This window comes from Mastigoproctus giganteus, chromosome 1, assembly GCF_048544385.1.
Source record: "Mastigoproctus giganteus isolate SK-2022 chromosome 1, ASM4854438v1, whole genome shotgun sequence".
Lineage (NCBI taxonomy): Eukaryota > Metazoa > Arthropoda > Arachnida > Uropygi > Thelyphonidae > Mastigoproctus > Mastigoproctus giganteus.
Window position 1 is genome coordinate 181,934,674 of NC_143575.1, and position 144,179 is coordinate 182,078,852.

At 38.7% G+C, this 144,179-nt stretch overlaps 1 protein-coding gene across 1 annotated transcript; it reads right to left on the reverse strand.

Moving 5' to 3' along the window:
- Positions 1-15,943: 15,943 nt before the first annotated feature.
- Positions 15,944-77,727, reverse strand: LOC150091348 (monocarboxylate transporter 12-like). Its single transcript, XM_090375234.1, has 5 exons — positions 77,396-77,727; positions 21,445-21,778; positions 20,418-20,694; positions 18,019-18,400; positions 15,944-17,845 (listed from the first exon to the last, which is right to left on the reverse strand). The coding sequence occupies exons 1-5, from the start codon at positions 77,652-77,654 to the stop codon at positions 17,235-17,237; spliced, it is 1,863 nt and encodes a 620-aa protein (XP_090231360.1). The 5' UTR covers positions 77,655-77,727; the 3' UTR covers positions 15,944-17,234.
- Between the last annotated feature and the right edge of the window lie 66,452 nt (positions 77,728-144,179).

Consider the following 144,179-nt stretch of genomic DNA (forward strand, 5'->3'; position numbering starts at 1 on the left):
TCGTTATACCCTCAAGCATTTACTAAATTTTTGTCAACAACGATCACTATGGCGTTATGTTGGCCCACAAACCCATGCAAAATTTCAAGTCAGTAGGTTGAGTGGTTCCAGAGATACAATGCTGTGACAGACAGACAACCGATCGAGTGACATTAAGTGTCCTTAATGTCACTCGATCCTTAGGCTACGCACCCTAAAAAATTATCATTTTTTTATAATAGAATCGATTCGATGAAATGAAACAGAGTAATGTAAAATTGGTTGATTTATTTTGCTTTTATGGTCAGAATGCTACCTGATATTTGGTTGCTGGTCCTAATTATCTCTGTCGTATGTTATGTTTACACACAGGGCCTTAGGGAAGGGGTACAATGCACTGGGTCCCCGACTGAAAGTGCTCCAAAACCTAAAAAAGGGTCCTCCCCCACCTCAATCCAGGCAGTAACTTCTCCTTGCAGTCCTTTCCTTCAACAGTAATTCTTGTACGTGGATTCTCTGAATTCAAGGACTGGTTCTGTTTGTACAACTATGTTCATGGGATGAAAATTCTGAACAACTTGGTAGGAAAAAAGCTTTACTTCCTCTGCTTCAGATCGGCTAACTGAAACCTCCACTAAAGAAGATTTTAAGAATTTCTCTAATCGGACCGGAATTTCAAATCACAGATAAGTAGATTCAGACCGGAACTGCAAATCACAGATAAGTGGCGAACCTACATTACGATGGACTGAATACGAAGCGAATGTCAATATAACAGATTAGCTCATATTTTGCTGCATGTGAGAAAGGAGTTCCATTTTTTTCAGACAAGGAAGTCATCCATTTGTCGGTTTGTCCAGTTTTTGTACAGTTATTACGTCATGGAAAGTGTCCCTCGTGATAGAATCTGTAAGGTGCAATTGCCTACGGGAACTCTTGCAAGCATTGGGAATAGCTCGAACTCTTGGGGGAAGGGTGTAAATACGTGTAATAACAATATTTTATTTATTTTTTTGCCAAAGGTGGTGTGTGAAAAATGAGAAGGTTGTCGAGGCAATGCATTTTGAAGTTAGGATCAAAATCAATAATACGAAAAGGTCAACGTGAGTTTATAGACGTCAAATGTTCAGTTCGTTTGCATTAAGATATTCTTTCTATAGCTTCTGTCAGCACGTATTTGTTCTCATTATTGGGTGGCACTCCTACCATGTCCAGGGTCGCCGCAAGTGGGTAGGTGAGCTTGCAGTTCAGGAGGGCGCCAAATTTTTTTTGACATATACAGTTGGACCTTGTTTAACGAACTTCTTTAAAAGGAAATTTTGTATTTAGCGATATTTTTTGAATTCCCCTTGGTAATTACATTTTAAAGTTTCTGTAGAAAAGAAAATTTCCATATAACGAACGGATTACGAGAGGCTTAACTGGGAATGCATTAACAGTTCGCACATCTAGCCTTCAGGCAATTGAGACAATTAGGTACTTACTGCTACTAAGCACGAATTAAGAGTTAAAGGGATTACCATTCTGTAACTCAGTGGTACTCGTAAAACCTATCCAACCGCCTGTTCCACATACCCAGCAGTCGAGCTGGTCATCTGATTGGTTAACGTTTACCATTACTCAATAAGGCAGGCAAATAATTCATTTGAAATAAATTCAGTACATGAAATTGGAGACACGTTAATTTCCTTATTATCTGGATCTCTGTTCAGTGCCGGATTAAGGTACGGACCTAGTAGGGCACTTGCCCGGGGCGCCAGAAACATAAGAACAATCACTCCGTTCTTCGGCCACGCTCACAATGGAGATACCCATGTTCTGGAGTTCAGCCAGAATATTATATATAACATTTCTGAATTTAAAAATGGTCAGATGACGATTTATTAAATCATTGCAAAGATTTATATATTAAGAGACACTGATCGTACTGAGTCCTGAAATAATATTCCAGAATGTGATTATCTGAAGAACTTAAGAGTACTTCAAATTTATATTAAAGACAATATTGCTCCATCTGAAGTTTACAATATATTTTTAAAAACGATTTTGCAGATACTTTTCCAAATGTAGTAGATGCATTAAGAATTTTTCTAAATCTACCAGTTTCAGTTGTCTCGGGTGAACGGATTTTTCAGAAATCATTTACAACCGAAAATGTCTCAACAGCCACTCTCTAATTTGACAGTAATTTCAATAGAAAATGATCCTTTGGAACAAATAATCATAAATGAAATAATTAATAAATTCGCATCTCTTAAAGCAAGGAAACAAATTTGTATAGTTTTCCTTTTATTTTATTATTGTACGATTACTGTGATTTAGAATTTAAAGTTTATTTCAGAATGATTTTTTAATTTTATTTTTGTTCTTTTATCATATTATATATTGTAATTCTTTTCTTTTTAAATTAATAATAATTATTTCCGCCTTATTTTATTTTTTAATCGAAATATTTTGGGGCGGCAAATTTGATTTCGCTTACTGGCGGCATAGGGTCGCAGTGTCAATCGTGTTTAGCAGAAACATCCTACAGTGGCCGACAAAAAAGTTCTAAATGTATATGTTAGATGGGATATATATCTCTGTGAATGAAATCCAATAAAAAGATTCCACCTGATATACCTAATTGCCACAAATATCTTCTCAAAGGTAAAATGCGGCAATCATGAACCAAACATATATTTTATTGAATTTACGTGTACAAACTGAAATGACAAGTTAACATAATAGTATTATGTACTGTAAATCAGCAAAATAAGTCCTCAATATTTTATTGTTCCTCCTCGAGCTGCAATTACAGCCTTGCAACGATCTGGAATACAGTTAATCAACTTCTGGATATACGGTTGCCCAATTTCGTGGTACCACACCCTTACAGTGCTCTCCTGCAGCTAAATCTTACTTGTTGGCTTCTTCTGAGCAATTTTAGACGACATTCAGTGAAGGCCGCCGTAGCCTAGTGGTCAGGCGCGCGGGTGCCTAAGTACACGTGCCTTGAGTGACCGGGGGTTCAAGCCCGTGACTGCTGAATACGGTGCTGTTTCTTGTATTCTGTCTATCTTGTTAACTCCTCTGACTGTTTGGTCGTCCCGGAGTATAAACAGAAAATTTATTTAATTTATTTATTTTTATTTATTACGTACCAACAATTTTCAATAGGGTTCAAATCTGCACTTTTTCCGGGCCAGTCCAACACTGTCATTTCTGAGGTATGACAGCACCTTAAGGGTAAGTATGTTTTAAGCCTTGTGAGACAAGAAGACAAACTCATCATTAAATCTAAATAGCATAAAACGTCCAAAATGCAGTGTGGTGATTCCTAATAACGGGTTTCAGGCACTACTCCAAGATAGCAGTGTAGGTTTCTGTATATTCACCGTTCCGTTAATAAACTCAATTCGCCTCACCCATTTGCTTGTTATGCATCCCCCAGACCATCTGATCAGCGGAGAACTTTACAGTCAGTGTTATGCAGTCAGGATGGTATGCCTCCGATTTTCGTCTTCTGATATATCGCTTCTCATCCGAGCCATGCAAGTTGAATTTCGATTCGTCAGAAAATATGACGTTGTCCCATTGCTCTTTTGTCCATGAAACATGCGTTTTAGCACAAGAAAGTCGCTTCTTCTTCATTTGCTGGGCCGATAGCCCGACTTTGGATAGTTCGTGCAATTGTTTCAACACCAGAGGCCATCTCAAAGTCTAGTTTTAGATGAGGAGCAGTAGCATGGTGATAAGGCATAGCCGTTTCAGATATCGATTTTGGGAAGGCGTAGTCACTCTCTTACGGTCTGATCCAGGTCTTCTCTTCACATTACCGGTTTAATTTTAGTACCAGGGATTCTGTTGACAGCTTATTTTATCAGCGACAGCACGCGTAGAAAGCCCTTCCTGGGACAGAGCAACAGCTACACTTTTTTTCCTTGATGCCTACTGAACATATGGAGCAATGCTTACACCTTCGCAAAACAGGATACTACGAGCGTCTATACTCTTCCAATGCAGTATTTGTAGAAACGGCTGATGCAATACCTTGCAATTACTGTCTGATGCAATAGAGCGTTATCTGACGCAATACATGCTTTGCGACAAATAAAAATGACTGCAATCAAACAATATCTTATACGTTTCACTACAAATGTTACTTTTTTTAAGGTGATGCAGTTTTTTGTCCGCCGCTGTATGTTTGTAGGCAAACTTGTCTTGCTTAAAACACTGTTGATCTTTCGTTTCTCGAGTTTGGGTATTAACAGTTTTACCAGCGTGATTATATTAGTTCCATCCAAGCCCATCCTCCTCTGTACTTTAAAGGAAACTTCATTTAATTGCTTGAGACAGGGTTCTGTACAATTATCATATCCAGTATTAAATACTGATTTAGATAACTTTTTACATGCATATTCGGGGCAGATGACTAGAGGGGCGATGCATCTCAATATATTTTTTCATCTGTTTTTTGGTCAATGATTCTAACGGGTTCTTGTTCCTTAGTAGATTAAAAGACGTAGCCTAGTGGTCAGGAGCGAAAGTGCAGTAGCACGCGCTTTTTGAGTGGACCGGGATTCAAGCCCCTGACTGCTAAATACGGTCGATCTGCCAACCCGCACTGAACCAGCGTGGCAGATTATGGTCCATTTCCCTCAACATGAATAGTTGAGGAGGCTTCCATCCTACGGTGGATTGATAATTGCTGCAGTTTACCTTTTTTTTTTTACCTACTGACCTGGTGGTCGTGTGGGAGTATAAACAAGAACAATTGAATATAAAAAGCAGCTTCCTGGGTCGCTGAGTGGAATACTGCTATCTGGTTTGGACATATTCAACACTTTGAAAGGAGACGAACATTTTTATGTCATTCCCATAGGATAAGAATTCACTATGCGACGCAAATGAGGATCAAAGGCTGCAGAAAGAGGGCGACTGAGAGAACTTCGCCTTGTGCCATTCTCCTCTTTAGGATTCAGTCAACGCTGAAGCTGTTATACGCAACTTTTATTTGTGTTTCAGTGAGGAAGCCACGAAGATGAGAAATAATATCCCAGAATGTGTAGGACAGGTGGAATAAATGATAGATGTGGTTTGGTCAGTACATTGACTATAAATTGTGTATTTTGTGGTCGGTTCGTGTGTTTGGACGAAAAATAAAAATTTACAGCATACAAAAAACATGCAGTTCTGTAAGATCGACCAACTCTTCTTCTGTAAACACAACATGGAAGCTAGACCATTTCCGTACGATGTGGATGACCAGTGGTCGTAAACCGCTATGCTAGATGCGACAATTTTTAGAAGAAAAGGAGGTATTAAAATTCGCTGTACTGAGGGGATGATGTGATTAAATATTCACTGGAGTGGCTTCTTAGAGATGTAGACATTGCTAAAAGAAATTTTGGAGAAGCTGAGCCCAGCTTCTCATCTTGTTTACATAATGCAGGCCTCAATGGGTGGATCAGTGACGCATATTGGACATCCGCATTTTACCCAAGTCATTTATCATAGCGTTTAAAAATGTTCAGATCATGCTTTGACTCAACAACTGTAAACGAGTGAACTCCTCCTGTATTGTCGCGTACTTTCGTTCTCGTCGAAGCTACCGTCGTAAGTCACGCCGCCTACCGGCACGTGACCATCTACGAATTCCTTCTTTCTCCATTTTAATCGCCATTCCTTTGGCCCTTTTTATTGTGTTATCTTTCAACGCCAGCTTGATTTATTTTGCCTCATCCGGACCAAACTATCCCGTAAGCCGAGATTTTCTATTTCCTCGAGGTTGCGTGCACATAAGGTCTCCCTCCAGTAATTATCCCGGCACGTAGTAGCAATTAATTGTGTCTTGACAGCTTGTACTGCAGGAACATAATTCAGGCAGGCAAAAAGGCAGAGTGTAAGCAAGGGTTTTATCGCCACTTTAACTGTCCAAACTAGACATTCCGGAGTTTTTCACTGGCTGGTGGAGGTGGGGGGAACATTTGCGACCACTTCTGGAGATAGTTAGATCTTATCGATTACCCGACTGCATTTTACATGGAACATCTTGTACTTCGTCTCCCTTCCATGCATATATTCGCTGGAGACGTTCGGAGCCACAATTTATGAGATTTTTATTATGCATAAATGAAAGACTTAACCGAATAAAATGTTTGTTTGATACCGCTTATAACCCTCTGTCTCCTTCCTTTCGCTCAGTTTCTCCTCTAGTTCTCTCTTTCCCTCATCCTCAACAGTATACTCATTCAAATATAAGCTCGTATTTGAATGTATTCAAATTCAGTTTAAATAACTGAACTGCAGTGAGATTCAAAATACTGGAGATTAATTAGGCCTAAGATACTAGTAAACAAATCATGTTATGTTGAATACCGTTTCTCTTCTCATACAGGACATCTTAAGCTATTAGATGGGGCCTGGAGTTAAATTAGTTTACTCTCCGTTCAGCCCTTCTGATATAGTTTGAGATTCATTTGATTTAATATCGCAAGCCGAAGGTGGCCTTTAAATACTTGCAGTAAATTAGGACACGGTTACAGGCTTTTCCAATTAATCCTTATTCAAAGAGATTGTATAACAGAATCAGGAATTCAAACTTCATGATGTGCTGTTGTTTGAACGGATACTATCTTTTAAAGGTCAATGATGTCTGAGTTCTCTCGTGCTCGGTAGCTTACTTTGTCTGTTCATAAGCCTAGATTTAATCTCAGTGAACTACCATTCCCGGGACACTCCACTCAATCCCTCATGTGGTCTTTCTTTGAAAGGATGTCAGAAGAATTTTGAACAGTCTTGATGCCAAGAAAGCTCCAGGTCCTCATGTTATTTCTCCTCTTCTCAAAACCTGCGCTTCTCACCTTACTCCTGTTCTTTTTCGTTTTTTTATACGTTCTTCTTCCACTGTTATTTTTTCTTCTACTTTGAAATTAGCTTATCTAAAACAAGTCCTAAAAAGGTTGACAAATCTCTCCCATTCAATTATCGTTCCATTGCACTTACTTCTACTCTTTCTGTAGTAATGGAGAAATTCATTAACCGCCAACTCCTAAACTATCTAGAAACTTTCCGTCTGATCAATGGTCACCAGTATGGATTCCATCAGTGGTGATATACTGACTTATGTTACTCAGCTATGGACAAATTTAATGGAAAAGTTTGGTGAAATTCAGGAAGTTGCTCTTGATATTTTAAAAGCTTTTTCTTATCGCGTCTGGCATAAAGGTTTTTTAAATAAGCTTCCATCTTATGGATTGCCAAACTGTTTATTTTTAATCAGATAAGTTTTCTCTCTGACCGTTCACTTTGTGCGAGTAGATGGTTGTCTTCTAACTTCTCCATCAATGCTGGTGTTCCCCAAAGTTCAGTTCTTTCTCTCACTCTTTTCCTCTTGTATATTAATGGTCTTCTTCCATTAAGTAGAAATCCTATCCATAGTTTAACTGATAATAGCACATTTTATCCCACCTTCCAGTTTGAGTAATTGTCTAGTGGGGCAAGGATAATAGTTAATTTCATTCCTTCTAAAACTCAGCCCTTTTTATACCTCGCAAAAAGGATTTTTCTGCTTTTATGCTTATCTTCTACGACACCCACATTTGTGGAGACAAGATCACGTATCTCTATTAGGGATTACTGTGACTTCTAATCCCTATTTGCATAAGCATATGACAAATATTGCTTTCTCTGCATCTAAAAAAACTCGATTTTCTCTTCTCATGGGTTACTTTTGTTCCAAACAGCTACTCGCTCTGTACAAATCTCAAATCCGCTGTACCATGGAATATTGTTCCCACATTTATGGCGGTGTCCCCATAATCTCTCTCGGGCTTCTAGACTCCATTCAGAAGACGGAAGTTAGGTTAATCAGTGACCCATCTCTTATAAAGTCTCTACCACTCTGTTAGGTTATAATACCTTTCGTGTTTGTGGGTTTCATAAAAAAATAACGAAAGAGACTAAGCATCCACAAGGGAAGTAAGTCTAGAAGGCTATCCACTGGACCAGTCCTGTCCTGTTGGAATAAAATTTGAAGTAGCGTGCCATCCAAATAGTCTCTAAAACGTTCAATAAGATTATCAAGTAGTTGTGTGTGCACATTTGCTGTATCTTCAAAGAAAGTAGAAAGGTTCTTTCATCATAGATTTTATGTAACATATTGTATGCAGTAAGGTTGGATTCTTAATCTCATCTAGACGGATAAAACTTTTGTTCTTTGTTGTTATTGTGACTGATTTAGTCGGCCCAGGAGAAGGAAACACGGGTTTTTCATCCAGAAAACAAACAGACTGACCATAGAACAGAAACAGTCAAAGACACAATACACCGACGCCTCATAGCTTTTCCTCCGTTAGCGAATAATCAAAAACAACACCAAAGGTTTATTCGGATGGTGTTTATGAAATCCTTCGCCGACTTCTACCAGCTTAGGAACCCTTGTGGGTAACACAGTTGATAGCATCGCCATCCTCCCCACACCAAGTGGAAAAGATCTGAGTTCGAGTCCCGTCGATGACGTGTAGAATTTTTATGGGCCTTTTTTCTCATCTCACAACGTGGCTGAGTTAGTCGGTCTCACGCAACGGTAGCATGGTTTTTTTCTCTTGGAAACTCGGGCTTTCCGTCCAGCAAACAGAAAATCGACCATAGAACACAGAAGCGCAAATTACAGGCAGTTTATGTGGAGCAATATGGCCTTAGTCGCTGATGCTCCTAAAACCCTATTACAACAATGAACAGGGATGCAAGAACTCAGAGGAAAGATGTACTATTACTGCAAGTGTCCGCGCAGGTAGCACAATGGTTAATATCACCGTCCTCCCCATACCGTGTGGAAAGAAAGTCCAGGTTCGAATCCCATCAATGATGCGAGGAAATTTTATGGGATTTTTTCACTCCATGGCTTAGTTAGTCGATCTCAGATGCTATAGCAAGTCAAGCGCCCGAAAACAAGTAAATCAACAAGAGAACACGCGCAATTTATGGACATAATACACATATGCAGATGAGTTAGTTCTTGGATAGCACTACTATGACACTGTACTGCTGGTTGTGGTGGAAAAAAAGTGTCTCAAAGGGACATTTCAATTACTTTTCTAACTCATTCTCCGGGAAAAAGATAAATTAGAGGGAAAGAAATGAATTATCGGATAATTCCATGTGTGGTGTCCACAGTTAGTTACTCGCTTTTGCCCCCAGAGAATATCCCACAATTCCTTGCTAATTAAAAATCTCACGAGTGACAGCTTCTGAACACGGCACTCAACGTTCCTTCATCGTTTTGTGGAACTAATTTATTTCCGCCCCTCCAGAAACCCTTAAAAGAAATGACGTAGGTTTTGTGTGGCTCTCAGACTTTCCTGTCAGCTGTTGGTGGCAATTAAATCCACGCGTGTATTCACTTATGAGTATTAAAAAAAAACAAACTTCCCTTATTCCATTTTGTCGAAAGTATTATTTTTTCTTTCTCTCTCCAATTCGGCAGCTAATCGGCTCATTTACATCGCTATTGGCTAACAATGAAGCGCGCGCATCGTTAGAGGCGTCTAGACGCTTCTTTGAACCGATAATAAAAGTCATTCCTTTCGCTAACCTCCGTAGCAACTTCTCAACGCCCTCAATAGACGAGACAGGTAATTACCCCTGGTTGGCCGGGTTATGTCAATTCAAGAAACTGAAGTTTAAGTGTACAACTTTTTAAACAACATCCACGTAATTCTTGTAATATAAATTCATATTATTATATGCTCCCAACATTCCTGCAAAAAACAAAACAACAACAAATAAGACCAATCCTCACTTGATATTGCGTGACTTATCTATATTCTTTATCACCACTAAAACGCCCTGGCCGAAGAGCCCCTCGGCTAGCACAGTGGCTACGATTGCTGTTCTCTGAAAAGGTTTGGATTCCTTTGAGATGTTGGATGACATCTTCAATGTTTTCTTTTCCGGGAATTTTTTGGTTTCTTATCTCTCAAACCGACCACACTATACAGGAAATTTTTAGACACGATATACCAGGGAAAATGTCGTGCATTGTCATGGAATATGCATGTTCCATTTTCAATCTTTGAGCTGGTATATCGCCTGCAATGAAACAGTTACAGTGAACTCTTGGATTCCTCGTTTCCTTACCGTTCAGAGTATAAACGGAAATTTATTTAATTATTTAAACTTGTTGCATCTCAAGAGAAGAATTAAGATTGTTTCCGAAAAATTAGAAAAATGTCTTAAGTCGAGAGCACAAAGGAGAGAAGACAAGTCCCTGAAGATTGGACTCAAATCGTTGAATAGTCGTAAAAGAAATGTTTTGTAATCATCCCTGCATGTGATGCACAGTCAACTTCTCTAAACCATACAAAAACAATAAATATAGTTCATGGCCTAATGTACAGGACTGACCAGGAAACCTTTCCAGGCTATAACCCCCCCCTTAGTTTGAATCTATGCCCCCTGGTCCTGGCTTCAATAAAATATAGTGAAAAATTTCCCTTAATTTTACTGCTCTCTCAGATCTTTAGAGACGCCAGTCAGATCCCATCTTAATTATCAAAGTCTGTAACCCACATATCTGAGGTCTCTCTTTATGGGTGTCTTTTTGTCCATCTCGCCGGACGTTTTATCTGCCTTTGGAGATTGTCTCAGAAGTAATTCATCTAGATAGTCGAGGAAGGTTCATTATAAAATGTATTTAAGTTTTCAAGAGGTTAATTTATTATTTAAGAAAATTAGTAGGTTTATATCCACCAGAGTGGACGGATACTCCTTCACATTGATGCCAAAATTAATAACAGATATCAGACCAATATCAACTTTGTGATGTCCTGCCAAATATCTTGGGAAAAAAAGCCTTATGGTTATTCCTTTAGACATTGTCCAAAAGAATAATCATAAGACATTGTCATTAACAAAGTACAGCTGGATGTGTGTCCAGCATATGACAAATTTTAAACTACATTCAGTCATACCTCAGGGAGGAGTCCTTTTGGTTTCCTATTTGCTGTTGCATTGAGTGATTGCGATAGCATTATCGCATTTGCAGGTGATCTCAAAGTCTTTATATATTCCGATAAATGTACAGACCAGAAGGCCCTTCAGGAGGAGACTGATTAATCCTTCAAAAACATGAAAAACTAACAGGAAGGCCTTAGAATACATAGAAAACGACTAAGAACATTTACAGAAATTAAGAAGCCAGCTATTGTTCAAGTAACGTCAATGGAGAACTTATTAATAGGCCATGATCCTTATGGTACCGAACCATAAGGCCTAGATCCTTATGGTACTAAACCATAAGGATCTAGGTCTTTATTTGAGATCCCAAACTTTCTTTCAACAAACATAAAGAGGAATTAAAATGAAACTTATACAAATCCAAGAAGAAGTGAGAGGTCTGACAAAAATTCAGTTAATAATTCCGTCCATCTCTATATGGTTGCAGTTTATGGAAGAGTTATAGGATCATCGGCCCCACTTAAACAGATTCAGAAGGCTGAACAAAGTGGTGCACAACCGAATACCAGGTAGAGAATCATATTGCATATAAACCTCAACCTTAAGTCTTGGGGTGGTAATCTAAAAGGATTATAGTTAAAGAAATGAATACCTGTACCCTAGAAAGATTGTTCCCTGTAAATATAGTTGACTTTAGTCAACACGTTTAAGATAAACTTAAGAAAGTTTCATGAGAACAAAAGATATAGAAGGAATATACTTAAAGAAAAATAAGGTGTAATGAGATATGAAGGACTCAAGACAGAGATTGAAGATCAGGAAGAACAGCCTCAGGAAAGCGGATTATGAAGATACAACAGTGAGCACAGGTGGACGCGCAGTTCTCCACGACCGATCCCTGTGGTCCGAAGAAGGAAAGAAAAATTGGGGGACATTAAATGTGAAGTTCTTGTGAAGCTAAGATTTAGCTTAGCTAAGGAAACAGCCTTGATAAGTAAACAATAATATACAAAGACAGAAAGATAAGTAATTTATTGTTTTAATGTTTTTGCTTTCATGTTTTCAAGTTTTAATACCGAGAAAGTGGAAGTTAATGGATTTAAAAGTAAAAGAAATACTGGAAACTTAAAACTGCAGAAGTAAAGGAGCACTATGTAAGTAAAGCAAAAGCAATTTTAATGTAAAAGAAACAGCATGGTCTCTGTGTTCTTCTTGTAACTAAAGTAACTCCCACTAGCACATTTTAATGTCTGGGGGATGAGGCTCCATGTCTCAAACTGAATAAAATGAAGCATCTATCACATTCCTCATTCATTCCTTCAACTACCGAATGGAAAGAAAAATTAAGAGCCAGACGAAAAAAATTTATGAAAATTCGTCCAATATAAGTAATTATTACATGCGGTCGAACGGACGGATATGGTGAAGACAATAGGTGTATTATGCACATACAGTATATGTTAACATGTCGAAAATATTGAAAGTGAGAAAAGAAGGCCGATATTATAAACGTATAAATTTATTTGAAAACATTTTAAAGTAAAAATAATTGGATAAACAGAAACTTGTAATCATGTGTAATGCATTTCTCGAGTGTTTAAGGCTGTGTCGGTGTGATTTGTAATAAATAAATAAAATAGCTGCAAAATAATTTATGAACGAAACGAAAAAACGAATAAAAGAAATTATACCATTGAGAGAATAAACGCGATGATTATATTTCAAATTAAATGCATTAATTATTAAAATAATATTATAGAATGGCGCACGTTTGAATGTGTGAAAACTAAGCATCCAGAATCGTCGTAATGGCCGGGAGTTACTATAGCTTACCATCCATATTGCACAGTTTCGAAGCTATTTGGTCTCTCATCGGTGGGCGGGTAGATATCCAGAGGTACAACAGCTGATGACCCAGTTGTGACTTATTTAACCAATATGAAAGGTGCCAAAAGGAGTACTTTATAAATGGCAGGCCAAATTTGCCCACCCCTGTTATAATATTTAAATTAAAAATATTTTATTAAACTAAATACCCTAAAGTGGCACAATGATTATATTAGGAGTGTGGGATATATAAACTGTTGCTAATTACTTACCTGCTTATAAGTTCAGATTTGGCAGATTTTACAGCAGCACGGCCTGTTGTGGCTTCCATCCGTTTTGGAGATTGTGGTGTTGAATCCTTCAAATTCTTTTTCCCTCATAAACAGAATGGATAGTCATAGAACACGCAGTTTACAGATACGAAACCGATTCTGAGTTTCCTTGGCGCTAGTCCAGTCAGCCCAAGGCATTCAACATTGGTCCTTATTCTTTCATTCAAATTAAGATGGGCTGAACATCCAAAGAGGTGAACTGGAGGGAGCTTGCGCATAATAGAGAATTCTGGAATATAGTTCTCGTGGCAGTCAAGGAGCTCCGTAGCCCAAGAACCATGGAGTAAAGTATTCTTTAAAATTAAATTGTATGCTGGTTTGCTACCTTTAGACAGAAATTTGAACACACATCATTCTCAGTGAATTTATGCTGTAAACAATCACGTGAGTGCGAAAGTGAGTACCTAGTGCAAAATAGGTGTGATAAAAGTTGGCTGTGTATGTGTGATTAATTATATAAATGATACACACAAAGACCACTGAACCACAAGTTTAATAATTAACAATAAACAGTTAAAAAAAATTGTCAAGCTTACCGTTTCCATTGCAACCCATAGGAGTCCAGAAGTCAATTACATTTCGAGAGAAGATTAAAAAAAAAATTTTTTTTAGATCGTCTTGAGATAAATTCGTTGATAACCAGAAAATATTAAATGAGAGATGTGACTAGACATAACTAGAAAATTTCCTGGACCGTGGTATCAAAATATCTACTTGGAGAAGATTCCTCAATGTTTATTTTACCATGGATCGTATATTTGGATACGAAGCTTTATGTATAGATTGGGATAGCACGAAGCAATGCAGTTCTTTATTCTCGTTACTGATGATAAATAACTTCTTATATAACTGATCACTATTTTCTAACTCAGTAGAACAATTTGGTGTAGTAACTGGTTTCTTAAACTGCTATGAACAGCCGATGACGTAATGCCTTTCTTCAAAGACTCGCTGGTTGTAGGCATTTATGAGTAGACTTAAGGGGTGATTCTAATTTCTCCTGCCAAATTTTAGGAGCTTATTGCGGGAATTGGTAATACAGAAGGAAAAAAAGTTATGAACATGGGTCCGGGATACCTTCCTGTTGAGTTTCGTGAAATTTCGCTGGTCAAATCGAAGAACTCACTAGCGAATTTTATTTATTCAATCCATTTTTTAAAATTTGTTTATTTTTAGACCAAAAGTTTGAAATATGAGCTCGAAATCTACACATTCAACCTGGATTCATGGTCCTCATCGATGGAAAAGTGATTCCAAAGATGGTAGAATCGATGATTTGTGGTGTCCCCACTGATTAGGCTTCAGGGTTGTAGGAATATCTAAATTGTGTTCCCAAGGTCAGTAGCTGACTTCAGTCCTACCACAATTGCCTCGCCGTTATTCAAATGCCTTGTAAAAGGAATCTTCCAGGATCTCTAGCATCAAATCTTCGTGAAGAGATCAGGGCATACATATTAGCAATAGAAAAGAGGTTTAGAACCAAAGGCGATTACTTTCATCACTGTTCCTCTGAGTAATGCATCCTTGGATATTAAAATGGATCTGAAACACTAAAATACGATTATGATGTATTGCTATATCGTCCTGTTGCTGTTCCAGCATTTGCTGCAATATGTGGAGAGTGGCAGCAGTCTTAAAATAATACGGGAGCTGGAATTTTGAGTGCTCAAGTGGGCAAACCGTTGGTGGTATTGCGACTCACCACCCCCAAAACTTTATTTTGCAGAAAACTCCGCGTACAAATTCACAAGGCCGAACTCAGCTGGACTGCACCATCTCAACATATGGGACGTGGGCGGTCAATAAATATGAATGAGTGATCTAATCATGCGTGCTGATAAAGTAGCAAAATCAAGAAGGCGATTCCACGCAGTGTTCATAACACCTTTTAATTCCATGATTGATTCTTTGACCTCCCAAAACGATCCTGAAGTTTGGTAGGAGAGTTCTGAATCATTGTGTTATCGTTTTAGGTAGTGGTTACCAATAAAAGAAAAAAAAAAAGGACTAGAATAACGCGAAGGTTACAAAGTTTATTTGTAAGAAAAACAAAAACAAAATAAGACACTTTTCCACGTGAAGTATTTTAATTAGTTTATTGGTATGCAAAAGACAATTATTGTAATTAGACTCCAAACGATCCCAAAAACTGAATAAAATTGGCTACGTTTCGGATTTCAATATCGAAATCCTTCTTCAGGGGGCTTAAGTTTTTGAAACATCGGATTTTTCTCTAATATTTACCTTTTATCTGAATGCAGATATGGATTAGTACGAGATCTCCAGTCTGTTATTTGTAAATATTGATTATTAATTTTTAATTATCAAAATAATAAACTGAATTTGAGTGACTCCACTGCAATATCACGTTTAACTTCTAATACCCAGTTAAAGAATGAATTTACTACTCCTTTCGAGAAGCTGCAGTGAGGAGTAATGGAATAGAAGGGGGAAACGTCCCCATCCGCCCTTGCGAAAAGTGCGTGGAATTAATTATAATTCTTCGGCCATTTTTGAATGATGCCATTTTAATTTTCGAAGTGGAGGCAGTTGGAATTTTGCTTTGTATTGCAACAGTTATTGCTGTTGACAGACATTAAGCTGCCTTTGCGTACTTTGGAGACAATCGATATTCCTCCTGATGGATTATGGCCATCTCCTTGAAATATATTCGGAATAAACATTATTCCATCCATTTGAGCGTATTAAAAAGATTCCTTGTTGCAACATTTGCAAGTGCGCGTTCAATTTAAAGATATTTCATAAATGTGAATCATGAAGATAATTACTCGAAAGAAAATTAAACAAAAAATCTAATTATGTATTGAGATATAAAAAAAAGAAAATGGCGCAGAAGCGTTTCAACATTGTTTTCTTATTCATCAGCAAGTAAATTATTTTCGCAGTGAGCGAAGAAAACATTCTTAGATCGTGAAACTAAGATAGTTACGATCTATAAATGTTTTATTGCAGTTAATAACTGCAGACTGTGTCATTAATGAGATTATTTTGGAGATTCCAATATACTCTGCCCTACCAAAATATTAGAGCATCAGAGATCCCGATATGCGAGTGTTCTCTCTGAATCTAATATGGAATAGCTAGTTTTTAGTATGGAGAAGAGCTTGCTTATAAGAAGATACCACTGTGGTGTCTTCACCAATAATTTACCATGGGAAATTACGCTGCTTCAGTACTTCGGAGGAAGCATATGATCCAGCATGGATCCCTACATATGTGTAGTGGACTCCATAAGATGTAGTCCGATGAATACCTAAGGATTTTTGCGGACCTCGTGCTTATTGATGTCTCAGACGATGGTACTGTAGAAAGGCTTCGGATGACGAATACGCGAAACTTCGACTAACATCGTCAAAGCCAAGTGAGGTTGCTCATCTCAACACCCCTGAAAGGAGAACTAACCCGCTATTAAGTGTTTTCTCTAATATTTTGTAAGGCCAGTATACATAAGAGAGAGAGAGACATTCCTAAGAGACTTAAAGGCTAATACAGAATCGAAGACGTGCCGGATGGATTGCACTCACATTAAACACATTGGGTGGATTCTGAGAGGGCCAGTTTGGTTCAGTTGCATGGAAAAACGGGCTAAAACTACAGAAAGTGTTCAGTTTATAGTCCACCAGCTCAGTTTGTGTACACTTTTAAAGAGGTCCTCTGCATGGTAAGAAGAACATGACTCGCTGATTTTGATTTGCCGGTGTAAGTGTTGAGTTTTCCATTCTGCTGGAAGCGAAGATCGTCAGGATTGCACTGAAAGATGTCCTGGATCGGTTTCAATGTCATCACACACGTGAATGGTCTGATGCATCTTGGAGTAAACGGCTATTTTGGTACGAAAAGTGAACAAGCGGTGGATAAACACGTGGAGAGGCACGACTTTGTGTTATTCTGTTGCCAGCAGCAACCCCAAAGAGATCACTTCTGCTTGGCAATACGCAGACTTCTGGACTCCAAAGACTTCGTTCATTGTTAATAGGGGTGAGGATGGTAGCGGATTGCATGGAAACTGGTAATCGGGCGAGTTCGGTGGGTACGCGCGATGCGGTAAATGAGGGACGGGGTGGGTGAATAGCCGCTTCCATCACGTGCTCACAAATGTGCGTGTTGGTACCAAAAAAAAAAAAAAAAATTACGTCACACCGTACTGGTAACTTCTTCGATAACAGTCATGGTCTTCCGTAGGGGCTGCGTGTAGATAGCGGGATGTTCATATGGCACGTTACTAGCACTGTCCGCTCGGCGGGACTTGCGAAACGGCAGGCGGAATCTCCGATTGAGTTGCGGCCCCTTGTCGTCCGAGTCTGGCACCCCAATGTATTCCAAGTCTCTGTTGTGGCACGGGGTTAGGCACTCGTCGGGGTACCAGTCTTCGGGGATCTGATCCCCGCCATCCATCAGCGCTTCCTCGGAGATGCACGTGAGATGGTCGGCCCTCCTCTCTTCCTCTTCTCTCGGATCTGTGGGCTGAGCGAAGGTCAGAGTCCTCTGGTATTTGTTAGCCACCGGCGTGCTCTCTCCCGAGGTTATTAAGTTGTTGCCGCACATGCACACGTCGGCCAGTAATTCCGGGTTCGATACCTCCTGTTGGCCGTCGTCGGCCATTAGATACGGACTGTCCAGACACATGTGTCTAGCGGTGACACGGGTCCTGATGTTCAATAAGAACATGACGGCTGCTCCCAAGAAGGCACATCCTGCTGAGAAGAAAAACCCTGTCTTGGGTCCTTTACTTTCGTTAATGTAACCTGGAAGGAGAGCATTAAAATAATTTTTTTTTTTCTACTGAGTAACAAAAATAGGTCTCAAAAGATGGTAGCACCACCAGTAATGCTATACATCAAGTTACATGCAGAAGAGAAGAGACCAAACTAAGTGTGGTCTGTCTTCGCTAGTTATCTTTTGCTATTAAGACACTTACCTGTGATCGGAACGCCGACTAAAACGGGTACAAACTGCGACCATTGCACAAATCCCCAAGCGCGTCCAAAGTTCCTGGGACGGACCCTTTCGAACACAAACATCTTCAAACTGTATTGAAGTCCACCGCAGAAGATGCCGTAGAACCACACAAAGAGTACGTAGCCATGGTAACCGTCCACCGCCCGGAAAGAAAGGATGGCGACTCCGATCCCGCACATGGCTGCTTGACACAAGTACTGGCGGGCTATCATACATTTGGCACTGCTGCGGACCACGAGGAGACCGAAAGCGCAACATCCTAAGGCGATAGCGAAACCAAGAAATGTCTGCAGGAGGATTATTGAGTTGTGTTGTAGTCCTTCGTCCTCCCCGATGTAGACCTGCAAAGAAAGTACACTGAAAACGATCTGGGTAGGTGGAAAAATGATTAAAGAATGATTAATGCACGCTTTTTAATCCAATCAGAAAACAATCGCAAAAAAATCCGGTTCCAGACGTAAAATTAATGTATTGTTCGTTCTTTTAACATTATGAAATAGATCATTTCGTGTAATTGTTTACTTTTTCAACAATTCTACTCATTACCATTGTTGGGCAAAAAAAAAAAGTTTCGCAGACGTAAAATTAATGTATTGTAGATTTTTTTTTTTTTAACATTATCGTGATCCAATGTGTATATTTCGCGTATATTGTTGACGCTTTCAACAATACCGCTCATTATCATTGTTGGCAGTCGCAAACGATTTTCCTGATGCTCCAGTGATACAAAAATCTTTCCAATTGTTGAGCGCAAGTTACTCGCAGTCGTAAAGTTTTATTTTTCCACTCTTTTTTTTTTTTTTTTTTTCTTTCTTTCTATTTGTGTACGTCTGCTCGAGTCAACAGAGGCTTATTGCATTGTAATCTGTGTTTTCCTTGTGCAGAAGCCTTGACATTTGTCAACACTCATTACGTTCTTTTGGCTCCGTGCTGTTCTCAAACCTTTTTTTTTTTTTTTTTTTTTTTCTTCCGATGCCTTAAACAGCGGTGTTTTCGCGGAGAGAGCGAAGCGTACCCACTTCATACGATCGGTTCGCACCACGCCAGGCATCGTCGGTAAGAAAGCTGTTGTCACGAAAAGTGAAGACCACTAACGCATCTAGCGGCAGCGAAATGGGGGTGGGGGAAGAGACAGCGGTGGTGATGGAGTGGCTCTGTTTTCACTCTAATGCTCTCGTAGGAGAGGGGAAGCACTGATAGTTTAGAAATAGTGGTTGCACGTGCGTTTGGAGTGGAGTTGAGGGATGGGGAAAAAGGGGGGTGTAGAAAGAAATGGAAGAACCTCTTGATAAATAATACCCTCTTCTCTTCTCGGATTTCACAGACTCGAAGAATTGAGATGCCGAAAGAATCAAAAAAAAAAAAAAAGAGAGACAAAAAAATATTCAATTGTTGATGACTTTTATGGAGAGTCTTTGGAGCGTTAGCATGCATTGCCATCAATGACCTGATTTTGGTCTACATTTTGTTTTGGAAAGATTTAGTTTCTTCACCTTCGTAAACCAATGATTCCATCCCTCGTGATCTAATCAGGAGCGTTCAACTATCCGCGAAGTTGGTATTTCTTGTGGAACCAATTTTAACGGAAGATTTGGTAATGCGATGCGACCAGTTTCAACCAGGTTTGGTGTCGGCCATCGTCAGCGATGATCGCAGAGGGCGGTGAGTTCTCGCATCTTAAGATCTTCGTAAACGTGCCGCTGCAGGCCCACACCAGCAATGATGGAAGGGCGTTTTCTTCCATCATTGCTGGTGACGAATCGTGGATGTGTGGCTAAGACCCAGCAACAAAGGCCCACTGTCAATTGAAAACCTTCCTCTCCAAAGTCCAAAACAGCAACACGATCTCGAGCAAATGCGAAGATCATGCTGGTATTTTTGGACTCATGAGGCATTGTTCATTACGAATTTGTTCCACATGGTCAAACGGTGAACCAAAAATACTACAGAACATCTGTTTGGCGAATGCGCAGTGCTGTTCAAGAAAACCGCCAAAAACGTTGGCTCTTGCACCATGACAATGTCCCAGCACACTCGGCACTTTTTTATTCAACTGCTTCTTGTGAAGCACTCCGCACTGTTGGGGGTAACAGTGTATAGTGGGGCGCTGTAATTGGCGTATACAGAATTCAGTCCCCAAACTTTTTGATCACACCTCGTATATGGAGTTAAAGCCTTTGCCTTTTACTGTGATCAGCACAAATTCTCTGAGTGTCACAGAAATGCTGTTATAAACATTCACAGTAACTTACAAACACATAACCAACTATTTTTTTTTTTTTTTCTGAAAGACTGTCTTTCCTGGAAAGAATTTTTCAGTCTATAATGGAACGCTCCCGTAGAGCAGAAGATACTTACCAAATAGAAGAGGGGCGTGTAGACACCGAAGGAACAAAGGAATGTCGCTAACATCACCGTTCTAATGGCACCCACACGTAGAGAGGAGAAATCGAAAAAGGGTGGTTTGTCCTGGTCGGCGTTCTTGTCTTTAGTTTTCTTCCTCTGGTTCTTCAGATGAAGAATTGCTCGCCTTTGTGGATGGTATAAGGAAGCTGACCGATAGCAGATGCCTAAGAAGAAAGTTAGGAACACCACCCCAGCTACCGTCTGCAGCCCGAGCCTCCAGCCTAACACCCTACAATAAAAAAGGGGGTCGGGATCACAGCGAACCCTTGAAGTTAGTAATAAAAGTTAACAAGTATTTTAAAAACAAAATTATTTTTTAATCAACAAGTTACTTATTTAAAAAAAAAAAAAACTACAAAAACCAAAAAATCACAGGCCAAAACCGCATGTCACGTGATAAAAACCATTGTTGAAATGCAGACGATCACATGTTAAAACAGACACATTGTTTATTAATTCAGTACTGAAATCAACTTCAAGTTATCATTGTCGATTTTACAGGCCGCGCGCGCAATAATGTAGTCTGCTTCATTATCGTTCATTTCAAACGTTTTATTATTAATAAGGACATGCGCAGTAACAACATTTTTCAATTAGCTTTTTTTTTATACTTCTAAACGTTGAAGCCATAATAGACTCAGTAAAATATGGAGCTAAAGCAAATCAATGTTTATTTTGCTTAAAAAAAAATAGACTTTTATTAATCTTTTAAGAGGTTTAAAAATGAAATATCTCATTAGTCTTGAGAAGTGTTTTTTTTCCCTTTTTTTTCCCCTCACACAATTAAATATAAATTTCTAAAAAGAGTGGGATTAAGGGATCGTGATAAAAGTATACACTACTAATTAGATTTTAGTTTTCTTAAGGTTTCTTCGAGTGATAAACAGGATGGAGGATAAACAGATCTCTTAATATCTCTAAAAGTAAAATAAAAATAAAAATAAAAATGAATCTTTAAACAATGTCAAAGGTGACTCACCGCATAATTTCTCTGAGAAAGACGGAGAATATGGTGATTCCGATCCCAGTACCAGACTGCACGATCACCTCAACGCACTCGCGTTTCCTCTTAAAGTACTGGCCCATCATGAGACTGGACGTTTCTCTGGCCATCCCGAGACCGAACCCCATGACCACGCCGTAACTTAAGAACACCTGATGCAACTGCGAAGCAAACGAGGTAAACAAACATCCAAGCGCTGACACCAGTCCTCCGAAGACGGCAGTTAGTCTCGTACTTTTTCGGCGGCAGAAGGCGACGATTATTGGTGCCAAGAACAGTCCCGACGATGTGGATAAGGCACCGATCCACACTGGATAAAAATAAAAGAAAAATGATTTTAAGCAATCTAGCAGCAGACAGATAACCGACAACTTTCCATTGTTATAAAGAAAAATCGAAAGTCGTCTGCCAAGTGATTAAATTCATTGTTGAACGTTTAGCCGCTTTTTATGGTATTTACGTATATATACGTTCCCTGGAGTCTGTGTTAATAAAAGGAACAGTCGATTAAGTAAAGGGGGAGGACGGCTTTCTTCATTAACTGTAGGTCCGATAACCTTAATAAAGACATTTTCCTATCCTGCTTTAAATTCTATAAATTAATAATTATGATGATTAAAAATCAACGGGAATTTACGTAGTAGCAAAGCTTAATGGTGAGTGGGCGGTTGTAATGTTTCATTTAGTGGTAGTTGTGTACAAGATGGTGATAGCGTCAAAGAGTTCCTTCTGCAGATTGATGGACTTAAGACTCGCATGTAATGAATGGCCAGAACTGCTTAAAACGTGGGAAATGGTAAAAGTTGAAGGCGTGTAATGATCCATAGAGAAAAAAGAAAAAAGTAGGGTGGGGCGAAGGCACGTTAATGGCAGGGTGGAGCGAGGCGCAAAGTTCTTTCTTAATGGTGTCTGCTAATATCCACGCGCAGAAATAATGGTCTGCGATTGTAGAAGCGTAGCAGTGGGTTTCTACTGTTAAGGTGAAAGCTAAATCATTTATTAGGGTTAACTTAGTAGCTTGCTCAACGCTTGGTAAATAATTTACGTACTGGTTGAGCGTCGTAGCCGGAGAGGGGGGAAGGAAGAGGAGGAGGAGAATAGACAAAAGAAATGTTGGAGGATGAAAAGCAGCAGTAAAAGAATGATTCGCTGAGACCAAAAGATCACGAGAAGAGAAGCTGTCTGGTATACGCAGACGACAAAAAAGTGTCGAGAATCTTAATCAGTACGGCCTTCCCGTCTTAAGAAAGTGTGCGTCTTACTTCGTCTAAGAACTCCAGCGCTCGAACCCACTCTGTTAATAGGCCGTAGGCCTGGTGGCGAACAGATGCACTCGACGGCTACATCTGAAGGCGCCAGCGTTGGCCAATCCATCACCGAAACTCCGTCTTGTCATTACGAAGTGTGGATCTGGCGGTGTTGTGGGCAACGCTTGTCGTCTCACGTGCTTGCAGCGGCGAAAAATGAGACGGTTGCGTGGAAGTGGAGACGGAAGACACAGTCGAGAATACCGTTAGTCTGTCAGAAACGTAACAAATGCGGTCGTAACGCGCGTGCTGCCCCTGCGAGTGAGGAAATTGGGACGGCGAATGCAGAGATGGAGTTATGAAATGAGGGGGGGGAGTTTGGGGGGGGGGGGGAAGGAAAGGATCGATCTGACTTTCATTTGCCAGAGATTGATCACCAGCGGGTTGAAGTCATTGGGAAGAAATTGATGTTAGTCATTAGGAGTAAGGAGACACAGATTACAGTAAGGAACTGTTTGAGTGGGAGGGTGGGTAGGGGAGGTTATGTCATGTGATCGCTCCTCTAGAACATGTTTTACTTCTAAATGACCCAGTTCATGACCTAACTTTCATAAGAGTTCTGTACTCAGTCGCAGTAATGAAAACTGCACCGTCTTGTAGAACACGTAGGTGTTCTACAAGATGGTGCAGTTTATGCACTTTATGCACCCGGGGGGAGGGATATTCCATCTTTAAAATGATCAAAATTATACAAAATTTCAAAAAAATCGAATTGATATGTGGATGGTGCACTCTTAAACACAATACTTCTATCTCAGGCCAATTGACACAGCCCGAATGAGGGCTGTGAAACTGGAATCAAACCACACACCTTTTTTCGAAGCATCTCGAACCCCTTTTATGATGGTGCTCGTATAATGATGTGCAAACATCTCAGATTTAACCTTTAACAGTTGGATGGTAGTCACGGTATAGCGTGCCAGAATCCTTCGGCGTCCTTCTTGTAGGAACGAACATTCGTCAAACTTAAAATTCCCAAAGCTCGTCTTGAATCCTCTTCGCTCTCATATTGAACAAATCTGGGAGGCTCTTCCAGTTGATTGGGGGTTCCTTGGCGCATCCACTACTTTTCAATATACGATATTACAATTTCTGTGGTTTATCTTGTATTATTCTGGGCATAGGTGTGTTCAAAAGCCGATTGGCCCTTAGCAAAATATCCAAAACGAGTCCATGTCTGCATTGGAACCTCTTCAAAGGCTAGGCAACATTTCACACATTTCTTTGCGGGAAGGGACCCTTTATTGATTGGTAACAGTTGGATCATCAAAAGACGAGCTATAAACAGTTGACTAATTTCAGGACCCTTTTGGGGAAGGGAGTAGAAAAAGGGAATTTTCCAGGGTACAGCGTTCTAGGGGTGTGAGTCTCCTGGTAATGACATCAATACTTAACTTTTTTTTTTGGGGGGGTGTATATATGTATTTCAAGAGCTCATTATGAAGACAGATTGCCCCCATTTTTATCCCCATAACTGAGAGTTTTCCTGTTTTAAAAATTTCAAGCAATTAATATATTTTAGTTAAAAACAAATGTAAAAAACTTAGTTACCGATTGATACAGATGAGAAGTATTCGAGACGAGATGAAAGTTATAGAAGTAGAATGCAAAGTGGATTTGAAATTAAAAACAAAGGAAAAAAAAGAGAGAAGCGAGAGATGGATGAACAGGACGATAGTGAATTGTATAGATTTTAAAAATCGATAATAACGCAAAGCTATCTTGAAAGCTCCTTTAGAAAAGGTGGCCAGTTTGAAGTGGCAGGCCTTTTAATATAGTGGGTGATAAATGAAAGAGTTGGAAGAATGTAAAATGCAGAATAAAAATGAAAAAACCGGTATATTCATACATAGGCTGCAGATGCTACATGAACACGTAGGGACAATCCTGGGTGCATCAGAGATCGATACGGAAGAGTTAGAACAACTGCACTTAACTGAACATTTCTTTCTTGTCGTGTTAAAGGTGGAAGGCTTCGCACGGAGGTATTTTAATAACACGACCATCCCTGCTTTCGATTGGGACAAAGCATTTGGAATGCGATGCTCAATAAAACCCATTAAATGACAGATTGTGTTACTCATTGTAAGAACGCTGTGAATCAAGGAACACTGGAAAATCGCTTAAGAGCTTGTGCTGTACACAAGCGTAAGAGCGAATTTCTTTTGCTAAGTAAAATGGCGCGTCTCTTACTATGCTATCCATTCAGCTATTCATTGATTAAAGTCAATATTTGTAATATGAGTTGGCATAATCACCATCCTCCCCCATTCGAACTCTGGAGGAAAAGACTTGAGTTCGAATCCTGTTAATGACGCGGAGATTTTTTGTGGGCCTTTTTCCACAATGACTGAGTTAGTCAGTCTCAGGCAGCATGGTTTTTTGTCCAACAATCGCTAAAGTTCTCAAATCCGAATGGATAAAGTGCTCAAAAAGCCCTACAAACTACGTCGTGAGAGGAAGCCCGGGCTTTTTCCAAAATAAAAAGTAAACTACCACTGTGATTCCCTTCTCACATAGGTGCTTTAGACGAACTTTTAATCTCCCCAAGCTGTCAGCCTCAACCACCCATGGGATTAAATTATCCCAATATTAAACAACTAGCCATTATGGAATATCCTTGAAGTTAATGTTCATCACTGCATGGCGCTGATCATTAAATACTCATCAACAGAGCCTTTTTAGAAAAAAAACAAAGGTGTCTAAATAAATTACCTTTTAATAACCAACAACGTGTATAAAACAATTTATATTTCATTATTCACATTTATTTTAAAGAATGCAAATATTTTTTATATAAAATATTTTTCGAAATATCTTTTCTATTGTCTTTCATTAAGGTTTTTATCAATAGGATTGAAATACAGAGTTTAGGAATAATTAAAATAATTTTATGGTCAATACCTAACGGATTCTTCACCATTTTTTTTTTTTTTGTACCACACACACAGCAGAATTACTTTCTATGCGTATATCAGCTAAAAACAGGAATCCCTGTTTGGAAAACTAGGGACTTTTTCCTATCGCACCTGAATATCTGATGTTTTAACGATGCGTTTCGTGTTTGCTTCCACGTACTCTGCTTGACTGGTTAACTAATGGAAATTGCTAATGAAGAGAAGCGAAGAATGCATCAGTTGGTCCCTTACACGCCTTATAAATCACTCTAAATTATACGTCTCTCGTGCTTTGCATACAAGTGGTCTACACTTTGCAACTAGAACGTTTCACATCAGCTGCAAAATGACAAAAATATCTGCCTTTGTCATAGCAACGTGACCATCCATCAAACCGCTGGTGTGGAAAAGTAATACATAGTGGTTCATTGTAAAAATTAGGGTTCGTTACACGTCCCTTTGATATATGGTTGGCACGAATTCTGATGCTTAAGAATGTCGTGGAGATTACAGCGGATGATGTAATGGAAATTACCAGTTTTTTATTTTATAATGTAGTTGGAAAACCGTGAGGGGAAAAACAAGCATTTTTAACCAATGGCTGATTAACACGGCTTTAATTGGCTATCGCAACCAATGGGCTATTTTAAAGGGCGGAATAAGACCGGTGGTAGTTAATTAAAGGAGCCTAAAACCTCTTTTGTTGATGCCAGCCTGTGTGGTAGCGTGTGTGTTCCAAGTTGCGCACCTCGTGATCGAATATTTTAAATTTGCCATTTCGAGCAAAGTTTAAAAATAAAATGGGTGTTTGTGGTTAATCGCATCTGCGTTACAAATGCATCAGTTTTGCGCAACCCTCAAATTGATTGCGTCATTACGATTAAGGGGATGTTAACATCGTTCGCACATCTGCATCTGTAAGACACGAGTTTGTCTCCCGCTGTGTTTAGAGCGGAACGAAGTCTGAGGAGAAACTCCAAAGTCAAAGACAGCTGGCAGGATAGCAGTGTAGAGAGTAGGATATTTGTGAAGGAAATGAAAGTCTCCCTCTCATCTCTGCTTGATTTAGATCGTTTATCTGCGCGAGTGAGCAATTTGTCAAACTTAAGAGAAGACTGCCTTGTAGGTGGTGTGGTTCAAATATCACTGGCACCATGCTTCGTACAACTTTCTCTTGCTGGGAGTTCTGTTTGAACAAAGAAAGAGACAGTGACAGCTCTCATCCTTTTATTTCTTATTTACCTGACAGAATTTTATTTCATATTTACGACATTTCTTGTTTACCTGACCGCATTATTCGCACTAGCATAACATAAATATAGTAAAGCATTTTAATATAAAAAAAATCTTTATCTAGTTCGCGGCTAATTCTTAAAGCAACATGTTAGAAAAACAGAAAAGGTGTCTCAAAAAATCACTTTTTGAAACTTAAAATTAAGGAAATGAACTTCGAATATTATTATTAACAATTAACTTAAAAAAGGTAAATATATTTTTTATAAATTTCATTAGCTAATAAAAGAAACAGCGATACCTCTTATTAAAAGAAGTTTACGCAGCTAAAGCTAAAAGAATAGAAAATGGGTGGGAAGATCGTTGTATCTTCTAAGGTGCTTTTAAAAATTTTTATTTTAGTGCTTTTTCATATTTACTTGTTTTATCTGCAAGCATTAGAATTAATCGGCAGCATTAATGCACTTCCAACATTATAGCAATACTTCGGGGAAGGCCCATACCTGTATCAGCAAGACAACGCGCCATGCCATACTGCTCGGGTCGTAGCAGAGTGGTTTGAGGACATGGGTGTGGAAAAGTTGAATTGGCCAGCCCATTAATTTCAATCAACATTGAAATTAATGTTAAGCAACGACGGAGAATAGTTATAAATGTAGCAGTTATATCAAGACCTGTCGCTACATTGCCGTTGTTGTTTTTTTTTTTTTTTTTTTTAGGAGCATCAGGGATTAAGGCTATATTACTCCTTGTATAGCGTTTCTAAATACTGTTTGTGTCGATTTTCTATTTGCTGGACGAAAAATCGAGTTTCTGGAAGCAAAAACCATGCTACTCTCGCCTGAAACCGACTAACTCAGCCACATTGCGCAAAAAAGCCTATAAAATTTCTCACCTCATCGACGGAACTCAAACTCAGGTCTTTTCAACCCGGTGTGAGGAGGGCGGGGATTCTACCAACTGTTCTACTCACGAGGGCTTTTTGACTAACTTCCCATAAGCAAATACATTGCCCTACCATTAATATCCCGACACTTGCCTTTAGACAAAAAAAGCTTTTATTGTATCCTTTAATGTTTTGTGCTGAAACTTTTTGCTTTTATGAAGGCCTTCAATCTTCGCGGCATACTCTCAACCAGCTTTTTTATAAATATCAGGTGATATGTTCCTCCACTCGGCCTTGTTCTTTGGGCGATCTCGATGTGCACTTCCCGACACTCCAATACATCCTAAAGATGCTCGATAGGGTTCAGATCAGTACTCTGGGCTGGCCAATCCAACTTTTCCACACCCATTCCTCAAGCCACTCTGTTACGACCCGGGCAGTATGGCATGGCGCGTTGTCTTACTGATACAGGTATGGGCCCTTCCCGAAGTATGCCCATAATATTGGAAGTGCATAATTGTCCAGTATTCATGGTTTTGTCGATAACGACTAAAGGGTCCAAGCCAAACCAAGAAAAGCAACCCATGACACTGCCAAACTTCTACCAAACTCCATCGTTGGGAGGATACAATGAGAAAGGAACTGTTCCCCTGACATTCGTCACACTCAGGAACGGCCATCAGACTGGTAGAGTGCAAACCTCGATCGTCTGTCCATAGGACTGTGTTCCACTTCTCTACAGTCCAGGATTCGCGCTCCTGACATCATGTTAATCGGTGTCTAGCATTTGTTGGGGTGAACAGATGCATGACTATTGTAACCTATATCATGGAGTGTCCTCCGTATTGTACTAGTGCTGACATTGGTCCCAATACTCTCACAGAGGGTTTGTGTGAGTCGAGACAATGTCAAATTACGATTTGCACGCACAGTTCTTCGCAGAATTCTGTTGTCCCGTTCTGTTAGTTTTCGAGGTTTACCAAGCCGTTTTTTGGCAGATTCAGTCCCATTTCTCTCCATATGACGTCACTAACCGTTGATCTAGGGATCTCCAGAGTGACTGCGATGTCTCGTATAAAACGCTCGCTTATGTGGCATCCTATTATCATTCCAAGTTCGAAGTCTGTTAATTGTGTTGAACGTGTCATCTTGCATGCCCACTTTTGCAATTTTCGGTTCGAAGCCCAGTGTGCACATTAATAGCAGGTTCTGTGACGTGTTGCATGCATAGGACCTGTTTTCCCATCCGTGGACGGGTGTCTGGATATTAATGGTAGGGCAGTGCAATACCTATGAACCAATTTCAAGCCTATTTCAAAAGTCTCCTAAAACTTGTAGAAAACGCTCTTCCCCTAATTCTGACGGCTCACACCCTTCCTCATGATTCCCCACAAGTTAATTATGCCATCCCATTCGACCATAAGCAACCTTCCTTGAACTGAATCATTTCTTCCTGAATGCTCTTCGTCAGAAAGACCTAGCGTCCTTTACTTTGATGTTCAAGCGGCCTTTTACTCTGTCAGTATCTCTCCCTTATTCCACTTTTTTCTTTGAGAAACGTTCTTCAGAACCTGAGGCAACACCTGCAGTTTCTCGTATTCTAGCTTTGCTCACAAACAGAATTCTTCACCTTCAATTAAGAGAAAATGTTTTCACTATGTAAATCAGCACCGGATTTCCCTAAAGCTGTCTTCTCCAGGTTACTAACTGCAGTTGTAATGCTTACTTTTACTGCTGACAAAAACGACATTTTCTGCATACAGAAAAGTCAAATCAGTCGCAGTTTCTTTTATTAGCTAATGAAATTTATAAAAAGTATGTGCCTTTTTATAGTTAATTGTCAATAATAATAATTGAATTTCAATTCCTTAATTTTAACAATTTCTAAAAGGATTTATTTCGACACCTTTTTTATTTTTCTAAATCCCTTGACTTGTGTGAACCTGATTTTTATTATTTTTTTTTTTTTTGAAAATCCCTTCCCCATTATTACAGTGTTTCCTCCAACGGTCATTCATCTGATACCATTTCCAAATAAACCGGCTCCAGTAACGCCTTCTGTTGGTAGTTAGCCGTACTAGAGAAGTTGCTATGCCTTCCTCTGTCCCTTCTGGTACAGTCCATCTTCTCTTCAGTTTCTGATATTCCATTGCAGATAACGCTTTGTCTGTGAAACTCAACTTCAGTGAATGATTACGAAGTTTTTTTTTGTTTTTTTTTTTATTTTCGTCTGGACTATAACTCGTTCAGTGAAGCGGTAAGGATTAGAAAGGGGGTGGACGAATATAAAAGAGGGGCCATTTAAATTATGGTATCGTGAGGGGAATTATAAAAGGGCGGCGGAGATCCATTACAATTTTCTCTAAAACTGAGGGAATTAGTCTCTGCCAAGCCCTTCGCTGTTCCGACACCGCCCTTCCTGCAGGCCACGGTGTTCTGTGACATGCCTACACGAAGCACAAGCACTTAAAGCCCACCTGAGCACTAAATTAAAACCGAAATGACCAAAGTACGAAACGGGCGCATGAAATGGAGGCGGAGATGCACTTGTCGACGAATAAATGCAGAACTTTTCTTCATTTTAACAAACCTCACTTATATTTGCAACGGGTAGACCAATCTAGCTTTTAATTATTCTCTTCCTCTGCAACAGCAAACTTTGATACATAATTCACAACTGTTTGCCTCGAAAGGCTATTTTGCCTAATGCAAATCATAAAAAAAAAAAAAAAAATTGGCATTTTGCCAGTGAAATAGATCCGCACAACAATTGATTTTTTTAACAATAGCAACAGTTGATTTTTTCTAACAATGTAGCACTCAACAATTGAAAGCAGCCGATAAATTTAAAGAGTACTACATTAGGGAATATTTTTATTTATTTACATATTTCTAAAGAAAAATAGGCTTTAAATGCTGGTTATAATTCCAAGAGTTTTGCAATTTTAATTAAAGTAGTTTTAGGGGGAAATATCACTCGAAAAACTAAAAACTTATGCGATATATAGAGGGGCAACAATTAGGATAATTTGCCAAAAAGTTAGGTTGGTATTATTTTCACTCAGTAATTAGATTTTCGGGTTATTTTAGAGAGATCGATCAGTGAGCACTTCTTGAAGATCTTTGCAGTCAAACAGTGTGTGCCGCTGACAGAAATAAACCCACTGTTCACAATTTACACCACCACCCATCAATTTCTCAAGACTCTCTGTCAACCTGTCGCCTTCAGACTCATCTTCACGAAGAATAGATGAAAAGAGAGGCCGTGTGACCTCTGCCCTACCGTACATTGCTTATTAACCTTTTATCCCTTATTTGACCCTCTTGCTTTTCAGAGCTTCTTTTCGTCATGCAACCAGTGGCCGTTGAAGGCTTCGACCACCGGCGTTGTTACACAAGCACAGTGAAAGGAAGTAGGACCGGCTACCGAAGGAAGCGTGCATAATATATAGGATGTCTTTGCTTTTTGAAAATTCCCTTCCTCCCCCTCACCGCTACTTCTTTGGTTATTAAACAATCCCGGTAACTCGCCACAAAACGCTCATCCTGTTCTTAATTAAGGCAACTCGACCAGAAATGAAAGATGACAACGCCAACTTTTTTTTTTAAACCGTGTTTAAACCATTCACTTAATTATTTATTTTACAGGCTGCGTTTTCGAGGGTTTTCCACAGAATTCCCTCTAATTAAAATTACGTTAGGCACGAACGCGTCTGTAACAGGTGAGAAAAAGTGCAAGGCTCAGTGGATCTAATGAAGACATGCCTCCGTCAATCGTCTTGGGCAATGTAATTGCATTAACATCTCTTACAATCTCTTCCAACCCCTCCTCCCGATACCTTTCCTTTACACGCTCCATTAATTAAATTGAATTTTGGGTAAAAAATCACACTATTCAAGCGCATGAATAAAATATGGAAGCGATTCTCGTGGAGCGGCTCATATTGACAGCGTTTCAAGGTTCAAAGCGTCGCGATAGTGAGAGAGAGAGAGAGAGAGAGAGAGAGAGAGAGAGAGATCGGAGGAGGTCTCGTCTGCATTTATTCGATCGTTTTCTTAAGCTTAGAAAATTGTACGTAATGATTGATGAATGTTTCTGCCTTATCGGGAACATTAATTGTGACGTCACCAGCTGAAGAGGAAATTGCTTCGTCTGTCTTTATCTAAAACAGCAGACGATTGTTTTGACGAGTTCGTTTGACATTTTTTCTGTATAAATTTATCTTTTGGTTGTTCTGATTCATCTGCTGTATTTCGTGATCGATTGTTAACTTTGCATAAACTGATTTTTATTTACAGGAAGCAGAAAAAATTCAATAAACTGTTTTCGTTTCTTGATAACCGTGTAAAAATATTAAGAACAAATGTATGGCCATCTTAATGTATTCAACAAGCTCTTTGATCGATGGTTACAATGTCTGTGGGGTCGCTTCTTTAGTGAAGTTTGTCGTGCACGTTGCTTCCGTCAATGGCAGGGGTTAGTTGCTCGTGATGATGTAATTCCTGAGCAGCCTAGAATGACATGATAAGAAGTACGTTTTTTTTTTCTTTTTTTTTTCTTTTTTCCGATAGTTTTTCACCAAGGTTTTCTGTGATCCGCGAGCATCTAACTACGCCTTCCAACTTTGCATTGGTAGTCCAATATTAGCTTGTCTTCTGTACGTACATCTTTCTGTATTTCTTTTCTCTCCTTCTTTAAATTCAATGTTTACGGTTATAAGTTTTACCTAAGAAATCAAAAAAGATCTGCACAAATTAGCCGGGCCAATTATTAATTACAAGAATGTAGAATCTTAATTCTTAGACACGTTGTGAACGTTGAAAGAAAGCTGCATCCCTCCTCTCCAGTGGTAATCGAATACATTATTTTAGGAATGTAAAACACTCTACATATGCTGCTTGGCTTTCTCCAAATCCCCAAAATGTACCCCTTTCAGTGAAGTTCTGATACTTAAGAACAGAAGTCAAAATCAGGAGAGTGGGAAGGATGTTCAATCTGATTATATTGTGTCTAATTGTTTGTGTTCTTTGGTTGATTTTGCTGGACGAAGTACCCAAGTTTCTGAGAGAAAAAAAATCATACGACCTTCGCTTAAGACCAACTAACTCGTACTAGTTCATCCCACAGATGTTCAATGTGGGCTCTGACCTGGCCAGTCCAATGCATTTTCGACGTCATTGACCACAAATCCTGTATCACATGAGCGTTGTCCTAAGGTTGACAGGACCAGTGTCCATAATAATACCAGTGTTGGAAGCGCATTATTCGACGTTGTAATTTCCGATCCATATTAGCTCTGCGTGTCCGAATACTTTTGGTCATGTAGCGTTTATCGGATGCGTTATTATACTCTAAACACATAATGGGTGTGTTCGATTCCAAGTAGTTTTATTTATTTTTTAATTATTATTTGCAACTAGTAAACTGCACAGAAAATCTTAGCTAATACAAGGTATACAATAATAAGCATCCTGGAGGCCTGATCAGATCGAGAATTGCATAGATGTCGTTGTTGAAATATTCTTTGCGATGTACCAAACTTTAAAAAGGGTGGATGCATATCTACACGAGCAAGTCGACACTTCCAGCACATTCTATAACGCTTTTAATCAAATGTCATATTTGTTTTTAATAAAAAAAATTGTTGGAATCTCAAACTGCGTTGCATTTTAAAATAATAAAAAAATTGTTGTACAAGCCCATCACTGCCAGAAGAAGGACACAGATAATCCTGTAAATGTTAGAAGAAAATTAATGTAACTTACAAAAGACGAAGAGAAAAGTATGTAATTGGCGAGCTACCAAATGAATTACAAGGGGCATAAAGTATTTTCGGAGCTCTTTGTAAAAGCATCCGAGCAGAGCTGAAAAAAAAAAAAAAAAAGATTAAATGAGCAGTTGGGTCTACATGGAGTTTTTTAAGTAAGCTAGAGTTCCTTAGAGGGCACGAGGAACAATTGAAGTTTACTTTAGCGTCCCTAATCGCAAAGGTCAGCTTGTTCAAATAGCTTTAGTTAAACTTGTTTGAGATCCTCCAACGGAATCAAATTAAAGAAGCTTGGCGATTTCTTTGGCGGTTTCAGTTTTCTAGCACAGACTCAGCTGGTCCAGATGCGGAGACTTTTGCAATTACTAATGACCTCACACAGATTGTTCATTTATCTACCAGAATACCAGACAGTCAACACGCTTGATCTTTTTATCACAAACAACTCTTCCAAGTACATGATCGAGAAGAGTAGTCTTCTAGTCACTTCAGATCGAACTTGATGATGGTCTCTTCTCCAATAGAGCCTTTCTGTTGTGGCAATTCTGAACCTCGTGTTGTTCGGCATTACAAGAATTCAAAATGGGATGATCTGCGAGATTTCTGTTCTTTTTCTTGTTTGGATTACTGTTTTAAATCTTCTGATGTTGGTGTTTTTTCAGATTGTGTCAATGAAATTATTCTTGTAGGGATGGAATCCTTTATTCCACACTTCACCTTAAAATCTCGTCCTTTATCTAAACGATGGTTTTCTAATAAATAAACAAGATAAGAATTTTGCGATATGCAAAATTCTTATATGCTTACATCCAAATCTTCAGATTCATTTTCTGCGTACACCAAAATTCGCAACAATTGTAAAACAGTTATTAATTCGTCCAGACTACAGTTTGAACAGGCTAAGAGTAGGAAACTTGTTTCCTCTCCAAATGGTAGTCGAGCATTCTGGTCTCATGCTAAAGCTGTTGGCCGACACTGTTGCTCATCTGTGCCCCAGTCTTGTTAAAATTTAATGGTTCTATTGCCACCTCAGCTGAAGATAAAGCTGACCTGCTAGCATCCTGCTTTACTTTAACTCTTGTATTGACGATCTTGGTAAAGAATTCCATTCAGTTCCTCCTGTGGGCTTCTGTCAAAAGGATGTCGTCAGAAGAATTCTGAACAATCTTGATGCCAAAAGAGCTGCAGGTCATGATGGTATTTCCCCACTTGCGTTCAAAGCCCCTACTTCTAAGCTTACTCCTGCTCTGTCGCTTTATTTACATTTTCTTATTCCACTGGTATTTTTTCTTCTGCTTGAAAATTTACTCATATCCAGCCAGTTCCTAAAAATGGCGACAAATCCCTGCAGTACAATTATTGCCTATTGTACTCATTTCTACTGTTTCTAAAGTAATGGAGAAATCCATTAACCACCAACTCCTAACTGTCTTGAAACCTACCATCTATCAACGATCGCCAATATGGGTTTGGGTTCTGCTAGTGTTGATATGCTGACTTAAGTTACCCATCTGTGGAAAAATTCAATGGAAAAGAGTGAAACTCAAGCAGCTCTCTTGACATTTCAATAGTATTTGATCGTGTTTGGCATGAAGTTCTTTCTTTTTTTTTTATAATTGGGTATCCAGTTTTCTCTCTGACGACTTATTGAGGGTGGTAGTTGATGGCTCTGTCTTCTAACTTCACTAATGTTGGTATTCCTCAAGGTTTAGTTCTTTCTCCCACTCTTTTCCTCTTGTATAATAATGACCTTCTTCCATTGACTGGAAATCTTATCCATAGTTTTGCCGATGATAGCACATTACACTCCACTTTTCAGTTTAAGAAACCTTATCCTGCACAAACAGTTTCGACTTCTTGAATATCCGCTACCAATTCCTTAAATGCTGATCTCCAGATAATTCTCCGATGGGGTAAAATAACTTAGTTAATTTCTATCCTTCTAAAACCCAGTCCTGTGTATATCGCAAAAATGATTCATCTGCTCCTATGCTTATCTTCGATGACGCTTGGATTTCTAGACAAGATCAGATATCTGTATTAGGGATTACCCTGACTTCTAATCCCTCTTGGCACAAGCACATCATTTTACTGTCCAACTTCAAACTTATAGAACCAACTTTCCTTCTTCCTTCTCCTTTATCTCTTTCACTTCAGTTTTCTGGACCAACCCTTCGCACGTATTTCTGAAAATTATAATGTACAGAAATTCAAATCTACTGTCAACAAAAATCTTGTTTTATCTTGTCAAACTTCAATCCACGTACGGTAGTAAGTGCCACAGATTCTAATACCTTTCGTGTTTGGAGTGTTTAAAAAACAGGTACCCCAACAAGGTTTAAGATTTTGGAGTCTAATTCTTATTTAAACGTTAGAAATTTCAAATACTACACGCCAAGTCAGATTAGAAGCATGAAAGCCTTATAGGTCTGTGAAATTCATTTAAAAAATCCCAGCTTTCTGGAGGGAGTAAAAAAAAACAAAAACAGGCTAAATTCTGACCTCTAGAGCAACCCTAAGAGTGGCAGATGGTACAGGGAAGATTCATTATTGGCGCACCCAGAAATTTTCTTTTAGATTAAAGAAATCCGTATTATTAATAGATGAATGGGATTTAGTATTAAAGGAATCAACAGACTTTTGCTGCATCTCAAGAAAGAGAAAAGAAAATACAAAACAAATGCGTTTCCAGCTTTACGTAGATAACTATCTAGTTGACCCTTGAATTTCTTCAAATTGTAAACCTCAGCTATCTGGGAAGAATTGCTTCTTGAACGATTAAGAATGTGGTAACTCCTTGGGAAGAAGTGCTCTTGGACATGGAATAAACGTTACATCATGGATAGGTGAATAGGGAGGAAGGATTGAAAGAGAAGACTTTTTGGCAAAGGAGCAGTAAGATGGATTCTCTGCAACATTCCTAGTAAATAGAGAAATCCGTGTTTCTGCTTTGCAGATCGTGAGTTCAAGTGGTTGAAGACTTCGCTGACAGCTGTTGTTCTTCATCGTTTGTGATGATTTCGATTGACAGTGCGTTTTTCTAAAAGATCGTATTTCTAATATATAGCAACATAGCCAAACGTTACGGTGTCATATAAACATTTTCTAATTTGAAAGGGAAATAAAATAACCAAGATTTATTTAATGAAAAGTTAGAGAGATCAGAAATATAAATTAAAATGGCCGTTTCTTCCCACATACGACGATACAAAAAGCCCCAGAAGCTGATATTCATTTCCATTTCCTTGGTAGCTTTGGCATCACATTCTTCTGATGTATGGACTACCCGTCAGAAGCATGTGAAGCCGAAATCATCTCCCCCCCCCAGCAAAAACTCCCTTACCGCAGTTTTTGCTCTTCCGCGGACAACGAACTTCATTCTGGAGTGGATGTTTACATAACAAAAGAGCTCAATATCAGTTGGAACTCGAAACGCGCAAGTTCTCTTTCAGTGTTAAGACTGCGATATTGGCTCTCTTCCCTTTACCACAATCCACACAAAGCCCCAAGCGAAACAATAAAGAAACCTTCTCGAAGCTCGCGATCTTTCTCGGGTATTAAGTCGCTCTTCAGGATTGCTAATACCTCTTGGTCCCAGTTGTACCTCCTCCAGCCACTGATTAATTCAGTGCGTTTTCAATCTTTTTCACATTTTATCGTGGAAACTAATCACTTTAGTAGTCAGCTGCTGAACCACATCTTGCGTGCTATATAATCAAACGCAGCTAGGTGCATTGCAGAAACCAATGGACTCTTCATCATGTCTAAGACGAAGATTCCTCTATTCGAAAATTCCTTTGGAGTAGACGAATATGTGCGTAATTGCTCTCATAGGCTTATGCCAGAATTATTTTAAAGAGTAGTCTGCTTATTCTGTATATAAAGTATGTATATATTTAGTCTGTTTATAAAGAATAGTCTGTTTATTCCCTTTCCACTAGGTGATGCCATTTATTCAAATATTATACACTCCTTCACCAAAATATTAGAAACCGGTCACTGGTAATTGTAAGATCTCCACGTGACTGAATTAAGTGTCTCTCACAACTTTTCCGCTGTCTGTTCGGTACGGGCGACACGATGGATGCATTGTATTATTCCTTCCCTTCCTTCAACTCCGGTCCTGCCGTCTGTACCAAAGAGTAATTGGAATTCACGACAATAATACTCGTTTCCAGTGCTCTGTACTCCATTCGCATCGACTCAAACAACGTTCGATCTGTTTCTGAAACCAGTGGATGGGATTGAGCTCCCTGTGCGTTGTTTGAGTAGATACAAGTCGATCTCGGCCTGGGTTGAAAGTATCTCACAACTGCTCGACAGTAAATAAGCGATTCGACCTCAGAATTATGCAGTCCCTGAGAATATGCGACCCAGTAGTATTCCCCTTCTGCTGTTTTCTTCCTTCAGGGATGACCACTTGTTATGGACTCAAAGTTTTATCCATTTAATTTCCATTGTTTTTTACTCCAGCAGTCCCATCTAGATGTCGAGTTTTGGTTATTGAGTAGGCTGATGGTATTTAAGGCATCCAGATTGACATAAGAGTGTGGATATGTTTATGATTTCCTAACTTTAATGAGCGTAGTTTGGACAGGGACTTTTATACACTTCTCGTCATTGAAATTATCCCACCTGGAAAGGATGGACGGATTACCAGAAAATTTGCGTGTATAACTATGGTGGTGTTGTTGTTGTTGGCTTCTAGGCACATCAACAATTTAGGCAATATTACGCCATTATGTATTGTATGTGTTCACGGGCCGAGATACATGTTGTGCCAGCTGAAAAATCCGAAATAACATGGACAAGAAACCTTGCTCCCTCCGTCTGAGATTGGCTGAGTACAGACTGATTGAAGAAGCCTTTATAAATTCCTTCAGTCGTTTACGGAAATCGAACCGGACCTCTGCAAATGACTGAAGTGCGAAACCACTATACTGTTACGGACGACAACTGTGATGTATTTGCATATAAAGGATTAGTATGGCAAATTGGTTGCCACAGAACATCTAGTAACTTGCCTGTTACCGCCTAGTGTAGGCATCTGGATGTTCTGTAGAAATGAGCGCACATGTTAGCAAGCAAACAAAACGACGAACGATTGACCATCTAATAGCGTGGAATGCTCTTAACTTAGGTTAAGATGTCTTTATTATGGCTGACGGATTTTAATAGGGATCATTCGACTATCAGAAGCTGGATGGGCAACACTGCAAGTGGATCTGTTACAATCTGCCAGATTTCCAACGTCTTAATGCCACCTCCCCACTACCCCTGTGTGTCTAGGAGTGTGATTAGCAGACGACTGCGACGCCACTACAATTAAAGATTCGACTGCGAATCTTTAATTGTAGTGGCGTCGCATTCTTTCTGTTAAGTGATTTCGTCTAGCGAATCGGATGGCAATATCCTAGTAAGGAGCTTGACATTGTCAGAATATGTTATTCAATTGTGTTTATTGGCCACAAACGTCATTATTGCTTGAAGAGAACGCTGGGTAGGACCCGCCTTGGGACACACCGGCAGTTACATCACTCCTGATGGTCTTTGTTCTACTGTAGGACGAGGTTCGTCTTGGATAGGAGAGATTCTAGGAACCAGAGAAAGTGAAGTAGCCTTTTAAAAGGTGTGACAGTTGGGGTATATAGATGGCATGAAACTCAGATAGTCAAGATATGATTTGTTGGCCTCCGCTTTTCAGCCTCCATACCACTGCTACCCAACTTACAGAACAAGTGCAAGAAGCATGGCTCAGTGTTCACTAAGATGACATTTGCTGCTTTTTCGATTCCCTACTGCGGCTCTTGTCCTCTTATATCGCTGTCCATGCTTTATATTGATGTTTTCCGCATTTTTCCTAAGAAAATTTCCTCGATCTCAAAGTCAAGAAACAACGTATGTCAAACCCGAAAGTTGTTGATTCTTTCAATCGCATTGTGGAGCCAGAGTTCATCTAATGATCAGACTTGTATTTGAAAATTCTGGGTTAATCTGGTTTAACTAGACTTATCATTCAGATATGTATTAATCCGGTTTAACTAGCCTTCTCTTCAAATAAGGTGGATTAATGGGAATTAACCAGACTTATCTTTCAGGTAGCGTGGATTAATCCACAATATCTGAACGATATCACATTGGATTAACCAGATTTATTTTTCGGATAATGTGTATTAATTTTGAATTAACCATACTTATCATTCAGATAGTGTGGACTGATTTGGATTAGTTAAGATGAAATATTATTTGGAATTTCTGGGTGAATTTAACCGAAGGCTTAATATTTTTTATGTTCCTCCAATATTTTCCACTTTTAAGTCTAAAAAGTCAATGTACGAAAAGATTCCCGAGCATTTATACCATTTGATTTGAAAGAATGTGACGGATATTCTTGAGTAAGATCACAATAGGAATTCCAGAATCGTGTTTATTGGTGTCTGGTGACGGATGGATTTCTTAAAAATATCAGAAACAAAAGTTCCAGAAATGTCTTTAAAAGTGGATGCTCTTTGTTATTTGCAGTAGAGCCATACGAGGGTAATATTTTGAATGGATAAAATTCATTGACGTATACCAATAAAGCCACACTTAAAATGAAGCCAAAAGATTAAGAGTATAACACTCGAAGGAAGATATAAACCAAGAGAAAGCTTCAAATAAAATTAGATGGATTGAAATAGTAGATAAACAGATGCTGGTACTCCCAGGTGCTTCGAGGGGGAGGGAGCCCGGACTGCCATATATAGAAAAGAGGGATTGGAGGGGAAACAATCAATCCCCAAATGGAGAGCCGGATAGGTCTTTTGAGTAAGGAGGGGGGGACGCTTGCTGGCTCTTGACGCCCCTGGATACCTTTTCTGTAGGAACCTACAGTCAGCATTAAAGCCAAAAATAACCCATGAGGATCCAGATTTCCATTACAGATCTTTTGCGCATCTTTTTCAGTTTTATAGTCCTTGCTTCCAAAGAAAATGGTTCATATTAATTTTCTTTACGACCACCCAAGTGAATTTCTCTTTTCCCCGCCTTAGCAGGCGTATGGCGGTCCATATTTGATAAGGAAATGAAATTTATAGGCTCGGTACAATTAGAAGGCAGATTGGCTAGATCTTTCCCGCCGACCTCCTTTTGACTCTCCCAGCTTTCTTCGACTCCTCGCTTTAATAACGCCTATGTATGCTCTCGTGGTACATAAACAAGAACTACCTCCACCGCCAGTGGGGCGGTGAACTTGCGGCTGTTGGAGTAGATAATGCAAACGCCTTAACTCACACGAACGCCTGCCGCCCACTAGTAAAGGTGACACAAAGAAACGAGCCCTTCTTTGTAACATTTATACCAGTGGGCGGGAGAGGAATATTGATGCGATTAGAATCTACGAACAGTTTGCTTTTCTTTTTTTTTTCATTCAAAAGTTGCGCACAAATACACGGGAATTCATACACATCAATCGATACCCGAAATGCAACTTTTTAAAAACAATATCCGATAGATGGCGCCACATTAGAAAAGACCACAAAACCCAGACTAAATGAAATTCTGACTAGCCAAAATTCTACAATGAAGTGCCGCTGATGCGCCCCCCACCCCAACAACACTATCAGATGGAAGAGTGATTAGGAGACGCAACCTGTAGAAGTACCATGGGAAGAAAGGCGATCCCATTTCTTATACAACGCCCTATTGTCGGTAGCGTCTCTTATAGGTAATAGTTCCGAAAGCGAGAACGCATTCAATTTCCGTCGCTTTACTTTCGTCACGAGAAAGCCACGAAAGTGTCGAACCGTAACAGCAGATAATCTGGGCCAAAACGGAACGCTACATCTTGACGAGCATGGATGAAGCAGACGACGATATATTTAGACCTCTGTCACTTCTTGCCGCCACTTCGAGATGCGGGGACGTAAGAAGAGAGGGGAGAATAAGGTCTGGGTTCACTCGTTATGTGTCCGGGCAAAATATATCAGAGAAAAAGATGCGGTGAAGTGTCTGCGTGTCAAGTGGGTGCAACAAAGTAGAATCGGGTTGTTTTAAATTAAGACGCACTTTGGAATTCGAGTATCGCTTACAATACTCTCGAAATTCTTGAGTTTTTTTTAGCCGCGATTGGTTTCCGAACATCAAATTGTTCATTGATTCTCACTGATGCACAGCTGCCTATTTACTTAGAAGCTGCCTATTTACTGCCTGTACACCTTTAAAAATTACGTTGACAATGGGATAGGTAAATCGGAAAACATTGAATGCAAAAGTTAAAAGGGTTTTAAATCTTTAAGGCGAGGGTTGGGTGGTTTATGTCCCAGAAACTCGGGGTTTCCTTTCCGCAGTCTTAGTTGCCTTGTTAAAATCTAAAACAACTCAGACAATGTTCATTATGTCTGTAAATTGGGTATTTAGGGATTCTAGTGCGATTTGCACATAAAAACTGTCCTAGGATAGTCAAAATACGCGTTAGAGATAATTTACTGAGGCCTTATGGAGTTAGAAGCTTCGACCCTTAAGGTAGGAAACCCCCAACCAAGCACTATGGTAGAAGGCAGGACTATGATACCACGTATAATCTTAATTCATTAAATAGTACAGGTAATTCTAACATTTCTTGAGGTTTACCATTCTGCCCTTTCACGAACAGTACTCTAGGATTTTAACTAAAATAAATAAATAAATAAACTAACAGAGAAAACACTGAACATTCCAAAAGTTTTCTGTTTCCTTTGTTTGTGCATTGTTGCTGCAGAAGAATTCTTTCATTTCCCTTAAGAGACATTGTATGTATGACCTAAATTAGTTATGAGGTGAAGCTGAAAGAGCAAGAGGAAATTTAACTTCAAGAACGATAGTTGCTAATGTCCCAATCAAATAATTTTATCCCAATTATTCAGACTGCCTATTTCAAATAAATAGGCAGGCAATGATTGAACATCCATTCCATATAATCAGCTTATTCGTTTCTATTTTCTACCTTTTGTTCATTTCATTTTTTTCGTGTTTACTATTTCCTTCCTGGTATTTGCTTTTAAACTTTAACCTCTGACCTTTCTGTCTGCTACTCTGGACTGTTTATTGTCTTCTTGCGAGCACCTCAAGTGATTGTGAACAACAACGTAATGTTTCAAGGGAGGTATCGTTGAAAAAAAGAACTCACGACCCGACGCCACTCATATTTTCTCATTTGCACGTTCCACTCGTTCCGTCCAAACACTGGTGTGAAAGATGACCGAAAGGTCAAAGTTGAAGACCTGACGACTAGCAGGCGTTACGTCACGTTAGAAAAGCGAACGGATATGCCTCCCTTTTCTTCATCAGTGGTTTTGTTCGTGTCCGTTAATTGCAGGCGAACACGTTCGTTCTATCATTCATAGAGTGCCATCTGTAGGGGAAGCTGTAAATCATCCGATGTCAGCTGGGAACTATTTTTTTTTTGTTTTGTTTTTACCACGTGATGTTGAGCAGCTGATTAGAAACCGAAAATTAATGCATCTTTAATAGCATGACAGATTAGACACAGAAGTCAAAGTGTAACGGATGATACTTACAAACCGCTCTCCTGCCTATCATCTGTTCGCTCGCCAGTTCTCAAATTCAGCGCTAGGCGTCGCTGCACTCCACATTGCAATGCTGGCTGTAAGTCTGTTTTTTTATTCTCCTTTTAATAAATCTGATAAGAATAAACCGAATAAAAGAGCGCACTAAAAGAAATAAACAGGATTTAAAAGTACTCGAACTATTTAATGTTCCACTCTTAATTGCGCACGCAACGGGTTTCCGTGGAGTTTCCGAATCAAACAAACTACCGAGTCGATCACTCCGTCTCCCTCCTTACATTTCTCTTCTTCAGTCGGCGGCGTGTCGTTCGCTCTTGCGCCGACATTTCATTTAAAAGCGATTCGAGATTCTCTACTAACCAAACAGCGGTTCAATTGCTCGGGTAATCTTACCCGCTCGTGCAGCGATCGGGTTCGTCATTTGATGCACATCCTTCCCTCCTCCTCCTCTCCCTCCCTCCCTCTTAAATCCTTCCAAGTCTGGTAACCGCCTACGCCATTTAATTTTGTAATTTGTAAACAGTCAACCCTCCTTCCTTTGACGGCCGCTTTATCACACTAAACCTCCAATACTCACCCACAATCGAAGCTACTCGACTTTGCGATTTATTTTAATTTTTTTTTACCCTTCCTTTTTGCCTGAAAGTCCTTGCTGATGTGTTAGGTCACCGATAATGGCTTTCTGCCTTTTCTAGACTAATTTATCGAGTTCTGTATCTGGCAATAATTAATAAAGCGACTTCATTAAAAGTTTTCAATGTTTCGCAATGGGTGGAAGGCAGTGATAAGGCAGAGAAAAAGAAGAAATAATGCACGGAGTTATTTTTCTGATTTAAGAATATTTTTAATTGTGTCAGGAGGAGGAAAGAAAAATGTAAATGGAAACCTCCCGCTTGGTTGATTACTCAGGAAACAGTCACTTAATTTGATATCTGCAGGGCGAGATCCTTTTTCCAAGTAATTGGTCCAGGAACTGTTTTGTTGCATGCATTTTGATTCTTTTCTCAAAGGAGGATTGCTCTCCTAGAGGGGAGCAGGAGCGAGTATATTCGCATTACACTGCCAGGTTATAAATTAGTAACACAAAGGATGCGACAAGTGAACTTCTAATCATCGTTATACTATAAAATGATTAGAAAATCTTTGGACTTGAACTTGCTGCTAAGTCTAAACATGTTTCTTGAAAATTTGGATACAATTTCTTTTTAAAAAGAAGAAGAATCATCTTAGATTTTATGAGCTTGAAAAACCATTTGTTTACACTATTGAAATTCTCTGTTTTTGAAGAGCCAGAGAGAGAGTTCTCTCCCTGTGTTTCTCATGTTCTTCAGTCACAAGATTCCTAGAGTTTAACTCTTCTTTTTCTAGAGGGAGCCCCACTACTATTTAGTGTGGATTCCCCTCTTTGGAATTCTCTTGCCCTTTTCCATAGATGTCTTGTGAAGGCTTCAATTCCATTCCTCCTCCTTCCAGTCGCTTCTGTTGCAGAATCACGTTCCCTCCCTGTGGTTATTATTTTATTCCAAATAAATGTTTATTTCGTGTCGATATTTTCCTTCAGTAGATGTGAAATGAAATAATTTTCATCTGGAATCACTTGATCGTGAGAGTAAAGCGGTTTCTCCACTTGTTTAGAGGGACCTGGATTCGAATCACCATGGATTGGAGGAATTTCTAAAGGCGTTTTCAATTGGGGCTGTATTTAGCGGATCTCAAGCTTGCAGTAGGGTTCTCCCAGTGAGTTATTCGAGTTTTTCAGCCCATGTAACATGCAGATCAACTCTTGAACACACTTTACAGACATAATCACGACAAAACTGTGTGAACTGAAGTATAAGGACCGGTGTACTGCGGGCTGAGTAATCAATGCGACAAAAATTCCATAGGACAAAAGTAAGAATAGAATCACCTTTGTTAAAACGGTTTGAGAAAGTTCTGAACTGCGTGTTTTGAGTGGAATAAAATTAAGCTTTAAGGTCTTTCGCTGGTGATCATCGGATGCTGATCCTTTGAGATAATACGGTATTAGCCACTCCTTAACCATTTAAAGACGCAGAATCAATCCTCTTCTCCGTCTAAATGAGCAAGCCTCCCACTGTAGATCAGCAGAGAGATCTGACTTTCTACTGAGGACAAAGCTATGGGCTGATTATTCTGGATTCAGGTAACAATCCGTTTCCGAAGAAAAACCCGGCCATCCCTGCCTCAGTGATCCAGAAGACGACCTGTCACCATGCCGGAGGAACTTTGAAGAGCAATGTTCTCTGGACAGGGGCTTGGGAGGAATATTTCTCCTAGGAGCGGATCCAGAAGCTACCGGAATCAATAATTCCCAATTCCCCTGCGTCAACAAATATTTTTGCTGACTACGAGCGTGTCATTAAGAAGAGCTGCATGCGCCATGAGTGCTGCAGGTTGGCCAACCCTGTTCTATCCTAACCCCATCAAGAAAATTTAGAGACCGCGTGGTCTAAACACCCGACATTTCCTTCCGGAATAGACGTACTCTTCCCTATGCGTTTAGTTGAACACCTCTTCAAGGATAAAACGCTGAGTAGCAGCAAACTTTCACAACAGTTTAATGCAGGGTATCCGCTGCGCCCCTTTATGAAACAGGCTGAGAGTAACCCAGCTAGTGGTTAATTAATTCAAAATGTATCTAATCACAATGAATATTCAAATCCTGCCTCGACTGTATCCAGAATAAACGGAAACAGTTATGCCTGTGAGAATTTTGTTATCGGCAGTTATTTTCGCTACGAAGATCACGTGTGGACTAACTCGAGGCGCTCGTTTCGATCTGGATTCGAATTGATTTTTCATCTAAAGTTTCATTTTGCGTTGTAGATTTAAAAAAAAAAAGGAGAATTCTGGTATAGACTTTATTATGGTCTATTAAATGTAGATGAAAATTGCTCTCTATGGGTTGTGTACATATGATCCCAGTTGGTTTCATAAGGTCTGGTTTCCAGTGATGAAATGGCCCAGGGTTCGAAAATATTTAGACTGTTTGAAAAGGAATGTACGAGTGGATGATATTGTTTACGTGTTGAAGATAAATCCAGAATTTTAAGAATTTTCTTGTAATGTGAACAGCACAGTAACTTTTCCTTGGATCAATTTTCCATGGATTTCTTTTTATAGATTTTCTATAGACGCTTAAGAGAACTCAGTTTGATACATACATTTGGCATAAAACTTATGCACGGGGTAGAAATTCTTAAGCTGAAAGAGAAATATAAGAATTCGATAACGCTGGTCGGCATCAGTTTCCTCTCTGAAAGAATTTCGACAGATTCTCGTAGGAAATATGTTCAAAAACTCAGATATGTGCTTGAAAAGTTCATTCATTCTCAGTTTTCAAATATCGTAGGTTAATGACCGAAAACCAAAACCTGTAGTTGGTTTAATAATCTTTTCTATCTATTTATTTCTATAGTTTTTGCTATATTTGTGGAGAACTGGTATTAAAATCTCAGCGGAAGCTACTGTCACAGCTTGTGAGAAAAGTCTATGAACTCTATTTTGGATGTAAAGTCGGAGATCAAGATAAAGAATGGCCTCCAAAGATTTCCTGTGGCTTATGTTCAAAGACATTAACAGGCTGGATTAGAGGTAGTCATAAATCGATGCCTTTTGCTGTTCCAATGATATGGCGGGAACCTCGAGACCACATAAACGATTGTTACTTTTGCATGATTTTGGTTTTTCTGGGAAATTCAAGCATAAAGTAGAGTATCCCAACATACCTTCTACTGTAAAGCCGGTTCCTCATGATGATATAATGCTAGTGCCAAAGTCACCAGATACTTATGGACTCCAGAAAATGCAGAACCCAGAAGGAGTACAGATCCAGTCTTTTCAACTCTTGATACTGCAATGTCGCATCTAATCACTCAAGCAGAATTGAACGATTTGGTCAGAGATTTGGACCTCTCCAAAACCAAGACTCAATTATTAGGATCACGGCTTTAGCAGTGGAATCTTCTTGAACGGGTGTCAAGATATCTTTTTATAGGAAGAGGCAATCTAACATAACGACCTTATTATTCCATGGATGGTGATTTGGTTTTTAGTAACAATGTCCAGAAATTAATGAAAGAGTTACATCTGGAGCACGTCCCCGAACAGTGGAGGCTTTTCATCCGAGGTCAGTTTGAAAGCAGGTTTACTCCATAATGGAAATAAGTATCCATTTATACCATTGGCCCATGCAGTTCACATGGAGGAAACGTACGAGAACCTACAGGTTCTTTTGCAAAAAATATGCTATCAAGAATACAAGTGGAATATCTGTGCCGACCTAAAAGTGGTATCTTTGCTGACTGGGTTGCAAAGTTGCACTAAATACTGCTGCTTTTTATGCTAGGATTTCCACTACAAGGTAAAAAATGGCCAGACCGTTCAGAAACTACACCAGGCCAGAAAAATGTAGCGCCATTCTCCTTTGGTGGATAAGTCCAAAATCTGTTTACCTCAATTTTACATCAAGCTAGGTTTGATAAAAATATTTGTGAAAGCGATGTACAAAAAAAGAGAAAGATTTTCTTGTTTGAGACAAAAGCTTCCTCGAATCAGTGAGGCCAAGATAAAAGAGGTAATTTTTGTGGATCCTCAAATCAAACTGTTATTCCAAGATGAGGAATTCACTAGAAAATTAAATGGTACAGAAATAAGAGCCTGGAAGGCATTCTAAAACGTCTGCCGGAACTTTTTAGGCAATGAGAAATCACAAAATTACAGTGAAATTGTGGATGAGCTAATTTTAGGGCTTAGAGAGTTGGGATGCAATATGTCGTTAAAGCTTCATTTCATACATTCCTATTTAGACCTCCCCCCCCCCTGAAAACTTGGGAACCGTCTTCGATGAACACAGTGAGAGGTTTCACCAAGATATTTTTCAAATGGAAAAAAGATACAAGGGAACATGGAGTCCAAATATGTTGGCAGACTACTGTTGGAATCCCGTATGGGAGACACCAATGGACGATTGTTGAAGGACGACAAAAAAAAAATGTTTTTCCTCCGACCAGTGTCACAGTTTTCCACTATAGGATGCTGTTATCTACCACTCTGAGGAAAACGGAGCGGCCATCGCCAACAAGCTGGATTAGTATAATAATGTAATAGCAATAACCTTAGGCTGTCTGGAGACATCTTGAAAGTCTGCACAGAAACTGGAAGAGCGTATTTAGTTTTTCAGACTGCACTGTTTGGAAATTAGAAGAATCAACTACACTTATTAATACCGAATTAGTAGTAGAAATTTTCTTTTTTTTTGTTTTTGTTTTGTTGTTGTTGCCGTTGTTATGGATTTCATGAGAGCAATTGTGCTGTCTTATTATCATGGAACTGCTACAGTTGGCCACTCTGATCCTGATTAATCATCGCTGATTCAAATGCTGCTAATTCACTTTATTCTCATTTTCCTCTGACAAAAATAATTTATCTTTATAAGAAAATTAAATATTCAAACTAGCAAGATCAATATTAAAATCTGAACGTACCAAACTATTTTTCTCGAGTAGAATTTCAAACGGCAAACACAATTAGTGCAATTTAATTTTCTTTACAGCTAACAAATCATTCCAGTCGTGTCTATAGTGGGAGATTTTATTTTCAACCCTACAGTCGAGGGCGCAAACACAGATAATTATAGAAATTGAGTCAAAATTTGAATATACTGAAATATTTTTCAATAACCTTAAATGTAATACCAGGTAGATTCAACAGAAAACTGTTCTATGTTCGGCTTTCAAGAATATTGCCTTATCCCCTGGCATATATCCATCAGCAGGGTAGACCACGGTATCTGCTAGTCGTGTGACATGTTTAGTATTAGTATTAGTATTAGTAACGGCCGCATGGTGCAAGAAAGCCTATGGCTTATGCTGCACCAGCCAAAAAAAAAAAAAAAAAAAAAAAAAATCCGAACAAAACAATGATAAAAACAAAAAAATAAATAAATAACTAAATAATAATAATTAATAAATAAAAAATAATAATAATAAAATAAAAAATAAATAAAAAGGAAATTAAACCTATCATCCTATGCGCTTCCTTTTTTTTTTTTTTTTTTTTTTTTTTTTGATTTGGTAGTTGTTGGCGCATCGGCTTCTGTGGCCATATTGCACCTCCCAAGGTTTTTGCAGTACTTTGATCCAAGCCCGAGGCGGGAATCGAACCCGCGACCTTTGGGTTACCGGGCAGGTACTTTACCCACTCGGCTAGCCCGGTCGGCCCTATGCGCTTCCCTTACCCGAAAGTACTATCCAGATGACCTTTGAATTTCCCCAAACTGTCGGCCTCTACCACCCATGAAGGCAACTTATTCCAGTAATTTATAACTCGCTGGCTAAAATAGAACTTCCTGCAGTCCAATCTAAACATTTCCCCCCGTAACTTGAATTTATGTCCCCTAGTTCTAGCATCATTTATAATCTTGAAAATTTCGTCCTCATTCATTTTACTGATGCCTCTCAGAGCCTTAAACACCTCAATCAAATCTCCTCTAAGGTGTCTAGTTTCCAAACTCTGCAACCCACATATTCGAAGTCTTTCTTCATAAGGACGCCCTTTTGCCGATCTCACCAGGCGAGTTACCCTTCTTTGCACCCTTTCAAGAAGCTCGATGTCTTTCTTCAGGTGCGGTCTCCATACTTGAACACAGTATTCCAAGTGTGGTCTAACATAAGCCTTATATAATGGGATTATCACGTCCCTATCTCTACTTGCAAAAGTTCGATAGATCATCGATAGGACACCATGGGCCTTCCTTGCAACCTGTTTACAATGCTCAGAGAATTTCATGTCTGACCGTATCGTAACACCCAAGTCCCTTTCCTCCAGTACTGGATTTAGTTGAACTTCACCAAGTGAATAAGTTATTTTGAGATTACTGTTTCCCAGGTGTAATACCTTACACTTTGTTGTATTAAAGCACAGCTGCCATTTTTCTGACGATTCCTGAAGTCTATCTAGGTCTCTCTGAAGAAGCTCAGCTTAACTACTCTACCAATTGTAACATCATCTGCAAATTTAGACATCACGCCTTCTATCCCTTTAGAAGCGGCCTTTAGAAGCAGACAATCTTCTAAATATGTCCTCCAAACAATTTTCACGCCCATAAGCTGTTTCAGGGTGAAGCTGGCTGTCAGCCGTCAGAGATTCATTTCAGAATGCACGTAGGTTATAGTGATTTGCTGTAGATAGTTCCGCGAGGGTCGGCAGTCGACTGACGATTGCTGCGCCATGTTCCGAGCCATTGCCGCTCAATATTACTGCTATGTAAGCGACAATACGTTGCTATCAGACATGGCCTATTACACTTGTTGCAGTGGAGTTAAATGTTAATTTAGGAACTGCATAATCCATCATTCAGCAGCCGAATATCGTAAGGTCGTGTAGTAGAGATTAAGAACTCCGTTTGCGTTCTGAAAACATTGAAAATATGTCATTTCGGGATGCCTGTAATTGGTTTCATCAGTTTCTGTAGGTGCTTTTCAAGGACACAAAAAAAAAAAAAAAAAAAAAAAACGAGCATGCAGCTGTAGCCCATGAAGGTATTTAAAATAATGTTAACCAATAAATATAATTAATTAAAAGTAGAGCGTCATTTCTAATCATCCTGCATATCGCGAGTACATTAGTAACAGAAACCAGCAAAAAAAAAAAAAAAAAAAAAAAAACACACACAATAGGCAAGTCACCGTCAGCTCTCCAATTTAAGTTTACAGAAGGCTAAATGAGATCATACCCAAGGGAAATCAAAGAGACGACTGAATTGCTTATTTGCATACTGTGAATGGCTGAGGATGCAATCATTTTTCGATAGCACAGAATTTAGCATTTCGTTTCTCGTCAGAAATTCTGGTAAAATGATTGAAGAAAACGTTTATTTTCATCAGAAGAAATCTTAATTCTCTAAAATAGCATTTGTCACTTTTATTGTTATCGGGACATTAGCATTGTTTCTTTTTTTAGTGACAACGATCACATTGATCTCTGCGTTAGTTGCGCAATCTCTTTTTGAAATCATAAGACACATTACCTACCAGTCTTAGGGCATCGTGCACAACACTGGTACGATATGAACCATATTATTTTCTAACATAATCTAACATAATCATTTTCTAACATAATCGAAGGCGTCAGACCATTTGCATGCTTTTTAGGATTTGCTGGTTTTGGTTTTCTTAGTAAAACTTCACATTTCCCAACGTTGTATGCTTCCAAATATTACCAAAACCCAGCGCATCTTCGATGCATGCTTCCAAATATTATTTGGAAGTATGCTTCTACATAATTCCAAATATTTGGATGTATGCTTCTAGCTACTAAATAGCCTGAAAGCTTCATTTATAAATACCATCTTAGGGACAAAAAAACAAAAGAGGTGTTTGAATAGATCTGCGTTTAACATCTGTTAAAGTTATTAAGGTAAATTAATATTTCATTATTTACATTAACTTATAAAATCCAGATTCTTTTTATATATATGAAAAATAAACTCCAAAACTAACGAAACTAAAGCCTATTAATATACAACTCAGTATATACATTTAGAAACTCATTTTCCCCTGATAAAGGTCCTATACTTTTAGCTTTACGCGTGTCACATTCAGGCTTCTGTAGACAATGGTCATTTGTGTTATTTTTATTTTAAAACGCTCCAAACATGACACGGGAATCCAACAGTATATAGTCCTAAAGGTGGTTATTTATCACGATTTTCAAAAGATGGCGCTTTCACCAACAATTTGATCGTGAAATTACAACAGCGAAATTTGATTAATTCTCTAAAATAAAACTTAAGTGGGAAATCAATGTATAACCAGGATGAACGCGGCACAGCTTTCGAAGGTCGTGATAATTTTAACAATATTTCAGTCTGTAGAAAATCTTATTCTTATTTAAGCGCATGAAAGAAATCCAAAGACTCATTTTCCATATTTCTACCTGACTTAACTCCGATTTCAAAAGACAGAAGTAAACAGACGATGCAGGCTAATTGGGGACGTCATTCCTATTCAGCGAACTGCCCGGGGAACGGAAATCGATATGGCAGAAGGTTGGAAAGCAGATCCTACATCATTCTTATTTTCTTAAATTGGCTCGCACATCTTGGACAGCTGTTTAGTAGAATTTTCTTTTATCGTGTTACCAACGGCGACAACTAGACTCAATGGATGCAGAGATCTTTGCTGATGACACGCTTCGTTTTTATACATCTCATACCATCCGAAAGAAATAAAATCCCTCATATACTTCAATCACGAATTCTTAGGCTCACTGAACTTTTTGTATGGTTGTTTTGAAAGGGGAAAAAAAAAATCAATTCTGAATATCTAAAAACCGGAAATGAGTTAACGGAACTCGTTTAAGAAAGAAAACACAATCTCTGTTTGTCCCCCTTCCCCAAACATGTATATTGAGACCAGGTCTTTAACCACCCACTCTCCAACTTTGCATTAGAGAATACTAGTAATTCTACTCAATATATCCGTTAGCAGGGCAGACCACGGTGTCATTAGTGTAACATGTTTGTGAGCAGGTGATAAGCTGTGTAACCTGCAGTAGTGTAATAATCGAATACACTCATATCATTCGAATTATTCATAATCCACATCAAGATCCATAATCACAATAATGATCCATAGTCGAATGATTAGTAGTTAATAACTATTAATTGTTCGATTATTGAACTCTCTCAATTACCAATCATTCGATTATTCTCGTCACTACTACAGGTCATAAATGAGTTATAGTTTTAGGTGCAGAGGGCTGTCATCCGGAGGGGATCAGTAGCATGATTCAGACAGTGTACAACAATTCATGTTTCCGAACCAATGGTATTGGACTAGCGTAAGCAATCTGTGATAATCTTTTACCACCCCACTGGACACTTTCATCTTGTAGTAGTTCAAAGTGATAGGCTTTACCTACGAGATTATATGAGTGTTGTTCAAAACTTTAGTATTCTAACACAGACAGGAAACTCTTACGATTATGATTTCCTTTTTGTTTTTAGACATACTCTCCGGCCACTGCAATGAAGTTCTCCCACTGATGCTCTAATGTAATACAAGGATTCCCAATGGGATCGATAATATCCCCTGGGGTCAAATCGCCATGAAAGAGGGGTCAATGCACGTCAAGAGTCGACTGGCAAATTATATAATAATAACAATAATAATAATAAACATAAAGAATATAGTAATATATGATTTAAATTTATCGTTAGGTATAGCTTAGCTTAATTTTTCAGCACTCACCTCATAGTAATCCGCTTAGTTGGTGGAAAGTTTTACCATATATATAGTGGTTATGAGATTCTAATAACTTACGGGGATTATGGATTTAAAAACTAAGTTATGGGCTTTAAAAATTTTGCTAAGAGAGGAAAGTTCACCTTCCATTCTGTGGTTGCCTAATTAAAATAAATTAAATGAAGAAAGATAAAAGCTAATAGCCGCGCACGAGCGACTTTCGAAATCGTCTTCAGTTAGCTGTAGTGGGGAGGGGGGGGGGGAAGGCGCGGGAGTGTGTTATATACGGGTTGGGTTCCCGAAATGCATTTCAGTGCACGTGGAAACTTAATACGTGATAAATTCCAAATGGGGGAGAAGTTGGCGGAAATCTTTTTGTTTAATACGTTAAGTGATGTATGGCGCTTAAACCACTCAATGACGAGGGCTTCGTTTTGAAGGATTTTATAGCTGGAATTTAATTTGACTACTGTAATGGCTGAATCGATGAGTGGGTTATGATTATAAGATTTGACGTGTTGTGTTAGTTCTGTACTCGCTAAATTAGATTTGAAGCTATTAAAGTGGTAGTATGCACGCGTGTTAGAAATTTTTGATGTCCCAAAATTTGCTGTTGTACTGCCTATGTAACATGCTTGGCAATCTGATTGGCATCTGATCAGATATATAATGTTGTTATGATCTTGTGTCCCATACTCGTGTGTTGTCTTGTATGAATTGAATTTAGAACTTAATTTGTTACAAGATGTGAATATTAGTTTGATATCTGTATTCTTAAAAATATGTTGAAGTCGTCTAGCATATTGTTGATGGTATGGGAGGGCGATAAGGGGTTTGTGTATCTTATTCTTATTCACGTGGTTATTAATTTTGCTTGGGTTATTAGTGTTATTATGAACTTTGGTGATGGTTTCTTTTATTAGTTGTAATGGGTATTTTCTGTCGATGAATTTTTTGGTGAGGTATTGCAATTCTACAGATAGATCTGTTTGTGTGTTACTATATTTTATAGCGTTGTATATCTGATTGTATAGAACTGCTTTTTTGATGTATAGAGGGTGGTGAGAGCGGTTCAGGGTCTACAATACTAAATAGGCACACGAACGTATAACTTCCATGACCATATCTGAAAACGATATTCTCGCGTCCTTCGACGTCGTCTCCTAATCACAAACGTACACATCGAAACCATGCTACTGGCTCTTAAAGAACTATTAATTAAAGACGACACTTTGACAAAACGTACTGACTTAAACATTAATGACATTTTAGAACTCACATCACTGTTACTTGACGCCAAACAATTTAAATTCCAAAATAACATCTACGAACAAATTTTCGGCCTTCCCATGGGCCTCGGTATCTCTGCCCCTTTATCCGAAATCTACCTCGCTTCTATTGAAGAAAAAATACTCCAACCATTTCCCCCCAGGGATTAAACTATACATGAGATATGCAGATGACGTCCTCTTAATAGGCAACACAACCACCATCGATACTTTACTGAACACGTTTAATACAACACATGAAAGACTCCACATCCAGTGGTGGATGTGGAGGATTGTCCAGAACGATTTGCATCATCGCGCGATTCCCTGCCACAGATGAGCATTTTTATTAGGTTGATTTTGATATTCTCTTGTTTCTGTAGACTTAATTGTAAGTGGATCTGTTAAAAATTCTTTTGTACGTTCTGCACGAATTTTCCGATGACTGAGTTTGAAAAGATTCGGTTGACAACTATTCTACGTTGCAGTGCGGTTTCAATGATCGTCTTAAGTGGAAGCATTCTCTCTTAGTAATTTATCTTTTTCTCTAACAAATCAAAAATAAAAAAAAAAGCATGTACGTATGTGTTAGAGGGAAAAAAAAAGGAGAATTAAGAAAGAAGCGTGCAAGGGGAAAGGTCAGAGATGACAAAGCGTGGGTTGAAAAGGTGCTGTTGTATTTCACCAGCCATGTCTGCTGCAGCGCATGTTTGAAAAATGCTAAATAGCCAACCAACTAAGGAGAATTTCTTGCCTGTCATGAGGTAGGTGAGTTGGTGGCAGCGTTCTCGGAGGTCTTGACACAAGGTGAGGTAATAACGCGAGGAATTATGGGAAATTTTATGGCGAGAAAGAGGGGAAGAAATTCTGTCCCTGGTTCGCTTTTGCAGAATTTTGTCCCAAACTTTTATTTGTTAAATATTAATATCAGAGAGAGAGATTCTTTGTGCCACGCAGTATTTTAATTTCTTCTGTAGAGCGTTTGGCATAAAAGGTAAACGCAATTTATAAGAAAGCAATCTTTTGAAATCACGCTTCACGTACTCCCTTAGATACCTTTCCATTGTGCAAGATTTGTAATACTTGTTATGTGTTAATGGCTTGGCGAAGTAACTTGAATGCGAATTCCCTTCATCCACCTCGATGTTACAGTCATTGCAGTCGAATGAATCCGCTGATGGAGAAAAGAAAGAACGGGTGAAAGTTAAAAACAAGACAATGAGTAGAGGAAGTTGGAAAAGAATTGTTTATAACGAACTGCGATGGAAGAATAAGAGAAAAGAACTTTTCTCTCAACTGAGGATGTCATACAGTGAGAACTCCAGCAAGTGTTCCTAAAGATTTATAAACAAAGTCCCCTAGAAATATTATTTTCAATAGCGGCGGTCTTATCTTCCCCACGTTTTCGAAGAGAATGGTATTAGCACGTACTTCAAACAGAAAAAAGGAAAAACTTATTCGGCGTGTTGCGTAAAACTCGTTTCCATGGAAACACCACCGTTTTCTTGGCAATTACGAAAGTTTTCCAGTTGGAGGAAAATTTAAATGCGAAATAGGCCATTAATAATTTAGGATGGATGCTTGCAGCATACACGAAGCTATTCTCTAGTTTCCAGACTAGTTTTGTCAGTTAGAAAGAAAAAAAGAAGAAAAAACTTGGCTATTAAATCGGAGGGAAGAATAAGCATTGCACACCCTTCAAGGTGTGCAATGCTTACATTTTCAGAACGGGAATATGCTCGTGTTTTAAGTTTTGGTATATTTTGTCGAAGGTAGGTTTCCAGAAAACATAAACACTTGAAAATGTATCCACTTTGGTTATTGTGACCAACCGATGGACTAATAATCAGCGTGCTGAGTTCGAGTTTGGTAGGTCTCCTATTCAAATCTACACGATTTCGTTCCATCCTGTGTAAAGCAGATGGTAGGTACGTAGGGGTGCTGTACGTGGAAATGGGCAAGACAAAAGTTTTAAGTGATTCTAAACGTGGCATGGTAGTTGGAGCCAGACGCGCCGGTATGAGTCCCTTGGAAACTGCAACCCTGCTAGAGTTTTCACATACTTCTGTGTCTCGGGTGAATCGAGATTGTCCAATGGTATAGACGTATATGTGATTGGTACGTATGTAGGTATTATGAATGTACGATTCTACACGATTTCGATCTCAGGTTGCATTTAATGCTCTTAATACATTTGCTACACGTGTCTTCAAAAGGAGAGATGAACTTCGATCAGTTAACCCAAGATAGACTGTTGTTCTTGTGACTCTTTGTACCTCAGGGTTGGTGTACAGAAAAGTGACTTTAACTACGAGTTCTCACAGTGATTGCTTGTATTAGATGGTAACAATGTTATTGTTATATATTAGAACTACTGGATTTCTACTTTTTGTTCCTTGGTAATGCAGTGGATCATCCTTTTGGACGCATTGTTTGGTGAACTGTTGAAGCCAACTAAGACCTGATATTGATTGTACATAGTACATACAGTATATTTGTTAATGATGAATCTTTCCCTATTAATAGTTTGACGGGGTGAAATTTCATCCATGATATTTGGACTCTTTCCTCAATGAAGAAAATGTCTTGAGGAGCTTTCTCTGTTTGCTGATTCTGATACCAGGATGGGACTTTTGGTAAGATGGCAGCAGAACAGAGCACAAAATTTACACACACTACAAACATGACCTACAAACATGACCGGTTATGGCGCAAGCCTCACCACAAGAAGTATAAAAGCGGCTAATGGAGGAAACCCTGGGGTCCGCAACAACTACACTTAAATACTTAATGCTTAAATTATGAATGTACGCAAGTGTGTGTAACAGTATGGGTGTTTGGAGTTCTGGTGTGCACTCATGTATGTTAGTGCGGACAAATGTGTGGGCATGCGCATCCGAAGGTACAAAAGTATGTGTTTTGTACGTATGCATGATTGTGAATGTATATAAATGTGCAACTCACTGGGTGGAGAACGAGTCCACTTAATCTGAGGAGGAGTACAGTTATGAATGAATTGAATGTGCAAAAATAAGGATTGAATGTCCTATACGTGTTAACTGTTGTACCCTGAAATTGTATAAAAAAATTGCACAGACTATCTCCAGGATAAGTATTACAAATGGGAGTGTAAGGCCTGGTGACTGTGTGAATCTAATGTGTATATGTGTGTGTTATATATATATATATATATATATATATATATATTTATTTAGGTGGCACCTACATCCTGTCTGAGAGTGTTATGAAGGATGAAACAAGTTAAATGAGTGAGTTAGTGTTGCATATTCAAAATTCAGACTGCCCCTAAATAAGTATATAAAAATGTATACGTGTTAGTATGATAGCTGTGAACTTGAGAAGAATAAATGGCTAATGTGAGTTTTCTAGCACACCCCTCCAACTCAAACTGCTGCAGCGGGGGGATAAGTATTTGGAAACCCTTGCCAATTTGTGGCGCGGCGTGGGATATGCTGATACCGGCTACAGCTGGTCTGGAGGATAGACTCCTTCCATAGGAGTGTCCCTCTATTCCCTTAACTTCCAGCCTTCCTACCATCCACCGTAATCTTCTTGCTCTGCTTCCTCCCTCTTCACTGTCACCCTCCTTTCACGTCTTCCATTTCCAGCGCGTTTTTTCTTCTCTAACTGGAGCCCTCCCTGGGAATATTCAGTAGTGTGGTGTTGGGTTACGTTGGTCTGTTGTTCCAACAGACCAATATAACCCAACACTACAATTACGCAAATTTACACCAAAATCTACACTACCTCTGGCATTTACAGAGTTTGCATTGCGATACAGAGTATACCTGGCTGTTTGTAGGGGGGACCGCTGGACAATAAACAATAAATAAATTGCCGCTGTAGAATAAACAACATACCTATGTCTAATTATCAATAATATGCAGCCAATGGCGATTATATGGTCGGAAAAAAGCTCGTTGATGAAAAAGGCTGACAAAACTCAAGCACGGTAACAGAAAGGTTAAAGTCAGTCAAATAAAAATGATGCAATTCAACGGTGGTAACTGAAGAAGCATTTCAGAATGCATAACTCCTTCTACCTTATCACGGATAGGAGTATTGCAGCCGACAGTAGAACCGGATTGCAATCCTGTCAGCAAAAAACAATAGGGTACTGTTACTATGTGCTCAGGAACACCAGCGATGGAGGATTGGAAAAACATTGCCTTGTCAGATGAACCCTAGTTCTTGATGTTTCACGCTGATGGGAGGACCAGCTTATGGCTGAAAGCATTTGAGTCCATGGACCCATCCTCCCAAATGTCAACAGTGCAGGCTGATGGTGAAAATGTAATGGTGTTGGGAATATTTTTATGGTAAACACAGAGTCCTTTGATATATTTGAACGACATGAATTACCTGAAAGTTGTTTTCCGACCAGGTGCAGTTTATCCATCTACGAATGGATTCTTCAAACGCGACAATGAGTCATGCCAAAAGCTCAGGACTGATTTCCGGAAATATAAGAGTGAGCTCAGCCAGCTTCGGGGAACTTCTAAAGTAACCAGATCTCAGTCCAATTGAGCACCTGTGGGAGTAAGCGGAACGAATTCTTCGGAGTAGAGATCTGCAAACAAAAGCGAGAAGATTTGCAACAAAAGCGAGAAGTCAACATAGCGTGGGCCATCCCTGAAGCACGCTTTCCTCAGCACATTGAATCTAGGCTGTTTTGAGAGATTAAGGGGTCCACTCATAGTTGGGTAGGTGTGCCTAATAAAGTAGTCATGCATTGTATATGACCTTCAAGGATTTTAAACAGAATACGGTATTTAGAAATTTTGTAAATTTTTGCCCGTGGAAACGAACACAGATATACGTAGTCAATGATTTGTACAGATATGCGCACTGAGCATGAGGAGGTTGAAAAACATAAGACGTTTTCGTAAATGCAGTGCTAGGATTTCACAAGTTCAATGACAATCCGAACTGTCAAAATTTTCGCAACTTTCTGAGAAAGCCTTTCTCAGACACTGAAAATTACGTCATGGAAAAAACCCACCTTGAAGAATTGCGTGGTTGACAGCACTTCTTGGCTCTACTTCGTATTCATTTTTATTATACTCGATACCTCGAAATTGCTCGTGATTTTTATTACGTGCTGTCTGCATTAGGACCTTGGCAAGTAGGGAAATGCATGCCATTGTCCCACTGTATAAAACGATGGTGAGACCGTATTTAGAATATTCTCTTCAGGTCTGTAGGCCACACTTGAAGAAAGAGTTTCTAGAAAGGATTCAGAGAGTGGGCAATCAGATTGGTGAGGAGCGCTAATCAATGTCTGTATGAAGAACGGATTAAAAGGTGGTCTGCAAAGCTCGTAACTAGACACCTTGGGGGATGATTGAGGTATGTAAGACCCTTAAGGGTGGGATAAGTAATAAATGAGGGGGTATACTCTCACTGGTTAGATAGAAGAGTTCTAGAGGGCACAAATATAAAATTTTGGAGAGTAACAGACGGGTGGCTCTCATGAATTTGACCTTAAGAAAGCGTGTTGTAGATCGTTGAAATAAATTACCTGCGAAAGGTGGCTGAGGTTAAGAGTTTGGTAAAGTTCAAGGCTGAATTAAATAGTCACTCTGTGGCGACAAGGAAACTGTGAATGGCTGAGGATATTCTTTTTTTTTTCTGGCTGCTTCCTTGCATCATTACCCATTCTAACACTAAATGTCCCAAAACACGTCATACCACTGACATTTTTTTTTAATTGAACAAACATTTCAGAATATGGTGGAGATCGTCGCAAGGTTGACCTCCCGATGTATCTGTGAGTTTAGTATCGATGCTCATTGATTTAAAGCGATGTCTCCATTATCGTTTCACTAATAATAATTTCCGGAAGGAAGCTTAAGAAAACAAATGGTTGTTTTCTTTCTTCTACGCGCGTGATGATGATAATGTCCTCCTTAAGAACGACAAACTGCCCATTTCAAAGAAGCAAAATGCGAGGTACTAAATGCCTTAGAAAATGCAACACGACTGATTCTTAAGGTAGCAAATCTCTTGGACATTAATGCGACTGAGGAGAGAGAGAGCATCCCACCGTAAGGAACTTTTCTGTAGCTTATTAAAGACGGTGAATTCAGTTGAGCTTGCTTGGTTTTAGATGGCCTCCTTTAATCCACGACTCTGATCTGTCATTTGGACCTCTTCCAAATATTTATTGCCGTTCCTTAATTAGTTTTTAAGGCCTGTGTAATACAGCAGGCGTTCGAATCATTTAAAGCCGATCGATGCATCTTTTCGAACAATTTCCGAATAGGACATTAATCCCATTTTTCGAAGAATCCTTACTTACAACTATTGCGCTTTCTAAATCACAGTAAAACAAATATGGGGACAGTTAATTGTAGCTAGTTTCACGCAGGAAAATTTTTATTTCCTTCTTTTTTTAAAATTGATTTTTCTTTTGTCAAAATAATGGCAGCATCTGGTTCTTACGACCCGTTGCTATTTTTAGACTGAATTTATCTCAGGATTAGTTTCAAGTGGTCTTTGAAAGAAGCAACATTTTTAAGTGAATTTAGATAGTACAGTGTTAATTTTTTTTTCTATATCGATATCTCTTTGATTAATAAAATTGATTTGATAATAGTTTGTTAGATCAGGATCCAACCTGTAAAACAATAGCGAGAAAGCCAGCGGGTAACTTTTGAGGGGTTTAAGATTTTAAATTGCTAAACAAAATATCATTATTACGTACAAATGGATTATCGTACAAATATTCAATTTTTGTATATTTGTACGATAATCTAATTAAATTTAAAAAAATTAATACATTTTTTGTACGTTGACGTACAAAAAACGGATTAATGTACAAAATGGATTAACGTACAAAAATTGAATATTTGTACGATAATCCATTTTTGTACATTAATCCATTTTTTGTACGTTAACATACAAAAAATGGATTGATGTAAAAATGGATTTTAAAATGAATTAACGTACAAAAATTCAGTTTTTGTGTACCTTAATCCATTTTAAAATTGGTATCCTTGAAAAATAGAAAGGTGGCTAAATATATTTACATTTAATATTTATTAAGTTCAATAATAAATTTGTTAAATGAGAAATAATAAACTGATATTTTGATGTCATTTATTTATATAGAAGTTTATTTAATTTATTTAGTTCTGTAATCACATAGGGTCAGGGTCTGTTATTTTGTTGGACATTTTTGGCGATAAAATTACGTTGCAGTAGTGCAATATATAGGCAACTCGTCGTGAAGGCGGTACCTATACAAACTTTTAATTTGTTTATTTGAAATAGTGCAGTAGTAAGGCAACTCGTTGTGAACGGTGCCAATTGAAGTACCAGAATAAGCATTATTATTTTAGCGAATGAATGTTTTTAAGAGCAAATATATATATTTTTAATTTTGAAACTAAAATTAGCTTCAAAATAAAAAAAAATACGTCTTTGGAAGATCTAATCTGGTAGAGAAGAGAGCGAAACCAATTCTTCCGGATTTAGTAATCCTGTGTTTCGTAAATCTAAAGATGCTTTAAAAATGCATCAAGGAAGATCATGTTATTGTCTTCCTCAACTGATGCGTACATGTAGTTACTCACATAAGTCATTCACTTTGATACAGTTGTCTTACGGGTCCACAGTTCTCTAGACTGCCTATTGCTGAAACCGGAAGGTAGAAAACGTAAAACTTTAATAAAAAATTCAGTATTTGATGAACTTAAAGGAACAGTAGCCATAGCTCTTTCTTTCACTACTGTTATCAGTCAAGGGAAGATGGAGATGTAATCTTTGGACTGTTCTTCGTGTGTACATTGAAGATGACTTGGCGTGAATGATAAAGTCTACTTTTCTGGCTTAATAAAATTTTATTTTATATACTGACTGCTGTTTGAGAGAATTTCTGGAGGCCCTTGACCCTAAAAGAGAAAGACAGTTGGTAGGGGAGAGAAATATTCGTTTAGATTTTATTTCTTTCCTACTGGCCCGCAGCATCGAAGAGGTTAAGAACAATCTGTGGAATCTTTCCCCTCTCCTGAACATTACAATCAATAAAACAGGGACACGTTCGGATGAATTTAATCTTCTTTGTGCTGCCACACGAAACTGCAATGCTGATAAAGCTAAAGATGAGCGTTGTAGCAGTGATCTGATGCTGAGCTCAGCAAATAAGTCACTTTTAAGTCCGCTCCCCTGAAAGTCCCCAAATCAACTGCATTAGACATGTTTCTTCATAATAAGACATCGCTAAAAAAAGGAGGATAAATTTTTTCGTTAAAAAAGTAAAAAACATTTCCGCATTCTTGTAAATTTAAAAACTCCTGGAGAGAAAAACATCTCACGATCTTTAAAAAATAAAAAGAAGACATTTTATATCGGATTTAGTTTTTCTTTCGGTAATAATTTCCAGTGCAGAAAACTAAATGGAAATAAAATCCAGCAACAGAACAATACGAAGTACAAATTCCAATGTCTCGTTTGTACAGGTCTTTCTTTCACCCCCCACCCCCCTACACTTCTAAAACTTTGTTTTTCCCCATTCGTGGGGGAATGTGGTCCTGAATGTATGACGTGATGAAGTTAACAGGACATTTCAACACAACCCACGTGTTGTTTATGATGTCAACACACTACCGTGCAAAACACCAGTTGTGAGGGACGTGTACTAACTGAACAATGGATTAAACGTGCTGTTGCCACAGTAACCACTTCTGCGTGTTGGCTAGTTGTTATGAGGGAAGGAGTGTACGCTTAATTTTGGTTTTTAAGTGCAGAAAGAGAGTAAAGTTACAAATTTTTAACGCTACAATGTTCTGTGTGTATAACATCGTTAAAATAACAAACAGCATCCATTTCTCATTCCAAATGTCATATTCTACTGATCTAAGGAAGGATGGAAAGGTTCCAAGATTGAAATTTCATTTAAACAAATTTATTTTCAAATAATTGCCCATTGAATATGGAGTAATTTCCAATTTTTCCTTGAAAAATGATTCTAGCGTAAGGTAATACAGATGGTACTGTCGATGTAAGCACCATCCTCCACAGAAACGGTGGAACATTCCTACACGGTAACCGTCCAATTCTGCTTTGAACTCAGCCAGACTCACTCATTGCCTGCCTAGTTAAGCTCCCAAGAGATTAATAGCTTTCAAGCAATAATTGCAGCATTTACAAACATTCCTCAGTTTATCTTGAAGAGTATCAGCCCATTCATTGTCGATGTTCTTGTAAACATCTAAGATTTTAAAGGAGAATCCCATCACAGTGAGAAAAAAAAGCCCACACCACTAGACCTATAGCCAAAGCTTTTACCATTCCGAAAGTTTTGGGGAAATTTCTCCTTTCCCCCATTCTCATTATACAACTGCTCTCTCAACAGCCACCACAAATGCATCCTTCACTGTCCCACCAACAAGTTTGCTAACAGCCACCAAACCAAATCGTAACAGATTTTGAGGATAATGCACAGCTCACAGTGTTTTACCTGGGCATTCAATTAGCTTTAAACGCAGTCAACACCTCTGCACCCAAAATCTCTGTGAAAAATACAAATCAAAGGCGACACCCTTGCTTCCTTGTCATCCGTTCTCTGTAACACAATGTTGTCTCACAGTTGGAAAAAGAAATTTCATCCGTGAAGATAATCTGAAGTTTGACTAAGTTTTTCCTTTACTACCGGCCAACAAATTGCCGAAACAATCAGGAAACTGCAAGATCTAGCCACTTATTTATCATTGTCTCTTTATTGTCATTCAATCCCACAAGATCTTTGTGAGATTCATTGGCAACAGAGTCAATCGTAAACCATCAAATTGTAGTCTTTCACTTCAGGGTCTCTGGAATCCAACAGTTTTCAGACACACGGATTTGAGCATCACTTTTGACACTAATCTGCTCTTCCACGACCACCATTTGATGTAAATTTTCCTGACAATAAAATGGCAACGTAAATGGCACTTACTGCACATCCGAGATCCAAGCGCCTCCATTCAGTAAATATATACACAGGATACATTCAGCTATTATCTATGGAGCTAAGGTCTGAGGTTCGGCACCTCGCTCTACTCTCTGCATCATAGGCCCATGGTTATTGGAAGCTCGCCGTCTGTCGTTCAAACACAATCAAATACTGAAAAATTCAAAAGAAGATGGATTCCAGGAGGTTTTTCGCAGCCATCAAAATGATCGGAGGATATTACATTCTCTAAATTCCTTGGGTGATTTTCTGTGGAAAATATATACCATCACTCCGTTCTGGCTGCGCTTTCGTTCTCTATTCAATATCATTGACTTCGGATCATTGATCGTTTTCTGCCTACAGAGAAGCCAAAAGTCATACAACACATTAAAGCTGATTTTCCCAAGTTAATACAATACAAAATATAGAAGCTAGATTCTGTCTACAGTTGCTTTCTCAGTAAATAAGATTTCCGATTAGGTCACTGACATAATTCTTTTACTGCACGTGCATGATTTGAATGTGCACCAGGTTTTGAAAACTCCGACTGTCTCCATTAATGATGTGTATCGAGATTGGTCAAGTAACCAAATAACATCCAGCCAACGGCGAACCTGTGGTCGGAAAGGGCTCGTTGATGCAAGAGGTCAACCGAAGCTGACAAGACTTGTGCAAAAAGGCTACAGACAGTCAAATAACAACCCAGTACAACAGTGGTAACCAGAGGCATTTTAGAACACACAATTCGTTCTGCCCTGTGACGGATGGGGTATATTGTAACAGAACCTGGTTGCCCACTTTTCCGACAAAAAAAAAATAAGGGATTATGGCTACAGTGGGCTCCGGAACATCATTAGTGGATCGTGGAAGATTGGTCAACTTTGTCTGATGGGAGGAACAAAATGTTGCAAAATATCACGAGTCCAAAGATCCATCAACGATGACGGTTAGTGATTGCGGTGAAATGGTGTGTTTTCTTAGTGCACATTGGATCCCCTTGTTACTAGTGGAGCAATATTTGTATGATACCACTTGCCTGGAAATTGTTTCCGGCAGGCGCATTCCTTCGTGGCTGCACGTTAAGAACCCATCTGCGAATGGATTCTTCCAGCAGAATCGCCATGTCACAAGGCCTACAGTGTTGTGTAGGACCATAAAAGTGAATTCACTTTACTGCGGCGGCCTCCACAGTCATCAGAGCTAAATGCAGTTGATTCTCCTGTGAGATGAGACAGAATGAATCCTTTGGAGCAGAGATCCGCAACCATCTAAGAATATTTAAGATCCAGTTTGTAACAACTTGAAGAAATTGAGTCAACGTGGACTAGCACAGTGTTTCTCAATCTTTTTACTCTCATGGCACATTTTCCAAAGAAGAAAAATTTCGCGGCACACCTACGTAGTCATAGAAGAAGAAATTTCTACATTTCGCGGCACACTTGGAAAATTTTGCGGCACACTAATGTGACGCGGCACACCCTTTGAGAAACACTGGACTAGCATATGCCTTTGGCACATTTTCGACACCTTGCTGAGTCCCTGCTACTCCGAATCCAGAGATATTTCTCTATTAGGTAGGTGGGTACCTAATAAAGTGGTTACTGAATGTATATCTTTATCTCTATTTATTCTTATAATTATTCGACTTAATTTTAATTTAATTATTTTATTTTTCTATTCCTACTTTTTGCGTAAAAGTATTTATATTCACCTTTTATTTCGTATTCCTTTTCCTTTGTAAACTCCTGGAGAAATGGTCGTAATGGGAAATATTGTTTTACCTGCATTCTTTCAAACGATAAATATAATAATTGTTTACATGGTTTATTTGTTCTGACTGTACTGAATTAAAAACAAAATTTTGGAAATTTTTCTTTAAATTTTAAGAGCCTCGCTGTACACTTTCAGTGAATTTTCCCGATAGGCCTCAATTGATTATCCTGGACCATAAAATAAATTTAGGCCTATTATTTGAGCTCGGTTATTTATATGAGACTACACCTCTCAATAAACACTCTTGCAGTTTTTAGCAGAGACCGGTGATGCGAACGAATGTCACTATTTCTTTCAACGCCGAAACGTTTCCACTTGACGCCACAGTTGGAGGATTTTGTGTTCTACCTCTCTTGCTTAATCACTGTAGGGAGTCCATTAGTCTTGCCACGACAGCTCATAATGTTCTTGTCATTTCTTCTCTTGTATGCAATGTTTCAGTCCTGGATGGGGGAGCAATTTGCCATCATCCTTGTCCCACTCGCTTATCTCCTTACTAAGTGACTAACTTTTGTCCATTTAAACGTTAAACTGAACCCCCATCGGATGCGACTTTCGAAGTTGCCACGTTCCATAATGCTTTGAATAGGATGACGCACGTTAACCGCTCTTCAGTAATGTCTCCATCATCCAGCTGATAATCAGCGAAAAACCCATCTCTATCGTCTTAAGACGCCGATCTAAATGCGATTAAGACGTTAACCAATTAGCGAAGGGAGGGCCTCGAAGGAATTTCATCGTTATTAGCGAAGTTCCTGACCTGCAGGGTAAAATCCGTTACCATGGTAGCCAATGTAAAGCCTGTGTACGATCTACGTGCTTAGCTTGCCATCTGTCCACAGTGTCCCACAGCTATCCAGACTGTCCATTATACTTTCTTGGCAACAGATCATTCCCAAACTGCCCGAAGCCTGCTGATGATCAGCTGAACTTAAGCTTTGCGGTTCAATGTCCTCTTTGAAGTCAGCCATAAGCTATGGGATTACAGTCGGTCTAATTCAGTTGATATCCTGAACGAGGTCTGTTCAAAAATTAAACACCAGATTTCTTATGAACTCTCATTGGAAAAGGTTATTCAAACTATTAATCAGAAAAGTATAGTTTGCTGTGATCATTATATGGCTTCAATCGAGGACAAATGCATCACTCACTCAAAAAAACAAAACAAAACAAAAAACAACAACTTATTAATTAAGCAAAGTATTACTGTAGAAAAATTTATTTACCAGAATCAAACAATTATAAAAATCGGCCGTTTCAATTTTAATTGGCAACTCATCAGTTGGAAGTCAGGCACTTCAACTGAAAGTTCCTTTGAAGACGATCTGACAATCTTACTAGAAATGAGGCAAGTTGTACCAAAGTAGCACAAAGAATTCGTCTGGTTGAAATTCTTCCCAGAATCGCTGTCTGTTCAACTCTGAATTTTCGCTATTGATCGTTCTTATATCCCCGGACGTCTGCTCATATTAATGGATAGTTCTTGTAAACGTCAATCCATCCTCTCATTCGCGACATTTAAGTTGTAATTCTGTTGTAGTTAGCATGGCGGTTATATTCTTTGTCCTTCTACGCCGTATGAAAAAGGATTGGAGTTGAGTTCCCTTCTCAAATTTTTCGGTAATTCTAAGTTCCTCTGGTACCACTATGCGTCCTACATCCTAGATGAACATGGAACACAGTTGCTTTGTTAAAGCAGTGATTCCTTGAGTATGACTGAAGCGCAGTTAATAAACGGAACTCTTCCTCGTATTCGTAGCACGAAACAGAAAGTGCATCGATGTCCAAAAGTTAAGTTACAACCATAAACGCTTAAATGCAGCTGGGTCAGCAGATGATGGGATAAGCTGAGCCCTTTAGTCCGTATTCTGTCTGATAAAGTATATTCCATAGTTCCCTTTCATTTTGAGAATCCCTGGTTTCTTATACACCCCTCCCACCCAAACAACGCTATCTAATCCTGTGTTCATTAATCGAATGTCACTTATCGATTCTCTGCATTCAGATATTTGTTTTCAACTGAGCCGTATGTCATATCAGCGACTTCAACCGTCTGAATTTCTTAACTTGAGCATTCTAAGGCGAGTCTAAAACGAAGGTCTAGGGCGTCTCCTAGTTTCGGACCATTGTTTGCGATGATAGTGAACACTTAAAACCTTTTGTCGATGGGTGGAGCCACTTTAATAGGTGTGAATGATAATATTGTAAACAAGAACCAAAGCATCAGGGTGAAACGACCTCTAGCTTAGCATATTTAATATACAGTACCTGGAACGATTATAGGGATTGTCCACTTAAAACGAATTCTGTATGCAGAAGTTAGAATAATGCAAAAATTTTTAAATGACCTATTTGATAATAATGCGCCGATTTAGGTACCGAAGTTCTTCAGAAATGGCAAGCCGGTCCTGGTCCTGCATATAGAGCTATTATTGATTAAAATTTAGGCTTCTGAGACTTCAAAGTCTATTGATCCTATAAGAAAAGTGTATTTCTACAGGAATCATAAAAAAAAATAATATTTCTTTATCATTTCATCCATCTTACGCCATCTCTGTTTATATATCTAATGCCTGTCCAATGAAATTCTTTCCTTTACCGTTTTCAAAAATAGATACTACAAGGTTTTTAAGCTAAACATCTTTTGTCGGTGGACACAAAGCCTCCATTCGAAAGTTCGCCCTTAACATATGGCCATTACGTTATTAGATAAACTACAACGGAATCCGAAATCCAGTATTTACATATGAATCGAAAATTCGGAGATTGAAGGAGTTCCCTACATTGCCATCTTTTCCCTCCAGAAATCCGATGGAAGTCATTTTATACTAAGAAACGACTCCTAAAATCCTTCTTCCCTATCTATGAAAAGCCCGTGTAGACTACATCTTTGGACAGTACATTGCGCAATGTGATAGATTTGAATTTAAAATTTAATTCGGATATAGACAGCGCCGAATTGAATTCTTTTGTTGATATAATACTGTTGTTTTAGTGGAAGCCGGTTGAGCAACTTTGGGCATATTATAAAAGCGCAGGAAAATGGAAAAATAGTGTTTTATATATGTATTTACCGACTGTACATTGCATATGGATGTTATGGTAATGTATATCCAAATTCCTTCGTTGATAAATTTTATTGGTATTTTAATTATTTAGCTAATGTTTATTTAGTCTAAATAGGAAGGATGCAAATGAAATCATTTTGAAAATTTCTGTAGAAATATGCGTTCGTTTTAAATCTCTTTTAGCCTTGTTTGTCTACCAAACGACACGGCTACCAAACAATGCGTACGATTGTTGAATTCTCTGTTTGACGCAGACGACAATGAAATTTATTGTTTAGCGAAATGGATTTCTCCATGTATTATTCATTCGACATTATGCATTCTACTTTCGTATTTCAACTTGTAAATAAAATAACTTTGACAGTGTATGGCGCAAAATTACTGTTTATATTTCGCCCAGTAGGTGTTCCTTATTCGTTTTGGAAAGAACGAAAGCATGGGATTCTATAAACTCGAAAGTAAAAAGGAATTAAAATGGAAAACTGATTGTTTTTGGTCTGAAGGAAATTTTCTATAAATGAATGCATTTGTGTTGAGTCTGTGTTTCTGTTGAAGTGAAAACAGTATTATTTTGTAAAAATGGAGTATTCTGCATCTTAAAAGGATAGCGAAAGAATTGAGAAATTGAAGATGACTTTTTTTGTCCCCTCTCTCTCTTATGACACACGTCAGAAAATCTATCTTTTTAACCTTTTTTTTGTAATTTTGTAGGAGGGACCTTTATGTTTTTAGATAAATTGCAATCCTCTTTATTGACTGGAATTCACCCGAGGGAGGGAAAGAAGGGATAGGCAACACCAAAGAGAGATTGTTTTGACTACTACGAGAAGGAAGATGGCTTCTAGATGTACAGTACTTCCAAGGGAAGGATGGTTGCTTATAATTCAATAAGTGCAATGGTCAACCGATTATCGCGTACTTCAAAATGTATATTTTTAATCTTTCGGTTATCGGTGTAGTACAGAAACGTGGTCAGATATTCATCAGTTCCTCCCTGAAATAATTTCAGCAGATTCTCGCAGTAAATATGTTCAAACACTCAGTTATGTTCTTAAAAAGTTCTCATCACTCTCAGTTTTCAAACATCGAGGTTAATGACCGAAAATCAAGACTTGTCAAAGCTTCATTTCGTACATTCCTATTTAGACTTTTTTCCCTGAAAACTTGGAAGCGGTCTGCAATCAACGTGGTGAAAGGTTTCATCACGATATTTCTCAAATGAAAAAAAAGACACCAGGGAAAATGGAGTCCAGATATGTTGGCAGACTACTCTTGGAATCATGTACGGAAGACACCAGTGGGCAATTATCTTCTTCTTAGGATTTATTCCGTTATTACAACGGTTATCCTCAACCTGACATCAAAAAGTCAATCCTTTATTCTCTTTTTCCACTGTCTTCTATCTTCCCAATCTCTTCCACTAGTCCTCTTCTATTCATAGCTGTTCTCACACCCTCTATCCACGTCCATCTTGGTCTTCCTCTCTTTTTCCTTCTCCATGGCATCCATTCCATAGCTCCTCTGGACAGTCTGTCGTCCCCCATTCTCTTTACATGGCCAAACCACTCCAATCTTTTTTCCTTTATTTTTTATCAATTGTATCATTGTATTCCTTATCACGTCATTTCTAACTCTTTCAGTCTCAGACTTTTTCACCAAAATTCCATTTCAACAGCCAGGAGTTTATTTTTTTGTCTTTCACCAAGCACCTTGTCCCTTAATATTGGTGGACGTTTCAGCAATATGGTTGCCATATTTGAATTCAGCAAACTCAAATTACGAGAATCACCCCGAATTTTAATAGGGAGCAAAAAAATGTCTATTTTAGCGATTGCCCCTACAGTTTCTCTTTAATCGATTAACGATAGATAGATCATTAAATCCATGCCTAAAGTTCGATTGTACACAGTTGAATAAAGATGAATTGTACAGAATTTGCATTGAATTTAATAGATTTTGTAGCCCTTATTTCTGTGGATCTTTGACCACTGTTTCCCCTTTTAGTCTATTCTCTTGACATTTTAACCTCAGATACGTCAGCATTAATATATTTAGTTCTTTTAATGGCGAATTTCCTTATTAGAACTTAAAAAAAAGCGACGCTGTTAATTATATCTGTCGCTCATCAATTATCCACATTTAGTACGGTAACACTAAACTTTAAGCTCCCTCTTTTGACTCCTACTAATCCCTTTTCCCTTGTTTTCCGCGAAACTTCATTATTAAATATTAACTCTCTTTCTTTTTGGAACCTACTGTACAAACACTCTTAATCATACAGAAAGGAGCGCTACATTTACAGAAATACGAGCAACTTCCTGCATTTAAGCACCCGAAGCTGAGTTATAAGATGTAGCAGTCTTAGAGCAAACATTGAAACAGCTGAGGCAGATAAAGACGAATCCAATTAGCTTCAACGCACAAAACCGAATGTTGTTGAGCAAACAAGGAAGTCTCTCGACAAGCAAAGGATACTAATTTCGGAAATTAATAATCTTAATTAATCTTAATGTTATTCTTATATATTTCGCTTCGATATTAATCGAATCAAATACGCTAAGATGGATTTCTGAACGCCCATCGTTAATCGTGGTCCCTATACACCATTTCGAAGATGAATGAAATGTTTTTGAAAAGAGCATTCGAATGCTGGAGAAATCGCCTCCAAGTTTAGGCAAGAATCTCGCCTTACAGTGAAAGATACTCAGAATATACAAAGTTAAAAACTGCGCGTGATAAAGTATCTCTCCCCCACTCACCCATCCACAGACCCACTCCCCAACTCCAGTCAGTCTAGAGCACGCAAAAATCTTTCTATTGTATCGTGTCAGTTTTTTTCTTCTTCTTCTCTCTTCTTAAAGGAATAAGAAAAGAAGAAAGATTCAGTTTCAAGTTATCGAATTCGAAAAAAAGAGGGAGTGGGGGTAGGATCATCAGAAAAGATGATAGACACGTAACGAAAATCTTCCTGGAAAGTGGAACTGTCTTGTCAGTTTTCGTAAGCAGCCAATATTTCTTTTCGTGTCTTGCATGAACGCAGTATCAGCAGGAAAAGAAGAAGAAATATATTTCTACCGAATGGTAAAGTTAGACAAATGAAAGTTTAGGAATTCTGCTTCACCTGCCATATTTTATTCTCGGTATCACACTAAAATGGGCTTAAAAATACATTTATACAACCAAACGTGGCGGAAAGATGAATTATCAAAGGGGCGCACGGGGACCCAGATATATCTCGGGCAGCGCATTTATTTTGTTCAGCTCCCAATGGACCAGCGATATTTCTTCGTGCCAAGAGAAGATAGGGGTAGGGGAAAAGGGCACGAGCTTATTATCGTTGAGGGAAAAGTGACAGATAGAGACCCCCGATTGGAATATCTCTGTACAATATAAAATCAGGGGAAATCTAAGTGCATGCGCAGCAACTTTAATGTTTATCGTTAATTCTGGATCCCAGTATTTCACTGCAATTAGCAACATTTGGACTATATTTTGGTGTTGGCTCATGCGCAGATCTCATCACCCTTAGTTTTAAGAGATAACCAGTATTGGAATTCCAGTAATTAAACGACGTTGTTCGTTAAGCGAAACATACATTCCTCAGTTTTTTTCTTTCTATCTTATAAGTGCAATTACCCTTAGTCTTTACTTCTGTTTCTTGCTTAAGGTTGAAAAAGATCGATATTTAAGAACCGTTTCAAGAACTCGGTATGTACAGCAACAGTGCTTGGAAAGAATGTGGAAATTCGATGTAGTTGGACACACTGAACAAGGAGATGCCAATAAAGTCAAGAATCTTCAGATAAGCAATCTCGAAAAGCCAGCATGTGAGGTTACCTTAGCAACAGGGGCACACGCTGATAATACTGAGTTGAATTCATTGAGTTTGCGGCCTAAAAGCCAAACTTGTTCATTTAGAACCTCAGTTAGCTTATGGCATAAGAAAATTGATTATAATCGTGAGGAGAGACACGCATTGGCTTCTGGAGGAGTAAAATACGAAGCCCGCTTTATGATTCCCTTGACAAATCAAACAGTGGCTGTTCCCGTTTGAGATATTACAAGTTTTAATTAATGCGTTTGGAATGAACCTCAAACACCTTCCAACGGTCTATGAAAATAATTTTCATTATGTAATGTCCCTCGAGAAATAAAAACCCACGTAGTGAATAATAATTGGATATATTTCATTTACCAGCTGTTAAAGTTAGCTATAAATAAACTGAACCGTATCTAAACATCCTTCACGCAGTGTATTTAATATCACCCATTAAGGAAAATCTGAGTGTGTGTCAGAGAATTCTAATAATTCAAACTTTTCCATCGCCTCATCTTTTAAATAACTTTGGGGCGCCAAGAACTGCTCCTTATCATGATTAAAGCAGCATTCGTTTAGTGATAAACCGATTAATACATGACCTTTAACAGCCTACATTTGAAAACAGTCATATGTATACTGCAAGTCAAAAATATTAGTACCACCTTAGATTTAATAATCTTACAGGAACAATTAAAGTATTATTAAATCTACCCTGGTGTTATCGTGATACTGTTAGGTATACAAGTTCCCACCAGAGGGCGTGAACTACCAGTGATTCGATATTTAAAAATTTTCACTAATATGAAACTAAAGACGCGTATATTTTTCGGGTCAGAGGCGTAATTAAAGATATTATTTTAATTAGTAATTAAGAGGTTGTGCCTTTTTGGGTTTGACTCGCTAGCGTGTTTGTTCAAATGGTAATCAATTTTGCGAGGTCGGGCGCATATTTTTACGAGCTGGGTTTCCATCTGCATTGTTGAACATAACCCCGAGTTGTGCCCTGTTATTAGGACCTCCATTCTTATTTAATCTATCTCTCGGTTCACCTCCAACTGCTCGTCACACCATTCTTCAGCCGTATGGGTAATAAAAGCGGGTAATAAAGGGGTGGTTTCCCAGCGTTCGTAGTCAACGACACACCTAGATCGCTTAAATAACTTTTCCCTGTACAGTGGAATGCAAACAGACAGAAACAGCAGGCACGAGGTACATTTTAGCGGAGTTTTAACCTTTGACATATTTGGGTACAAGACGCAAAGGGCGCTCGATAGAGGAAATTTGAAATAAAACACGCCGCGTACAAAGGGAAAGGGATAGAACGAAGGGAGAGGGGCGGAAGAAACTCATAACCACCAACTAACGCTTATAATAATCTGTTATTCCATGGTAAACGTATCCGAAGTGATTATTGAAAATTTAGCTGCTTGGACTTCAAAATAAATTTTATTTATTTGGCGCGTTGTATCCAAGAACGACGTATATAACAACGTTCAACAGGCACGAGAAACAGGGGGTTTGGCCAGCGTGATTAATCTCTATTTTGTTGTAGAAAATATACATTGCTTTGCATGCGTCCATCAAACTCAAATTCATTTTTAATCACTAAGTTCACGTGCTTGGAATTTATGCATTTTTCCGAGATGATTTTCATTTTGATCTGCTCTTCTTCGTCCCTGTCTGTGAAGAAACTGAGGAGGACAGATAGGTCAACTTGGTGTACACCGACCCTTCCAAGGCTTTTGACATGGATGATCGCAAAGCTGCTATTAAGTGAATTACAATATTAAGGCATCCAGGATCCTTGACTTTCCTGGTAGAGGGTTTTTTTTTAGGGCGATTATTGTGGATAGTTTTTCGAATAATTACACTCCTAAAGAGTCCCATGTGGGCACTTTAAACGTGGCTTTAGGGCTTCCAGGACTTTTTTTTTTTTTTTTGGATTTACGCCAGTGATTTAATTTGTATTATGGAACGAGTAGGCCCAATGACTTTATTTTAAAATGCGCTTTTGCGAACTGGATCTATCTTGGATGAAAGTTCTCAAAATGGCAGATTTTAAGTAAATCGAAGTTTGAATTTTTTGAATATTGATCCGCTGATTCCAAAAAATACCAAAATTATGTCTCTATTCCATTTCCATTGAAAGATATACTGAAATTTTAGTAACGTTAATGAAGGATCAAATTAAAATACCACAAATAATACTTATGGTATCTTAAATTGAATCTTATTCATTTTAAAATCCTTTAATAAACATTGAATGTATTTCATTCATTCTATTTCCGTAGAAATGTTTGCCATTCAGTTTTTCTTATCGTTTATTTTGCTTTCTCTCTTAAGAAACCAGTAGCAATCTTCCATCATGGCAACATCCCAACGACTGTGGTACCGCTTTTTGGGCATAGATGCTGATGCGCCTGATAAATCCCCAAGCAAACAACCACTTTTCAATCGGGGATATGTCTTGAAGACAGCGTTCTTCTTGCTTATCACTTACAGCTCTTAAACTTTGAGAGAAAGTGAGATGGGAATCACAGAAAATATCATCCCCATCTCAGTTTCTGAATTTTTAAAGTTATTCGGCAACCCATATCTTTATAACATTGCAGTAAAGTTGACGTTAGAGATTTATAGTTAACTTCTATCCTTCTTCCAAGAAATCCGTGGACAACTGCTTTAAACAATCGCCAAGCTGATAGTTCAGTGTTGTTGCTTTGTTTCAAATCCACCATCTTTGAGGAGTTTCCTCCTATAATGCCCAGTGAAAATTTCTCCTTTCAATTTTGCATTTTTGAAATTGGGAAACACTTCCCTTCAGAGAATCCAATTCCTTCTTTATCTGGGACCTTAACAAAATTCTTCATTAATCCAAGCTTTATATGCAAGGGTTGAAGAAGAACTTTTTTTTTTTTTGGTTCAACCGGTGGAACATATTTCATATTACCTGTCCTCGATAAAAATTTCTCCCTCTCTCTTTTCCCAATGCAGAACAAATGTTTTTCTGTTGCACTACTGTTCCCCAAACATAGCAAAGAACACTATTTCACGAATCCTCCCTATAGACCATTGAGTAAGCCAATTATCTTAGAATCACCACAGACATTCCAAGCAAAGTCACGGTACTTCAATGCACTTAGGATCATGGGCATACTCTCATTCATGCTTCTCAATGCTAAGAACACAAAAGAAACAAACAGTAAGTGGGAGATAAACTGTACACGCACTCGCACTGTAACTGTCTTTCCATCACTTAAAGAGAGAGAGAGAGAGAGAGAGAGAGAGAGAGAGAGAGAGAGAGAGAGAGAGAGAGAGAGAGAGAGAGAGAGAGGGGGGGGGGGAGACACAAAATGTGGAAATTATCAAAACAAAGGGGAATTTACGGGTGATTCTTATGAAGAGTAATCGAAGTGTGGATATTCAACTTTTCATGGTGCGCCACAGAATAAAGAAATAATCTTGTTTAACCTACGTACAACTTCCAGATAGTCAATTTATGCTGGGCTCTTTTAGAATATGGTCAAAGAGTCCAGGACATTATGATAGCAAGGTCTGGCAATTTTATCCAAACTTCTAAGCGAATATTGGATATGTTGAACAGAAATCGGGTCTCCTAGAACTAAGTGTTTTTGTAAATCGATATTTCAGTTCATTTCCTGCATCATTGTAGATCGAAAGTATCATGTATCGGTACCATTAAAAAGAGATGGACAAACACAAGAAAAAATCAGATATAATGTTACCTTCATCTCTAAGATTTGCTTATTACTTAAAATTAATTTCTAGTATTTATTCTTATTAGTTAAGGTTTAGCATTTGTATTAACACCAAACAACTCATAACCCATCTATATATAAAGAACTTAATCTGGTATACAGTAGGGAAACAATTTATAATTAATTTTTAACTTTTTCCAAAGAGTGACAATTTTTAATTTAAAAATTTTAATTTAAAAGATGCGGAGGAATAACGGGACATTTGATTGTTGCAAACTCAGATCACATCTCGGATGCAACAATCAAATTGACAGCATTTTAAAACAAATCAACAATATGAATTTATAACAGTAAATTTGTAACAATAAAACAGAAAAATGAGCAACAATCATTTTACAACAGTTGCAGACGCCAACTTACCTGCTTCCAACAAATACTCACGTCCGAAGTGACGAAGAACTTCTACGTACAGAACTCCGTACGAGAACTGAATTCCGGAGGTTACCAGATGTACAACGAAGGCACACGCGCAAATTAACCACCCCCAGCCACCCTCGGGGTAATAATGCTGCCTTATAGTGATCGACGGATCTGTCCGTTTCAAGACTTGTGTCCGATCCTTCTCTTGACCTCCTGAACTCGTGGAATCAGTTCGGCAAGCCCCCCTACGACACTCCATGCCGTCTGCACTGTCGGAGCCCGGGGTACCGACCCTGCCTTCTCCATCCCTGTCCTGCAGGAGGAAGTGACCGTACCTCTCCGGAGTACGGAACGGCAGACTTTCATCCTGGCAGGGAGCAGCCATGGGTCCACACTGGGAGGAGGCGAAAACGCTCCTTGGCCGTCCGTCTATTTGTGTCGTCACCGCCGCATCTGCTGCGGCGGTGGCACTGTAAGCGTTCATTCCGTCATCCTCAATCACTTTTGCCCGTCTTGTGGTGTTCTCCATGCCCACCCAAGAGGGTTCGCGAAGATTTTTGAGGAGTTGATGACGTCACTTGGCACCGCTCTAAAGGCGATAATTTTCTAACTACGGCAAGTCTCGCGCTCGGCGAGTGCGCCTCCCTGTTGACTGTGCGTTACCGAACATGACAAGAGGGCCGTCTCCGGATATTTCAGGGTCACCGAGAGGGAGGATATTCGACTCTCGGTTTGTTAACGTTCCGCGGGACACGTAACCATGGCGACACCCACGTGGGGGTTTTGTAACCTTTGTCGCACCATTCGTAACTCTCGGCCGGTACCCTCGCGTTGAAGCCGTCCCTAGGGGCCATCGCTACGCATGTCTTCCTTTTTCTCAGGTCACCGGATTCTGCGGAAACGTAGGAGAGGAGAAGCCACGCACGCACGCACACAACATACGCGGAGGAGAGGATGAATTACGTGTCCGCGTAAGCGAAACCCCAGGGGATGGTTCGCATTCTGCCACGTGCTCCTGGCATACCCCGATAAAGAAAGGCCTCATGCCAGCGCGTGCACGGGCATTTTTACCGGAGGAGCAATTACGTCGTGCGCAACGGCAGTTTGTGTTGATGCACGGAACGAACGCGACTCCCCTTCTCTGGCTCACGTACAGTGCGGACTCCAGACGTTCTGTCAACTGGCTCGAGAAAGTCCCGCGGAGTGGGAGAGAACTGCGTGCGATATCGCCGTATTAATATTTATTGAAAAGTCGTTGCTGTAAAGCAGAGATGGAATTTCTCTGGCCGCCCTAGTAAGGGGATAGTCACGTGACTACGATTACACAGCGTATCGAGCATGCATGTATTCATGGAGGAGGCAGAGAGGATGCTGAAATACCTACTGAGATTGCGATTTCTCCTACGGTATAGTCTTTATTGCGAATATTGGGGAGGCTTGGCAGCAAACTCAATCTCTCCCACCTCAAACACTAACGGTCATCGCTTTTTATATCGTTAGGTATGCTTTGCTGCATGGCAATCGCCATACCCCCTTGATGCAAGTAGTTAGAATATGGAATCCAACTGACGTACAATTCCCTTTTTTTTTCTTTTTTTTTATTATTTATCATTATTAATATCACTTCGGTGGGCACCCCCGGAACAGCCTGGTTCGGCTAGAAGGGTGTACATTATGAATATTCAAGGTTTATTCATAGACAAGACATCCTAAAAGAAGCATTTGCATGCTTCTTTTAGGGTGTCTTGTCTATAGTGCTTTGAGCTGCAGAATGATGGGGCATCAATTCCCAGGGAGTTATGCGGTCCGAACGTAATCTCCAGGAACACTGATCCAAGGTACTGCAGGTTTTGTAGGATTGGCCTAAGACAAGGTGTTGCACTGCACCTGGTTCGTTTGGTGTTCCGAGGATTTCTTGTCACTTTCCAGATGAATGGTGAATCCATGGTTTCGTGCCGAGGTTTACCTAGAGCACGCTCCCAGAGATGGTAAAAAGGTGGCTCATCTCCCTGTTTACCATCTCGGCAGCCAATAATCGACCCCAAGAAATCGCTTGAGTTGAGCAGAGGAGGTTCCTGACCAGAGCACAGAAGCATAGAGTAGTACGGGGGTAACATTTCTTTGGACGTAGTACAAGAGGAAGCCTCGAGTCCTAAGACAGACCAGCTCCTGTCCAATTACCCAGACAGCCGCGAGCGTTTCAAGCCTGGCCATTTTGAGGTAGTCTTTGAAGGTTAGTCTATCATCCCACTTCAAACCCAAATCCGTGTGAGAGTGAACCTTTTCAATGACGGTCCCGTTGATTGTGAGTGTTTGTTCTTTGTCCTCCTTTTTGTGAAGGTCATCTGAGCTGCTTTCTGAGGATTCAACTTTAGCCCCAGACGTCGAAGATAATCCTGGAGTTCAACCAGGACGTTCTGTTTCATAGTTGAGAGCGCTGACTTCTGGATCGGGCCAGTGCCTGCGCCGTTGAAAGGCTCTCCGTGCCGCATGCGTTTGTTTTCTGAGATCATTTAGTTCCTGTGTCCACCAAGGACTGCATCTACTTTTGCCGATGTGATTATCAGCTTGAGATCATCTGCGTATGAAAGAAAGTTTGGGTGCTTCCCCAGGGCGGGCTCTAAAGCTGTGGCAAAAAACCACGAGGAAAGAACCACACCTCGTGCAAAGTGTGTCAAAAGCCGCTTGTATGTCCAGGAATAAGATTTAAGTTGTTTCTTAGCGTTTAGGGTTTTTGGATTGCCCAGGTGGTCATTAAGAGATTAGACCTCCTAGGAATAACGCTGTGGAGACGTTGAGGTCGTCCGTTGAAACAGTGTTCCACTAAGATGGACTGAATCGTTTTTTTTTCAAAATCGTTTAGCACCCCACAAGATAGATCTATCTGAACTGTTTCCCTATTTTCCAAAGTAGTGACGTCACTATTTTTGTTTTCCAAACTAAACAAAGCGTTGTTGCTATACATCTTATCCAAACAATGTTTGGCCGAATATTTCCCAATTAGTTCTCTGCTGACTTTATTGAAATTTCAACGAAAATTACTGATAATCTCCACGTAATTACAATGTCCATTAAGGCAAGTCTCGTGTTTCGGAAACGCTGCTTCTGGATTAAGGCAACGAATTGGCGAATGGTGAACGAGACTTTCTAATCTTCGTGCGCCTTCTTAGAATTAGATAATAACATCTTTCCATTAACACGGCTTTCCAAAGCAGGATTAGCCAACTCATACTAATTATAATCGAACAACATTGTAGCCGTTCTGTGATTTAGAAGTCTGCAGTCGGTTCTTGGAGGTTATTTCGCGAATACCCGGATGTGTAATGGACTAAAATGACCATCATCCTCCCTTGGGTTAAGAAAAAGGGATGCGCAATTAGCGCTGATTCTTTAGTGATTAATAACCGATTATGAATCGTCAATCATTCTGTGATTTACTGTCGATTGTTTGGTAACAATCAGTCCATTTAAACCAGCAAAAAAAAAACCGTGTTGGGGAAAAGGGATGGGAGGGGGGAATGGTCACTTTAAGTGAAAAATGTTCACGTGTTCATTAAAAGGTTTCTGAGAAGTTCTGGCCCTGCTTTGCGTGTTTAGAAGCAGATAAAACGTACTGTACTTGGTAAAGAGCGTCGAAAGAACTTTGGCACGAAACCCACTCAGCCCTCCCCATTAATGTACTCGAAATATTATAATTTGGCCAAGTTTTAATTAAAAGGACTCCCAGAAGACTGAGAATGAAGAAGTAGCTGCCAACAAGCAGACAGGAAGGTTGCTGATCACGTCTATATGTCATTAGCAGTTCTTTGTTTATCGTAAATATTAGCGTGGTGAAAAGAATTTTTTTCTTTTATTTAAAGCTGGATTTCTTTGGAAAATTAGCGCTTTATTTCTTCGTTTTTCTTTCACCGAACTTCCCCCGATAACGATTTATTTTTTAACCCCACATTGATATGTTAAGCAGCATTTGATAACGACTTAATGTATTATGGCCCCAACCAGCAGGGAGTGGTGATCTATCACGTGGTTATGGTGTCACTCTCGCTCCCACTCCTTTCTAACCTTGATTCGCACTTCATTACCATCAACTATTATGATATCATTTCAGTACTCAAAGCACATTTCACCGAGCCTATCGTTTAGTGTTGTTAAACTATCAGTTCCTGTTCTCAGGTTTTGTGAAGGAGGTAGGCGGAGTTACCGGTGGAAAACCTGCCTGATTTTTCTGAAGCGTTCTGTAGTTAGAGTTAAATCTGTAAGAAACGAAACCAAGCAACAGATCGAACTATAAAGTGAGCAAAACATTCAGTATATTGAAAAAAGAAATTTCTTACTGTGGAATCATCAGAATAGTGAGAAAAAAAATAAAGAATTTTTTTTTGGGGAAGATTTTCTCAAGGTCCAACCTTGGAAGACCGCAGTTGGAACCTTATGAATATTAAAACGATAGGAATATACTTATATTAAGGCAAATTACTGCTTTTCAAGTAGTAATGGAATTTTAGTGATATTACATCGTGGAACCAGGACTGACCCCCATTGAATATGTTAGAAAAATAAGGGTTTAGCAGCGTTGGGGTCATCAAGAATTTGGGGAAGACCTTGGTTGGAATAGTTGGGCATTCTCGTTAAAGTGTGTCCCTATCCAGGTGAAAAAAAACCTCCCTCTTGAGTTTCTTTATGAAATGTCAGAAAGGTAGGAGAAAGAGTCCCCAATTAGTTGTTTATAGCTATTAAATTTTAACCCCCCCCTCACCAAAAGGAAGAAGGAACTCGAGGCTTTTTAATCTTTGTTCCGAGAAGATCGACCATAACAAATTTAATGAAAACACTACTTCCGGATACGCAAGCGTTAAATAATAAACAGCAGCTAGATGTCATATTTTTGGATGCAGCGTCAGTTTATGTTACCATAAGCTGACGCTGCATCCAAAAATATGACATCCCATCTCTTAACTGCAGTGACAGTAATCCCGAAGGAGTACTTTCAATCAACAGGAAGTGTTTTAACTGGTCTAATCAGCATCTTCTAGGGAAAACAAACTACAATAATTAATGGGAATAGGATAGGACCTGAGGAGTCATGAAAAGGAGGGAGGCGTCTTGTGCGCCACTCTTTTTCGTTCAGAACCAGTTATCCAGTTTACTTTGGTTAACTGCTTCGCAGCATCGTGCAGTTAGATACGATGGAGAGATTATTCCCAACAAATGTGGCAAAGTTTTCCTGTAATCTTAACGTAGACAGAGAGAAAATCTATGTTCAAACAAAATATACAGGAAAGAAATCTTTGGGAAAACTCGAAAGTAAAAATGAATAGTTTTCGTTCAGAACTGTGAAGAAGAAACTTATGTTATGACTTGTTTATCTTAACTTAATCTTATATTTTACACACTTGCTTGTACATGTCTGTTGTGTTGCGTCTTATGTAGGACGACTCTTGAACGTCAGTTCAACTCTGTCATTGTGTACTGTGATGCTGAAGAACTCTGAGGATTGGCCACAAGTGAGTGCAATGCTACATTTGTGTGTTCGCGTGCGTTGTTTTGTTGTTTGTGTCCACTTTACTACCAGGGATCACAGGGGAGGCTGCTTCTCACAACCCATCCCCACCACGAAGAGGTGGGCCACAACTGACACGCTACTAACCCAAAGTGACAAATCCGAGCAAATCCTTTACTGGTGGTACGAGGTGATCTCTAAGGAGGTTAAAAACGCAGACAAGTTCAGAAGTATTTAACAAGAAGATTTCTCCACAAAAACATAAGTTAGTATTAGAGTTTCTAAATTTAAAGAGCTTGAAATTAAGAGAGCCGTGGCCAGTATTGATGAAAGATATATAAAAGCTTGGTCCAAACCACTCTCTAAATGATTTAGCAGCAGCATAAATCACATCGGGTGAAACATTCTTGTAATTTAACCTTGCTGCGTGTCCATCCAACTACGTTGCCATTTTTGAGTGAGAAGTTGAAAATATCTAAATTTTTTTTTACATCGATTGGAAGCGTAATCAGTGGTAATATTCTGTAAATTTATAGCGATACCTAAAGTACCGATGAAATTGCATAATCCTCAATATTTTAATAAGCAGTAAATCTAAGGGAATGGTTCCAGCCAAAATTTGAAGTGGGACGTTTGGACTGTTCGACAAGTTGAGTTCGCAAAAAGTATCGTTGTATTGAGTTTAACTTAGCGTGAACAGTTAATAATCCATGGATCAGTTGTGTAGCAAACCATAACGGTTTTGATGTTTAACCTTGGCCACTGACTTTCAAAAGGAGATCGGTAAAGTTTTTGACATTAAAGATTAAATTTTGGATACGCGAAATAAAAGAAAAATGGTTGTCAATAAAAATAAAAACAGGTATCTGGTGGCAAGAGGAAGAGATTTACCATAATTTAATTGCAGGCAGTCTAGAAGGATCTAATCTTCATCTTCAAGGAAGCCAAAGGATCATTTACATTTGATATATATTCACTTTCTTTTGTTTATTTTTTGAAATTCTCCTAATCAGTGCTACAAAGCAATTTCGATCAATCCAATGTAACTACAATTAATATTCGCAACATTGCCTTCTGTATTTTACGACTAAACATGTAAACTTACTTCTGACTTACTCTAATAAGTTGTCAGCCATGTTTTTTCCTACTCAAAAAAAGTCTGAAAGAAAAGAACCTCTCTTAAGATTGGTAACACGCCCATGTAAGATTGGGATATCGCATTAAATTAAAAAATAAGTAGGGTTGTGTACCTCTTATAGCCGACTTGGTTTGCATGTTCCTCAGCTTAAAATCATATTTTACTATTAAATGTTTTGTTTAATTACGTTTAAAAAGATGGTTTTAATTTAACTTTTGGACACAGGTGTATTTTTAAAGATTCTTCTTTCCACTAAGTTACAGAACAAAAAAAAAAAAAAAAAAAGAAGCGAGCAACGCAATCCTCTTTAGAAAGAATGCTTGGAACAAAGTCGTCTGCTTCTTCAAAGAAGCGAAAAATAGCAGACGACTTTGTTAGATGACGGACAGTTTTTTTCTCGATTTACAACAAGCAGAATACAGTTTTTCATCCAGGTTATTATTCTTTCATCGTAATAGAAGAAACTTAAATGAAAAAGCGAAGTTCGTTTCATTTTTATATTCACCAAAAAAGATTGATTTTTTTTTTTTCTTCTTAATCTTATACTTTAGCATATTTCACAATTAGATGATCTCTGTCAAGGTGTGCTCATTGGATTCTTACATTAAACTCTTAATATTTCTCGCATCACAGTTTCTTGTTTTGGTGAATAGATCCTGTAAACCAAATTTACGCATCCATCAGTTGAATACTAGCGCTCTAAATTTGGATTTCCTTAACGTGGGTTAAAACAACAACAAGAACAACAACAATAAAAAAAAAACTTACAAAGAATATTAAAGAACAAAAATGGCAAAAATTCTTTTATTTATAACCAATTTTAGTTAATTTTATTTAATCACTTTAGTGTCAACGTTGCATTAACTTTGTATTGATCAAGCAAATAGCATTGCTTGCAATTATAATCAATAAAATGATTATAATATTTTAATCTATACACCTTTTCACCCCTTAGAAAAGGTGTACTGATAATTTTGCATTTAGTGGTCGTTAAAAACAAGAAAATGAAGCATGTGTCATTATTCCTAACTAATTTAAATAATTCACAAATTTTCTATGAAAATTTTGTTTATATTTTTATTTAATTAAAATTTTATTTACTATAATGCTGTATCTGCTTTATTTGTGTCTTCAAGACATGCAGAGTTGAATTTGATCTACACGAGGGGCGATTAATAGATATTTACGTCCTCTAGAAACATTTGAGTTAGAGATTTGAAATTTGGTTCGAAATTTCATCTTTCTTTGTACCTTCTAGAGTTGCACATTTTTCCTATCTATAGATAAGTTCTTTCGGGTCTTTTGAATAGAACTCCTCACTTTGAGCAGAAAGCCAGGTCTCTACTTTATTAATTACTTTCTCATCAGTTTGAAATCTGCCTCCTTGTAATGGTTTCTTCATTTTTATGGTAGAGGAAGGTCGAGAGAATTAGGTGGATGCTACAGATTTTCGAAGCCACGTCTGATTGCAAGGTCAATTGTTGAGAGCAGCCTTGTGAGCAGGACCATTGCCCGCTAGGAGTTCTGACACCTTTGGATAGTTTCCCGCGTCTCTTCAACTTGATAGCTTCTCTTAACTTTCCCAGGAGGTTTCTGTGGTCTGTTGTCTCTTGGCACGGAATCATTAAGGACGATACGTTTAGAGTCTCAGACTGGCAATGACCTTGTCGGCAGATAATTGAAGCTTGTCTTTTTCGGGGGTTTGTGAAGTAGTGGACATAGTGTGTATTCCTTCCAAGACAGTGGAAAACTTTCAGGATTACGCTGATTCCTAAAAAAGCTTGCAGAAATAACCATTCCGGCCATCGACCAATTGCTGTTTCGTCAATAATCACTAAAATTATTGAAAAAATCATGCTCCCATATCTTCAACATGCAATCTTCGCCAAAGCACCTGTCAATATGCATTTTGGTCCCAGAGGGCGCTCCACAACAACAAGCCTAGCTGACACCATTGTACGCATCCAAACTGCATTTCAAGACAAGGCACAATGCGACGTATTTTATTTTGACATCAAAGGTGCTTTCGACAACATAGATCTCGAAAAAGCTTTTCAAATACTAAAAAATCACTTTCTCGTTGACGCAATGATTATTTCCTATCTTCAATACAGCCTAAATCGCAGACTTCTCCTCTTCCCCACTAATACTGACGATATTCTCGTCACAACCTCAACAGGCATTCCCCAAGGAGCCGTTCTCTCCAGTACAATATTTTCAGCATCTCTTCAACCACTTCTACAAGAAAATCCAAATCTACTGGCATATGCCGATGATTTAAAATTATTTATAACCTCCAAAGCCAGTGATGATATTCGCAAAGTTATCAATGATGCGAACTCACAGATTTGTGAAATCATCAAGTACCTGAAAGATCTCAATCTGAATATAAATGCAAGCAAATCTGCTCAAATTACTTATTCCCTTCAGAAACAACCCAACCACATAGAAATAAAAATTGCAGATGTCCCAATCCCAAATGTTTACGCTCACAAAGACCTTGGAGTTGTTTTTGATAAAAATCTCTCCTTTAATGCCCACTATTTATATGTTGCTCAAAAAATTCAAAAAGCAAAATGGTTAATCAAACAAGAAACAGCAGCGATTCAAGACAGAAAAACAGTCATTAAGCATGTTCAAAGATGCATCTTTCCCATTCTGTCCTATGCTTCCGAAATCTGGTCTGGTGCTCCCCAAGTAACCGTCAAGAAATTCCTTGCCCTGGAATATTGGGTTCTTAGATGGCTCAATAGGAAGCTTCGCTTTCCCCATACAATATCGAGGCAACAGCTTTATAAAAACCTAAAAACAAAGCCTCTGCAACAGATGATCAACGAGTCTGGAGTCATGCTTCTTGCAAAGATAATCACCTCTGCATGCGATTCACCAAATTTAGGCAATATAATAGCTGCCCCCAACAGGGAAAATACAAGAAACCAGCGATTCAAATCCAGCCTCTCCAGGCTCAAACAAATGGACAGAATGTTCCCCAATGCATTTCTTCACCTCATAAATCATCACAACATTGATTGCAACAGGTTAATCAACTCTGCAGCCTACAGGAGTCAGATCTCCGATGAAATGAAGAAAAATAACCCAACCAGTAATGGCAGCTGAAAGCTAAATGCCCTGTTCTGCAATTTTTAAATTCATAACTAAAATTTCTAACCATTGTTAATATCTATATAAAACTTGCTATGTACATATACTTTATATCATTCCTTTGTATTCTTATCTGCCCCTAGCCATGTGCTGTAATGGGCTTGCTGTATTTGCAATAAATGAATATTTATTTTTATTTATTTTATCTACCAGTGGTCCCCCCCCGCAAAACCGCGAAAAAGTGCCACTGTGAAGAAACAAAATCTGCCTAGGCCAGATGAGCGTGTGAGTAGTGCATGTACCATGGAGATATAATGTTGTTCATCTTGCCTCAATTACTGGAAAGCCCCATCACCAGGAAGAGGCATTCCAGCATTCGTCTACGGCACGAGGATCAGGTCAGTAGAGAGACGCCTGTTTGGAGTCCAGTCCTTCCAGCAGAGCAAGGAAGGAGAGAACTCAAGAAATGAAATGGGGCAAAGGGAAGGAGGTAAGAAGGTACGAGGGGTTGGTGAAGACGAATGTTTCCATTGCTCGTCCATCTGTTTTGTTTGTGGGGGTGAAATGATGATTGATGCTTTTATATATTATATATATCTTTATTTTTTATTATATATAACTTTTATTTATTTAATCTGTTCCTCAATACTTTAAGACTTATTTAATTATTCCCTGTACTCTACTATGCCCCCCTCCCACTTTACACCTGACATTTTAATCTCCCAGAAGATTCTAGACTCTAGGGGGATCTCAATAATTTAGGTATTCCTCCTCTGGACTGGCTGAAGTTCAAAATGACTGACAGACACATAAGTACCAAAACATAATAATATTTATTGACATTATATACATTTCAATTAACTGTGAACTTTATTATGTGTGGCTTCGTTAGACTGCTATGTCTTATCTGTGTAAATATCCTTGTAATTCAAACTACAAAATTTTATACATATATATATATATCATCATGTTCTTAGTGTGCCTCATCCTTTGGTTCTAACAGGTCTAGGAGTTCATTACATCTCATAATCCTTACATCAGCTTTCCTACTAATCAACTGTCCTAGTAAGTCTACAGGTAGCTTTCAGTATGAGAATAAACAATTACAAGTAGCTATATATATATCCCTTTCCAAAATTATTACGTACACATTTATATATATAAATATATATATATCTCAGTTAGAAATTCCTTTCCTCAACCACAGATCTGTTCATCATTCATAATCAACCAATGTAATTAACAATCTTCCCGTATATCTAATCCAATAATTCTTTAATTAGCTAGATATTCAATCAGTGTTTTATCCGTTTAAACAATTACTATCGCACTAAGTTATACTCTTAATAAATCCAAATTCGCTATAATTTAACATTCAACTACAATCCTTTGTTACCTAATTAGTCATTCCCCCAAAATTAACTGTTATATCAAGGTATCCTTTCTACCCACTAATTAACTTTTACCATAAGGTCCTACTCATTAATTCCTCTACAACTCTGTGTACATGGGTACAATTACATTTAGTTTTCTCCCATAGATTAAGTATTTCCTCTAGAGTCCTTCCTTCACTAACTTAAGATTTTTTTCGTACTTAACTGTCACTCAGTTTTCCGAGTTTTCTCTCTATTCCGGGCAGCCATAACCATCAGCATAACGGCGTAGACTAGAAGGCGGGCGGTTGTTCATCCTTGGAATATATCAATCTACCTGAGGTTCGCTCTGTCGTGGGCACTGCTCTGCTGAGTTGAATAAGGATCCTTTCTTACGTCATCGGTCAGCGCTGCATTAATATTAATATTCACTAATAATTTTCCAATATCAATAACCATTATTAAATAACAGTTGTAAGGACGGGTCCTTACATGTTTTTGGGTTAGTAATATACTTAGAATTTCTCTCCAAAGCTCCTGGAGGTTTTGGGAAGCTTCAACAATCTCGGAACCCATCGGGCTGTCATCTCATACCTGTGCAGGAACTGATGCATTATGGTGTAAACCGATCCATGGCTCTTTTGCTGGAAAATTTATGATCTCCCGTTTGTCTTCAAGGACTAGCTGTTCCACTTTAGTCACAATGACAGAATCTGTGGCTTGAGATACATCTTCCTTCTCTTGGATCATCGTTCACTCCCTTTCGCCCGTACCTTAACTGTCTTCTCCAATTTTTCAGTCTTATACGATGGCCATCTTCCCATTTGGACGATACTTTATGCACCTTAAGTCTTCCATTTTCACTTCTATAAAAAAAGAAAATAAAATCGACGAGAGCGAAATGGGTGGAACCTTTTCCAGGAGGTAATAACCCCGCGAAATCTGCTTTGTTTCTGAAAACCACGTCTAAAGCGTAAATTTCTAATCCTCATTTATTCATTTTCCCCATTTTGTCTACCAATTCCAATAAATTTGGTAGTTTTAGTAGCTTCTGTAGAACAGATGCCTTTAGAAGAAGAAAAGCGTTTGTTTAGTCTAGTATACATTAATGTTAGATGCGTTCTAACGGATAAGACACGATGCGGGTGAAATTCTTTAATTCGAATGAAGCTGTAAAACAGAGTTTGCTCAACTACTTGTAGCTCGCTCTTTGGACAGTTTTTTGATAAGAGTGCTCAACTTTAAAATATCGAACACCCAATTGTTGCTGAGGTACAGCGATCCTCGTACCAATTGCTGTTGGAACAGACGTTGGCTATTTGCCCAATTCAAAATGAATTCCATTGAAAAACCTGCTTTTTATTTGTTCGATGAATTTCAATTTATTCTTGTTAATGGTTTTGGGCCCATTAGCGCCGTATATAATCTGCCTGCAAATTATGCGTGTTCATGGTCGATTTTTCTGTTTGCTGGACAAAAAGACCGAGTTTCCAGGACAAAAAATATGCCACCCTTGCCGAAGACTGACTAACTCGGCCAGGATTTGAAAAGGAGCATAAAAATTAAAACCTATTAAAAGATCTTTTTAAAAACACCATTTAAGTTAATTTAATTTGAATTTTCAATATCGCATCGTAGGTTTAGAGATGATGATGATGATCTTGGTGATGCCATCTCACCAGTTCTCGTCTTCTCTTCTAAATAACCAAAGGACAGAAAAGTGTTTATCAACTGATTTGCATAAATTCCTCCAGTCGTAATCGATTATTCTGAGAATAAAACAGAGAGGAATGCTTCTTCATTATTCAAGGAAATCATCATTGAGCTGCGCGGACAAACGTGATTCATTTTCGGTCGTTTGCGATAAACAACCCAAATTAACGCTAGATGGCGCTGCGCTCGAAGTTAGAAAATTTAAAAATTGATGTACCGTGCAACAATTAACGACGCCATTATGCACGGTGTAAAATTGGATCATAGATTGTCCCGCCATCTTGAGGAAAAGCCACAAAGCTGTCAACTAACATCTAATTAGCTTCTTATAAGATGGAACGTTAGCAATAACTTATTTTTCTTTCGGAAAAGATGGGAAGGGAGGATGGGAAGGAAGGGATGGGGAGGGAGGGTGCCTTTAAACATAAAGCATCGGAGTTTTAACGTCGCATCACAGGTGTCAGAGAGTGGCCAACGTAATCCACCGTTAATGATCGAGTCTGTGGTGAACTTCTTTGGCGAAGTCTTTGTTTCGCGTTTTATTATTTGGGTTGCTGACTTTTGGAAAACGTTCCCAGGAGCTCCCACAGCTAATTTCCATAGTAGGCGGGGAAACTAAACCATCCCTTCTACTTAGCATGCATGCGGTTATGCGACTTTCATTTCGGCCACTAATGAATCAGCTGTCTGGCTTTACGTAAGCGGGTTCCAGCACTCGGCATGATTTTTTTTTTTTATAGATCCGTTACTATGTAAACAGGATTACTTGATTACGAGCACGGCCACCTTGTAAATGTCTTGGAGGGAACATTTATTACGCACCAACTTCAACTCTGCGAGAGTTCCTTGCGTCACCACACACCTCCAGCGTCCACAGACCTAACGACAAAAATATCGCTCTTTGATCTAATAAAAATCGTTACTGCGATTGGACGCCAGTCTTTTCCTCCTCTTCTTTTGAGGTTTAGAACGCTACCACAACAAAAAAAAAGACAACCAGATGGGTAGTCGCGTTCGAAACTTTTGTTACTTTTTCTAAAATTGTAACCGTGTGGTTACAATTTTAGAAAAATTGTAAAAACGTGTTTTATCCACGCAGAGCGTGTGGTTTCATAGTCTGCGCAATTATTTACGTCACAATGAGAAATCGGCATTAAAATGGAGATGCCACATTGTTGGCGTTCAACAATGAAAGAATAATATTCAAAGAATTGGTCTTCTGCAGTCGGTGAATATTGTATCTAAAATAATCGAGATTATAATTAATGCATTGTTGGACATTCGACTCGGTTTACTTTTATCTTTTGGTTTCCTTAAGATTAAATCGTACGCAAATATATTTAAATAAAGTTGGATGTAATTGATAAATAGTTCAAGTTTACCAGTTTTGTCTAAGATTACTTTCGGATTTGGATATATCTACCATCTTCTCGAAACTGGTCTCTTCGGACCAATTGTTCCATTCCTAATTAGGCAAACTAAGGCTTTGCCTGGGAGGGTGGAGAGGAAGGAAGAAACTGTCAATTGATCGGTTAGTTACTGTCTGCCTCCAAACTGGGTATGGTCTAATAGACATCTTAGAAGACGACATACTGGCCTTTCTTCCTTGGACGATATAAACACCTGGGCAAGAACTCGGATATCACGTGACAAGCGTGAAACACCTCTGAAACGTGTATATCCAACGTCCATAATCGGATGATTTTTACGATTTCCCACTTCCCCGTGTGGGCAGCCATTACTTCTTCCCCAGCAAACTATTAGTTTCGGATTTACCGCCATTAGGGGGCCACTTAAGTGGAATAATGGCGTACGATCACGCAACAGCTTCGCCTCTCCGAACGCTGTGTTTGTTCTGCAAGGTGTAATCACCTAACAGCTATAAACATTTAGAAAGCCATAAATGATGCTAACAGCTCCCTCTGTGCTAATGCGTTTACTAATCGGGCACAGATAACATTGTTAACACTTCGCAGGTACATTATAGATTCATTATTGTTTTTTTTTTTTTTTTTTAGGATGACTTTGTCTCTCTCTCTTTCTTTCTCTCTAATACCAAGTCCTAATTAGCTCGTGCTTCTCCTACACGGACGTCCTCCTGGTGCTGATCATTATTTAATAATAATTGTCAAGGAATTAAATTCTGCTTTCTAATTGGTCTGTTTGAAATATGATATTCATTGGAAAATAAACGTTAAGATGTAATTTTTTTCTACATTTTACGATTGTTTTATTTATTTATTTATTTTTTTAATATGGCACAGCAATTTGGGAATACTTGAACCACGTGCATAATATTAAAGCGGTTTATAAAATACCGCTGTAGTTCAGTTGTTAGTGGTTGGTCTGATTTTTTTCAAATAAGTAAAATATTAAATTAAATTTATTTTTAAAATTAAAAACGTGTATTAAAAGTATTAATTAAATTGTTATTTTTTTAATTTAATAAATAAATGATTCTTGAATGCAATTAAGATACAATTTATAACACAATTTTAAATTGTTTTTATTTTTTTATGTGAAAACACCTTTGGTAACGAAAATGCGAAACGGAAATGACGTCACATCTCAACTCTCATTTTACTGCACAAACCTTACATGTCTGGCTCATTTTTACAGTGTCTGTAAAATTACGGTGGATTTGAACTAACGTTCTAGGAGCTGCACTTAACAATAACACATGTCCATATAAACTTAGTTACTAACGTTGATTTGGTAGAGTAAGTAGCGGGCGTGAGCATAAAACGTTACAACTTTCATAACTTCGGTTCTAGCTGTTCGATTTTATAAATTTAAGCGATTTGGATCTTCGTCAAAGATGGTTTCACATAAAATAAAACATCTTTCGTGCGTACACACGCGGATGTTTTTTGAATTATCAATGATCTCAAATTGTTCAGTTTACAAAAAAGGAGGGAAGGATTTTTTTGCAAACATCCTTCGAGATTCATTAAAAAAAAAACTTGACCTCTTTGTCATCAGTTAAGACAAATCCGATAAACATTGCTCCAGTCTTACAGATTTTTTTCACATTGAGAAGATGCTTTTTTATTATTTATTATTTTTGCATAATTTTAAATCACTATCGATTGACTTGTACCATTCCGAACTTGTACCGATCCTGAATGACGGTTTGCACTAAGGGGATGCTTGACATAGTTTCATACGGAAGGAGGTATCTGCAGATTTGTTTCCTTGGACCACCAAAAGATCAATTACCTCCACATTATTCTGATTTGGCACGATTTCTGATTTTTGAAAGCAATGGAGAATATGATGAATACATAAACGAATCAAGTTCACACGTTCCGAGAGGTCAAAATTCGTACGGTGACCTTTAAGGAAATGAACCGGAAGTAAAAGTTAGAGAATAATGGATTAAAATGAAATATTATTTTATGTTATCTAAGAAATACATTTCAAGCAAAATGAAATTAAACGTTGTGATCGTGTTTATAGATAATTAATTTCTTTCTCAAATTAAACGAAGAAAACTTTACATAAAGGAACCTCACTATTTTTGGTTGATGAATATCTTTTTTTGTACAACCATCTGCATTTGGAAATACAAGACAAATGATGAAACGAACGAAACATGGTGTTAAGAGATAATCAACATATTAAACTTAGATAAGTGGAAAAACTCGTTTAGTGCGCTGTTATTAGCATCTAATTTCTTCAGTTCTTCGTTCCATTGCTTTTAATTCATTTATTTTCAGGTAGCGCAACACGGCGCGAAAAAAAAAAAAAAAAACTCCACCTGGAAGTATTTTCGGCTTCGTGCATGGGAAAACGAATGCAAGACGTTATTTTTAATTAGCAATTAATTAATTAGCGAAATCCGCGCAACAAATGATGCAAAGCAGCTGACACAACGCAATAAATAGCGCGAAAAGTAATTATCTGCACTAAACTGTGGGTAAAAAAAGGAAAAAACCTAGCATCAAAGAATGCGTACAATCCTTGGTGCCCATCATACGCATAATGACAAATAACAGGATAGAGGGCGCTTTTAAGAAGCGTAGACGTACAAAGCTACACTGAGCCACAAGCCACCATTTTAGATGGAGTTTGTAAAAGGAAACTGCAGACTTCATCTTATGACTTTAGCCATAAGACTGGTGAAGTAGTAAAAGGAGCAATATACACTGGGTGGACACTTTATTAGGACCATGGAGATTTGGGCTACATGCAACAGTCTAAAAATCGAAGTCGTCTGTTGTTTTAGGAGAGCGCTATAAAACCGTGTGGCCCGACGAGTGCCCAAATCAGTTTAACGCAAGGGGAACAGGAACGTGCTCATGGACTTCCTAACAGTATGATTATGGTGCTCACCAGGCATCAGTACCCGCAATACGTTCAGGGAAGCAACCGATCTTGGACTAAAATAAGGCAGCGTTGGTTACAGGAACATAAAGATCGACGGGGGGAGGGGGCTGGAGGCGTCACGTGATCCACTGGATGCCGATTCAGGTGGGAAAATGCACATATGGAAACTGTTGGCTCAGACAGCATACCGCATAATGGCAGTAGTTTCTCTACCTATTATTAAACTTGTACCTCGTTTAACGTAGTTTCACTTAATGAATTTATGAGTTCTATGCTCGGTTTGTCTGTTGGGTGATAACGTTTTCCTCACCGGTTTGTTAAATCAGCACTGGCTGTTTTTAAAACAACACATGATGGTGTTAAGCAGAAGATAATACTGTTTTATTAAAGGTATTAATACAGACAAAACAACAGTTAACAGTAGCCTTTTTCGTTTGCTGAGTGGAATAGCAAAAGACGAAAGTTCATCTAATATTTTCGATCCAAAATTTTAAATACCACCAGGAATTTAGAGGATAATTGAATTGATTTTAGTGTTTTAGAATTTCATTATATCTTGGAATGAGAGAGAGAGAGAGAGAGAGAGAGAGAGAGAGAGAGAGAGAGAGAGAGAGAGGAAGGAAGGAAGGAAGGAAGGAATCTGCGAGGGACAAACAGAAACTGTGCGGTTACCATAGCAACAGATAACTGTCATCACCGGTAATGCGAATAGAATATCTAAAGTCGATCATGAGGACACCGCAGTAAGCCGGGAATAAAACTTCTTAGACGTGCATTAATAATAAGGTAAGAGGAGGCAACTCTCAGCTTGGAATCAAAGTTCGTTTAGAATGTAGAAAAATAAAAAGAATTTCCTTTTAATTGAAAAAAAAAAAAAAAAAGAATAGTAATAATAATAATACCTCTTTTTCTTGATGCATAGCAAATCCCTTTGCTTTCATCAGGAAAAATAGAACTGGAGAAAAATCGTATTGCAGATCTGAGAGCTGCAATAAGCGCAAGTGTATTATTTCATTTTAAAACAAATTAAGATACCTTTCTTTCTTTTAAAATCGTTGCTGTGAACGAGGAAAATTCTCCAAAGAAGTAACGAATATAGGGGGAGTGCAGGGGTTGCCCTCCGAACATTGTATTGCAATTACTCTAATTACAGCTAACATTAAGGTTCATTATAAGGGTTTATTTAAACCCTTAATGAATTCAGTGTTCCCTTAACTTTTGACGTAGTAGTGTACATTGTTATATAACGTTTGTTTGACGAACTTCATTATTGAGGTGTTTGTTGGATTTGATGTTTTTGTCTTCTGGGATTATTGTAGACAGAAATTTGACTAACAAAAGGTGCCTCACTTAGTTTCTACATAAACATGTTTATACTGGAAGAGTCAAGGGATGAGCAAAAAAAAAGTGTGAACACCAGATGTCACTCCATGTCCGTCAACAGAATAGGATGATGAATACCAAAAAGTGTCGGTATATATTTTTAAGGAGGAAAAGACGTCGCTAATTAGGGTTGCTTGAACCGCAGATGATCAGAAATGACAGCGTTTCATTTATCACACTGCCAGTGTCGTATACATATTAAAAAAAAAAAGAAAAAGAAAAGAAAAAATCGTATCTAAATACGGCGATGACATGCGAAGCCAATGATGAAATTACACCGTCGGACTATTTTGGAAGCCACACACACATTCCTAAATGTAGCTTAGGGGGTTGGTGGTGTGGGGTAAAATGGTGGGAGGGGCTTCTCGGTTCTTACTTGAGTCGTGATTAATGTCTACAGAAATGGATAATATAATAACATAGATTAGCGCTTCCTCGAGAGCTTACAGGAAAGGCGTGTCTGCGCAGTTTTATCGAGCATCTCCACAATGGCTTTCTTTCATTTCGGGTTAATAGGATTCAATCCGGGATCACACCGGATACAAAAGCATTCGGATGCCTGCGTTCGTAATTGCCATGGCATATTTAAGTTGTGAATTTTGGAATGTCAGTTTAGGGTTCAGGACAGAATTTTCCCGAGAAAATATACTACACTTAAAAAGTAATAGTACGACGCTGACTTTGTTTAAATTTTGGTGTTCTCTGGATTAATGGAAGAGGTAATTTAAACAGAGAATTTCTTAAACGATATATTTATTCCTTAAAGATATATAAGAAATAATTATGAAATAAAGGAAATTAGAAATAATTTACGAACACGAAATAATCCCACACACGTCGACGAACCACTTCTCCACCCCTCCCTTTATATTAATCAAACTAAAAGGGGACCCGATTATCCGAAACTCGATTATCCGAACTACCAAGGACTTACAGCGCCATTTATATGCGTTGTATCAGTTTATTTTACGTCACTTAAAATATTTTGAGAATATGATAGATTTTTTAGAATGCTAGATTTTTATTTAACAACAGGAAGTGAAGTTCAAATGTGTCAGACAGGAATTTAATTATGGTGTGGAGAAGCGTTTACTCACATCCGGAATTACTTTTCCGTAATCGTTTTGCTCTTTTGGGAACGCAAATATTTTTTCACTTAGTTGGTTCGTACCATTGTATGACGAGTGATCATTTAATTCGCTGACTGGTGCAAGATTTTATGTTTACCGCGTGAACTTTCCATAACTGCCGCTATAGGCGCTCTCCCTGATCGCTACTGAGTAGACTCTGTGTGCGCATGCCAGTACTTGTCGAGCTGGTGTTGCGTGAGGAGAGGTTTTTTTTTTTTTTTTTTACCCGATTGTCAATGACGATCGTTATGAAGCAAGCATCGTGTCGGACATACAGATTGAACAGCGATATGCGATTCGTTATTATGCCAGATGGAGCTTAATTGCATGGGAAAGAGTTAGAGACGAATGAAGCATATTGTAATGAGTGTCTTTGTAGGGTGGACATATTCCTGCGTGAAGCGGTTTTTCCATCAAGACAATACTAGGCCCCGTGCAGGCAGTGATCACTGCCATAGGTGCCGAGGTTCTGCCACATTCCCGCTTATTCACCAGGCTTAGCCCCGTGTGATTTCTTTCTGTTTCCAAATCTGAAGAAAGCTCTGAAAGGCCGACACAACTGAAGCACTTCGAAGTCTTTCGAAAAATGGCTTGCAAGAAGCATTTAACGCGAATTAAATGATCACCCCTGATATATTTTCCCAAGACCGGAAAGATTTTGGCAATGAAAAAACATCTTCTTCTTAGGATTTATTCCGTTATTACAACTGTTCTCCTTAACCTAATATCGAAAAGTCATTTCTTCTTTTTTTTCTATTTTCTTCTGTCTTTCCAATCTCCGTCCATCAGTCCTCTTCTATTCATAGCTGCTTTCACACCCTCTATCCTCGTCCTTCTTGCTCTTCCTCTCTTTTCAATTCTCTATGGCATCCATTTAATGGCTCCTCTGGACAGTATGTCGTCCTCCATTCTCTTCACTTGGCTAAACCACTCCAATATTTTATCTATTTTATCAATGATGGTTTTTTGGACGTTCATTGTATTCCTTATCACGTCATGTCTAACTTTTTTTTTTCAGTCCTAAACTTTCTTGCAGATCTTCGCCAGAAATCCATCTCAACAGCAAATAGTGTATTTTGTTGTCTTTCAGTTAAGGTCCAAGTCTCATATTGATGTATGTTTAGTTTTGTTAATAATATTTTTATTCCATAGCACAGAACTGAGCATTCCTATGACCTTTCTACCTTCACCCAGTCTTCTCTCAATTTCCTGCGCAGATGATCTGTCAGCCTGGATAATTGCACCCAAACGTTTAAATTGCTGTACAATTTTCACCTGTTTTCCATCTAAACCCAGAACGTCCTCACTTCGATTCATGTACTCTGTCTTATTAAAATTAACTGTCAGTCCCCATGTTTTATATTCTTCTAGTAACTTTCTGCCCATGCAGTTTACATCATCATCGTCCTGTGCTACCACAACTTGGTCGTTTGCAAACAGTAGATTGTAAAGATAGCTGTTCTGACCAAGGGGTACATCCATTGAACTGCACTTCTGTGACCATGCTCTTAGAATAACTTCCAGGTACAGCTTAAATAAAGTAGACGACAGACAGCATCCTTGAAGTAGTCCTTTGGAAGTCTTAAATTTTCTTGATATTTTTGAACCAATTTTAATACAGCATGTATTGTCCTTGTAGATTCTTCTAATTATATCAATTAATGGCTGGCTTATTGACATTTTTTCCATAGCCTTCCACAGAAGATTTCTTGGCACATTATCATGCGTCCATGAACAACGCATGATAATGCTAAGTCCATGAACAACGAACCTACACCTTGGTTTGTAGCTTGACATTTTTCCAGAATTTAGTTAACAGTGAATCAATGGTCTATACATCAGCATCCAGTCGAAAAGTCACACTGAAGCCTCAGAAATAACAATCTCTTGTTCCAGTTTTGTTTTTATCATTTTTACAAATAGTTTAGCAATAAAGCTCATAACACAAATTTCTGTATAGTTGGAGCATCTTCTTCTGTCACCTTTCTTGAAATTGATGTAATGAATCTGACTGTGATCTCATCTGGTATTTCTTCGCCATCGCATAATTTGTTGAACAATCGAGTTGGTAGATTTATAACTTTTTGACCTCCATATTTAAGGAGCTCCATGTTAATTCCGCTTGGACTTGATGCTTTTCCATTTTTTGCCATTTTTATTTCGAGTTCCACTTCCTTAATTCGGATGTTCAATCCTCTTTTCATGACAATTGTCTCTGTTTCAGTTTCTCTAAATTTCTCCCTTCCTTCATTCAATAGCTGCTCATAATAATTGACCCATTCCTCCAGATCTTTCATTTCCAGTTTGGCATTTTGCTTATGAGGTTTCCTTAACCTCTTCAATACTCTCCACGCCTCTGCAGATCTTGTGCATCCCAGTTTGTTGTTCATCTCTGCACATGCTCTATCCCAGGACTCGTTCTTCGCTTTGATGATTTCCGCTTTCACTTCCTTATTTTTTTATTTATATGTTTTTCTGTGAACTTCACTTTTTGAGCTCAGCCATCTTTGGTATGCGTCCTTTATTAATTCCTTAATTTTCATTTTCAGCCAATCATTTTGTTTCATCCTTTGGGATTTTCCTATTACCTCTCCGGAAATTTTCTTCACTGTTTCCTTTAAGTATTCATATGTCTTTTGCACTCTCCCCTATAGGGCTAATCTAATTCTTGGTCTAATCTTCGTTGATACAAACACCTAGTGCTCTCATCTTTTAGTGAGTCCACATTTCAATGTGGACTCACTAAAAGTTGCCATCTTTCAGTGGCAAGTCTGGTCCTCCAGGTTGGGGGTTGATGCAATGGGCCAACTCCCCATTCACCATAAAACATCCTTTCAATGCTAAAAGACCTAACAGAGAAAAAAATCTGACTGACAAATAGGAATCGAACTGGCAAACGGAAAAGGCTTATGAATTTTAGCCGCTGGAATGTACAAGGATTTAGCACAAAACAAGGTGAAATTTTATTGGAATTGGGATAATATAAATTGTATGTGGTGGTCTTAACTGAAGCAAAGATGAAAGGGACAGGTGAAGAAATGACTCGAGAATATATTTTCCTTTGGTCTGGTGTTGACCGACATGTCGGAGCTAATGCAGGGGTGGTGGCTGTTCTTATTCACAAGAATCTCAGAACGTTTATCGAAAAAAATGGAGCTTTGTTGATGAATGAATCAAGACACTTGAAATTAAAATGTATTGAAGAGAAATTTCTATTTTTGGGGTATGTGTTCCTAATGAGTCTCTTACAGATATTAAGGAAAATTTCTGGGAAAAATCTTTGCAGAGAGATAGTCATAATGGGGGATTTCAACTCCAGAGTGGGACAAGCTGCGGAACATGAAGTGGTGGGAAGACGTGAAGAAAATGTAAAGAATAACGGAGAGAGAGACCGATAGAACTTTGCTCTCAATATAAGCTGAGGATTACTAACACCTTCTTCCAACATAGAGATATTCATAAGTTCACATGGGTCCAAGAAAAAAAAGGGACTAAACTCAATAATTGATTATATAATCACTAAACAACAAACACAATTTTCGTCTGTGATGTTAGGGCCCAGAGAAAAGCAAATTGTGGTTCTGATCACTTTTTGGGGAAGACTACGTTGTCGTTCCCATGGGTATGTCAAAATGGAACGAGAAGAAAGACTTTGAGAGGAATGAACAACATGAACAAACATTAAAATCTAAATGAACATTAAAAGGAAATTTATTTTACAATTAATAAAAAAAAGTCACATAATAACCGATAAGAAGAAATAATTGAAATTTTTGCACTTGGGTTCTATTCACCCTTATGCGTTGAAGCAGCACCTTTAAAAATTAAGGTTTATCCACCCATTAGTTGTTCCGAATAAAATATTAATGGCGTGTAATGCACCTTACAGGAGAACAGTGGAAAGGGTTTCGTAACTCTTATAAATAACTGGAGGCAACTAATCCACCACAGTGCTTAGGTTCCATCGGAGAGTCACTGAAGCATCTGAATTGCGCATCCGCGATAATTAATCCATGATTTATCATAGAAGGGTTCGATACTTAAGTATGAAAAAGGAGCGGTATCCCCCGAGAAGATTCGCTATCACGATTATACACCCCTGAATGAAGTTTAAGTTTATTACAGCGCATGTACTCGTTGGTTAAATGGGCTCCCTGGATCGATACCCCAAAAGCAGATTGTGAACTAGAAACCTTGTTAACTGTAGAGATAACTTAGACGAATGTGGGCGCCATTAGTGAAATTCGTAACGAACTCCCCCCCCCCCTTTCCACTTCACTTCACGAGATAACACCCGCTCGCATTCATACGGATATTTATTCCCTCACGACCTCATCTACGCTGGCAGGTGAACAAATGGAAACTGAGCGACCGTGTCCAGCAGCAAAAGAAGCAAATCCTCTCGGAATAATCAAGTGTGGTGTTTAGATGGTTGTTGACTACGCGAAATTAGCCGAGCATTGTGTAGGAGATGATGACGTAATTAATTTTAATAGAGGCTTACCATACAAGGCAGTTTTATCGCCTCAAAGAATTTAAAATTCTTATTTTTTTGTTGCGGGAGGAAATATTCGAATTTAATACCCAGCAGGCATTGCGGATGCACGGTTAACCTGTAAAAGGAATCAGATTTAATAGAAAAAAATTGCTGACATTTCCCAATTCACTTTTATCTTTTAGTTTAGTGATTTTGTCAGACTCCTTATTCTCTCTCTACCTCCTTCCCCTTCAGATGTCCTTGTATTTCAATCAGCAGTTTCTTTGCGCCGGTCCGTATCGCCGACTTCTGTTTAAGCGGAGATTTTTGCATTGATCCCGTCATTTCTTAATTGTACACACATTATGCAAATCTAATTTCTAAATTTTTATACACTCCAACGCACGTAATCTAATTTTCTTCCATGCTCATCTAATCAAATCTCACTCATCTAATTCTGCAAGTTTTAAGTGATGTAAATGTATTCTCGCGACATCGTGTACAAGTAGCGGGGAGACGAACATTCTGCTTAATTGTTGGAGCATCCGGATTATCGATTACTCGCACGAACTCTTCATCATCCTCACGAGAAACTCTGAATGTCCTGAGATGCGGATAATTAAAAAAAAAAAAAAAAAAAAAGGGTGGAGGGGGAAGTAGTATCAGATTTTTTAAAGAAACGTTTCGATACGACGAAGAAGTCTCTTCTTCACGGGAAATTTACTAGATTTTTCGGTAAGCAAAACTTTGGTGTGTATTAATGACATAGTCCAATTATGCAGGCGTTTTTTTTGTCTTCCTATTTAAAATATACGTTTTTTTTAAAAATAAAATAATGACTTTGATCATTGGAATCCTTTTCGCTACATGTCATCTCCCCAACATGGTGCATATAACTCGATGCAGTTTGGTTTTTGCTTATAATCAAAATGGCACTTCTTCCTATGTATAGTCGGGACTGCCTCTTTGTGGCGTGGACGGGTACTGGGAAGAAGCCTTCCCAATAGGGCGAAACGTAATCCGGTGTCTTTGTTCATGCTTACGTTTGATCTCTTGGTTTTTCTAGGATTTTTGGAGAGAAGAAAGGAAGTGAGCTTCCTTGCATGTAGACATGTGTCGTGTCTTACGTAAGGTAGTCCCTAAACGTTAGTTGAACTCCGCCATGGTTCTCGTGATGATATACAAAACTCTGTACAATGGCCAGAAATGAGTGTAGTGTTCTTTGCGTAGTGTGTGTTGTTCGGTTGTTTCTGGCCACTTAGCTACCAGGAAGGCTGCTTCCCAGTCTTCGCACCCCACCCCCCTGGCTTTCCAACTAGCGTTCAACCCATGTCAAAATTATCCTAGCCCTACGCTTAATTCTTTTGGCTTGACCCAACCGTTAGCGTTCCTCTCTCTCTCTCTCTCTCTCTCTTTTTAGGTCCTAGCCACTGAAATCTCAAGAAACTAGGTGGCAAGGCAAGTCAGGTACACCACTATTTTTATATAGTACTCTGCCAGGTCCTGCCACCTAGTTTCTTGAGATTTCAGTGGCTAGGACCTAAAAAGAGAGAGAGAGAGAGAGAGAGAGAGAGAGAGAGAGAGAGAGAGAGAGAAGGGGGCTTAGTGTGGGCAACGGTGGGTCCCATTAGGGGTCAATCGCTAAAAGAACAACAATGGTACATGACACTACACTTTACAATATCCATACACTTTTAAATCTCTGGCATTTACAGCGTAATCTAACACATGACAATGCATACTACGCGGAGATGGGTAGAAGAGATGAAATGAATGGAGCTTTTAAGGGGATATTAAACGCTTTCAAGATGCTACAGAGGTTGCGGTTTCGTGCTGGTTGAAGATGAAATTGGTGGAAGTTCTTTGGCGGTGGGCTGCTACTTGTAAATGCATTTTAGAAGAGGGGATTTCACGCTTCTTATATCGAAAGCAGATTGGAAAAAAGGATGTTTTTATGTTTTATTAAAACCGCTGGTGCCATTAGACACTAAACACATTTTACCCGTCCGCGCCACGAGGAGGCGGGCCCAACCATAAACGTACTAAACTAAATGTGTTTTTACCAGCGCCCATAGGAAGAAGCGCAAGTCGTATGAGTGCAGCAGCCTCCTATAATCACGTATGGTGGTGAATACTATAAAGAATCCCACATCCACTGGAGAAAGTGTAATAGCAGTGGATGCCAGCAGTTCCCGTACCCAGGAAGCAAAAATAATAATAATTATTATTAAATAAAAAGAAACAAAATAATTAAGGGAAAAAAAAAGAGAGGCAGAGATAATAATAAAGGTTAACACTACCCCAAGGAAATAATAAAGCCCAAATAAATAAAGCTGGACTTCAGCACAGAAGTTATTTCCGGGAATCCGTGTCGTCTGTTGAAAACCGGTGTACCAAATTCCTGTAGAGTTGAGAAGGCCTTTTGATTTGCAAAAAGATATCTTTCCTATCCAGGAGAAAAATTATGTACTGTAATGTTTGTCTTAAATCTTGGTAAACTAGAATAAGACATGACTCCAGTCTTCAGATTTGTCGCAGAAACAGGCATATGACGAAACTAGATTGAATTTACGAATACGAGCCTTCAAAGAACCATTGCCAGTTAAAATGTATGATGTGAGAAGGCTTGGGTAGAACCAAAGCTGATTACTTTACTTTTAGAGGTAGTGAATTTAATATCAATTATAAAACATTTGGTCACTGCTCCTTTGCTCCAGGAATTACATCTCACTTGCCGTCTTTTATATAGCTCAGTCCAACATTTCGCTTTTTGATTCTTTGGATCGGCAGTGGGATCATGGGTCAAATCATTAAAAAGTTAGAAGATATCCTTTACGAATATAGTAAGCAAAACCTTTGTACGTGAGATATAGATCTAGAGGTAGTAAAAATGCAGTTGAAACTGTTCTACAAGTTTTCATGAGAGCTAGCAAAAAGGTTCTTTAGACACTCTCTGGTTTGAACTCTAATAATTAGTTTGGTTCTGTGAAGCCATATGCTGGCTGCATATGTTACGATTGAAATAAACACTGTGTGGTCCAGAATTCTGAGAGTTTACTTTTTTAAACTCCAATCCTACCGAGAGATTTTGAATAGCATGGCCCTAAAAGTTTTAACTTTTTTGGAAAGATTCTGGATGTGTGGTAAGAATGACAATTTTTCATCAAAAATGATTCCAAGATGCTTATGAGTGGTAACGGGTGGCAAAGATACCCAATTAAACTTCGGCCGAGGTCTAGTTTTCCGTGAAATATTATCATCTTGGTTTTAGATGGTGACACTTTTAACTTATTTTTCAGAGTCCAACCCAGCAATTTATCGAGTACAGAGTTAGCCCGTTGTTCCAATTAGGATCTCCCGGATTTTCCAATTTTTCTCCCGGAAACTGGGCTTTCATCCAACAAGCAGAAAATCGATCACAGAACACGCGCAATTTAACAGACACTATACACGGAATAATATGTCCTTAGTTGCCGATGCTCCTAAAACCCAAATACAACAACAACCACCCTTGGATCTACAGGGATAAGCTAGATTTTGGAAAGTGACATGCAAAAGAGGACATTGAAGGTTTTTGTTTAAAAATAAAGTGCACAAAGTGTTAGACTTTCCTATAAAATAGTTCGTGCAGAAATATTCAAGTTCACTTTTGCTGTTTTGCCATTTGGAAAAAATCCAATCGTCCAGGGTTGAGTTAACTAACCATTATTAATTTAGGTTAGAAAATTCGTACATAAATAACTTTCCTTAATTCTTTATTGTTAGTCTGTTGTTTGTACGTCTATATCGTGGCATACAAAGAGAACAGTTGTTTTCAGAATAACCTTTTCTCTGATGACATCATGAAAATCTTATTTAAAGTATCTCTCTGGAGAAGGTACCAGAATCGTATAATCAATCTGGCAATGATAAACACCTCTTGAGAAGAGCGGATGACAAAGAAATATTCCTGTGAGAGCCAGCCAACTGGCTAAGACTCTTTTTTTAACAAGTCTTCTCGCTCATCTTTTCTTTTTTGGGGGGGGGGAGGAGAGCTTCTTGTTAGCGAAGTTTTTATGTACCGGTAATTGGAATGTTCTAAGACCTCGTGTAGATTGCGAGAGCAGACGGAAAACTGAATCTTCAATGATGCTTAAAATATAAATGAACTAGGAGATCTAAGGACACGGATGTCCACAAATTTTTAAACGAGTCGTTTGCTAGAAGTGCGCCTGATATAATTTGTTTTTCCTCTTTGACCTCAGGTACCATTTTCCATTGCTAACCATTAAGAATATGCCCACACATCGGAATTGCCATTCTACAAATACGTGTTATTTCCTTTATTCCACGCTTGATACTTCGAGTGTTGATGGGGTGATGGTGAAAATGACCTCGTCGGCCGTTTCGTCAATGGCGGGTCATTTCCTGGTAGGAGTTTTATGGACTTATAGGGTTTGTAGACATAAATTACTCTCTGAAGGAATAAACACTCTTTTCAGAGTTGGGTAAAACATGAGAGAGGCAAAAATAAAAAGACGTACCGTACACGGTTAAAGAATATATCAAAGACCTAGAGAGCGGATCTTTTATTTTATAATAAAATAAAAGATTTTGTTTAAACAGACACTATTTATTTGATTAGGAGTGTTCATTTTGTAACCTTGCAGTCCATCTCCGATTTTAGTTCATTGAAAGTATTATAACGTATCCATGTCACAATCTCTGTGACTAGACTTGGCAATTGACAGGCAGCGTCACTAATGGTAAATCGTGAAGTGGGGTTTGATAATATTGGGGATAAGGAAGGAGAGTTGTGGTATTGAAGAGCACAACATTTTACAACAGTTCCTCTTAACGTCTTCAATGTTTCGATGGGACTTGCTGCTCTATTCTTAACGTTGGTTTTTTTTTGGGGCTTCCTTTGCATATCGACTATTGTAGTCACTGTGCGCTACTTTGTGGTCTTTATTGTGTATTAAGTTTGTACAAGAGCTGACTTGCATATTATACAGGTGGAAATCCTGGAATACCCAATAGAGAAAAACCTGCTCCTTCCACCTGAGGTTGGTTAATTATAGCCCCGATGGAAGAGGCCTTTATGAATTCTTCTAGTTCTCTGACGGGATTTGAACCCAGAGCTTTACAAATGAGTGACAAGTGATGAACCCATTCTATCAGAAATGAAATAAAGTGAATTAGATTGGAAAAGTCTTTCTCTGGCTTAGTTGGTAAATACGTTTGGCTTTCATTTCCGGTGCCCCGGGTTCCAGTTCTTTTGATGAAGGATGGCGCGGGAAGAAGAATTCCTTTCTAGTTTTAATTCTGGTTGCAAGTTAGTCTTGGACAATTGCCGTAGTGGTCTTCCAGTGGTAACTTCCATTCTCAACTCAAGAAACGGACTTTTAGAACTTGCCAGGGCTCGGAATGTACAGGAACTGTGCATTCCAGTACATTCGGGTTGTGATCGTTGATCTGGAACGCGTTAACTGCCTTCTGTTCTGGACAACACATTGACCTTAAGTCAGATGGTGTGCAAAAATAATTATCTGGAATTTAAAATTTTGGTACATTCAAAGTTCTAACATCATTAAAAAAACACACATGGCTACACGCATACAGAAAATATCGAAAGTCAAAGTGATGAAAAAGAAGCAGACAGAGAAATGAAATGAAGACAGAGTTAGAGAGAAAGAAAGAGATAGCGCAACTTGTCAAGGAATATAAATGGTTCAAAATCCCACTATTAAAACTGTCCGGTTATCCTCGTGTATCACGGCAGTGCTCTCTGCTGCCCACTTCGGTGTCTCCGCTGTTATTCGTTTTTGTATCCGCTACGACACCCACACATGCTAGTCCATTACTTCAACCGTCATCGTCGAACCCACCACAAGTTGTTCGTGTCAGCAACAAAAGTTTGAAATATCGCCTCTTCCGACTGTCCAACGCAATCATTTCGCCGCTTATTTTGAGTATACATTTCTCATTTATGGAAACCACTCTGGAAGTGGTTTAGAATGCGATTCAGGAAACGACTTTCCTAAGAGACTTTCCAGTGCATTGGTAACTGTTAAAGAGATACGTCTCTCTCCTATTCCATCCCATTTTTATATTCTCTAGATGTGCCTGCCTTCCAGACGAAATGTTTAAAAAAAGAAGTTCAATTTTTCCAATGGAACTAAAAGAAAAAAATCCAAGTTTTAAGATGGCTGTTATAAAATTTGCCGATTTAGGCCAAACCTGTTACTACTTTGATCCTCAAAGACGTTATAAGATTTATTTCTATCCGATAAGGAAGATTTATAAATCAAGTAACGCCCACGAGATTCATCTCAAAATTCTTAGGTTCAAGGACTGAATACAGAAGACGAGAAACAAAGAAGCAAATTTAAAATGCGATGCTGCGCCTTTCTGTATTCTTCACCAGTGTCTCTTACAGATCTAAGGAATGGGTTGGAGAGACTTGTAATATTTCTGCTACGCCGTGTACCATTGTTTGGAACACACCTACATCCAGTTGAGTGACACGCTCCTCTGTATGTATGTAGAACTTTAATTTCGTTTCTCGTTTAAAATTCTTAGCTGGTCGTCTTGTGGCATTTTGTAAGGTTTTCCCTCCCCGAAGCAGTTGACACCTCCCTAAACGTCGTGCCTCCCCCAACACCCTTTCGTGGCAGAATCCTTTACCGGTGAAAGCGTGTAATTACTGTAATTTAGTGGCAGTAGTTCGCTGGTTTGTAAACTTGGCCGATCCAAGAGGGCAACAATCAACCTCAATTATAGCCACACTTGAACCTGGCATTCACATTGCGAGTAGCTTATTACGTGGCTAATAGTGGGTTACGGGCGCGTGCTATTGTGTGCCGTGAGAGTCAATAAGGGAGGGGTTTACTTTGATCGGATGTAGTGTATGAATGTGACTTGGTGTCTCGATACTCACAAAGGAGTTGTTAAGCTGGTGGTATCCACACCACTGAACTGGTGGGGTGGTTGAATGAATGCACGAGTTCTACAGAAACGTCATGGAAATGAGCAATGCCAGTCAACTCGTTGGGGTCCTCTCCTAATAGAGATGCATTATGGGTCTACTTATTTGTATACCAATGACAGCATGCTCAGACTTCAGTTTCCTTCCAGCGGATTTAATTTCTCTCTTGTGTATGTGGAAATCGGTGTCTTCGCTGCATGTCGCGTTCTATTCCACTTTCTTTCTCTCATTTTAAGGAGGGACTTGCGTATTCGAAGGACATTTCAGGTGTGTAATGGAAACACTTCGGTATCAATAGGTTAGTAAGGATTTCTGTTAGTACCAATCCTATGTATAACACATGACACTTATGATCGATCGGTATCGCATCCCTTTTACTATTATATCTTTCATCTTTTAAGCAAATATAACTTCAGGCGCAGTTAAAAATATCTCTCTGCATATACATCGTGCAGTGGACACGTTTATCTTTGTTTTATGGAATCTTATGATAGGATTACATGCCCCTAGATTCTCAAAATTACGTAGCGCATTATTCAAATTCTGTGTGGTTTTTTAAAATAAAAAAATTAAATCACGTCGAAATGTATTCTTACCATATCCAAAATAAGAAATGTAGCTTTTAATAATTTTAACTTTTAAATTATTTTTAAAAATCTTAACTATTTTAAAATCATTTTTATACACGTTAATGAAATTTTAAAATTTCTTAGACATTTAAACTTAATTTTAATTCGCTAACAATCTTATTAATAATAAAAATTATTTAATAATAATTATTATTATTACAGGTGCATGATAAGTGACACTTGCATGATTTTTTAATAATTTATTCGCTTTACGATGTGATTAAATATTGTATAATATCGTAGAGTGGAAAGAGATGAAACTTCATCAGCTAAATGTTCTACCGTGAGTTTTTTTTTTCCCCACTTTAATCATTCTTTTCAGCTTTAGGCCTAGCGCACTGAGTTAATGCATGCCTGCTTAGCTTGACCTATTATTTGTAGCCCGTGTTTTTTAGGCCTAATTTTGAGCTAGACGCCTAATTCACAGGCTTGCTGCTACTGCGTTATCATAACTTTTAAATCCCTTACGTGTACAACTTGTTAAAATCTCTGTTGCCTCAAATGAGCTAACAAAAGCAATGTATGCTAACGAACTGCAAAAGATTAGAAATGCGTGGATTAGTAATGTGTCCAGCAGAGCGAACTTAGACTCTCCGATGTCTTGTATGAAGCCTCTCTGTGAATCACTTGCTCTGCATGATGAACGGGCATAGTTTTTGGTTAATTAAATAAAACAAATTATTAGTGCAACAGTGCAAATTAAAAATGCAGATACAAATGATTAGTAATTTTTAACAAATTTAAAACGCAGATATCTCAGTCTCAGATTGACCACACCCCAATTTCGGGATATAACCGACAATTTATCATCAGTGGCTTCCGATTATAAAGCTGTGGTAAAAGGAATTTCTGCGAGAATTGCTCTTAGTTCAAACCAGGAATGTTAATGAGTTGCTTCTTCTATTCAAAGAAATATTCTCCAAACTCGATGTTGTTCTTTCTTCATCAAGCCAGTTCCCAAGTACCAAAGCTTTAGTTAAGCTGACCACTTAACACCAACCACAAGACCACTTAACGTTCTTAATGGAAGTTACGACCTTTCTGGGTCAATCGAGCATGATTCTCCAGCCTCGAATATTTTACCTTCTAATGCTGGAATTGATTTTTCTTGTGCCTGGTTCTGGCCCGTGCTGTACTGTCCGTTAATGCTACAAATATTTTCCATTCGAAGAAAGAGACACTATCACGCTCTGATTATCCTTCCATAGAGAATATTCTCAAGGAATGAAATCAGCAGAAAGAAACGTCCCAATATTCTTCTATGTTGCTTACTTCGGAGAATGCTTCTAAAACTATATACTCTCTCTCGGAGACGATGGAGTCGCTTTCTCACTCTACCAAAAGTCTATCTTAGCATTCAGATAATGGGCAATCTTATACTGTTTCTGCAGTATCATTAATAAGAATCATCTTCCATGGAGAATTCCACTTTGCTCGTGATTATGTTCTGGGTATCGGCAGTAATTCAAAGTTAGTTCCAAGCCAAAACATTCATTAGTAGAGATAAGCCTTCAACCACTTCTGAGGATATTCAAAAGTTCTTGGATAGCAACATCAGCTTTATGCGCACTTTTCGATTTACAAGGAATATAAATGTGATTGTTACTGGAATATTCCATTGAGCTGCTATGGTCCATCTTAAGCTGTTGCTATATCTTCATAAAGCAATTTCTTACATCTTGTGCTACTGTATATTACCGGATCCGACGAATTTTACTACTTAAGTTGCAAAATTAATCGATTTGAATGACAAATAAGATGTTGTCCACCAGAGAACGAAACACGAGACAGAATAATCACTCCACAGATGATGTTTCATTTTGATTTTCGGTTTGCATAAACTTGGTCTCTCTAATGCATTCGGTTGCCTCAGTTAAAATATGCAGTGGCACTTCTATCGGCATGCAAAGTTAATATTCCAATCTCGGTTTATCCGACGATCATTCATTATTGAAAAATGCTAATCTAAAATCTGTCCACGAACTGGCGAGTCTTTGGGAGCTACAGCAACCAACCACTTTCTTAAGGCACGCGCAGCATTAGCGGAACGAATTTTCCAGGAGTTTCACAAAACTTCGTCGCTGTCTGAAACAAAATACAAATATATTATTTGTGTACTCGGACGAAATACATTTGTCCGATTGGAAAGTATTGTCATATGGGTTGCAACAGCCCTGTGGAGGCAGCTTCTCTCGTGCGGTGGTGACAGTGCGCAAAACAATGAGAATTCTGCTTGCGCGTGGAACAGGAGCAGATGTCAAAGCAAGCTGACACATTCGACACTTAGATGTATTGGGGAGGGGGAGGGTGGGGAGAAGTTTGCGATTTTGTGGTTGAAGCTGCATCGCGAATGTGCGGTCTTTGAGGAATTGGCAATGTGTGCGTGTTCTGGGGCGAGGGTTTGTTCCTCCCTCCCCCCTATCGTACATGCGTCATTGATCGAGCTAGTCTAACCTTCAGGTAAGCAGATGGAAATGAAATCGCTTGACAGCAATCCATGTCTTCCGAATCCACAGAGATACGATGTCAATGTGGGTATTTTTGGTAAGCTCAGATCTCAAGTTGGCTGATTCAGCCCTAAAAATTGCAATTAGTACGAAGCAGCATCTGTAGCTTACGTCGACGCTTGGAGACTCGGTTAATGCGCACAAAGTGACGTTTCACGCTGATAGCGCATCCAGTCTGGGTGTGTCGTGTTTTGCTTTGCGTTCAGCAGGGTTTTGTGCACTTCAGAGCACTTACTTTGCAGACGGTAGAAGAGATGAAATGAATGGAGCTTTTAAGGGGATGTTAAACGCTTTCGAGATGCTACAGAGGTTGCGGTTTCGTGCTGGTTGAAGATGAAATTGGTGGAAGTTCTTTGGCGGTGGGCTGCTACTTCTAAATGCATTTTAGAAGAGGACATTTTTCAGAGGGGATTTCACGCTTCTTATATCGAAAGCTGATAGGAAAAAAAAGGATGTTTTTATGTTTTATTTTTAGCTGATGGAGAAAATTTTCTACATCATTTGGCCTTACTGATGCTAAGATCACAGAGGGACAAAGTAAAGAGAGGAATAAAAAAAAATGGTTTTCACAGTGATAGATAGTGATATAAATTGAAGAGAGACAGACAAAAAAAAAGAGTGATTAAATACCCTAATGCAAATAATTAAAAGAAATATATTACTGTTTCCTGTCAGCCACTAGAAAGACAATAGATTTTCTTAATGTCAGGGCATTATCTTGGTTACCACAAGAGATTTATCACATCCCTTACATTCTGACTTCGTTCGCTTGGAGGCAAATGAGGCAGCAGTGAATCATCGCGCAGATTTCCCGCATCCTTCCCTACTCAGACCATGTGACACTGATAAAATATCAGTGTGGTTGTGGCTCGTAAGAGAAGTCCGGTTTCCATGGGTTTTGTCTCTTACAGCACTCTCTTCTGGGAGAGTGAGCAAAAAAAAAAAACGGAGAAAAAGCAAAGCTCATGGTAGCTAAAAGCAGTCATCATAAAGGGAGATTTAAGCGTTGTTATGGTGACAAGTCTCTGCACGATGAGAAAGATTAAGTGTTGTCCAGCAGTTCGGTAATGTATAGAATGGATCATGTTCGTAGTCTTATGAAGAGTGTTGGTGCCACTTGTGAATAATGTTCCATCCGCCCGTGATGTATGGCCCCGTTAGGAGGGCAATGATTTGCACCAATCTGCTCCGCCCGCATCACCGAAGAAACTAAGATGTCGTAGCTAACAGCCGACTGTTGCGATGCAATTGAAGTAGTTTTCTAATTTTTATTCGGTTCTTTCGGTTAGCGCAAAGTGATCGACGCCATGCTTATAAATAGGCGAATTGTGGACGAGATTAAATTTAATTCCGATAAGTATTTTTATTTGTGGTTGCACTTAGCAACTAGCATCATCTGTACGAACTACTTTAAAGTAGATGAAATTTATTATAAAAAAAGATGTAACGAAAAAGTTAGTGCAATTGCATCATGTTTTTTCGTAAATGAATTACCAAATTGGTAAAATACCATCGTTTTTATCATATCTCATATTGTGAATACCATACCTTCACAATGAGTTCCTTGGTATTGCACAACCTCGAACAAGTAACGCTTCACCAATGGAGAAGACTATTGCTGCTTATTCTCAGTGGATATCAACACCCAGACGGCCGTTTCAAGGCTATTTGACCTATCTTCGGTGGGTAGATAGGGACTATATACTCTTTAAACTCTTTCAGTTTAAACTGTTATACACAATATGGCGTCTTTGATACTGTGGAGTTATACTTCATAACTGGGTTTTCACTATTACAGCACCAGGGTACCTACCAACCCACCGATGATAGGCTAAACAGCCTTGAAACGGCCGTCTGGGTGGTCGTGGTATCCATCGAGAATAAGTAGCAATAGTCTTCTCCATTGGTGAAGCGTTACTTATTCGAGGTAATGCAATAGCAGACAACTCGTTGCGAAGCTAACAATATGAGATATGATGAAAACGATGCCATTTTATCAATTTGGTGAAATCTTTACGTAGATTAAGGCTACAGCCCTACCAAACTCTTTCAAAAAGGTATATTATTTTCATGACTTGTATTTCTTTCTCCATTAAGACTTCGTAATTAATTTTAATTGATAAAATAAAGTAAATTATAGTTGGAAAAGATTCTAATTAATTTTTTAAGATATTTCTCGCCATAGCTGTAAATTTTAAAGCGAAACAAGCTGTGCCATTACACTAAACCTAAGAAATATTCGCATCATTAACCTGTTGGAGGTAGGAATCGACTCGCACACGATACAAATGTCACGCTACAAAAAACCAAATAGCGCCATCAACTATTCTACGAGTTTCCTTTTCACTTGTCACGCGTGCTGTCTCGAGATGTACGTTCTTCCCCCTTTGTAGAAGGATGTCTAAACGAGTCTATAGTACAGCAGCGAGCGCACGTTTATTCCGATTATTGGGGTTGTTTGAGAAAGTTACAAATACTTCTGTCAACCGTGATTACTTCAGAACCTCGCCGGTACGTCGCTGATTATTGAGCACGTTGATATTTCGCCGACCCGACATCAGGTTGCTATAGTAACGGAAACAATTGAAGATGATAAATGGGGGGAAGGAGATACAAGAAAACCAATTGCTGATGTATGAGTGGAGTAGTGGACGGATGAAGTTCAAGCCGTCTGACATCGATGTGAGCGGTTGACGTCTGTGCAACCGAGCCGGTCTGATCTTTTCTTCCCTACACTCGTCAAATACTCCTCCCTCATCCTCAGCTTGGTTATTTTTTTTCCGCTTTTCTTTGAAAAGAAAGGCAACTTTCAAACAAGATATATTTTCGTAATTCATCACGATCCAGTCAAAGTTCTTGCAGTTAACGTAATGGTTACTTTTTTTTTGACAAATGTTATGCCGACTGAAATATGGCACGTGAAATGATACTTTCTTTCGAGTATCACATCTGATTTTTCCTCCTATAATGATGGAATGGGCAGAGAAGAGAACTAAGTTTAGAATAAAGTCCATGAGTGGATTCTGTGAAATTAAACACAAAGTAAAGCCCATTTTCTTATTAGCCGAGAACTTTCTTGTATGCCCATCCTTTCAAATATCCCTTCAGATTGCTTTAACTACGCCAATAAGATCGAATTATGCTTAAGGCTCATCAAGGAGAAAAGATGTGGAGACATTCAAATGCGCATCAATACATTACCACCATCATATGACCGATACATTTCTGCAAAAGCCTTTCTCAGAATCTTGCTACTGGTCTACCTGCAACAAGAACTTCATCATTTATCTAAGCAGTAATTAAAAATAAAGTTAACCACATCTTCCTCTGGGATGACAATAAGTATGGTTGGATTCACATTTAAAATTTCTTTCTCTAATTATACGGTCCATACCGTAAAATACTTTTTTTTGGGCACCACCACATTCCTTTGACACCACTTTTAATGTTATTTTACTCAGGAATAGCTGTTTATTGGCGAGGGGGTCTCTTTGTAACGAAAGTAATTTTCGTGCGGAATGTTAGAAATGTAGCAGTTATGTTACTCCTACCGAAATTCCACAGTTAAACTTCAGCTTAGAACCAGAAATGTTTTAAAAAGTTCAACTCGTTTCATTTAATTCGTTAAAAGAGTAGCAGACGCGTTTGACAAACCTTTCAAGTCTTATAATGTATGAGCAGACGACAAAAAAAAAGTTTCTGTGAATGAACAATTGTTTTTTTAATGACAGACGATGTAGTTCAACAATGGAAAGTGATTTTGTGAATTCCCAAGCGTCTGCGGTTTCACGCACGTAGTAAATTTTCACGAAGTTTGGAGCAGGTGTCACGAGTCAGTCTCGTGCCTCATAAATATGTAGAATTTTGTGACAGGGACGATGTTTGAATGTTTTATGAGCGTACGTGGGTTAAAATATGACGAAATACGCTTTAACGCGGGTGAATATGCAACCTTAGACGTCTGCCAGCGTAATATATGTTTATCTGAAGCTTCCACCCGTCATGTTAAATAAAAAAACTTGTAAAATACATCACCGCCTGTGCCTGTAGCAACGTGAGAAGGAAGATGAAAGCACCTTTGTATCTACTTACGTCAAGAATTATGATGCCCTCGCTAAACTGGATTCGGCTCCTAAAGTTGTCAGATGTGCCACCTTTGCAACCACTTTCTTAGCTCCACCAGACAATTACCGAACACCTTGTGAGATATGGAGGAGCTTCCCTGCTTGGCATCCGTGTTTTGTTGCATTATTAGCGTTACAAAAGTGTCAGCTGTGATATGTTTATGAACAAGCTGCGTGAAAGGTGAGTTTACGCCACCCATTCGTTACTGAGTTCGGTGTACTATTTTACTGGTACTTCATCGTTTCACGAGCCATTATCTCTCCTATCTAAGTTGCTACGAATTCCAATATGTGCCAGAATGTTTTTCCATTAACACCCATTCATTGCAGCCGAATGTACCTTGAAACGCTCGTGCATATTGAAACGGGTCAAAGTAGAGTTTAATGATCTGTGTTTATCTGGCTTTCCTGAACTTTCTGAGTGCCATTATGCATATTTAATATTGGAAGGTAGGATGCTCGCAGAAGATAAACAAGAAAATCTGGAAGGCTGAAGCCATATTAAGAAATTTGCGAGTCTTTGACTCTTTTGCCAATAAGCACGCATACTTCGCAGAGGCTGATGGGTAAAGAGCAAACGAAGGAGTTAATGTGTGCGAAGAATAAAATGGTGTACAATTTTATTCTTTATATAAAAACGTACGTCTAATTTTGTGAAATTAGAGAAAGATTTTCAAGGAGATTTAATAGTGTGGTCCATTAAGCTCTTATTCTGGATTTCATCGAAAAGTTTTGCACGCATTGCTGCCCACGTGAAAAATCTTCATGCAGGTCATGTAACAGTTAGGGAGATCCCTCCATAACTTTGGGTCCACTTCGAACATTTCTTGAATTGATTCAAAGCTTTCACTTGCTGTCCTTCAGCGTCCACATCTGTCCTCGTCACGCACAGACCCAATTCTTTTAAACTTATTCACCAGTGCACGAATCGCATGGTCTGTAGGATCCGGGATTGAAATCGCCTTGAAAATCTTTCCCCAATTTCACAAAACTTCATACCGTTGATGCGGGATGTTACAACGAAAATTCGCTCTTGAACATTCATCATGAATTATGGGTCTGAAAAGAAAACATTAAAAAAAATGAATAAAAATTATAATAATGTTTCTAACACATTACAAATACTTACGTTTTATATAAAAAAGAATAAATATACTTGTGGTAATGAAATTTATTAGAAAATCACACTGTTTCACCAAAATACGCGGCGACTTTTGGGACACCCTGTAGGCAACGTTTCTTTCCCTCTTCCCCCTACACACAATTTCCTCTCTGAGGGCTGCAATTTCTTCCAGAGTGCAATTTCCTAAAGTCTATTTCGTAATGAATAAAAGAATTCGAATACTTCATATTAAAAATAAATTATTCATAAGAAACGTATAACCGCTGCTGGCTTTCTGATCACTGACTTTCCTTACCTTGAGGAAACGACTTGAGATTGAATGCCATCGACCCTGCAGGATTTATACCGAGCTTTTTTTCACATTGTGGTAGAGTTAGTGCATCTCAGATCACTATTACATAGTTTCCATCTCGCGCAACATAAAATATACAAACACATAAAATTTACAATACTATTGACGCCTTATAGCCTTAGCTACCTCAGCGCTAATTCTGAACAGCGTACCAATCATTCCTAGAGAAAGAGCAAGTAACAACACCAACTCTGAGCTTAATCCCAATATAATCTCCCTCTTGCTGTATTTGGAATTTCAATCAGTCCAACTCTCAACCCATTCCATCTCAATCTATTCCGACTACACAGGGCCATAAACTTGGTGTGGCTCTTAGGGCCATAGGCTTGGTGTAGAATAAAACACTATTTTTGTCAGATTTTTTTTTCGCTTTTATTAATACATTAAATCACATCTGGACCATCTGATAAGGCGCTCGATCCTTTGCATCCATATAGCTCTCAGTAGGGTAAGTGGAACAGAAGGTATGAGAAATGACCATCTCATATTAACAGAATTATAAATTAAAATTATTATTAAATAGATAAGTTAGACACCATTTTAAAATTTTCATATCAAGAATTGAAAATGTAAACTCTGTCATTAACGATATGTATACAGAACGCAATAGATTGGTAAATCAAGACAGAAAGCAACTTTTCAGCAACCTCAGCATTGTCCACGATGTCAAAATATAGTCTGCAACTATTGTTTATCAAAATCTTATAATTTTGCGTAAATAAAGTTTATTTTTCTGCGCCAGCTCCAAACCTTAATGTCCTTGGAAAAGAATATGCCAGAGTTCCTGCACAACATATTTTAAGATGGTAAGAATATCTTAGCTTCAAATGCAATATGTTTCTTATTTGTTTTAAAGTTTTCCACTCATCTTCGAAAGGAAATGAGATTAAGGCATGCACATTCTTTTCTCCCGTTTCTTTCAGCTGAAAGATAATATAATCACCAGCAAAAGACTTAGGTCAACAACTTCGGGAACACCAAGGAACATCGAAGTTGCGGCATAAAAACCCACGCCATCTAATATGGATGGCTACCGGGAAATGTCAGACAAAATGAGTTAACGTATGTGCTCCTGAGATTTATTCTCCGAGGCTAACAACCTGATTATAAGGGATTTTTTTTCCTTTCATACTTGGGGTATATTTAGGGCTTCATAGTTGTACACTGGAGGAAGACTCTCGAGCTTAACTCCCCACGAATCCAATTATGAATCACTTCTAGAATGTGCCAGATGGAGGCCAGCTTTTAAAAGACTGTCATTATTATGGTCCGATTTTTCCTCTCCGTCGCTGCTCCTCAGAGGGTGAAGAATTGCAGTTGGAAGTGGCAAGACAATATTTAAAAGCACTTCACGCCTCTTATGAAAATATAAAGTGAAGCGAGCCGCAGGCCAGAGAAAGATATGAATTTATAGTCTTCCATGGAAGACTGCGCTTCTTTTCGAAGTATAAATTTAAAACATCACATAAATCATATATCATTCGAAGACGCTTAACGAGAAATTGAGTTTATGATATCAATTTAAGGAGTTAATTTTTAAATACGAATTTAAGTAATTGATGTGCTGGCGCCAATGACTAACTGGCATTATAAATCAGCATATTATAAACACAAGAATAACAGTTGATCCAGTAATATAATGGATAAAGAGTTTGTTCAGTGGATATTGACAGACGACTCCAATTCGTGGGTTGTACATTGGTTACGATCGCTGCCTTACTAGATCTCCTGGAAAAGGCATGGGTTTGAATTCCATACAAACGGGAGGAATCTTCATGGTTTTTCCCTCACACCGTGGCCAAATTATTCAGCTTTGAGTAGAGGGGGTGCATGTTCCCCTATCCAAAAATTAGGGTTTTTACTTTGGATCGATGGCAGACCACATGCAATTTACCGACACAACGTACTGATGTCGCATGGCTTTAGTTGCCTTGCTTTTCAAAGCAACAAGCATAAAGGTATAGTACAGTTTTGGAAAACAAAATAATACATTGATGACAATCTATCGTATGTCGAAGGATCATTGTGTGGGATGCATTCTCTGTATTTAGCTTTTGAGTCAGTATTTGTCGATGGATGATCTCTACCTCATTGTCATGAAGGGATAATTTTGTACTTTTTTTTTGGTCTGGCTATGGCATTGACGTATATGACAACTGGACTCAACAGGATGGTGAGAGGCTCCATACTGCAGAAGTTGTTCTGGAGTTCATGGATGAAAGTTATGACAACAGTATGGTTTGTAATCGTTACCTTGAAGTTTACGCAAAGGATCTGATTTGAATCCATGTGATTTTTATCTCTGGAGTTATCTCAAAGACAGAGTTTTTCAGAAAAATCCAAGAACCAACTTTCTTGCCCGAAGAAAGCGATTGAAGGTTATTTTTTTTGTCTCGGAAGAAACGTTGGAGCATGTTCTTCGCAACTTCATACTCCGACTGCGAAACAATCCTGATAAACGAGGAGAACATATTGAAAACGTCGTACCATGAGTTCCTAACACTGATAAATGTAGTTCAGGTGGACTATATGTATCAGGTGAATAAAAAATCATCCTGTATATGCCATTAATTTAATTTGTATATATTCTAATAATAAACTTCCTTTCAAGTTGGTCGGTGGTTGTAAGAATTTTTATACGTAAGACAACATTGTCTTTTGATGCGATGTCTGAATTCTGTGGGTTTTCTAGGCTCGAAATACTGCAGTCGGACACAATTTTCATGGTGTTTTCGTGTCAGTGTTCGTCTTTCTTTCATGGGTGGTCTGAGAATAGAGAGAGAAATGTTAATAATACTTTTGATTCAAGACGCGAAGTAACTTCTTGGGTGTATAACTTGGACAACAACGTCCCAAATGCATATTATTTCCTTTTTCAAACATACATTCCTGCTACTAGGAAGACGTGATGAATATGATGACCCCCTTCTCAAAGTTGATGATCACAGAGCAGAATCGATATACTGTACTTGTATTTATTGATGTGCGATGCTCTTATTTATCGATCCTCTTGGTTGATCTACCAAATAGCGAATACAAAACATTAAGCTTCGTGTATGTTGTTAATGGCGAATTTGCGGAATGTATTCGCACACATCAACTTGCAAAATCTCTTGCCTTTCTAGCGTCTTCCGTTTCATCAACTGATTGATCATCATCAATCAGAGTTCCAAGTACGAGAGTGGCTGGCAGTAAGGAATGCGTGACACTGGTATCCTTATAAAATCCATTATGTTGAAAATCCTAGTGCAGAACCCTGCAAATTGCTGTTCCATTTGAAGAGTTCCTATGAGAGTTGGTCCATATTGGATCTAGTGAACAACAGAACACACCTACAGCCGTCGTCATAAAGAAGCACCCAGACAATCTTCAGAGCATGAGGATTGCATAAACAGCTGGCGGGCTGTGGCTGATAGATCTGTCTCTTAAAAGGATTACAGATGATATTAATTCATCTTAGGATCATCCATTATCAAGAAGAACTATTAGTTAACGATTGGCAAAGGCAGAATTGCATTTACTTCGTTTATTGCATCGATTCCATCACATTTCACCGTGTGCAGGAACTTCAGTGGTCCAGAGAGATTTAACTGGAGTGAAATGTGATGCTGGGTTGTCTTTAATAAGTGAAAGATCTTTTTTGGGGATGAGAAGAGATTAGTGTGCTTCGTCTATATTCAACACAGATATTCAAATAAGTTGAGTCCTTCACGAATCGGTATTAGGGATACCCCTTTCTGTTTTTAAATTCCTTCATGGCGTTCACGAGGGAGTAAAAGGGAAGCTGTCAACGTTTTCCGATGATTTAAAGTTAGAAAGGGTGATTAGACCAGACCGGGCCATGCTGCTTCAAAATAATTTAGTTCGGTTGCAGAAACGATTTTGTACCTGGAGAACAGAAATCTAGGTGTTAATTTTAAGAAGGGAGGGGGTTAAAAGTGGTTCAGGACGAAAAAGATTTAGGAGTTACGATTCATTCGTGAAATTTTCAATGCGGTGTAAACAAATGGCTAAGATGATTTTGGAATCCTTTGCAAGTAGGGAGAAGGATTTCCTCTCTGTATAAGACGATATTGAGGCCTCATTTAGAATATTTGTTCGGGTCTCTGGAAACCACACTAAAAAAAGACAGAACTTCTAGAAAGGTTCGAAGAAGGGTAACCACTTTGGTTAGGGGCGCTAATCGATGTCTGTATGGAAAACAGGTTAGAAAGTGTGGTCTGTAAAGCTTGGAAACTAGACATCTTGGGAGAGGGGTTAATAGAGGTGTATAAGACCCTGAAGGGAATCGGTAAAATGAACGAAGGAGGTATATTTTCACTGGTAAGAGGAAGGAGAATAAGAGGGCACAAAAATAAAATTTTGGAGAGTAACAGAAGGTTGGATCTCATGAATTGTACCTTCGGGTAACATGTTGTATCAATGGAATGAATTATCTACCAGTAGCTGAGGCGAAGAGGTTGGTAAAGTTCAACGCGGAATTCCATGGTTGCTTTATGGCATTGGGGAAAGTATGAGTGGTTTGATTTTTTTAAAGGAAAAGTGGGAAAAGACCACTTCCCTAAATTTAGCCATTTTAATATTAAAATACAATGGGAAGCCATTTGTTACGACAGCCATCCACCACCGGTTTTGGATCATGGTAATTTGATGGGTTGATGAAATTACCATGAACCAAAAAATTGCGATTTCTCCACACTACATGATCCTTCATTCCAAAAGGGCAATACCCGTCCCCACACTGTTAATATTGCCACAATTAGTTTTATAAACAGCGTAAGAAAAACAGCTTTAACCACCACTTCCAAAAAAGCCGAGAATAAATACAAATATTTTGACACATTTATTGATAGTCATTTGAAAATTATTCTGATTTTTATAAGTAATTATTTGGGACAGGTTTAGTCGTATTCTCTTGCCACAGATTGCGAACGACAGGCAGGCGCATGCGTGTCTATAAAAATCTAGGATCCGATTAGAATTCTAAAGACATTTGCTGAATCACTTCCGTCTCTTGGTGCACTTCTGCGAACGGTTGTGTAAGCTCAAGAAAATATTAATGATTATGTCTTTAAGAGGTGTTTGAACCCCAATTAAGGCACTGAATCATCGCATCCATTAGCAAAAGAAAGATGCTGTGTCACCTTCATTTTTAATAACGTCGTTCATTTAGGTATGCCTTAGCATTAATAAAGAAAAACAAAGAATTACTCACCTCACAGGGCGAAGTACAATTTGTAACTCTGCCTCGGTTTCCTTCCCCTCCACCCCTCAATGATTTATGTAGACAATCTACTGTATATCAGTGTACGCGGATTTCGTAATTTATTATTTGAATTTAAAATGCCGTTAAAGTTGTTGACAGTGAAATATATCGACGACTTCTTAAGGCAATTTAGAGCCTAAAAAGGTTTAAATCTTTGCGAGTAATTAATGAAACTTCTTCCGGCTTGTAATCAACGTCAAGAACTTTTAATGCAGGCAGATCCTTCGCTAATTGTTTTTGGAAACTTTCTGGAAGTTAATTTTTGTCCAAATAACTATACGAAACTTAAGTTGGTTCAATGCACGCCCACCATCTGGGCTCCAATTCGTCTGATGAAACAACAACTTCCACTTCGTTCATTGTAAATGCCCCGCATTCTAACGAAAGCAATCATTGGATTTCTCTTCCAAACCTCGACCCGTTTTTCAGTATGGTGGCCATACTGATTGGTAGCCAATCTGCGTTGTCTTAGATTCCCAGCTATGTGACTAAGAAATATAAAACTTAATTCAACAGCCTTCCACGATGTCATCAGCCATTACCGGACTCCTTACAGTTTAATGAATAATCATTAAGTGCTCGTAATCTCGGTAATTTTGGGTTAAACATCGACCAAATTACTCTCCGAGGAAAAGCCCGAATATCGCTCGCTTGTTCTTTCTTTCTTTGCTTTTTGCTTTCGTCAGCGGGGATATGGTAACCCAAACTGCATTATTTCTTAAAGTTTCCTCATAATGGTACACTTAGTCAAAAGAAGTAGATGGGCTTCGGTAATCGCTTTCACATCTTACTTATTAACCTAAGACCCGGTAGTCATTTGTCATGATTGGTGGCGACAGGGTAACATTTATGATTGTTGGGAAGGGTGCCAGGATACAGAGACTCTTACGTGGTGTGCATCTTAACTGTCCCGCGAGGGTATACTGCTTCTTTAATTGACATAAATATCATCCAAGTCAGTCATTCGATGCGTGTAATCGATTATTATTCGAATTAAAAAGAAAACCCGCCTTCTTCAATAACATTGATAACACTTTTCGTCTGTCAAAGAAAGACAGACGATACAGACAGAGATTACATGCAGACGATACATATGGAGGATCTAAGGAACGGTTTGTTGTATCATATTATCACTAAGAGTCTATATACTTGAACAGAATGATTACAAATAATCTTTCCGATTTTAAAAACTTATTTTGAAGAAAAAAAAACAAAACAACAAAGGTAAAGCGAAAATCAGACATTATCGATCTGTCAATGAAGAAAAATCAAACTGTTTTGGCATTGTTAGAGCAAAAGCTTTGTTTTTGAGATAATCCCAGAGTCAAAAATCCTGTGGTGGGGGGCAGGGGGAGAATTAGATCGGTGACCGAGCTGGTTAAAGAATGACTACTTTATTCCTATCGATGGATCAGCTAATTGCCGATTAAGGAACATTCTAACCTTCTTTTGTGCCGTGGCGGCGCACCATCGTGCTGCAACAAAGCATCTGGATTTTCACAATCCGTGCCTTTTTGTTGTTGCCACTTTTCGTTGACACACAAAACGCTTTCTCTTGTTAGGACCCATTTTCCGTGACATCATAGCGTTTCGTCACTTGTCAGTCGTTCGGAGGGGTTTCAGTCCCGTCGACGACTGGAGGAGTTTCTAAAAGTCCTCTTCAATCAAGGTTGTATTTAGCCAATCTCTGGCGTAGGGGTTTCATCCCGCACCACATGCAATTGGCTCGTGAACACACAGCTACAAATACACATAGGGAAATGGATTACACCTGAGAATTATTAAAATAGTAATAATAATATGGGCAAAGAAGACACTCCATGGCAGACACTACAATGACCTCCATCAAGATCACATAGATAAAATGGCTCCAATGTATGGCTCACGAACGGAACGCTCTTCCCCGAAATTGATATTCATGCTCGCCATCAAAGACCAGGTAATCAACACCAGAAGCTATAGAAAACACATCGCAAGGAGCCCGGATGTCAGATGACACATATCGCGATGCCACCTGGCTTCAGAAACAATCTAACACATCACTGCGGGATGCAACGTGATCACCCAGACTGAGTACAGTCGTAAACACGTCCAGATAGCCAGGATAATACACTGAAAGCACAGAATTTATGGGATACCTGGTTCTTGGGCAACGCGACGCTGTCACCCCTCTCGCTAGTGGACGAACCCACCGCTTGGCAGATATATAGGTATACTGCATCCATGTAGACGGTAATTCGATGTCAGTATGGATAAACGTTGTGATTCAACGAGGGAGGTACCAGAAACGTCTCCACTAAAGACCATCAGGCGATCATTAACGGCAATTGGTTATGGGAGACGCGTCTCCATTCATTCAAGGTCCAGTGCCGATGTTCTTTCGCCCTTGGATGATTGGAGACAGCTTTCCTTGTCTGATGAGTCCCGTTTCCAATTATTTCGAGCAGACAGAAGGGTGCGTATCTGGCGGAAATCCCACGAAGCTGTGCACCCGTCATGTCAACAAGAAATTGTTCAGGCAGGTGGACGGTCGGTAATGATCTGGGGCGTGTTCAACTGGCACATGTTGGGACCTCTGGTACGTCTAGACGTATCACTGAACGATCCAGATTACGTGCCCATCTTTGCAGATCATCTGCATCCCTTCATGTTCATCATGCACTCACAGGGCAATGGAACTCTCCCAGCAGGACAATGCCCCTTCCCACAGGGCTGTGGTGACTAAGAACATGGTTCGAAGAGCATCACGCAGATTTTACCACCATGGAATGGCCTCCCCGTTCAGCGGACATGAACCCTGTGGAGCATCTTTGGGATGCTGTGGAAAGGTCCGTTCGAGCTTTGGATCCTCCACCCAGGAATGCGACGGAATTATGGACAGAGGAACAGCAAGCATGGATGGAAACGCCTGTGGAATGCTTTCATGCACTAGTGGACTCAACTCCTCGTCGTGTGACTGCCCTTATTCGGGTGGAGCCTACCCGTTATTAGGTAGGTATTCCACGATTTCTGTTCACTCACTGTATATATGCACAACAATAGGTTGTTTAATGGATTTAATTAGGGAAGTTAGAGCCTCCTTTCCTTAAAGAAAGTGATCGTTGATCTTTACGAGTCCAGATGCCACTGACTATAAAATTATTATTGGCTGAGGCTTGAATATATGTGAAATGATATACACCAGCGCTGAATAATTTCCTTACAACGCAGTTTGTCACTAATTTCCATTCCAGCATCGCCTCTAACTTCTTTTATAGCCCAAAACTTCGGTTAATGGCTGAATTGCTTTTTCAATGCTGCTTTTCATCCATAACAAAATATTAACAAGGCGAACCCGTGTTATTCATAGCCTTCAATGAATTATTTATGCGCCTTACAAAATCTTTATTGTCTGAGTTGAGGCAAACGTTTAAAATTATCTCGCATACGTAAGTTGGCTTCTCATAAACAATTAAATGTCTTTCAACAATGCTCATACGTTGCTAAGCAACCATGTCCAGATTTCACGATTGTTGAAGACGTTGTTTATTTCACGTGTCAACATTCGTTTGCTTCCCCGTCTGAAATGTCAGAATGTGTTTAGTGAGTTACTTTAATAATCTGGCCAGCAGCAGATGACTAATGTGTAGTTATTTACATAAGCCCGAAGAATCGAAATTATTGATTTGGCCACAGATGGTCCAAATGTTCCAGTCAGCTGTGTCTTTATGTGAGTGTAAGTAGGCAGATTACTGTCACCATTGGAATATCGATTCAAAGACGGATACTTAACGACATTTGTAATTTGGTGATCCGGTAGATGGCGTTGCACGACCAAAGTCATTGTGTGACCGAAATGAATGGAAAATGGAACGACCAATTCTTCAGAGATCCGTGTTGAGAGGATGCTCTTGAAAGTCGAAGTTGCTATGGCGTGGTGTAAGAATCCTTCGTGAGATCCATAATGATGTAGACTTATATCGGTGGCATCCATAAACTGTGACGTAAAATTTGAGTTTATGGCTAAGGGAGCAGAAATGCCAAGAAATGTCCTTTGTTAATTGAACGTGTTTCCAGTTTAAGAACGGTGTCTGTATTCTACAGAAATGTCCTGCTGAAGGATACACAGGGTGATTTTTAATCTATCGTTCTATTTCTTCTCTTTGCAGTTTTGCAAGGTTCAAATTTTTTGTACCAACGTCTGTAGACAATTGTTCGCAAATTTGGTTGGCAACGTTGAGTACCCTCACAGGATTGTCCCGGAGTTCATAGATGATATTTATGACAGCAGGGTGGTTTCTAAGCGCTACTGTGAGGTGTATGGCAAAGGACTGACGTGGTCTGCAAAGTCAACTGAATTAAACTCTTCATTTTTATCCGTGGGTTAATCTCAAAGACTGCTTCAGAAGAATCCAGGAACCATCAGTACGCCAAAGAAAGAGATTGAAGATGAAATTTTTTTAATTCAGCTCCGATTGAAGAGAGGTCTTTAGGAATTCCTGCAGCCTGCGATGGAACTCGAACGAGGCCTCTCCAGATGTGCGCGCGTGTGTTACGCACAAAGGCCGCAAAGGCCACGAGGTGTCAGTATATTGTGTCCGTATTTGTTTGTATGCCTCGATCTGTTTGACGGATTGTTTCGGCTGCAGCGTAACAGATCTAAGCATGCGAGGGTAGTTCGCAAAGTAAGTAAGCCATGCACAGGCTAACTGTGGTTGGCAGTGATGAGGGTGTATCATAGATTACATTGTGAGTCAGTACTCTGAGAAACGGATACATTTCCTTTCTTTTTTCCTCTCCTTCGCAGTAGCACAGCGATGACAATCACCGTTCTCCCGCAGTGGGCAGAAATGGCCCGAGTTCGAATCCCGTCGAAAACGCGAGAAATTTTTAAGGGTTTTTTCACAATATGGCTGAGTCTGTCAGTCTTGGGAGAGAATTGGCATGGTTTTCTCTCTCGGAAACTCCGAGTTTAATTCAAAAACACCTCAGTGCCTTAGTTGCCTTTGCAGTTCCCCTAACCATCTAAACGATAATCAGCTTTTTATGGTATTATTTTAAGTCGTACACAATTATGACGAAATTTTCCTGATTGTGCGCTTCGATAATAAAAGTCAAATGTAAGGTCACGTGAGAAAGACTTTTTCCAAAGCCATGTGATCATTGCTGAACTAGTCGTGAAGTAATCTTATGAGTACGTTTCCTTCCCCTCCCCCCCTCCTCTTTTTTTTTATTTGTCAACCATAGTTTAGGGCAGTTTACTTCGATATTTAATAAAACTTGTTTGATTTTCTGAAGTTGCAAATTTTGTTTTTATGTCAAATACGAAAAAGAAAAAAATTGTAAAACATTCCATTAACTTTCTTTTTTTTATTTATATGTTATTAAAAATGCTGAATTCAGAGCGAGGATTTTGTAGGAAAAGAAACAAAATTCTATAGACTGGAACTCCAAAAAAAAAAAAAAAGTTTTATTTTTTAAGGAGGAGAGGAATGGTAACTCAGTACTAAGGAAAACAGTGGTGAAAGCTGAGGTTTCAGGATGTTGATCAAATCTGGCAAATTGCTTTACTGTTGGTCTGTGGATTAGATCAATGTTGACATTGGTTGCGTTCGCAAAGCCTTTCTTTATCTTCGTTGGAAGTGATTAGTTTGGTGGAAACTGTTTTACTTCTTGGAAAGTGAAGTAGTTTGTTTTTTTGGTTAAAGAACATCCTCGGGGTGAAAATTCTTTGTTGTTAAACATCGCAAGAGGTTGCGAAGAACGTTGAAAGAATCTGCGTGAAAAGAAACATTAAAAACAAAAATCTTTTGATTTTAATTCCTTCCGAATGCTGCTGGTCAAGGACAACCAACATCCAGCCAAAGCGTGTCTTGTACTCAATTTAAAATTCCGCTTTTAAAAGTTCCTTTTGATAAGGGAAAGTACAAGATCTGATAATTTTATGGTTGTTGGTAATCGGTTTTTTAATTGAGACGTAATTCCCACGTACAGAAGTATAAAAAGGACACTTTTAAGTACATTGCATATCTTGGAATCTGTTGTATCAATTAAATTTCTCTAATTATTAACATTAAGAAGAGCATGCTAATTCCACCATGGACAGAGAAGTTCCCGGTCCCCCATCTGCTTTCCTTGAACCTGTAATCTATCGTCAGATACACTGAAAGCTCCATAATTGATGATATCTAATTACCGTAGAGGTTGGAATATCTTCTCATTTGTCCTTTTAATTAATGCAATGGCTTCCATTGTCGATTATAATTGGATAATAAATGACGTTAGCGCGCTATTGACTAATTATTTTTCTATGGTAATATCGGACCTTTATAGTTTGTTGAAATCGGCAATTATGTTAAAGTAAATAGCGCTAGAATTTTTGCTACGTTCACCACCAAGGGTTGGGTTTATTCTGGGTATCTCTTGGCGAGTCCACGAGACCAGCAATCAATTTGCACCCTTAAATGCGAGAGTGAACGAATGAAAGTTATTAGAATTATACACACCTGTTCAGTTAATGATGGTGGAACGAATCTCTTTTGCATTTTAAAATAACGCTGGGAACAGTCCATCTGTTCGTTTCTATGGTAACTCAGAGGAATTGATTATTGCTGTTGTAGAGTACCATCGGGTTATATTATTGGAGATGTTTACTCATTGAAATTTTGTACAGAAAGTGTACTTTGGAAGGAATTCTTTTCACTGTTGGAGGTAGTTGAACTCGAAGTAAAGATAGTTTGACTAGTACCTTTTGTATGGTCGTAACTGATAATGCAACGGATAGTCTTTGAAATCAATTGAGTATTGTCTTGATGGCATTCATTAACGTTGTTTTGGATGAATGGACATGAGAGTTGGTTCCAGTTGAAAACTGACGAGGAAAAGTTTAAAGGCTGATTGTTGCAGTATATGGAAAGGAATTGACGAGATTCTAGTTGGAGTACTGAATTCTAGAACCAGCTGAAGGTAATGAACAAGGATGTATATAGAAGATTTGGGGAATGTAACCAAAGTGGGCAAATTCCCCCTATTTCTGTCAGATCAGAATGAGAAGAATTCTGGTGAGAACGTTTCCATTCCTTTAACATCGGCAACAAGAAGTTAAGTATGATTTCTACTGATGAAGAATTTTACTTGGATTTGATATAATACTCCCGAATAAGCACAATTCCTCCTTTATTTGATCTGTTGTGTCTTTATGGTCGAATAGCTATGATAGGAACTTTTCAGAATTGACGGATAAGACCGCAAAAAAAAAAAAAATTCGCGAGTGTTGCACTGGAACATGGCCTTAAATGCTAGTAAACCATAATGGCAATGGCACGATTTTATTCTGTGAGAAACAGATATTTATTGTGATACTTCAGTTTTGATATAAATGGAGGCGCGCAATTTGCGTGTGGATTCCTTTTGGGCAGTAGTTCATAATCTTGTGGAAGATGTGAGACTATTAGATTAGAAGTGGAGCCTTATGATTGGTCTTCGCCAGATGGGTTCTGTTCCACGGAGAATGGAGTCAGGTGATAATTTGTCAAATGATTAGCTATGGAATAATCTGCAGACAGAGAGAGACCCGATTTAATCAATGTTGAGGCAATCAGACTTTTTCTTTGATCACCATGCAGAGTAATATTTAAAATTATCTGTTTCAGCACCAGAGTACTTTGCTCTGATGATACCTTAGTAAGGTCATAACTGTTGGTGGCTTAATAAATCTCAAAGGAAGATGCTAAAATTTCAGACATTAATTAAAACTATTACAGAAAGTGCTTGAAGTGTCCATCTTTGGTTGTGTAGAAGTATTCGCACTTTTCGGTGTGTTTGGTGAATTGTACGAAGAATACGTAGGATATGTTAGGAGTCGGTTAGTGCACTTGCTTTTATGTTTCTGTTGATTTCCAGATTCCACTTTGGAACTTTCAGAATGGAGCATACAATTATATTATGATGATCTTGTCTGAACAGCAGCGCCTTCAATTTTGATGAGAATTAACTCTCTTTTGATAGGTTGTGTTGAGCGATAGTTGTCTAATATGTACATTTTCTGAGCTTTATTTTAAAATTCTGTGTGCTTGGGTTTAATTTAGGTTCCTTGGGAAGCATAAGAGTTGTCTCTCCACAGATGGTTTTAAAAGATTATCTCTAGTTCTTTTATAAGTTGTACTACTACTTCAAAAGTATATTTTTAAAAAGATCGGTTGGAATTGAATACGATAAATAACATGAAAGTAGCACAGTGATGCAAATAAAATTTTAAGCAACGTTTCTTGTCTGTAGCAAATGGGTTTGCACGTAAGAAAATTGATGTAAAGGATTATCTATATTATTAAGTTCCAACATGCTGTTGATATGAATAAGGACTCCAGTTATAAATGAGATTGTTGACACCATGGCAGAGGTACAGAAGAAGGTCATCGGCCCCGAATTGAGAGAGGATCCAGTCTTTATAGCCAAGGGGAATCCATTTTTACTTTTAAAGAGGGTTCTCTGGTCAATTTCTTGGGGACTCTAATTTTACACTACGTCATGTTGCTTAATAACTAATCCTGGTCTTCGCCACTTCCAAATCAGTGCCCTCATGGGTGTAGCAGAGTTGATAGAATTGCCCTCCTCCCCACACCGGGTGGAAAAGGCCCAAGGTCGAGTCCCATCGATGATGTGCCCTGACCATAAACGTCGATGACATTTATGGGCCTTTTTCTTGTGACCTTAGTCCATCTCAAGCAAGGGTAGCACACCGAATGAGTAAATCTCGCCGAGACCGATTAGCTCGGCCACGTTGTAAAAATCCAATAATTTTATTATTATATTTGTCGATTCGTACACTGATAGGTGTAATGCGTAGTTGTCCATATCGACCATATATGGTGCCAGTGATTACATCAAAAAACTTTAACATTTTTAAGTTATCTTCAAAATAGTTCATGTGAGCTTCAATCATTTGAAGTTTTGTTAGGAAAAATATATTTTCCTTTATGTCGAATAAACTCGTAAACTTCCCAACTTTTCAAGGGTTGAAGATGGGATGGGGAAAAAGCTACCTGATTATTATATACTACTATTATGGTATGGCTGACATTGTTCCCTAAGTACAAAACTGGAAACTTTACAAAAGATCGCTGGTAAAAGAATCATCGAAATGGGAAAAAAAAAAAAAAAAAACGTGAACAGATCAAAGCATCCGAAGTTCGGCAAAGGTATTGACGGTGATGTCTCCAAAGGCACCGGAAAATAAGTACGCGTACAATAAAGGAGTTTGAGCTTCATGGAAATGATGAAAAGATACAAGTCCGGAACGGAACTCGTAGTTTCTGATAAGAAATCCATTCCATCGTATCGATCGTTATAGCCAAAATCACAGTGTATTATATTTCCTATTTGTGCAATTGCTCTGAAGCAGAAGTACATTGAATAGCTTCGAGGCCGTTACCCTCCGAATTGCTACGGGTGACCCGACCTTCCTTGCTTCATAAACCACATTTGTCACTCTAGTATCTGTTGCGATGCCCAACGAACGGTGGGCTCCTTTTTTTCTCTCTCTGCCGACAAACCAAAGGCTCTTCATCAAGACGCGAGTCATTTCCGATATACAAGTGATCAATTTCATGTCACTTTATGTCTTGATGGTTTACATTTCCGGACAAATGTCCGAATTTCTTTCGAGAAAATTTCGTTCATTTGGAAGTTTAACTCTACTTTTTTTTTTATTTCTTTTGTGTTTTGGCTTGTTTAGATTCGGAAGTCCGAGCACTCATTTACATATCTTTAAATTCCACTCATTTTTCAGAAGTTGGAGAATCGCATTAAATCTCGATGGCTCGCTAAATTCAGGAAACACGAGAATGTTGAATACTGAGATTTTAATCACTGCATACAAGAATACGCTTTCGACTTTTTTTCCGTTTTAGCCTCAGACTGCAGTTGACATATGGACAACAATTTACCCTTTGAGTCTGACGTCACATACACTGCACTACCAAAAGTAAATTACACGATGTTCCTCTATACTATACACTCTTTCATTTTTAATATACAGTATTAGGAGTGTAGCATAAATATACATGATTTTACAAAGGCCATTCGATAAATAAATTGTTTTTCTTCATGACATACATTCAGTGATCACTGAATTATGACTGAATTATCTCCTGCTGGCTTCAGGCTGGTCCTGAGGCCAGCAGGAGATAGCAAACAGGAAAACACAATGATATCATTCAGCATAGTACAAGTAAGATTAGCAACTGTCCAAGTCGAAGGTGTGGCGAAGATGGTACTTGACCTAAAGATGGTGGTGGCATCACGAAATGGTGGCGATGGATATGATAGTCTGGACTGGAGGTAAGTCGGAATAGGAGTTGTTCTTAGCATTAATAGAGGCATATGATGCAAGAAAGAGCTTATGCAGCATCAGCCAAAAAAAAAAAAAAAAAAAAAACGTATTTAGGCTATCAACTTCCACAACAAGGGATGGAAGTCTGTTCCACCAACCAACTACCCGCTGGCTAAAGGCAAATTTCCGCACATCTATCCTACATCTATCTCTCCTCAATTTGAATTTATGCCCTATCAGGTGATTATTCTGAGCAAGAGGAAGAATCCCATCAGCATTGAGCATGCTCAAACCATTCAAGGCTTTATACACCTTAATCACATCACCTCTCGCCGGTGCCTATTCAGACACTGTAATTTGCAAAATTTAAGCCTTTCTTCGTAAGAGCAACCCTTTGTTCCATTCACTAATCTTGTTGCCCTTCTCTGTACTCGTTCCAGCAGCTCTACATCCTTCTTAAAATGAGGCCTCCAGGCCTGTATACAGTACTCTAGGTGTGGCCTGACCATTGCCTTATACAAGGGAATAATCACCTCCTTATCCCTGCTAGAAAAATTCCTGTATATCATTGACAAGACACCATGAGCTACTCTTGCAGACCGTCTGCACTGCACAGAAAACTTCATATCTGCCTGCACAATTACCCCCAGGTCCTTTTCAATCTCTACCACTGTCAGTGTAGTACCACAGAGTTGATACGTCCCTCTGGGGTTATTGCTTCCCATATGCAGTATTTTACATTTTTCAATTTGCCACCTCTCAGCCCGTCTGCTCAACCTTTCTAGATCTTGTTGCAGCAGCGTACTGTCATTAGTGTCCTTAACAACCCTGCCATGCTTCGTATCGTCTGCAAACTTGGACATTAAGCTTGATATACCATCATCAATATCATTTATAAATATAGAAAGCAACAATGGACCCAGCTCTGAACCCTGAGGGACTCCACTAATAACATTAGTCCACGATAAGCAGTGTCCATTGATTACCACTTTCTGTCTTCTCCCACTCAACCATCCCTTAATCCATAGCAGCAATTTGCCTCCAATGCCACACTGCTCCAATTTGTTCAGCAGTCTTCCATGTGCAACAGTATCAAAGGCTTTTCTAAGATCCAAGTATATGATATCAAAGTTATTCCCTACATCCAGTTCCTTTGTGAACAATCATAGTATCCAATCAAATTGGTCAGGCAAGACTTTTCCTTAACAAAACCATGCTGTGTCCGAGCTATAAATGAAGTCTTGTCTAGATGATCCTGCAGTGCTTCTTTAACCAGTGCTTCCATTAATTTTCCTGGAACAGAAGTTAAACTAACAGGTCTATAATTACTTGTGTCAGCCTTTGATCCTCCTCTGTGAATTGAGGTCACATTTGCACATCTCCAGTCCATGAGTACCTCCCCTGAGTCCAAGGAAGCTCTCATAATTGAAGCACTACTGATAAGAGGTCCACATCTGGGGAAGGCTTGATGTGCAAAATCTTGTAGAAGGTTAAATTTTTTTGGAGCCCAAGAGATGACTCATTGCCTGTAGAAAATAGTTGACACACAGCAGACAGAGGCTGACGAAGATCCAAGTAATATGGACATAGTGTGTAGTGTTTATTGTTCAGCGGCACCGGGGGTTGTCCCTACAAACCGTAAAGTATACTCTGTAATGCAATACAAACGCTGTAAATGCCAGAGATAGTGTAAGCTTCCGTTAAGGATAAAGTGTTCATTTCCTAACTGCCCAGGGATTTGCCCCCCATATCTCTGCGCTGTGTACTCTGTTTGTGTGTCACAGTACTCTGTGAAGGCCAGAAGTTTCAAAAAAGTGTATGTTAGTATTGTGTAGTGTTATGTTATGTTGTTCCTCTGAACATTTAGCCATTGGGCACCTAGTGGGGTCCCTCGTTTTCCAATGGTTAAGAGTGAGTGGGATTGAGAGAGGGGGGGAATTGTTTAGAGTAAGGGAATCAAAGGGAAGGTGTTCCCCTACTGCAATGAAGGTTTACTACATCAGATGAAAAAGAGGAGTTTTTCTTTGTGAATCTACCTTTTGTCAAGTTTGGATTTTTCCCAATTATCAAACCAAATTAGAAATTTCTCCAAACATTGCTTCCTTATATCCTCTGAAGGCGCTGTTTCTTGTATTCTCTCGATCTTGTGAACTTCTCTGACCGTGTGCTCGTCCCTGAGGATAAACAAAATTTTCTTTTTTTGTTTGAGCCTTGAATCTTTCATCGATGTTTTGACATTAACCACCTGACACTAGGAAATAATAATTTGTAAAAATTTTCCAGTTCTCTCAAAAAATGGTAAATGATGAATAGATCCTAGTTCTAATAGGCTGTTTACAATAAACTCTTTAAAAATTTAAATAACACGTTTAATATTCTGTCTCTTAATATCTTGGATTGTACTTTCCATCTACAATATCGATTTCTGCTTCTGTAGCTTGAAATATAATCGGAGTTCTTAATTTTAAGCTTCTCTTTTAGATTAATTTTTAACCATCTGCATTTCTTTTTATGGATGTTTTGTGGTAATCTGAATCACAAAGAGTTCCAAGTCGTGTTTGGCAATTTATTTGCGATTCAGATTACTTGGCAACTTTTTTTATTTTCTGTTTCTTGCAGTGGCATGTGACCAAGAAAAATAATCTTTAATCGCCACAGTTTAAATTTTCATGGTGGTTAGTGTAAGCCTAAATCCGAGAAGATAATCCGTTTTAGAAATGCTATTTATGGAACTTCGCTAGTCGCTAATTAAATTTCATGTTGCCATGACAACGACCAAAAGTTATTGCATTCGACATGACCTTTTTGCTGTCCCGCGATCGTCTCCCTGCTCTCTGAAGCGAAGCTGATCACTTCTGAAAAGCAACCTTCTTCATTGTACTTTGAGTAATTTGTCCTTTTCTGTCAATCGTCTTTTTCTTTTCTTTTGTTTTCATTCCAATAGTGATTGAACTCGGAATAAGTGAATATGGCACTGCGCTTCCACCAAACGTTCCGAGATATATTTATTCTCTTAAAATCTGAATCGATACATCTTCACCAGAATTGGTGACTTACAGCAATCGCATCGTATTTATGGATGTGAATCTGCTCCCGGAATACCATTTCGGTTAACTTCGAAATCTCTTTGCTAAGAAGAACGCGTCTGGGAGTCACGTGATTTTTAAGTGAAAAATATTTTATTTCAAAAAAATATTCGTCACGAATACAAAAGACAACCATCAGACAAGGATTCAAGAAGCATTTGTAGCAAATATAATTAAGATTTAAAGAGGAATTAAAATAATGTTAACACGAAGAGATAAACCAAACTAAATTAATTGAAATAAGCAATGGAGAAAGCAATTTGACTTAAATTAATCAATAATTGGTTATAATTAGCAGTTAGGCTTAATTATGAGCTTCGTATTCAGCCCAGAACTCAACCATAAAGCCATATAGGTTTATAGTTTTAGCAATTATTGTTAAACAATATAACTCGTATTTATTGACGTCGTGCAGATTCGAACACGCGAGGTGCGGATTTCTCTACCAGCACGCGACCTCTCCTATATGGGCGGCCTCTATCTATCTGACGAACTGCTGGTGTTTGCTCACGTGACTATAGTTGTGCCCAACACGCGCCAGACTGATAGTCGATTACTTAAAAGTACATTTGATGGGCTGTTGAAGAATAATATCGACAAGTGATCCTTCTAAAAATACTGGTGTCTTGTTTTGCACGCACTTGAGGAATGCACCCCTAAGTGTAATAGGAAAAAAGTGGTGTTGGTGTGGGGGGGATGAACAGAGCTCCCTTGTGAGAACGGGTATGACAGGTAACACCGCGCATTGATGCCTAACTGCGATGACAGCGACTCAACAAAAACAACCATTTGTCTCTGTCCGTTAGAGCAAGGAGCGTGTAAAATGTTCATTCCCTCTTGTTATGGTGGGAAGTTATTCTTAGATTTGTGTCTCTCACACACAAATCAGCGTCCGTTATTCTGCAGATAGCAGAGGGTGGATGATATATGTTCCCATTTCGAAGAGTGAACATCGACCTGCCTGGCTGTCATATACAACGCTTGGAATCATCGAGTTTCAACTTCTGCATTCAAACCGCAAGTTTTAAACGTGCTAAAGAATCTTTGGTATTTCCATTTTTTCCCTCTCCTGTCCAGATGTGGTTTAGAATCAGATCAGAGCGTGAGCAGCAGACACGTGAGATGAAGGATGATGAGTAAGCGTAAATCCAGAAAGAATAAAACAGTAATTTGTTCGGTTGGATGGAATTATTTTAGTTTGCTTCTAAAGATATATTAAATGTTTAAACGGAATGGATTTATTTCTTGTCACGTTAAACGGATCTTCCCGAGATAAACTCGAGTTATTGCGCAAACAGAGATGCCGAATAAATCCCTTATATGAGGAACAAACGTGATCTAAGAGGAAGTTTTTATTATGTGTAATTACTTCGCTACATTGGAGAGTGGAGAGATTTTTAATGTTGTCTTTCGTTTGCTCCTTTAAGCGCTCATTTGATTTTCCCCTTCTGTCACGCCTTGGAGTGGTATTAAATTACACGAGCTTTAATTGTAGAAGCTCAGAACTTTACACTTGAAGACGCTAACTGCATAATAACGCGGACATGTGGACTTAAGGATGGTATAAATCTGCTGAAACGAATGAAGATTGGTACGAAGAACAAACAGAAGCGCTCGCACTGAGTTGCGCGGTTAAATACATCAAGCTCCATCTAGTGGTGATTGTAGCAAACTATTTTTAAGGTTCAAGTTTGAGGGGCAATTCCAAAAGTTCCTTGAACTAGAGAGGCAGAATCCTGTTAGGAATTTTGTATTTAGTTTTCTTTCTTTCACGTTTTTCCCTATTCTTAACCAAATTTATTAATTCCACTCAAATTCTAAGTCCTATGACTGTAGAAGTTAAAATCTTCAATAAACGGCGACCACACAAGTGTACCTTTGAATGTGGGAACACTTATAAATCATCTGGAGCCTGATCAGGACTGCAATAAAATGGTTCAGAGGGACAGGCGTTTGAGTGCTTGCTGTTCCATGTTCCTTCCATGAGGACATGAAAGCGAGGACTTTCAGAATCTTATGAGTTTTACCAAATCTTGACATTTATGTTCTACCTTACCAGACTCGAAGCCAGATTTAGAAAAATCTCGAAACGTAGCCAATACTATGTTAAGTTTAGGTACTGAGGCGACCAGTCCTCTAATTACAGTATTTCAATAAATTAACTTAATCGGCGACTTAAAAAGTTCTTTTTCAATAGGTAATTAAACTAAAAAAGTACTTTTCCCCAAATACAATTCTCTATCTGATCCCAAGGACCATCCAACTGTCGTCGAACAATAATGCATTGCTTGAGCATATAAATCTTAAGGCCCTCGTGTTTATTACAGTTGGTATACGTGGCTGACTTAATTGATATCGGGCGAGGGTCGTATGGTGCATCAGTAACTTAGGCCATATAGCCTAAGTTGCTGGTTCATCTGAAACCGTACAACAATAAATCTTAAACTTAGGTATTTTTTTTGTACTTGGAGAAATTTGGCTCGGACTTAAATCCATTGAAGAACGTAATGATGTTGTACTGCTTGAAAACTTCACTCTTATGGTCTTGCAGCCGAAACTAAGTGGCATCATCATCAGCCATTTTCAACCACGGCAGGGTGAAGACCTCTCCAGAAACTTTCCATTTCCTTCTGTTTTGTGCAATGGTCATCTATTTACTGCCCACGAACTCTTCAATTTCATCTGTTCCATTTCTGTTATTGTATTCCGGGTCTTCTTCTAGCTCCTCTTGGGTACCATTCTGTTATTTTCTTAGTCCATCTGTCATGTCGTCGAGCTGTGTCCTACCCAAGGCCATTATAGTTCTTTAGTTTTTGATAAGAATGTCCTTGAGTTTGCTGCCTAATCCATGTGTTTCTCTTCTTATCTAACAGTCTGATTTCCAATATAATTCGTTCCATTCTTCGCTTCACTTCCATAAGTCATGGTGGGGAGTATACATTGGTTCATTACTTTACGTTTCAGACGAATCGGGATATTTCTCCTCAGTATGTGACTATATTTCCTGAATGCTATCCATTCGAAATGTATTCTTCTCTTGACTTCCAGCCAATCACCACAATGCAGTAAAACTCATAAATACCTGGGAACAACATGCGACACTCACCTTTTTTTATGTCGCATATGAACACTCTTGTGGAAAGAATGAACTGTTCAGCCAAGCAGCACCTATTGCACGTGAAACAAACACAAACCCGAAAGGCAGCGTATTACCATTTCATTTCTTTGTATATTTGTAACTGTTGCTCTGTCCTATGTTTAATAGTGAACTTAATTAGTTATAATGTAAGCACCACAATCTCACTGATTGCCTCATTAAGTTGAACGTTTTGTGAGATAACCGCCAAGATTCTAGAAGGTAGTTGTTTGACTTCCGCAAACTTTCATTAATCAATATATACAGCAGCGGACAAAAAAAACTGCATTACCTTAAAAAAAAGTAACATTTGTAGTGAAACGTATAAGATATTGTTTGATTAGTCATTTTGTTTGTCGAAAAGCAAAGGTATTGCGTCAGATAACGCTTCTATTGCACCAGACAGTAATTGCAAGGTATTGCATCAGCCGTTTCTATAAATACAGCGTTGGAAGGGTATACACGCTCATTAGTATCCTGTTTTGCGGAGGTGTAAGCATTGCTCCATATGTTTAGTTAACACCGAGAAAAAAATCTGTAGCTGCTGCTCTGTCCCAGGAATGTCTTTCTACACTTGCTATCGCTGATAAAATAGGCTGCCACCAGTCAACAGTATCCCTGGTGCTAAAATTAAACCTGTGATGTGAAGAGAGGACCTGGATCAGGCCCTAAGAGAGTGACTATGCCTTTCCAAGATCGATATTTGAAACGGCTATGACTTCGTAATCGCCATGCTAGTGCTCCTCGTCTAAAACTGGACTTTGAGATGGCTTTGAGAAACAAGTGCACGAACTATCCAAAGACGGCTTTCGGAATGTGGTCTGCATGCCTATCGGCCCAAGAAGGAGCCTTTGTTGGCCCAACAAATGAGGAAGAAGCGACTTGCTTGGGCTAAAACGTATGTTTCGTGGACTCAAGAGCAATGGGACACCGTCTTCTTTTGTGAGGAATCGAAATTCAACTTGCATGGCTCGGATGGAGCGATATCTCAGAAGACGAAAATCGGAGGGGTACCATCCTGACTGCATAACACCGACTGTAAAGTTCCCCGCCCGCCGGTCAGATGGTCAAAGGGGTGGAGCGAATTAAGTTTATTAACAGAACGATGAATGCCGAAACCTACACTCTATTTTGCCTGAAACCCGTTATGGGGGATCACCACACAAACGTCCAAAACCGCATTTTTCAACAGGGCTCAGCGAGTTGCCACACAGCAAAATTGGTAAGTTTTATGCTATTTAGATTTAACGATGAGTTTGTCTTCTTGTCTCACAAGGCTTAAAACATACTTACACCAATGTTTTCCCTCGTTTTTCTCCCTTAAGGTGCAGTCATACCTCAGAAATGTTGGACTGGCCCAGAAACAGTCTAGATTTGAACCCTATTGAAAATTTCTGGTCCATAATGTCGTCTAAAATTGCTCAGAAGAAGCCAACAAGTAAGATTCAGCTGCAGGAGAGCATTCTAAGGTTGTGGTACCACGAAATTGGGCAACTGTGTATCCAGAAGTTGATTAACTGTATTCCAGATCGTTGCAAGGCTGTAATTGGAGCTCGAGGAGGAACAAAAAAATATTGAGGACTTATTTTGCTGATTTACAGTACATTATGCTATAACGTTAACTTTTTATTTCAGTTTGAACACGTAAATGCAATAAAATGTATGTTTGGCTGTCGTGATTGCCATTTGCATGATTTCTCATATTTCCATTAATGACGCATTTTACCCTTTGGGAAGATATTTCTGGCAATTAGGTATATCAGGTGGAGTCTTTTTATTGGATTTCATTCACAGAGATATGTATTCCATCTAACAAACGCATTTCGAACATTTCTGCAACCCATAATGCAGCGCAAAGCACATTTGCAAAATTCACAAGTGGTGCAGTTTTTTTTGTCCGCCACTGTATTTATATTTCAACCATTCATTATCGGTTTTTGTGTATGTCAGCCCTTCTGTCTTTTTCCGTGAAGGAAATTTGTCTATTACAAATGTACTACATTCATCTATTTATTTATGGTAGGACAAATAAAGATTTATTTTTTTATTTCTTGCTTGAATACATATTGTTAATGCACTAATTATAATCACAGTTCTCAGACAACAGCTGGTTAAAAACACGAGTTCGAATCCCATTAGTGACACGAGGAATTTTTACGGGCTTTTTTCCACAACGTGGCTGAGTTAGTCGGTCTCAGGCGAGGGTTACGTGGTTTTCTCCCCCGAAACTCCTGTTTATTGTTCAGTAAAACGATCGAATACACGCAATTGCAGACACAATATGCTGACCCCCCCCCCCCATAGCCTTAGTTGCTTTGGCGTTTGACACACATCTAACGAAACGTGTCACAGTATGCCCCTGTGACAACAGATCTAGCCACCCTGTATAAACCTCACAATTGACATAATAAACATATCTTAAACGTCCATGGAGTAGAATTCATTTGGTTCCTTCAATTTAATTATTTTTGGACGTTTTCGATTCAGTTTGCGTTCAATCATTGTAGGCCTCATAGATTTTTCTTCATAAACAAAAAACACTGCTGCACGTAAGGATTTCTTTTTTTTTTTTTGTTGGAACCTATAATTACTCTACTTTTGGAGATCGGCTGAAGGTTGAGAAGTGAGAAGAAATTTGTTGATGCTGGACTCTGAAGAACCGTTAAGTCGAGCAAAAACATTCCGACCGTTTCTAAATTGTTTAAAAAATACCCTGTAGATTAATAAAATGTAAAAGCCCCTCCCTAGTGCCCTGAATGCTATATAAATTGCATTCAGGACACTAGGGGGCCACTTTTGAATGCTATATAAATTGCGATAAGTTCAATCAATTAATCATAGATGGCAGCACTTCATTCAACGGCAGATTTAGCTTAAATCAATCAAAAAAAAGCTATTAAGATGTCAAATCTTAGATCTAAACGTCGAAATATTGGTAATAAAAACCATAATCGAAGTAATAGATAAGAAAAAACATTCTCTGTTTTGTAATTAGCAGTAGCGGAAGAGAAATGAACCAAAAATGAAGTACGATTTTAATTCTTGTTTCTTGCAACAGATGGCGCCATCAACCGAGCAACAGTATTCATCCAAAGAGAAGCCCTTCATAATAAGGAAGCCAAATATAATAAAAATTTGAATTAAAACGGTTTTTATTGTTATTAAATTATTCATAATTAATAAATTGTATTTAATAGGTGTGCTCATTGGTGAGAGGACAGTCTTTTAGATTTGTGAATAAAAGAGGCAATATCAGCGCGCATAATAAGTTTAACTCCTCGTCGGCTGCAGCCACAGTCAACATAAACGTGTGTACTTCTGTACTCCTCCCATTTTATGTAAAACTTTCTGCACTGTATTATATTTTTTATAAATAATTTTACAAGAACAGTTACAGGTAAATTTATTTGAATTAAGTCTCCCACATTTACGATTTTTTGTTTTATTTATTTATTTTTTAATTATTCTTTGATTCTTTTGACATAGAAATTTAACGAAGTCAAGGCTGTGTTTTAATTTATGTCATAGGGAATTGCTGATTAAATAAACTATCGTTCAACTTAGGAATCTTTATAATCAACCTTTAGGGCATTCTGCAAAATGGCTGCTTTGCATACGTGTTGTAGAATTACACCAAAAGCGTAATTATAGCAGTAATCCTTAACATTTATAACACGCATTCTGAAATATCAGGAACATTTATTGCCAAATTAAATCATCAACCAGTGTGGTCACTTGTAGAGTTGTTCCTGCATCTTTCTAACCACACCTTGTGACGACAAGAAGGGACTTCACCTTGTTGTGGCCATGATTACCATTGCAGGGCGTGGTTCACAATGTTGCTCTAACTCGCTTGTTACTCACTTGGAGCTTTACTAATGAAGACAAAGATCGCTGCCGAAGTATTGAGTAGGCAGAAACAGACAAATTCCCTGACTTAATTTACCTTAAGAAGTTTGCTCTAATACTGAAAATTTCTTAAGTTAAATAAATTAATGAATTAAAATAATGTGATCGAAAAATTCTCCCGCGTTGCGGGATCTGTGCGAACGTCACTCTTCAATTCCTTAAATCGGTATTCCGGCTGGGTTTTCCACAACAACTTCGAGCCCTCAGTGGGACCTATCCCAGCCGAGGTTTGATGTGAGAAATGATCCAATCTCTGGAGTAGAGGTGTCAAGAAGTGGTCTGAACCCACTAGGTCTTTGTGTAAGGCATGGAGGTGGCATTTCAATTGAAGTTATCAGCAGTCAGGTCAGGGTAAGTTACATACACTGCCCTGCCATAAATATTCAGACACCTGCCTTTAGACAAAAAAAAAAGCTCTTATTGTGTCATTTAATATTTTGTGATGAAACGTTTTGCTTTTATCATGGCCTTCAATCTTCGCGGCATACTCTCAACCAGCTTTTTATAAATGTCACGTGATATGTTCCTCCACTCGGCCTTTAACGCAGCCACCAGTTCGGCTTTATTCTTTGGGCGATCTGGGCGGACACATACCCGATGATCCAATACATCCCAAAGATGCTCGATAGGGTTCAGATCAGCATTCTGGGCTGGCCAATCCAACTTTTCCACACCCATGTCCTCAACTCACTCTGTTACGACCCGAGCAGTATGGCGTGGTGCGTTGTCTTGCTGATACAGGTATGGGCCTTCCCCGAAGTATTGCCATAATGTTGGAAATGCATAATTGTCCAGGTTGTCCTGGTGTTGCACAGTATTCATGGTTTTGTCGATAATGACTAATGAGCCGAAGCCAAACCATGAAAGGAGCCCCATACCATGACGCTGCTTCCCCCAAACTTCATTGTTCGAGGATACAATCAGGAAGGAACTGCTCCCCTGGCATTCGCCACACCCAAGAACGGCCATCAGACTGGTAGAGTGCGAACCTCGATTCGCCTCTCCATAGGACTGTTTTCCATTGCTCTTCAATCCAGGATTCGCTCTCCTTACACCATGTTAATCGGCGTCTAGCATTTGTTGAGGTGATCAATTCTGTTGACCGTGTCATCTTGCATACCCACTTTTGCAATTGTCTGTTCGAGGCCCAGTGTGCATATTTATAGCAGGTTCTGTGACGTGTAGCATGCATAGAACCTATTTCCTCACCCATGTAGGGGTGTCCGGATAT

Excerpts from the sequence above, each read along its gene's own strand:
- LOC150091348 (XM_090375234.1), bottom strand. The coding sequence starts at position 77,654 with ATGGAGTGTCGTAGGGGGGCTTGCCGAACTGATTCCACGAGTTCAGGA. Across the intron at positions 21,779-77,395 it reads TGAGTATTTGTTGGAAGCAG|TGTGGATCGGTGCCTTATCC; the intron begins GTAAGTTGGCGT and ends ATTTTTATCCAG. Across the intron at positions 20,695-21,444 it reads TTTCTCAGAGAAATTATGCG|GGTGTTAGGCTGGAGGCTCG; the intron begins GTGAGTCACCTT and ends TTTTTATTGTAG.